This window comes from Haliotis asinina, chromosome 8, assembly GCF_037392515.1.
Source record: "Haliotis asinina isolate JCU_RB_2024 chromosome 8, JCU_Hal_asi_v2, whole genome shotgun sequence".
Lineage (NCBI taxonomy): Eukaryota > Metazoa > Mollusca > Gastropoda > Lepetellida > Haliotidae > Haliotis > Haliotis asinina.
Window position 1 is genome coordinate 33,017,362 of NC_090287.1, and position 107,272 is coordinate 33,124,633.

The 107,272-nt window shown below is 40.0% G+C and overlaps 2 protein-coding genes across 2 annotated transcripts; one reads left to right on the forward strand and one right to left on the reverse strand.

Annotated features, from left to right (window-relative positions):
* Positions 1 to 35,484: 35,484 nt before the first annotated feature.
* Positions 35,485 to 37,732, reverse strand: LOC137295219 (accessory gland protein Acp36DE-like). Its single transcript, XM_067826539.1, has 2 exons — positions 37,586 to 37,732; positions 35,485 to 36,201 (listed from the first exon to the last, which is right to left on the reverse strand). The coding sequence occupies exons 1-2, from the start codon at positions 37,730 to 37,732 to the stop codon at positions 35,485 to 35,487; spliced, it is 864 nt and encodes a 287-aa protein (XP_067682640.1).
* Positions 37,591 to 103,173, forward strand: LOC137294765 (QRFP-like peptide receptor). Its single transcript, XM_067825875.1, has 3 exons — positions 37,591 to 38,561; positions 95,616 to 96,033; positions 100,678 to 103,173. The coding sequence occupies exons 1-3, from the start codon at positions 38,056 to 38,058 to the stop codon at positions 101,620 to 101,622; spliced, it is 1,869 nt and encodes a 622-aa protein (XP_067681976.1). The 5' UTR covers positions 37,591 to 38,055; the 3' UTR covers positions 101,623 to 103,173.
* Positions 103,174 to 107,272: the final 4,099 nt, after the last annotated feature.

Sequence of the window (107,272 nt, forward strand, 5' to 3'; positions counted from 1 at the left end):
AATGGAAACGTATTGTAACCTTCAGATTACCGCACATCAGCACATACTCTAACAAATCACGAATCAAATTACTGAAGCAAGACACACGACATATTATCGTTAAACCCTCCAAACACACCGTATACTGTGCTACTGACCTACGAATAGAACATTTATATGCATGTATACACTGTATCTTGAAGACTGTTCTGGCACTGGATCAGTGAGATTATTTGCTTGTAGAGTTACGTCGAAGTGATTATTGCTGATAACATACATGTCACATGTCGCTGTTGTAGGACAGTGGGTAAAGCACTGTTGAAGTCCCGGGTTCCATTCTCAACAGTGAAGCAATGTGTAGGTCCATTCTTGGTGTTCCACAGTGACGATATGGAATCAAAACTTTTGACCATAAACTTTTTATATAATCAGTCACAGAACACAAGGCTGTCGATAAACAACTGATAACAGGCATCAGACTAGGACTTATTTACACCACTGTCCAGCCATATCATCGCAACCTGACAACAATGCAAAGGTGCAGTAATCATTACTGAAAGTCGGAACTCACAGAGTCAATTTGCTTCAGGTATCTAAGTATATTCAGTTCTTGCACTGCCAAGTTCATTTGGCGCAGAGAAATGTTTCCATGAAATAAACCCAGATAGCAGAACAAATTGACAGTTGGTTCATTTGTGTGGAATCCGTGTGAATTAACTCATTACATTGCATTATTCATATCCTGATTTGAAGGACGTGTCGAACAAAAATACAAATGTTTGTTTGTCTACATGTGTCCAAACGGATAACGCTACACCAAAAGAATTAAAATGAATTGATTTGAGTAAACATGCACATGCACATTCTGACGGAATGAGTGTTTTACTGTCCGTTCATACCTATAATATTGATTTTATCAACATAAATTATTGTGAACACGCTACGTTTAACTTTAATGACTGGTTGAATGTGCCCAACAATGCAAAAGTTGCGTTATTATTGTAATGGAAGATGACACATAACTCCTAGTTTTCACAAACATTAAAATTCCGAGTACTTACTTGTTAAATGTACTAAAGCGTAAATGGCACGTGATAGGTAGACCATCAGGGCATTCTGATTTCAAAACAAGGCCACATCGAACAGGTGGTCATGTCTCTCGCAAGAACTAAACACAGTAACTTCCCAAAACAGAGTTATTTGCTTGCCATATTACACTCAAGGAATCCTGCTATAGCATCATTATTCACGATCTAACACGGGCACTTTAGTATCCATAGCCGCCAAAATAGCTATCTCGTCCACAACGCGTTTGCCCACAGAAAAGATAAAAATAATCGAAGTATTTTTCAACGTTGTTCTAAGTTCCCATTTTCGTGGATACGCCTCTTCCCTTAACACCCAGCAACAAAGGCACTGAACGAGATATGATTAGTCACACGTCGTTAAACGTCCGTATTGGGTTCAGTTTGCCTTTGATGGTATACTCAGAGTGGTGCTCGGTGATTCAGTCACCGCTGTAAAAGGAGTAGCTATGTTTGGACGTAGTAAAGGTAATGTAGCCTGGAGAGGATGTTGAGATTTGTGACATCCTGTTGATTAGTTGCTCAAACTATATATGTTTGCCCAACGTGAATGACAACGTATGGAGGAGCCATTGGTGGTCAGTAAATGCTTATTCCGTAACATCAACCAGTTTTTACGACATTCAACCCGCACGATTCTCATAGTGAAACGTATATTGCCGGTGTAAAAATGATCCTGTGAGCGGGTAAGCATTCATTTAATACCTTGTCAGCCTTGTTACAAGGTACTGGAGACGATGTGTGGGGTAAGGGGATATGTCGTAAATCTTCGTTTGTTTGAAGCTTGAAGATGATGAGATTGTTTCCCTTAGTTGAAGACGTATTTTCCGTTGTATTTTGAGTGCAGGGATGGGCATGTATCGATGTGTGGGTCTGAGAAGAGGACTAGGAATTGCATTAAAGGACGCAATTCATTTACAGGTACTTCTTGTATATATACCACATAGCTTTGAGTGCGTTTATGTTAAGCTCAAGGATACGATTACTGGTCAGGTAAAACGGCATTGTTTGTAACAGGTGGAGTGTACACGTGTTGCCCTGTGGCGATGACGTCTGTTGTATATTTTGGAGGGAAGGGTTGTTATAACTCCGTTTGAAGTTGTTTACAACCCACGACCTGACTTCAGGTAAATACGTGTAGTTGTTTGACTGACTTTACCACTGCTTGGTATTAGATTGTAACTTTATTTAATACATTTGCTGAATCAAAACGTGATGTATGACGAGGGCACATAAAACCGGATTTAAAAAATTATATGTGGTTGTTATTACAACATGTGTTTCATAAACATGTAAGCATCCATTAGCATATTAATTGTATACAATCCAAAGTCATTTCAGTCTGAAAGTATATTCAGAAAGTCCTTTGGTGTCTACATACTAATACTGTTGGTTAAATTGCTTGGTTTGTTTCTTCAGTAATATTCACACTGTATAGCGGCGGTCTGTAAATAATCGAGCCTGCACCAGATAGTCCAGTGATCAACAACATAAGCATCAATCTTAACAACTGGGATACAATAACATGTGTCAGCCAAGTCAGCGTTCCTACCACCCAACCCCTTTAGTCACCTCTTACGACAAGCATGGGATGCTGAAGATCAGTTCTTCATGGGTCTTGAAACTGGTGCGATGCAATTGAGCTTGGTGTGTCTATTTAAAACACGACTGCTGATGAAACGCTGGTAGACAAATGTTGTATCATTCAAAGATTCCACTAATGCAAGCTGATCATTGTTAACTAATTTCCTTGAGTGACCAAAGATGTAACTGAAATAATCCCCCTTTGACAGATGACCACTTGTTATGCCATTGCATGTATTTAGATGCCGCCTACAGGTGGAAACGCTCAACTTTTGTCTAACACCTTGCGTCTTCACTATCGATGCTGATTCTTAAAAACACGTAGCAGCTAATGATGTAGTTTTAGATCGCACAATAAAAGCCTATGGTGGTTACGGAAAGAGTATGGCGGGAAATATATTCCGTTTTGATTATCTTCAATTGGTGGAATTCCAAATTCCATTCCTCGTGTTTCACTTTTGTATGAAACAAATAGGAGTAGCAATACCCCCAAGGATTTTGATTGAGAGTTAGCGCAAGGAGTGAACATTCAAGCCACATATTGAGTTAGTCTCGGTCTCAGGTGTACCCTTGACGGTTGTGATCGAATTTAGAATGTCAATCCAGTGTTGGAAATCGGTCAATGTCCATTATGAAAACTACAGCATGGAATTATAAATGTCGAACACAGACGTTGAAACATCCTCAATTTTCGTAACCCCGAATACAACATGTGTAACTTTTGTGTTTCTGTTGTGACAATTTGTTTGAAGAACCTGAAAGGGACGAGAATTTAGAATGATTGGTTGACTTAGCATTGATAGGAGGCCATGCATTACGCTGTTATGGTACCGGTGGACCTTGACGTGTGACTGGTCGGTTGGTTACAATCGCAGTGGTCCAATGATTGCTTTCCTATTGAGATGAGTTTGATGCTATGATCTGTATTATTATTTTTTCCCAAATGAAAGCAAATATACAGTGACTCAATTAAGGGTTAATATCAACGATAGGGTCCATGCAAGAAGCAATGTAAGATGTATTTTTAGCAATAGCCTTTTTTGTTGTATTGTCATTGAGAGTTAACAAATTTTAGATTTCATCACTTGTATTACATTTATTTCTGTGATACTCTATTGTTTTACTGTTCTTGGCAGACAGGTAGGTATATTTTGTAACTTTGTAACCTGTGAAGGTCCCGGGGTAGAATAGGCCTTCAGCAACCCATGCTTGCCATGAAAGGCGACCATGCTTGTCGCCAGAGTCTACTAACGGGATCGGGTGGTCAGGCTCGCTGACTTGGTTGACACATGTCATCGGTTCCCAATTGCGCAGATCGATACTCATGTTGTTGATCACTGGATTGTCTGGTCCAGACTCGATTATGTACAGCCCGCCGCCACATAGCTGGAATATTGCTGAGTGCGGATAAACTCACTCACTCTTACTTTGTTTTTATTCATTCATAAAGTTACATCTATCATATAGTCACGATATGGGTGAAATACTCACTCATTCACTAATTTCAACGAAGGACTAAGAGATGGATCTATTTACGTCAAATATGAAAAAAACAGCCATTGAAACAGCTATTGGGTTGTATACAAATCTATTTCCTAAAGGTTTGCCTTTACCTTCGCTTAACAATACAGTAGCGTCTTTGGTTCATCGATCACTTGATTGTCTGGTTGAGAGACCGCATTCGCCTCGCCTTGATATTCAGCATATTTCAGGTAATTCGTTCGATAGGTGAAATTATTGATATTCAGCATATCTTAATACTTACCTTTTCATTTAAATTGTTTGAATGGCGGGTGCTACCGGGCGGGCACGATAAAATTGGACCTCTAGGCCACATGGAATCTGATGTTGAGGATAGTCTAGACTTGATAATCTCTTGTACTGAAACAGATCACGAACGTTTACCTATAATGGTCTTTTGAAGTTCATCACAATATTCCCCCGTTTCCGTTTTCCTACAACTAAATGAAGACAGATTTGCAAATAGTGTTCGAGGTCTACAAATCGATACTTTCGAATAGATCGTAGCAAAACTGACGGATTCAAATTTAACATTTTACAGTTTCAAGTTGCACAGAAAACTATAGCAATACCATAGCATTTAGTTTATGCTTAATTTAGTCGTTGTACATAAACTCATTTTACTGAAATTAAACAATGACGTATTTTGTGTCATCTGAGCACATATTTTGACATTACACAAATGTCAAGGAACATGTGGCATTGCTGAAAGATTACCGTTACTTCTTCTCAGGTGGGCATTTAGTATTACAAAAGGCTATATTTACCAATAGTAGATTCATTTAAGTCACTGCACACTGACATCATAGTACGTCGAAATAATGCGTTTGTTGGTAATATATATGTTTGAAGTATTTCAGAAAATATGTGTGTCAAGGCACCTATCATATGCTATAACATAATGGTTAATCCGAACTGCCAGCGTTAAATTACTAAGGCGGTTTTTCAACAATTTATTAATAGCTCTGTTTTATGTAAGACCGTGTTTGAAGGGAATAATAGCTGAATGGATACTCTTTTTCATAGAGGGAGGAGGCGGTGGCGTTGCCTAGCGGTTTAAGCGTTCGCTCGTCACGTGGATGACCGGGGTTCTATTCCCCGCATGGGTACAATGTGTGTCCCCCGCCGTGATATTGCTGGAGTATTGCTAAAAGCGGGATAAAACACAACTCACTCACACATTAATAGAGGGAGGTGGAGTGTGATAAAACCATGTGTTTTGCTCGCTCAATTCTACAGCCAAGTTATAGCACAACACAAGACAATCGCAAGTGTGGGATTTGTGGCCGTTGTTTATGAATATTATCAATATGGATATTCATGTCAATCCTCAGACGAGCATTAAATAAGCAACTATCTTGACACTCAGTGAGACTTAACGCGCGCGCGCGCACGCACGCACACACACACACACTGAGCTCTTTGGTGCTTAACTTCATCTGATTCGTGACCTGCACAGGACCACACGCCACCACGACGACAAGAATCCATTTTAACATACTGTCCTTCGCTGACAGGTTTTAATATTCAATATTCAAAAATTGTCTTAGTCACTATGTGGCTGAAATACTGCCCATGTGAGTTAAATTCCTAACTCACTCACACCATGACCTCGTACCGGTTGTCAAGACCAGCCGATTAGTGAATAAGCCGACTGAACCAAGTGAGTCACATCTGAAACCTTTGTCATATGGTAAGTCGATCCTCTGTGATGAGCATCCAGAAATATAACATAATGCAGTATTGTCGTGCCACCGTCTAACTATGCACTGAATCCATCTACACAATGTAGTAATCGGATTTGGATAGTATTTGTAGGCTGCAGAATGTTGTAGTTTTGAGAGTTTAGCAGATCAGTTCCTTATCCTAGTAAGGATTTGTCTTCTTGTTGTCACTGCGCCCACGGTCTTGTGACGGTCATAGTCTTATAGTCTTATACTGTTGTGATGGTATCCAGCGCTACACTACACTATGCTACCACAGCATACAAACACGTCTTTTACAGATACTCAGCACTCCCACTACTCCATCCTCGATATCTCCAGGGCATACGTTCCGATAAGTCTCCACTATACCCTGGACGCATCTACGTCTCTGCCCGATAAATTTATTACCTCCCTTGACTGTCTTTTGATCCAGTCAGGTGTCTACGCTGGGAGTTGAGTGAACCAATCACAACTCACTTTCGTTTTTTGAATTATCTAACCGATTATACTTGGCAACAGAAACCATGCAGAGGTTCTCTGGAAGAGATAGAAGGCGTTCTTGCATATGTTGTTTTAAAGTTTCGGACCTGTTAATTTGTTTGTATGATTTCCCTAAAATCTGGGACGCACTGCGAGCAAACCTTTGCAGTTGCGACCGCTACCTTTGTTGACACTGGCAAGATCAGTTATAACGGCGGCCTAGCTGATTGGCTACTGTGAGAAGGCGGACCCAGCAAAGGGAGGTAATAAATTCATCGGGCAGAGCCGTAGATGCGTCCAGGGTATAGTGGAGACTTATCAGAACGTATACCCTGGAGACATCGAGGATGCCACTACTCGCGCTACTCCCACTATTTCACACTAGCAGACTTCTTACACATCCTGTATTCCACATTAACACCACTCTTGCACTAGCATGTCTCTTCACACAAACATGTCTCACACATCCTATACTCCACATCACACCATCAACATCTCACAAACACATCTCTCACACGTCCTATATTCCACATCACACCATCAACATCTCATAAACACATCTCTCACACATCCTATATTCCACATCACACCATCAACATCTCACAAACACATCTCTCACACGTCCTATATTCCACATCACACCATCAACATTTCACAAACACATCTCTCACACATCCTATATTCCACATCACACCATCAACATCTCACAAACACATCTCTCACACGTCCTATATTCCACATCACACCATCAACATCTCACAAACACATCTCTCACACGTCCTATATTCCACATCACTCCATCAACATCTCACAAACACATCTCTCACACGTCCTATATTCCACATCACACCATCAACATTTCACAAACACATCTCTCACACATCCTATATTCCACATCACACCATCAACATCTCACAAACACATCTCTCACACATCCTATATTCCACATCACACCATCAACATCTCATAAACACATCTCTCACACGTCCTATATTCCACATCACACCATCAACATCTCATAAACACATCTCTCACACGTCCTATATTCCACATCACACCATCAACATCTCATAAACACATCTCTCACACATCCTATATTCCACATCACACCATCAACATCTCACAAACACATCTCTCACACGTCCTATATTCCACATCACACCATCAACATTTCACAAACACATCTCTCACACATCCTATATTCCACATCACACCATCAACATCTCACAAACACATCTCTCACACGTCCTATATTCCACATCACACCATCAACATCTCACAAACACATCTCTCACACGTCCTATATTCCACATCACTCCATCAACATCTCACAAACACATCTCTCACACGTCCTATATTCCACATCACACCATCAACATTTCACAAACACATCTCTCACACATCCTATATTCCACATCACACCATCAACATCTCACAAACACATCTCTCACACATCCTATATTCCACATCACACCATCAACATCTCACAAACACATCTCTCACACATCCTATATTCCACATCACACCATCAACATTTCAAAAACACATCTCTCACACGTCCTATATTCCACATCACACCATCAACATCTCACAAACACATCTCTCACACGTCCTATATTCCACATCACACAATCAACATTTCACAAACACATCTCTCACACGTCCTATATTCCACATCACTCTATCAACATCTCATAAACACATCAATCACACATCCTATATTCCACATCACTCTATCAACATCTCACAAACACATCTCTCACACGTACTATATTCCACATCACTCTATCAACATCTCATAAACACATCAATCACACATCCTATATTCCACATCACTCTATCAACATCTCACAAACACATCTCTCACACGTCCTATATTCCACATCACACCATCAACATCTCACAAACACATCTCTCTCACACGTCCTATATTCCACATCACTCCATCAACATTTCACAAACACATCTCTCACACATCCTATATTCCACATCACACCATCAACATCTCATAAACACATCTCTCACACATCCTATATTCCACATCACTCCATCAACATTTCACAAACACATCTCTCACACATCCTATATTCCACATCACACCATCAACATCTCACAAACACATCTCTCACACATCCTATATTCCACATCACACCATCAACATCTCATAAACACATCTCTCACACACGTCCTATATTCCACATCACTCCATCAACATCTCACAAACACATCTCTCACACATCCTATATTCCACATCACACCATCAACATCTCATAAACACATCTCTCTCACACGTCCTATATTCCACATCACTCCATCAACATCTCACAAACACATCTCTCACACATCCTATATTCCACATCACACCATCAACATCTCACAAACACATCTCTCTCACACGTCCTATATTCCACATCACTCCATCAACATCTCACAAACACATCTCTCACACATCCTATATTCCACATCACACCATCAACATCTCATAAACACATCTCTCACACATCCTATATTCCACATCACTCCATCAACATTTCACAAACACATCTCTCACACATCCTATATTCCACATCACTCCATCAACATCTCACAAACACATCTCTCACACATCCTATATTCCACATCACACCATCAACATCTCATAAACACATCTCTCACACATCCTATATTCCACATCACTCCATCAACATTTCACAAACACATCTCTCACACGTCCTATATTCCACATCACACCATCAACATCTCATAAACACATCAATCACACATCCTATATTCCACATCACTCTATCAACATCTCACAAACACATCTCTCACACGTCCTATATTCCACATCACACCATCAACATCTCACAAACACATCTCTCACACATCCTATATTCCACATCACACCATCAGCATCTCACAAACACATCAATCACACGTCCTATATTCCACATCACTCCATCAACATCTCATAAACACATCAATCACACATCCTATATTCCACATCACTCTATCAACATCTCACAAACACATCTCTCACACGTCCTATATTCCACATCACTCTATCAACATCTCACAAACACATCTCTCACACATCCTATATTCCACATCACACCATCAACATCTCAAAAACACATCAATCACACATCCTATATTCCACATCACTCCATCAACATCTCAAAAACACATCAATCACACATCCTATATTCCACATCACACCATCAACATCTCACAAACACATCTCTCACACGTCCTATATTCCACATCACTCCATCAACATCTCACAAACACATCAATCACACATCCTATATTCCACATCACTCTATCAACATTTCACAAACACATCTCTCACACATCCTATATTCCACATCACACCATCAACATCTCAAAAACACATCAATCACACATCCTATATTCCACATCACTCCATCAACATCTCAAAAACACATCAATCACACATCCTATATTCCACATCACACCATCAACATCTCACAAACACATCTCTCACACATCCTATATTCCACATCACTCTATCAACATCTCACAAACACATCTCTCACACATCCTATATTCCACATCACACCATCAACATCTCAAAAACACATCAATCACACATCCTATATTCCACATCACTCTATCAACATCTCACAAACACATCTCTCACACATCCTATATTCCACATCACTCTATCAACATCTCACAAACACATCTCTCACACGTCCTATATTCCACATCACTCCATCAACATCTCACAAACACATCAATCACACATCCTATATTCCACATCACACCATCAACATTTCAAAAACACATCTCTCACACATCCTATATTCCACATCACACCATCAACATTTCACAAACACATCTCTCACACATCCTATATTCCACATCACACCATCAACATCTCAAAAACACATCTCTCACACGTCCTATATTCCACATCACTCCATCAACATCTCATAAACACATCTCTCACACATCCTATATTCCACATCACACCATCAACATCTCACAAACACATCAATCACACATCCTATATTCCACATCACACCATCAACATCTCAAAAACACATCTCTCACACGTCCTATATTCCACATCACTCCATCAACATCTCACAAACACATCAATCACACATCCTATATTCCACATCACACCATCAACATTTCAAAAACACATCTCTCACACATCCTATATTCCACATCACACCATCAACATTTCACAAACACATCTCTCACACATCCTATATTCCACATCACACCATCAACATCTCAAAAACACATCTCTCACACGTCCTATATTCCACATCACTCCATCAACATCTCACAAACACATCAATCACACATCCTATATTCCACATCACACCATCAACATTTCAAAAACACATCTCTCACACATCCTATATTCCACATCACACCATCAACATCTCATAAACACATCTCTCACACATCCTATATTCCACATCACACCATCAACATCTCACAAACACATCAATCACACATCCTATATTCCACATCACACCATCAACATTTCACAAACACATCTCTCACACATCCTATATTCCACATCACACCATCAACATTTCAAAAACACATCTCTCACACATCCTATATTCCACATCACACCATCAACATTTCAAAAACACATCTCTCACACATCCTATATTCCACATCACACCATCAACATCTCATAAACACATCTCTCACACATCCTATATTCCACATCACACCATCAACATCTCAAAAACACATCAATCACACATCCTATATTCCACATCACACCATCAACATCTCACAAACACATCTCTCACACGTCCTATATTCCACATCACTCCATCAACATCTCACAAACACATCTCTCACACATCCTATATTCCACATCACACCATCAACATCTCATAAACACATCTCTCACACATCCTATATTCCACATCACACCATCAACATCTCAAAAACACATCAATCACACATCCTATATTCCACATCACACCATCAACATCTCACAAACACATCTCTCACACGTCCTATATTCCACATCACACCATCAACATCTCACAAACACATCTCTCACACATCCTATATTCCACATCACACCATCAACATCTCACAAACACATCAATCACACATCCTATATTCCACATCACACCATCAACATCTCACAAACACATCAATCACACATCCTATATTCCACATCACACCATCAACATCTCACAAACACATCTCTCACACATCCTATATTCCACATCACACCATCAACATCTCAAAAACACATCAATCACACATCCTATATTCCACATCACACCATCAACATCTCACAAACACATCTCTCACACGTCCTATATTCCACATCACACCATCAACATCTCACAAACACATCTCTCACACATCCTATATTCCACATCACACCATCAACATCTCACAAACACATCTCTCACACATCCTATATTCCACATCACACCACCAACATCTCACAAACACATCTCTCACACGTCCTATATTCCACATCACTCCATCAACATCTCACAAACACATCTCTCACACATCCTATATTCCACATCACACCATCAACATCTCACAAACACATCTCTCACACGTCCTATATTCCACATCACACCATCAACATCTCATAAACACATCAATCACACATCCTATGTTCCACATCACACCATCAACATTTCACAAACACATCTCTCACACATCCTATATTCCACATCACACCATCAACATCTCATAAACACATCTCTCACACATCCTATATTCCACATCACACCATCAACATCTCACAAACACATCTCTCACACATCCTATATTCCACATCACACCATCAACATCTCAAAAACACATCAATCACACATCCTATATTCCACATCACACCATCAACATCTCACAAACACATCAATCACACATGCTATATTCCACATCACACCATCAACATCTCACAAACACATCTCTCACACGTCCTATATTCCACATCACTCCATCAACATCTGAAAAACACATCAATCACACATCCTATATTCCACATCACACCATCAACATCTCACAAACACATCTCTCACACGTCCTATATTCCACATCACTCTATCAACATCTCACAAACACATCTCTCACACATCCTATATTCCACATCACACCATCAACATCTCAAAAACACATCAATCACACGTCCTATATTCCACATCACACCATCAACATCTCAAAAACACATCAATCACACATCCTATATTCCACATCACACCATCAACATCTCACAAACACATCTCTCACACGTCCTATATTCCACAACACGCTATCAACATCTCAAAAACACATCTCTCACACGCCCTATATTCCACATCACACCATCAACATCTCACAAACACACCAATCACACATCCTATATTCCACATCACACCATCAACATTTCACAAACACATCAATCACACATCCTATATTCCACATCACACCATCAACATCTCAAAAACACATCAATCACACATCCTATATTCCACATCACACCATCAACATCTCATAAACACATCTCTCACACATCCTATATTCCACATCACACCATCAACATTTCACAAACACATCTCTCACACATCCTATATTCCACATCACACCATCAACATCTCACAAACACATCTCTCACACGCCCTATATTCCACATCACACCATCAACATCTCAAAAACACATCAATAACACATCCTATATTCCACATCACACCATCAACATCTCATAAACACATCTCTCACACGTCCTATATTCCACATCACGCTATCAACATCTCAAAAACACATCTCTCACACCCCCTATATTCCACATCACACCATCAACATCTCAAAAACACATCAATCACACGTCCTATATTCCACATCACACCATCAACATCTCAAAAACACATCAATCACACATCCTATATTCCACATCACACCATCAACATCTCATAAACACATCAATCACACATCCTATATTCCACATCACACCATCAACATCTCACAAACACATCTCTCACACGTCCTATATTCCACATCACGCTATCAACATCTCAAAAACACATCTCTCACACATCCTATATTCCACATCACACCATCAACATCTCATAAACACATCAATCACACATCCTATATTCCACATCACACCATCAACATTTCACAAACACATCTCTCACACGTCCTATATTCCACATCACACCATCAACATCTCATAAACACATCAATCACACATCCTATATTCCACATCACACCATCAACATTTCACAAACACATCTCTCACACGTCCTATATTCCACATCACACCATCAACATCTCACAAACACATCTCTCACACGTCCTATATTCCACATCACTCTATCAACATCTCACAAACACATCAATCACACATCCTATATTCCACATCACACCATCAACATCTCACAAACACATCAATCACACATCCTATATTCCACATCACACCATCAACATCTCACAAACACATCAATCACACATCCTATATTCCACATCACTCCATCAACATCTCACAAACACATCAATCACACATCCTATATTCCACATCACACCATCAACATCTCACAAACACATCAATCACACATCCTATATTCCACATCACACCATCAACATCTCACAAACACATCAATCACACATCCTATATTCCACATCACTCTATCAACATCTCACAAACACATCAATCACACATCCTATATTCCACATCACACCATCAACATCTCACAAACACATCAATCACACATCCTATATTCCACATCACTCTATCAACATCTCACAAACACATCAATCACACATCCTATATTCCACATCACACCATCAACATCTCACAAACACATCAATCACACATCCTATATTCCACATCACACCATCAACATCTCAAAAACACATCTCTCACACGTCCTATATTCCACATCACTCTATCAACATCTCACAAACACATCAATCACACATCCTATATTCCACATCACACCATCAACATCTCACAAACACATCTCTCACACGTCCTATATTCCACATCACACCATCAACATCTCACAAACACATCTCTCACACATCCTATATTCCACATCACACCATCAACATCTCACAAACACATCTCTCACACGTCCTATATTCCACATCACTCCATCAACATCTCATAAACACATCTCTCACACATCCTATATTCCACATCACACCATCAACATCTCACAAACACATCAATCACACATCCTATATTCCACATCACACCATCAACATCTCATAAACACATCAATCACACATCCTATATTCCACATCACTCTATCAACATCTCACAAACACATCAATCACACATCCTATATTCCACATCACACCATCAACATTTCACAAACACATCTCTCACACATCCTATATTCCACATCACACCATCAACATCTCACAAACACATCTCTCACACGTCCTATATTCCACATCACACCATCAACATCTCATAAACACATCTCTCACACATCCTATATTCCACATCACACCATCAACATCTCATAAACACATCTCTCACACATCCTATATTCCACATCACACCATCAACATCTCATAAACACATCTCTCACACGTCCTATATTCCACATCACACCATCAACATTTCACAAACACATCAATCACACATCCTATATTCCACATCACACCATCAACATTTCACAAACACATCTCTCACACATCCTATATTCCACATCACACCATCAACATCTCATAAACACATCTCTCACACGTCCTATATTCCACATCACACCATCAACATCTCATAAACACATCAATCACACATCCTATATTCCACATCACACCATCAACATCTCATAAACACATCTCTCACACGTCCTATATTCCACATCACACCATCAACATTTCACAAACACATCAATCACACATCCTATATTCCACATCACACCATCAACATTTCACAAACACATCTCTCACACATCCTATATTCCACATCACACCATCAACATCTCACAAACACATCTCTCACACATCCTATATTCCACATCACACCATCAACATCTCATAAACACATCTCTCACACATCCTATATTCCACATCACACCATCAACATCTCACAAACACATCTCTCACACATCCTATATTCCACATCACACCATCAACATCTCACAAACACATCAATCACACATCCTATATTCCACATCACACCATCAACATCTCAAAAACACATCTCTCACACGTCCTATATTCCACATCACACCATCAACATCTCATAAACACATCAATCACACATCCTATATTCCACATCACACCATCAACATTTCACAAACACATCTCTCACACGTCCTATATTCCACATCACACCATCAACATCTCATAAACACATCAATCACACATCCTATATTCCACATCACACCATCAACATTTCACAAACACATCTCTCACACGTCCTATATTCCACATCACACCATCAACATCTCATAAACACATCAATCACACATCCTATATTCCACATCACACCATCAACATTTCACAAACACATCTCTCACACGTCCTATATTCCACATCACACCATCAACATCTCATAAACACATCAATCACACATCCTATATTCCACATCACACCATCAACATTTCACAAACACATCAATCACACATCCTATATTCCACATCACACCATCAACATTTCACAAACACATCTCTCACACATCCTATATTCCACATCACACCATCAACATCTCACAAACACATCTCTCACACATCCTATATTCCACATCACACCATCAACATCTCATAAACACATCTCTCACACATCCTATATTCCACATCACACCATCAACATCTCATAAACACATCTCTCACACATCCTATATTCCACATCACACCATCAACATCTCACAAACACATCTCTCACACGTCCTATATTCCACATCACACCATCAACATCTCATAAACACATCAATCACACATCCTATATTCCACATCACACCATCAACATCTCACAAACACATCTCTCACACATCCTATATTCCACATCACACCATCAACATCTCACAAACACATCTCTCACACGTCCTATATTCCACATCACACCATCAACATCTCATAAACACATCTCTCACACATCCTATATTCCACATCACACCATCAACATCTCACAAACACATCTCTCACACATCCTATATTCCACATCACACCATCAACATCTCACAAACACATCTCTCACACGTCCTATATTCCACATCACACCATCAACATCTCATAAACACATCTCTCACACATCCTATATTCCACATCACACCATCAACATCTCATAAACACATCTCTCACACATCCTATATTCCACATCACACCATCAACATCTCACAAACACATCTCTCACACGTCCTATATTCCACATCACACCATCAACATCTCATAAACACATCAATCACACATCCTATATTCCACATCACACCATCAACATCTCACAAACACATCTCTCACACATCCTATATTCCACATCACACCATCAACATCTCACAAACACATCTCTCACACGTCCTATATTCCACATCACACCATCAACATCTCACAAACACATCTCTCACACGTCCTATATTCCACATCACACCATCAACATCTCATAAACACATCTCTCACACGTCCTATATTCCACATCACACCATCAACATCTCATAAACACATCTCTCACACATCCTATATTCCACATCACACCATCAACATTTCACAAACACATCTCTCACACGTCCTATATTCCACATCACACCATCAACATCTCATAAACACATCAATCACACATCCTATATTCCACATCACACCATCAACATCTCATAAACACATCTCTCACACGTCCTATATTCCACATCACACCATCAACATTTCACAAACACATCAATCACACATCCTATATTCCACATCACACCATCAACATTTCACAAAAACATCTCTCACACATCCTATATTCCACATCACACCATCAACATCTCACAAACACATCTCTCACACATCCTATATTCCACATCACACCATCAACATCTCATAAACACATCTCTCACACATCCTATATTCCACATCACACCATCAACATCTCACAAACACATCTCTCACACATCCTATATTCCACATCACACCATCAACATCTCACAAACACATCAATCACACATCCTATATTCCACATCACACCATCAACATCTCAAAAACACATCTCTCACACGTCCTATATTCCACATCACACCATCAACATCTCATAAACACATCAATCACACATCCTATATTCCACATCACACCATCAACATCTCAAAAACACATCTCTCACACGTCCTATATTCCACATCACACCATCAACATCTCATAAACACATCAATCACACATCCTATATTCCACATCACACCATCAACATCTCACAAACACATCTCTCACACGTCCTATATTCCACATCACTCCATCAACATCTCACAAACACATCTCTCACACATCCTATATTCCACATCACACCATCAACATCTCACAAACACATCTCTCACACGTCCTATATTCCACATCACACCATCAACATCTCATAAACACATCAATCACACATCCTATGTTCCACATCACACCATCAACATTTCACAAACACATCTCTCACACATCCTATATTCCACATCACACCATCAACATCTCATAAACACATCTCTCACACATCCTATATTCCACATCACACCATCAACATCTCACAAACACATCTCTCACACATCCTATATTCCACATCACACCATCAACATCTCAAAAACACATCAATCACACATCCTATATTCCACATCACACCATCAACATCTCACAAACACATCAATCACACATCCTATATTCCACATCACACCATCAACATCTCACAAACACATCTCTCACACGTCCTATATTCCACATCACACCATCAACATCTGAAAAACACATCAATCACACATCCTATATTCCACATCACACCATCAACATCTCACAAACACATCTCTCACACGTCCTATATTCCACATCACTCTATCAACATCTCACAAACACATCTCTCACACATCCTATATTCCACATCACACCATCAACATCTCAAAAACACATCAATCACACGTCCTATATTCCACATCACACCATCAACATCTCAAAAACACATCAATCACACATCCTATATTCCACATCACACCATCAACATCTCACAAACACATCTCTCACACGTCCTATATTCCACATCACGCTATCAACATCTCAAAAACACATCTCTCACACGCCCTATATTCCACATCACACCATCAACATCTCAAAAACACATCAATCACACATCCTATATTCCACATCACACCATCAACATCTCATAAACACATCTCTCACACGTCCTATATTCCACATCACGCTATCAACATCTCAAAAACACATCTCTCACACCCCCTATATTCCACATCACACCATCAACATCTCAAAAACACATCAATCACACGTCCTATATTCCACATCACACCATCAACATCTCAAAAACACATCAATCACACATCCTATATTCCACATCACACCATCAACATCTCATAAACACATCAATCACACATCCTATATTCCACATCACACCATCAACATCTCACAAACACATCTCTCACACGTCCTATATTCCACATCACGCTATCAACATCTCAAAAACACATCTCTCACACATCCTATATTCCACATCACTCCATCAACATCTCATAAACACATCAATCACACATCCTATATTCCACATCACACCATCAACATTTCACAAACACATCTCTCACACGTCCTATATTCCACATCACACCATCAACATCTCATAAACACATCAATCACACATCCTATATTCCACATCACACCATCAACATTTCACAAACACATCTCTCACACGTCCTATATTCCACATCACACCATCAACATCTCACAAACACATCTCTCACACGTCCTATATTCCACATCACACCATCAACATCTCACAAACACATCTCTCACACGTCCTATATTCCACATCACTCTATCAACATCTCACAAACACATCAATCACACATCCTATATTCCACATCACACCATCAACATCTCACAAACACATCAATCACACATCCTATATTCCACATCACACCATCAACATCTCACAAACACATCAATCACACATCCTATATTCCACATCACTCTATCAACATCTCACAAACACATCAATCACACATCCTATATTCCACATCACACCATCAACATCTCACAAACACATCAATCACACATCCTATATTCCACATCACACCATCAACATCTCACAAACACATCAATCACACATCCTATATTCCACATCACTCTATCAACATCTCACAAACACATCAATCACACATCCTATATTCCACATCACACCATCAACATCTCACAAACACATCAATCACACATCCTATATTCCACATCACTCTATCAACATCTCACAAACACATCAATCACACATCCTATATTCCACATCACACCATCAACATCTCACAAACACATCAATCACACATCCTATATTCCACATCACACCATCAACATCTCAAAAACACATCTCTCACACGTCCTATATTCCACATCACTCTATCAACATCTCACAAACACATCAATCACACATCCTATATTCCACATCACACCATCAACATCTCACAAACACATCTCTCACACGTCCTATATTCCACATCACACCATCAACATCTCACAAACACATCTCTCACACATCCTATATTCCACATCACACCATCAACATCTCACAAACACATCTCTCACACGTCCTATATTCCACATCACTCCATCAACATCTCATAAACACATCTCTCACACATCCTATATTCCACATCACACCATCAACATCTCACAAACACATCAATCACACATCCTATATTCCACATCACACCATCAACATCTCATAAACACATCAATCACACATCCTATATTCCACATCACTCTATCAACATCTCACAAACACATCAATCACACATCCTATATTCCACATCACACCATCAACATTTCACAAACACATCTCTCACACATCCTATATTCCACATCACACCATCAACATCTCACAAACACATCTCTCACACGTCCTATATTCCACATCACACCATCAACATCTCATAAACACATCTCTCACACATCCTATATTCCACATCACACCATCAACATCTCATAAACACATCTCTCACACATCCTATATTCCACATCACACCATCAACATCTCATAAACACATCTCTCACACGTCCTATATTCCACATCACACCATCAACATTTCACAAACACATCAATCACACATCCTATATTCCACATCACACCATCAACATTTCACAAACACATCTCTCACACATCCTATATTCCACATCACACCATCAACATCTCATAAACACATCTCTCACACGTCCTATGTTCCACATCACACCATCAACATCTCATAAACACATCAATCACACATCCTATATTCCACATCACACCATCAACATCTCATAAACACATCTCTCACACGTCCTATATTCCACATCACACCATCAACATTTCACAAACACATCAATCACACATCCTATATTCCACATCACACCATCAACATTTCACAAACACATCTCTCACACATCCTATATTCCACATCACACCATCAACATCTCACAAACACATCTCTCACACATCCTATATTCCACATCACACCATCAACATCTCATAAACACATCTCTCACACATCCTATATTCCACATCACACCATCAACATCTCACAAACACATCTCTCACACATCCTATATTCCACATCACACCATCAACATCTCACAAACACATCAATCACACATCCTATATTCCACATCACACCATCAACATCTCAAAAACACATCTCTCACACGTCCTATATTCCACATCACACCATCAACATCTCATAAACACATCAATCACACATCCTATATTCCACATCACACCATCAACATTTCACAAACACATCTCTCACACGTCCTATATTCCACATCACACCATCAACATCTCATAAACACATCAATCACACATCCTATATTCCACATCACACCATCAACATTTCACAAACACATCTCTCACACGTCCTATATTCCACATCACACCATCAACATCTCATAAACACATCAATCACACATCCTATATTCCACATCACACCATCAACATTTCACAAACACATCTCTCATACGTCCTATATTCCACATCACACCATCAACATCTCATAAACAAATCAATCACACATCCTATATTCCACATCACACCATCAACATTTCACAAACACATCAATCACACATCCTATATTCCACATCACACCATCAACATTTCATAAACACATCTCTCACACATCCTATATTCCACATCACACCATCAACATCTCACAAACACATCTCTCACACATCCTATATTCCACATCACACCATCAACATCTCATAAACACATCTCTCACACATCCTATATTCCACATCACACCATCAACATCTCATAAACACATCTCTCACACATCCTATATTCCACATCACACCATCAACATCTCACAAACACATCTCTCACACGTCCTATATTCCACATCACACCATCAACATCTCATAAACACATCAATCACACATCCTATATTCCACATCACACCATCAACATCTCACAAACACATCTCTCACACATCCTATATTCCACATCACACCATCAACATCTCACAAACACATCTCTCACACGTCCTATATTCCACATCACACCATCAACATCTCATAAACACATCTCTCACACGTCCTATATTCCACATCACACCATCAACATCTCATAAACACATCTCTCACACATCCTATATTCCACATCACACCATCAACATTTCACAAACACATCTCTCACACGTCCTATATTCCACATCACACCATCAACATCTCATAAACACATCAATCACACATCCTATATTCCACATCACACCATCAACATCTCATAAACACATCTCTCACACGTCCTATATTCCACATCACACCATCAACATTTCACAAACACATCAATCACACATCCTATATTCCACATCACACCATCAACATTTCACAAACACATCTCTCACACATCCTATATTCCACATCACACCATCAACATCTCACAAACACATCTCTCACACATCCTATATTCCACATCACACCATCAACATCTCATAAACACATCTCTCACACATCCTATATTCCACATCACACCATCAACATCTCACAAACACATCTCTCACACATCCTATATTCCACATCACACCATCAACATCTCACAAACACATCAATCACACATCCTATATTCCACATCACACCATCAACATCTCAAAAACACATCTCTCACACGTCCTATATTCCACATCACACCATCAACATCTCATAAACACATCAATCACACATCCTATATTCCACATCACACCATCAACATTTCACAAACACATCTCTCACACGTCCTATATTCCACATCACACCATCAACATCTCATAAACACATCAATCACACATCCTATATTCCACATCACACCATCAACATTTCACAAACACATCTCTCACACGTCCTATATTCCACATCACACCATCAACATCTCATAAACACATCAATCACACATCCTATATTCCACATCACACCATCAACATTTCACAAACACATCTCTCACACGTCCTATATTCCACATCACACCATCAACATCTCATAAACACATCAATCACACATCCTATATTCCACATCACACCATCAACAATTCACAAACACATCTCTCACACGTCCTATATTCCACATCACACCATCAACATCTCACAAACACATCTCTCACACATCCTATATTCCACATCACTCTATCAACATCTCACAAACACATCTCTCACACGTCCTATATTCCACATCACACCATCAACATCTCATAAACACATCAATCACACATCCTATATTCCACATCACACCATCAACATTTCACAAACACATCTCTCACACGTCCTATATTCCACATCACACCATCAACATCTCATAAACACATCAATCACACATCCTATATTCCACATCACACCATCAACATTTCACAAACACATCTCTCACACGTCCTATATTCCACATCACACCATCAACATCTCATAAACACATCTCTCACACGTCCTATATTCCACATCACTCCATCAACATCTCACAAACACATCAATCACACATCCTATATTCCACATCACACCATCAACATTTCACAAACACATCTCTCACACGTCCTATATTCCACATCACACCATCAACATCTCATAAACACATCAATCACACATCCTATATTCCACATCACACCATCAACATTTCACAAACACATCTCTCACACGTCCTATATTCCACATCACACCATCAACATCTCACAAACACATCAATCACACATCCTATATTCCACATCACACCATCAACATCTCACAAACACATCTCTCACACGTCCTATATTCCACATCACACCATCAACATCTCACAAACACATCAATCACACATCCTATATTCCACATCACACCATCAACATCTCACAAACACATCAATCACACATCCTATATTCCACATCACACCATCAACATCTCACAAACACATCTCTCACACGTCCTATATTCCACATCACACCATCAACATCTCACAAACACATCTCTCACACATCCTATATTCCACATCACACCATCAACATCTCACAAACACATCAATCACACATCCTATATTCAACATCACACCATCAACATCTCACAAACACATCTCTCACACGTCCTATATTCCACATCACTCCATCAACATCTCACAAACACATCTCTCACACATCCTATATTCCACATCACACCATCAACATTTCACAAACACATCTCTCACACATCCTATATTCCACATCACACCATCAACATCTCATAAACACATCTCTCACACATCCTATATTCCACATCACACCATCAACATTTCACAAACACATCTCTCACACGTCCTATATTCCACATCACACCATCAACATCTCATAAACACATCAATCACACATCCTATATTCCACATCACACCATCAACATTTCACAAACACATCTCTCACACGTCCTATATTCCACATCACACCATCAACATCTCAAAAACACATCTCTCACACATCCTATATTCCACATCACACCATCAACATCTCACAAACACATCTCTCACACGTCCTATATTCCACATCACTCTATCAACATCTCACAAACACATCAATCACACATCCTATATTCCACATCACACCATCAACATCTCATAAACACATCAATCACACATCCTATATTCCACATCACTCCATCAACATCTCACAAACACATCTCTCACACATCCTATATTCCACATCACACCATCAACATTTCACAAACACATCTCTCACACATCCTATATTCCACATCACACCATCAACATCTCATAAACACATCTCTCACACATCCTATATTCCACATCACACCATCAACATTTCACAAACACATCTCTCACACGTCCTATATTCCACATCACACCATCAACATCTCATAAACACATCAATCACACATCCTATATTCCACATCACACCATCAACATCTCACAAACACATCTCTCACACATCCTATATTCCACATCACTCTATCAACATCTCAAAAACACATCAATCACACATCCTATATTCCACATCACACCATCAACATTTCACAAACACATCTCTCACACGTCCTATATTCCACATCACACCATCAACATCTCATAAACACATCTCTCACACATCCTATATTCCACATCACACCATCAACATCTCACAAACACATCTCTCACACATCCTATATTCCACATCACTCTATCAACATCTCACAAACACATCTCTCACACATTCTATATTCCACATCACACCATCAACATCTCACAAACACATCTCTCACACGTCCTATATTCCACATCACTCTATCAACATCTCATAAACACATCTCTCACACATCCTATATTCCACATCACACCATCAACATCTCACAAACACATCTCTCACACATCCTATATTCCACATCACTCTATCAACATCTCAAAAACACATCTCTCACACATTCTATATTCCACATCACACCATCAACATCTCACAAACACATCTCTCACACGTCCTATATTCCACATCACTCTATCAACATCTCAAAAACACATCAATCACACATCCTATATTCCACATCACACCATCAACATTTCACAAACACATCTCTCACACGTCCTATGTTCCACATCACTCTATCAACATCTCATAAACACATCAATCACACATCCTATATTCCACATCACACCATCAACATCTCATAAACACATCTCTCACACATCCTATATTCCACATCACTCTATCAACATCTCAAAAACACATCAATCACACATCCTATATTCCACATCACTCCATCAACATCTCATAAACACATCTCTCACACATCCTATATTCCACATCACTCCATCAACATCTCACAAACACATCTCTCTCACATCCTATATTCCACATCACTCCATCAACATCTCATAAACACATCTCTCACACATCCTATATTCCACATCACTCCATCAACATCTCATAAACACATCAATCACACATCCTATATTCCACATCACTCCATCAACATCTCACAAACACATCAATCACACGTCCTATATTCCACATCACACCATCAACATCTCATAAACACATCTCTCACACATCCTATATTCCACATCACACCATCAACATCTCATAAACACATCTCTCACACATCCTATATTCCACATCACTCCATCAACATCTCACAAACACATCTCTCACACATCCTATATTCCACATCACTCCATCAACATCTCATAAACACATCTCTCACACGTCCTATATTCCACATCACACCATCAACATCTCACAAACACATCTCTCACACATCCTATATTCCACATCACACCATCAACATCTCATAAACACATCTCTCACACATGCTATATTCCACATCACACCATCAACATCTCACAAACACATCTCTCACACGTCCTATATTCCACATCACACCATCAACATCTCATAAACACATCTCTCACACATCCTATATTCCACATCACACCATCAACATCTCACAAACACATCTCTCACACATCCTATATTCCACATCACTCCATCAACATCTCATAAACACATCAATCACACATCCTATATTCCACATCACACCATCAACATCTCACAAACACATCTCTCACACATCCTATATTCCACATCACACCATCAACATCTCATAAACACATCTCTCACACATCCTATATTCCACATCACACCATCAACATCTCACAAACACATCTCTCACACATCCTATATTCCACATCACACCATCAACATCTCACAAACACATCTCTCACACGTCCTATATTCCACATCACTCCATCAACATCTCATAAACACATCAATCACACATCCTATATTCCACATCACACCATCAACATTTCACAAACACATCTCTCACACATCCTATATTCCACATCACACCATCAACATCTCATAAACACATCTCTCACACATCCTATATTCCACATCACACCATCAACATCTCAAAAACACATCTCTCACACATCCTATATTCCACATCACACCATCAACATCTCACAAACACATCTCTCACACATCCTATATTCCACATCACACCATCAACATTTCACAAACACATCTCTCACACATCCTATATTCCACATCACACCATCAACATCTCATAAACACATCTCTCACACATCCTATATTCCACATCACACCATCAACATCTCAAAAACACATCAATCACACATCCTATATTCCACATCACACCATCAACATCTCACAAACACATCTCTCACACGTCCTATATTCCACATCACACCATCAACATCTCACAAACACATCTCTCACACGTCCTATATTCCACATCACACCATCAACATCTCACAAACACATCTCTCACACGTCCTATATTCCACATCACACCATCAACATCTCACAAACACATCAATCACACATCCTATATTCCACATCACACCATCAACATCTCATAAACACATCTCTCACACGTCCTATATTCCACATCACACCATCAACATCTCACAAACACATCTCTCACACGTCCTATATTCCACATCACACCATCAACATCTCACAAACACATCTCTCACACATCCTATATTCCACATCACACCATCAACATCTCATAAACACATCTCTCACACATCCTATATTCCACATCACACCATCAACATTTCACAAACACATCTCTCACACGTCCTATATTCCACATCACACCATCAACATCTCACAAACACATCTCTCACACGTCCTATATTCCACATCACACCATCAACATCTCACAAACACATCTCTCACACATCCTATATTCCACATCACACCATCAACATCTCACAAACACATCTCTCACACGTCCTATATTCCACATCACTCCATCAACATCTCACAAACACATCTCTCACACATCCTATATTCCACATCACACCATCAACATCTCACAAACACATCTCTGACACGTCCTATATTCCACATCACACCATCAACATCTCACAAACACATCTCTCACACATCCTATATTCCACATCACTCTATCAACATCTCACAAACACATCTCTCACACATCCTATATTCCACATCACTCCATCAACATCTCATAAACACATCTCTCACACATCCTATATTCCACATCACTCCATCAACATCTCATAAACACATCTCTCACACATCCTATATTCCACATCACTCCATCAACATCTCACAAACACATCTCTCACACGTCCTATATTCCACATCACACCATCAACATCTCACAAACACATCAATCACACATCCTATATTCCACATCACACCATCAACATCTCATAAACACATCAATCACACATCCTATATTCCACATCACACCATCAACATCTCACAAACACATCTCTCACACGTCCTATATTCCACATCACACCATCAACATCTCATAAACACATCTCTCACACATCCTATATTCCACATCACACCATCAACATCTCACAAACACATCTCTCACACATCCTATATTCCACATCACACCATCAACATCTCACAAACACATCTCTCACACATCCTATATTCCACATCACACCATCAACATCTCACAAACACATCTCTCACACATCCTATATTCCACATCACTCTATCAACATCTCATAAACACATCAATCACACATCCTATATTCCACATCACACCATCAACATTTCAAAAACACATCTCTCACACATCCTATATTCCACATCACACCATCAACATCTCACAAACACATCTCTCACACATCCTATATTCCACATCACTCTATCAACATCTCACAAACACATCTCTCACACGTCCTATATTCCACATCACACCATCAACATTTCAAAAACACATCTCTCACACATCCTATATTCCACATCACACCATCAACATTTCACAAACACATCTCTCACACGTCCTATATTCCACATCACACCATCAACATCTCACAAACACATCTCTCACACATCCTATATTCCACATCACACCATCAACATCTCACAAACACATCTCTCACACATCCTATATTCCACATCACACCATCAACATCTCATAAACACATCTCTCACACGTCCTATATTCCACATCACACCATCAACATCTCATAAACACATCTCTCACACGTCCTATATTCCACATCACACCATCAACATCTCACAAACACATCTCTCACACATCCTATATTCCACATCACACCATCAACATCTCACAAACACATCTCTCACACATCCTATATTCCACATCACACCATCAACATCTCACAAACACATCTCTCACACGTCCTATATTCCACATCACACCATCAACATCTCATAAACACATCTCTCACACGTCCTATATTCCACATCACACCATCAACATCTCATAAACACATCTCTCACACATCCTATATTCCACATCACACCATCAACATCTCACAAACACATCTCTCACACATCCTATATTCCACATCACACCATCAACATCTCATAAACACATCTCTCACACATCCTATATTCCACATCACACCATCAACATCTCACAAACACATCTCTCACACGTCCTATATTCCACATCACTCCATCAACATCTCATAAACACATCAATCACACATCCTATATTCCACATCACACCATCAACATCTCACAAACACATCTCTCACACGTCCTATATTCCACATCACTCCATCAACATCTCATAAACACATCTCTCACACGTCCTATATTCCACATCACACCATCAACATCTCACAAACACATCTCTCACACGTCCTATATTCCACATCACACCATCAACATCTCACAAACACATCTCTCACACGTCCTATATTCCACATCACACCATCAACATCTCACAAACACATCTCTCACACGTCCTATATTCCACATCACTCTATCAACATCTCACAAACACATCTCTCACACGTCCTATATTCCACATCACACCATCAACATCTCACAAACACATCAATCACACGTCCTATATTCCACATCACACCATCAACATCTCAAAAACACATCAATCACACATCCTATATTCCACATCACACCATCAACATCTCACAAACACATCTCTCACACATCCTATATTCCACATCACTCCATCAACATCTCATAAACACATCTCTCACACATCCTATATTCCACATCACTCCATCAACATCTCATAAACACATCTCTCACACATCCTATATTCCACATCACTCTATCAACATCTCACAAACACATCTCTCACACATCCTATATTCCACATCACTCCATCAACATCTCATAAACACATCTCTCACACATCCTATATTCCACATCACTCCATCAACATCTCATAAACACATCTCTCACACATCCTATATTCCACATCACTCCATCAACATCTCACAAACACATCTCTCACACGTCCTATATTCCACATCACACCATCAACATCTCACAAACACATCAATCACACATCCTATATTCCACATCACACCATCAACATCTCATAAACACATCAATCACACATCCTATATTCCACATCACACCATCAACATCTCACAAACACATCTCTCACACATCCTATATTCCACATCACACCATCAACATCTCACAAACACATCTCTCACACATCCTATATTCCACATCACACCATCAACATCTCATAAACACATCTCTCACACGTCCTATATTCCACATCACACCATCAACATCTCATAAACACATCTCTCACACATCCTATATTCCACATCACACCATCAACATCTCACAAACACATCTCTCACACATCCTATATTCCACATCACACCATCAACATCTCACAAACACATCTCTCACACATCCTATATTCCACATCACACCATCAACATCTCACAAACACATCTCTCACACATCCTATATTCCACATCACTCTATCAACATCTCATAAACACATCTCTCACACGTCCTATATTCCACATCACTCCATCAACATCTCAAAAACACATCTCTCACACATCCTATATTCCACATCACACCATCAACATTTCACAAACACATCTCTCACACATCCTATATTCCACATCACACCATCAACATCTCACAAACACATCTCTCACACATCCTATATTCCACATCACACCATCAACATCTCACAAACACATCTCTCACACATCCTATATTCCACATCACACCATCAACATTTCACAAACACATCTCTCACACATCCTATATTCCACATCACACCATCAACATCTCACAAACACATCTCTCACACGTCCTATATTCCACATCACTCTATCAACATCTCATAAACACATCTCTCACACATCCTATATTCCACATCACACCATCAACATCTCACAAACACATCTCTCACACATCCTATATTCCACATCACTCCATCAACATCTCACAAACACATCTCTCACACATTCTATATTCCACATCACACCATCAACATCTCACAAACACATCTCTCACACATCCTATATTCCACATCACACCATCAACATCTCACAAACACATCTCTCACACATCCTATATTCCACATCACACCATCAACATCTCATAAACACATCTCTCACACATCCTATATTCCACATCACACCATCAACATCTCACAAACACATCTCTCACACATCCTATATTCCACATCACACCATCAACATCTCACAAACACATCTCTCACACATCCTATATTCCACATCACACCATCAACATCTCACAAACACATCTCTCACACATCCTATATTCCACATCACACCATCAACATCTCATAAACACATCTCTCACACATCCTATATTCCACATCACACCATCAACATCTCATAAACACATCTCTCACACATCCTATATTCCACATCACACCATCAACATCTCACAAACACATCTCTCACACATCCTATATTCCACATCACACCATCAACATCTCACAAACACATCTCTCACACATCCTATATTCCACATCACACCATCAACATCTCATAAACACATCTCTCACACATCCTATATTCCACATCACACCATCAACATCTCATAAACACATCTCTCACACATCCTATATTCCACATCACACCATCAACATCTCACAAACACATCTCTCACACATCCTATATTCCACATCACACCATCAACATCTCACAAACACATCTCTCACACATCCTATATTCCACATCACACCATCAACATCTCACAAACACATCTCTCACACGTCCTATATTCCACATCACACCATCAACATCTCATAAACACATCTCTCACACGTCCTATATTCCACATCACACCATCAACATCTCATAAACACATCTCTCACACATCCTATATTCCACATCACACCATCAACATCTCACAAACACATCTCTCACACATCCTATATTCCACATCACACCATCAACATCTCATAAACACATCTCTCACACATCCTATATTCCACATCACACCATCAACATCTCACAAACACATCTCTCACACGTCCTATATTCCACATCACTCCATCAACATCTCATAAACACATCAATCACACATCCTATATTCCACATCACACCATCAACATCTCACAAACACATCTCTCACACGTCCTATATTCCACATCACTCCATCAACATCTCATAAACACATCTCTCACACGTCCTATATTCCACATCACACCATCAACATCTCACAAACACATCTCTCACACGTCCTATATTCCACATCACACCATCAACATCTCACAAACACATCTCTCACACGTCCTATATTCCACATCACACCATCAACATCTCACAAACACATCTCTCACACGTCCTATATTCCACATCACTCTATCAACATCTCACAAACACATCTCTCACACGTCCTATATTCCACATCACACCATCAACATCTCACAAACACATCAATCACACGTCCTATATTCCACATCACACCATCAACATCTCAAAAACACATCAATCACACATCCTATATTCCACATCACACCATCAACATCTCACAAACACATCTCTCACACATCCTATATTCCACATCACTCCATCAACATCTCATAAACACATCTCTCACACATCCTATATTCCACATCACTCCATCAACATCTCATAAACACATCTCTCACACATCCTATATTCCACATCACTCTATCAACATCTCACAAACACATCTCTCACACATCCTATATTCCACATCACTCCATCAACATCTCATAAACACATCTCTCACACATCCTATATTCCACATCACTCCATCAACATCTCATAAACACATCTCTCACACATCCTATATTCCACATCACTCCATCAACATCTCACAAACACATCTCTCACACGTCCTATATTCCACATCACACCATCAACATCTCACAAACACATCAATCACACATCCTATATTCCACATCACACCATCAACATCTCATAAACACATCAATCACACATCCTATATTCCACATCACACCATCAACATCTCACAAACACATCTCTCACACATCCTATATTCCACATCACACCATCAACATCTCACAAACACATCTCTCACACATCCTATATTCCACATCACACCATCAACATCTCATAAACACATCTCTCACACGTCCTATATTCCACATCACACCATCAACATCTCATAAACACATCTCTCACACATCCTATATTCCACATCACACCATCAACATCTCACAAACACATCTCTCACACATCCTATATTCCACATCACACCATCAACATCTCACAAACACATCTCTCACACATCCTATATTCCACATCACACCATCAACATCTCACAAACACATCTCTCACACATCCTATATTCCACATCACTCTATCAACATCTCATAAACACATCTCTCACACGTCCTATATTCCACATCACTCCATCAACATCTCAAAAACACATCTCTCACACATCCTATATTCCACATCACACCATCAACATTTCACAAACACATCTCTCACACATCCTATATTCCACATCACACCATCAACATCTCACAAACACATCTCTCACACATCCTATATTCCACATCACACCATCAACATCTCACAAACACATCTCTCACACATCCTATATTCCACATCACACCATCAACATTTCACAAACACATCTCTCACACATCCTATATTCCACATCACACCATCAACATCTCACAAACACATCTCTCACACGTCCTATATTCCACATCACTCTATCAACATCTCATAAACACATCTCTCACACATCCTATATTCCACATCACACCATCAACATCTCACAAACACATCTCTCACACATCCTATATTCCACATCACTCCATCAACATCTCACAAACACATCTCTCACACATTCTATATTCCACATCACACCATCAACATCTCACAAACACATCTCTCACACATCCTATATTCCACATCACACCATCAACATCTCACAAACACATCTCTCACACATCCTATATTCCACATCACACCATCAACATCTCATAAACACATCTCTCACACATCCTATATTCCACATCACACCATCAACATCTCACAAACACATCTCTCACACATCCTATATTCCACATCACACCATCAACATCTCACAAACACATCTCTCACACATCCTATATTCCACATCACACCATCAACATCTCACAAACACATCTCTCACACATCCTATATTCCACATCACACCATCAACATCTCATAAACACATCTCTCACACATCCTATATTCCACATCACACCATCAACATCTCATAAACACATCTCTCACACATCCTATATTCCACATCACACCATCAACATCTCACAAACACATCTCTCACACATCCTATATTCCACATCACACCATCAACATCTCACAAACACATCTCTCACACATCCTATATTCCACATCACACCATCAACATCTCATAAACACATCTCTCACACATCCTATATTCCACATCACACCATCAACATCTCATAAACACATCTCTCACACATCCTATATTCCACATCACACCATCAACATCTCACAAACACATCTCTCACACATCCTATATTCCACATCACACCATCAACATCTCACAAACACATCTCTCACACATCCTATATTCCACATCACACCATCAACATCTCATAAACACATCTCTCACACATCCTATATTCCACATCACACCATCAACATCTCACAAACACATCTCTCACACATCCTATATTCCACATCACACCATCAACATCTCACAAACACATCTCTCACACGCCCTATATTCCACATCACTCTATCAACATCTCATAAACACATCTCTCACATATCCTTTACTCCACATCACACCATCAACATCTCACAAACACATCTCTCACACGTCCTATATTCCACATCACACCATTAACAAGTCACAAACACATCTCTCACACATTCCATATTCCACATCACACCATCATCTTCACGCAACCCGAGCTACAAAGTCCTGCTGTATGGTGGCTGTCTGTACGTAAGCCAGTCAGTCTTGTGACATACGACATAAGCATCGATCTAAACCGGGATCGTCACGGTTTACACATGTGTGGTTCATACCTAACACACACATCTTCACAACACGACACCTCATGTCACCCTACAATAAAACAAAACAAACACCGTACTCCACCCACACAGAGCTCACACACGTCCTTCTGTGTCCACACAAACCCAATCCCAGTACTCTATGCTTACCATCCACATTCAAAACGTAAACACTATAGTACAAGCTCACGTATACAATTAACACATACACGCGGCTTGAAGTTTACACACCTACAATATACGCCACACTAATACCTAACGGACACGCCAAATACTGCTCACTAGCATTCCTCACATACAGCCAATACTCTACGAAAAAAAGCATCACACAAATATTTTCCATTGCCCACCCACACTGGGAGTCTGGGTCTGGGTCTGGGACTGGATCTGGGACTGGGTCTGGGACTGGATCTGGGACTGGGTCTGGGACTGGGTCTGGGTCTGGGTCTGGGTCTGGGTCTGGGTCTGGATCTGGGACTGGGTCTGGGACTGGGTCTGGGCCTGGGTCTGGGTCTGGGTCTGGGTCTGGGTCTGGGTCTGGGACTGGGTCTGGGTCTGGATCTGGGACTGGGTCTGGGACTGGGTCTGGGTCTGGGTCTGGGTCTGGGACTGGGTCTGGGTCTGGATCTGGGACTGGGTCTGGGACTGGGTCTGGGACTGGGACTGGGTCTGGGTCTGGATCTGGGTCTGGGTCTGGGTCTGGGTCTGGGTCTGGGTCTGGGACTGGGTCTGGGTCTGGATCTGGATCTGGGACTGGGTCTGGGTCTGGGTCTGGGACTGGGACTGGGTCTGGGTCTGGGTCTGGGTCTGGGTCTGGGACTGGGTCTGGGTCTGGATATGGGACTGGGTCTGGGACTGGGTCTGGGTCTGGGTCTGGGTCTGGGTCTGGGTCTGGGTCTGGGACTGGGTCTGGGTCTGGGTCTGGGTCTGGGTCTGGGTCTGGGACTGGGTCTGGGTCTGGATCTGGGACTGGGTCTGGGACTGGGTCTGGGTCTGGGTCTGGGTCTGGGTCTGGGTCTGGGTCTGGGTCTGGGTATTGGGCTGGGGTTGGACCGGACTTTATTTAAAAACAACCTCTTGCAGATCACTGCTGAAACAAATATCTACTCATAACACAGTAACAATTGTACAATCGACCAGCAGAGGCATCATATGAAAGGGTAAGGGTTGTGTCGCTTCTGTTTCGGTCCCTTTATTAAAACAGCTCCCCTCACCCCTTGTTTTACCCACTGGTTTCATTACCGAAATTCAGAGTATTTACTTGCCACATTCAGCTGTTGTACTGCTTACTCACTGAAGAGGGTGCTATCCATGCTCCGTTATTGCTATCGATTATTTCACATCGGTTGAAGATTGGAAACTTGGAATCAGGTATTATGTGTATGTAAGCTGAAATATGTCTCTAAAACAGTAGGTGTTCAGAGAGAATGTCTGCAATGTTTACCTTTACACATTTTTTTCGAAATCGGAATCAGGCCAAGGTGTAAGCCATTTATAAAATATTGTCACCAAACAGATTTCTGTAAATAAAAGCGAAAAGGCCTTTCCACGTCCATAAGAAATCTCTGTATAAGCAGGGTCGATTGTTCATTTTTGATCTTATCATGAGCATGTATTTGTTCCAGCAGTGAAATGCCACAAATAAGATATCCTTTGAATCCGTGATCTGATATATGCAGCAAACCCTCGGGAATTTAACCTTTCGGTTAAAAACATGGGGACATGCTTACCCATTTCCGAACACCTGGTGTCTTCATTGAATTTCAGTGATCCATTCTTATATATTTCAAGGCTATTTTCCCTTTACACACATTAAAATTATTTCTGAGGGTAATCTAGACTGGGTATTACTTGGCACTGACGTTCGGTAGCGATATCAATGATAATAATGTTCATCGGTGTTATATCTACGACAGTAAAGGGTGAGTTTTTCGGGTGGTCTGCAAGTGCCTGCAACACTTCAAAAGATCAACCCCAAGGTATGTGCAGTGGCCGAACAACCTCGTCTGTCACTACATCTGTTAACTTCATGAACCTACAGAAAATGCCGTTTATAGAGTAAGTCTTCAAGCGTCCTACGTTGAATCCTTCAGGCACAGTTAACTGCTCGAGTCGTGTACATGATAACACCGCTGAATAAACACTATAGACTATAAAGGGTTGTAACTGGTGCTTACATTACCCACCACACGTGAAGCCTCTGTTCAGGTGAAGAGACCAGTAGGCTTGGTAAATCACCCGCACGTCCAGCTGATCGCTTTATGAGAGAGAGAGAGCGCTTGCTTCGATCGCTGCAAAGTCTCATCTCGCCAACACGAACTCGTTTTGCAGTGCCAGCCGATGTCAGAATTCCGAGTAATTAGACACCGAGGGTCGACCAATCAGAAAACGTGTTGTTTGCGTGATTGACAAGTGACGATTCTACCTCGTGTATTCTTCTCGCAACAAGCATAGGATAGGGTTGGCTCAATATGAGTTGATTCACATCTGATTCTGTTATAGGTTCATCCGAGACGCTTGAAAGACAGTACACGGACTTTCTTGGGAAGTTTAAAGGAAGGTCGACGACCATTGCGTCGTTTACACATACATGGGATACCATATCATAATACTTCATTCGGAAGAACCACAGAAGAAAATGTGATACAAAATTCTCAATCGGATTACAGATTGGAGTAGTTCTTTATCACTGTGCTGACACAGGGCAATATATCGTGGTCGTAAATATTTGTGTTGGGTCCATTGTGTACATTTATGAGACAGCCCTTGCTCATATGTAAATGGAGTTCAGTTTCATTTCATTAGTTTGAAAAAAGTTACCTGTGAATAACTGATTCATAAGTACTTCCCTGAAGGAAAATACTTCCTATTTAGAGGACATTGCGAAAGACCAAGATGGCAGGAATTACCCTTAATCCTCCGTTGCCAAGCCACCCAGGCGACATGAATATTACTTACACACTATCCACTGGTACGGAAGGGCAGACTGGACATAATGTCTCCCTTGACTCTGAAACCAATCCTCAGTCGGACTACGTTGATCAGTGCACAGCTAAGGTACTGCCTCACCTTGACCTTACCCAAATAACGTCAGTGGCGTTAACGATAGTAGTGATATACAGTGTGATTATTTTCCTCGCCGTCACCGGCAACGTTCTGGTTATATGGACGGTTATACGTAACAAATACATGCACACTGTGACTAACTACTACATCGTTAACCTAGCGATATCGGATTTGTTGGTGTCGTCGATTGTCATGCCGTTGAAGTTGATGGAGTACACCGCTCCGTGTGAGTGGCACGTCTTCTCCAGCGATACGCTGTGTTCAGTTCTTTCCTATCTTCTACCCATCTTCGTTTTCACCAGCGTCCTCACCCTCGTTGCCATCTCTTTGGAAAGGTAAGGCGGATATATCCAATCTCTTTAAAGTATGACAATACCATTAATTATGTTTTCTTTTCACACCTATTTGTCGTGTGAACTACCATTTTAAATGCATTTAGCTCGAGTAATTATATGTATGTATGTATGTATGTATGTGTACGTATGTACGTACGTACGTACGTACGTATGTATGTATGTATGTATGTATGTATGTGTGTATGTAACCTCTCTCTCTCTCTCTCTCTCTCTCTCTCTCTCTCTCTCAAAGTATCGTATATACGTACATGCACATCATTTATCTGTAAATGGAGGAATAACTATTATAGTACATACTAGGGTATTTTTATTCAGAGAGAGACAGTGGTAACCTTAAGCTTTGACTAACGGCCGAAGTTTTTTCAAGTTTATTGACGATGTGATGAAGACAAAAAGTGCTGACTCAGCTGAATTTCCTTTCCTTTGTGATGCACTTTTTCATTCACAAAGATCTGGTTTGTAGATATCCGTGTCAGTTCATGAATGATATTACACTCATGGTATCGGGGATCAATGAAGTCGCAAGTGATTATGTAGCAAGACGCATGAGGAAACATTGTCCATTACAATGAAAGCAAATGAATAAATTATATGTAGCAAATCTCTGATTTAATGTTCTCACGAGATTGCAACGAACATGTTTACATGAATCTATTCAACAAGCATCAGCGCGCTTTTGCGTACATAATGCAATATGATGTTGACAAGCCTGTACATCACATGCCGTCAGATTAATCTGATATTCGTAACACGATAGTGATCAGGTAAATATGCGCTGAGATGCAGCTTAGATTGTCAACACTTAAAAACATACGCTTCTAACGAAATGTTTGATCAAGAAATTACACAGCATAGAGCAAATAGTCATCCACAGACAAAACAATTCTTGAGGGGAAAATATGAAATCAATGGCCTAATTGCCTTGTAAGCTTCACTTTTTCAAATGCTTCAAACATGCATATATTCAATAAAGTATAAGAAAACAAATATCAAAATATTTATTCAATGCATTCATATTTTCTGTGCAATCGATTTGTTTTCCGTCTGGACAAGGACTCGATCTTAAATACAGTTTGAATTGATTGAATACATAAAAATGAATGATCGTAAAGAAGTACATGAAAGATGTAAGGTTTTTTCTGCTGATAGTATAGTATACCTGTGTAAGTACTGCAACAGGTAAGGAACTTATTTCCTTTACCGTTTGTGTAGGTTTGCCTTCAAATATATTATGCAAAAGAAACAAAAAAGTTCAAAAGTGAATGTACATCTGAAGTAACAGGATCTTCTTATTATCTGCTATTAGCATTGCTCTCCTGCTTCTTCAGATGTTCTTCCTCTCATAACACTCCTTCACGTCTACTCGGTAGCTATTCCGTGATGTGAGGAATTATCTACCTCACTCTTTTCCTGTAATTACCAAAGAATTACCATGCAGTGCGTGGTGATAACTGTTTGATGTCAGAACCATTTCCGTATACAATCATGAAGAACTCATAATAGCCCACATACGTGTTTAATAGCCGCTGTAGAGGAGTCATTTGTTTAAAACCTGTTAATGTGGTTTCCCATCCTTACGAGGTACCCATTGACAACTGGGTGGACTGGGGGACATTGTCACAGTACTTTGTGCAAGTGTACTGTCGTTGCTGTTGCAACTAGGTATTTGTACGTATCCATGTGACCAACATCTGTTCATATACCAAGGATCCGTGGGCTCTACACACTAGGGGTTGCGAGAACACTGAAAGCGTCTGCACACAAAGTTGGCTGCAGGGTTTTTAGACCCCATCACAGGTGGCCTCGATCCCGATACCGTAAACACGCTGTATCACTAGCCAGGTGCCCACCAACCAATCTAAATCGCAAGCGCATCCTGTCCCACGTGTGGCATGGTCAGCAACGCACGCAAAGGCACGTCAAATTCTTCAAATGCAATGTGAACTGTCACTACAAAAGAAAAGCCTGTCTTCAATACACAGAATCGTATGATATTTATCGGCAAAGAGTTTGACCAGTTTTGGCTGATGTGTCAAATTTGGAAATCGATATGCGTAACTTTTCTGAAACATCTTTGGCGCAAGAGCCATGTGACTTCTAAAAACATTCGCGATCAATTATACTTCAAAGGCTTCTGAAATGTAAACACAAAGGCAGGAGTTGATGCAATATTGCTCAACTTCCAGGCAAAGTTGAGTATTGGAAATCTGATGTCATCCTTTTTTGTAGAGCGTATATTTCACTCCTGAGTCTGTAAGCGTTGAACAGAGGTTGAAACAAAGACGGTTTAAAGTATTTCTGTCATCTCCTCTTCAAACAGGTACAACTGTGGAATGGATCTGACAATTTAACAGCAACAATATCCGGTCGTCGATATACCTAAGGATTATTTTAACCTGTTGACCATATTACCCTGGTAGAAATTCCAATTTGTATGCACAGCGAGTGAGTGAGTTTAGCATTACGCCGCTTTTAACAATATTTCAACTATGAAACGAAGGGATACATCAGAAATGGGTTTCCCACTTTTTGACCATAAGGGGAATGGAACAGGGGTCTTAATTTTAAGGGCAACAAGCGAACGTTTTAATCAAGTCCCCTTTTTGTGCAATGAAGCACACCAGAGAGGAGAGACGGACAACTGGAAGTTATGCGTATGTCCACTCCTTGTCTCTAGGTCTGACTTCTATTTTCCCCTCAAATGTTATTAACGACGAAATGCATCAACCCGCGAAGTATATGCCCAGCATTTATACAATGGCATTTGCGTTCATATTTGACAATCTCTGAATCTCTGAACATTGAGATTTAAGTTTATTTGTGATCATGGCTTTACCAAGGCTGTCGTGAAAGGGTCCGTTTCAAATCACATTTTTGAACATGGCTTTTTCTCATGTTGGAAACCTTGAAAACCCTTGATTAGTCTCAGGTAGTTTCTGTGGATGCAAATTTAAAGGAAGTCCTTCGTTGGTTGTAGTTAGGATTATGGTTTATCTTAATTATAAGAACAAGGATTTCGTCGTACATTTGCTAGACTCAAAAGTATAATTGTATAGAGCCCTTTGTATAGACTTTTGACGAGATTTAGAAAGCAGTAAGAAAAAGGTATGGGTATATCAAATAACTTTTCTTGAACTCTTCTTGTAATTGTGTAGTGGCACTATTTTCTTGAGCTAAAAGGTGAAATAACAAGCCTAGCGTCACAAATATGGACTAACGACGAACGTTTAATATCGGATATCCAATTATGTTTCTGTCTGCGAAAGTATCATTCTTTTGACTTACATTCACCGATACAGAAATATGTGTCAGCCACACGAAATTCCATGTCAGTTCGACAGGCAAGGAGGACGGCCGGAACGACCACCACATCGAGTTTAACTGTAGTGTGTCCGCACTTCGCTTGGTCGACTGGCCCGATAAGTGACACAGAAGGCTTTTCCAGTTCAGAATCAGCCACCTGCCGCTCGTCCGTATGTGATTTACACAGTAAACAGAAAATGTGGGTAATGCAATGTATTTGATGAGCCCGTCTAACACAATATCATTAGCCACAAATATTGCCACATTCACGGTATCTTAAGTGACATGGCGTGGCTCTATCTTTCTACTACCGCCTTCGTTTGGGTTGTAATTCAAATATGCCCGTCTTTGGTATGCAGGGGGCATCTTGGAAAATGATACTTATCAATGGAAAAAACAAATAATCACAATGGGGTTCTCCATCGAGAGCACAGCCCTTCTGACAATCTGGGTAATGCAGAAGGCTGCAGTACTGGCATAGACTAACTAACAGCTAGTCTCTGAAAATAACAGAAAATGTAATTTTAAAAAAAATTAAAATAACAAATACAGTAAAAGGAGGCCAGAGACTTTCTTCAGTTTCAGACGCTAAGTAAATCGGGAATTGCCACATGTTCTAGACTTGCTTGGGTTTTACTGGATATATTGCTTTAGGGTCTCCATGACATACTAGATGGGGAGTCTACATGTTTTCCAGAAAGTTGTTTGTGGCTTCGATTTGGCAACGTTTCTCAAGAGAAGTCCCATTCTCTGTCTGGGCTGCGTGTAGAGGGGGTCAAGGGCCCTGCATGAGCTGATAATGAGCCTGACTGTGTCAGGATCACCCGAACCCTCTCTGCTGCAAGCTAATATTTAATCTGTAAAACAGAAATATTGTAAGAGCATGCAATACACAAGGTGAGACAGCATCGTCCTCACTTGGAAAACAACGGAGCTGTTGCTGGAGAAATAAATACCAGGATACCATCTTATATCCTACTTGTTTACGGTATGTGTTATGATTTCGCAGCTTCATTGACATTTATGTAAGATAACCCGTGCCTTCATTTCCTCAGACAGATTCTCTGGAATTTAAGTCGAGATTGGGTCGCTATCTTTTGAAGCAAACCCAAATTGCGTTCCATTGCTTCATCTCCTGATTCCATTGCTTCATCTCCTGTGCGCTTCTTCTGAACTCCTACATCCAAAACCTTCCGGTGATATAAACAGATTAATCTGCAGACGAGAAACTCATCGGAGTATGAAACATCTCTCTCATATTGAAACATAACATCTATGTTTTATCATATAAACAAATGCAAGTGGGTAAAGGCTATCTCGTTGCTTGATATTAAAAACGTTGTGTCTGTGAAAGCATTGCCCAGCCTAATCTACGGATTTGATGCAATCATAGCTCTCTTATTCGTCCCGTCACTGCTCTTATGCGATGTGGGGATATGCTACAGGAGGTGTCACCACAAAACACGGTTTACCATATTGATGTCAGCTTTCAGTGCCATCTGGTTAGGGGGATACATTTTACCTTAGCTTTCTGTTTAAATAATCCGTCAATTCCCTGTCTATTATAATTGCATCTAAAAGCATTGCAAACATTTATCTTACTCTCAACGAGATAAAATCAAGTTGTAAAGGATACATGCACTGATGGAAAAGAATTTTCACTTACATAAGTCATCGAATTTCCTTCTCGAGGTAACAAATAGATGTCCTCAGGCACATTACAGCGCGTTCAGTTGACCTCAACTGTGTCAGTGAAACAAATCATGAGAAAGCTTGCGTTTAATGTATTTAATTAAATTTTTGAATGGGCTTCTTTGAAGTTTTTCGCTGCTTGATTAAATATTTTCCGCTGTGTTGTGTCCGTGAATGAAGGGATAAACAAACAAAGAGGAGATGTAAATAGCTGTTCCAACAGTAATACTTTCCTGAAAACATTTTTTCCTATTTTTCTGATCTGTGAAATTGATTTCACCACCATGTATCATCAATATTTGCAGCTCACAATTCCGACACTTTGGTCATATTGCACCGTAAAGAGTATTTTCTCTACGTCATAGCACAAAAAATAAGAACTGGCATTTTTGTAAATATAAATGAATTCAATTTGTATGATTGAATGTAGCAGGTGTTTGTGGTATCCGTGAAAAAATTATGATAACCATGTATTTGCTATTTTATTCAAACAAATTTGTTTGTTATGATGATATATTCCTCTGTAGTTAGTAGGTAGATTTTAATAATTATTTGTCTCCATATAAATACAACGGAAATTATATAGAGGTTTCAACATTTTTGTCATATATACATTTGCATATAAAATACATATTCCTACCTCGTGGGTAGACTTACATCTTGCAGTTTTGTGTAAATGATTTATTGGTTATTGAATTACATATATCAATGTGTTTATGTTGTCGTCATTAAGGGCCATATGCAGTCAATGACACATTGTCTGTGGCACTGGTAATATTTCTGCCTGTACAAATACATTATGCATTAAATATGCTCATTTGAAATCTTTTACCATCGACAAAAACTGTATAGCATTGTGTGTCCGATTGCCGATAACCCCCTGATGGAAGCGCCTTTCTGTTTTCACCCACCTCCTTCCTGTTGTTTTAATAAAATGAGATATTACCCACCTCCTTCCTGCTGTTTTAATGATATGGGATATCACCCACCTCATTCCTGCTGTTGTAATAATGTGGGATATCACCTTCCTCCTTCCTCCTTCCTGCTAGGTATCACTTCTCACGTCCTTCTCTAGTTTTAATAACACGAGATATCACCACCCTCTTCCTGTTGGTTTAGTAACATGAGATATCACCACTTCCTCTTTGATGCTGGTTTAATAAGAAGCGATGGCATTCGCCTCTGATATCACAGATTGTAACATCTGACAAAACACGCCTCCTACCCACTGTGTAATAACATCTGATATCATTTGTTGAATAACTGTCTGAATAACAAAAGACATCGCCCACCTCATACCAAAATAACTATTAATACCACCAGCCACCTGATTACTGATTACTTAGGGTATGTAACAAATGTCTCCCAAACATACCCGTGAAGATCTTGGTTAGAACTGGCTACTCATGTTTGTTGTAAGAGGCGGCTAACGGGATAGGTTGGTCAGTCTCGTTGACCCTTGCTCATGATACTCATGCTGTTGATCACTGGGTTGTCTGATCCAGGCGCGATTATTTACAGATCGCCACCATATAGCTGGAATATTGCTGAATGTGGCTCAAGACTACAATTACTCACTAACATCACCAGGTTTGTGACTGTATGTACCGAGGGTATGTGACAAAGGACCCTATAACATCTGATATCACCTATTTAATTACGACTGATTAAATGAACATCTGCAGGATAATAACAAGGATGTAAATACAACAGTCCATGTCTGGAAATACATTTACATTACAGCAATACAGAAAACAACACAAGACTCTTTCTTACGGATCAAAGTACAAGATATGTACAGTGTCATTTCCATTCCCCGACAATGAACACTTACGATTGAACTAAGCCTCACGTAGAGTAGCTTCAAAGATCAACTGTTTGACTGTTTGACAATTTCGTTTGATCAGCTGTCAGCCACAGGCAGTAGAATGTAATCCTGGACATGAAGTTTTCTGTAACAGATATACATCAGCAACATTAATAATTAAATCCAAATGGAACACGGGACTGAGTCTAATTTCAGGATCCTGACTTGTGTAATCACTCCAGACTTCACTTGGCTTCATTTGGTTAATCTGCTCACATGGGTCTGGCAGACAGCTTTATCAGCCAGCTATGCGCACTCTGTTGGGCCGCGTCGAGATACAAGGGAGATTATGTTCACAGCTTCCATCCTGCTTGTCAGACAGTTAACATAAGGATCCAGTGTCATACGTGATGCATAACATCGACTGAAGTCAGCGTTTTGAAACTTATCTCTGAGCAAGGAAGTGTCACTTCGTACCATGACAGAGAGCACTGCTGCCCTGTGTGCAACCCAATACTTTGCCCTGCAAAATTGGTCTCCGATGCTTTCTGGGGCACATAACATCGTCCATCCACTCACACGTCTTTATATTTAAAATGAAATGTTTCTACAGATTTGAGAAATGCAAACCATAAGTGTTTGACTGAGTGAGGGTGATTTTACGCCGCTTTTTGCAATAGTCCAGCGATGTCGGCAATATCACAGCGAGGGTGGGACGAGAGAAATGGGCGACACACGTTGTACCCATGCGGGAAATGAAACCGTGTTTTCTGCGAGACAACTTTCCCGTTGATGAATTCCATTTGTGTTTGTGAGTTTATTCATTAGGAACTTAATGTTCTCCTGAGTACATGCTGTGTAAAAGCAATAACGTTGTATGTGCATATCACAACCCTGCAGAAATCGAATCTATCCCTGACCTAAACCGCACATGTGTATTCAACAATGATGAAGACAGCGTTAAATGTGTAATAATAAGAACGATGTACGATTCCCCCCCTAAATCTTGAGCACGTGTCATTTTTAACTATCTAAAAATGATCCTATCAGGAGTCCACAAAAACGTGAGTATATCCTGTTCCAGCGTATCCTGGCACAACTGAATGCAAGGGCAAATCAATCATTGACCCTGAAACAGACAGGCGGACGTATAACTCAGGTCAAAACGGGAAATGCAAAGGAAATGAGTTAGGTCAACAAGCATCAAGTTCGTTTGTTTGTTTGTTTGTTTGTTTGTTTGTTTGTTTTTAACGCCTGAAGCAATATCCCAGCTACATGGGTGGCGGTCTGTATATGATCGCATCTGGACCAAAACCTCAATTCTATGGGCAGATCCCATACTTAAACTTTGACTCACGACAATCGCACTTCGATGGCTTTGTGACACATGCACAGGCTGCTGTGAGAAGGCTTCAGTGGGGTTTGTGGGCCGGGTCATCTCAACGTAGTTCATCACAACATCACAAATGCAGAAAATCGTCCAAAACTGTTGAGTCTGATGAACGAAAGTAATCCTCAGCTGCAACCTCAGACAAGGATCTCCTTCTTACAACATCGAGTGAAGTCAGCGTTTTCAAACACATACCTGTTAAACGTGGGCGAGGGAGCAGACTTCAACCGTATGAAATTAAGCCTGAAAGTGGTGTGAAAGTGACGCAAGTCCCAGATTTGCTGAGTCTTACTTGCACAGGTGTGGAACCGACAGACCTAATAACATAATAGAGGCGAAGATACGATCAATCACATAGCATAGTTTCTTTGAGAGGCATTTTAGAAGTTGTGAAGATGAGGGAAGGCCCAGTTCCATGGGCAGTCAAGTTCTTTATTGCAGTGAGTGCGATGTTTCTGAGTAGGTAAAACCTTATCAGGCAAGTGATGTTATCATTGACTATCCATAGAACCTGACTTTCCTTCATGTGGAATAGGTTTATGGCGTGCCGAGGAACGCAGCTGTGTACAACAAACTGGCGCCTAAGACGACTGGACCCTCATAATAACACGTCAAGTTGAAGGTATCACGTCGCGACTGAGCAAGACAAGTTAAATGTCCAAAGAGTTTCAGTCTGTTCTGTTCACACAAGATCTCCGTATCTGTTTGAACCTTGACTGTGTGCGATGTAGTGTTTGCGAACATGAAAGTGTTTGATACATGTGGCGACAGGTCAGGTCTGGTCTGAGGAGGGTCTGTGTCAGCAGATCATGTAGCTTGACATTGCAAGGAATGGAACTTGAATGTTGCACGATATAGTGATAGCATCTTCCTCGGATTGTCAGACGGTTCTAATGGACGAAAATGGCACGGCACTGAAGGAGAATCTGCAGTGGGAGATATTCCAGCATAGTGGTGGTCCTCCTCCCCTCCCCAGTTGCTCGCAGTATCAGTGTCGTAGTCAGTGAAAATGAAACTTTGAAAACACGAAAAATGTAGACTGACTGAGTGAGTGTTGTTTAACGCCGTTTTAATCACAACTTCAGCAATATCACAGTGGGTCAGAATTGGGCTTCACATAACCATATGGAGAACAGAACTCTGATCTTCGACATGAAAAGAGGACGCTTTAACCACTATCCCTTGAAACCATGTACAGCCATGTCATAGAAGGTGCTTTCACAAAACATGGCGTGACTGGGAAGTGAAAGAGAATAATCAGACGCTTCAAAGAAACATCCTTTTGAAGGATTTACGGCACAGATGTGTTCTCACAATGACTGACGCGGAGAAGCATCCCATTAGGATTTCAACTGCCCCGTATATCACCCGTTGTAACTGTTGGGATTTGATTCCATTATCAGAGTATGAAATTACCCTTCGAAGAGCTTTAATCACCCTATGCTGCGTTGTGTCATCAGGCACAAACATTTCCCCCAGTTGTGAGGGAATTGGGTTTGGAGAATACTTTAGTCATGTCATGGCAAGAAAGAATGCAGCCATAAAGGTAGCAGCATTTTGGTAAAACCCACGAGTAGGGTGCTGTCTAAACCTTGAATCACGCACTCGAGATACGATCACAGGTACGTTTCCTGTGCGCACCTTTTCCCAGGTGTCGTTTTTGATAACTGGATCTTCTGTACCTCTTTGCAATGTAAATTCGTGTGAACATTCTTTAGTCTTTCTCGATTGTTTCATTCAGGGTTTCATTCATTCATTCATTCATTTCATTCAAGTGTATTCTGACATATTCAACCGACCCGTGAAGGTCCGGGTCTACAATTGATTGACACTCATGCTTGTAGTAACAGGCGATGAACGAGATCGGGTGGTTAGGCTCGCTGACTCGGTTGACACAACTCAACTATGTAGATCGATGCTCATGCTGTTGATCACTGGGTTGTGTGTTCATACTCGATTATTTACAGACCTCTTCCATTCAGCTGGAGTACAGATGAGTAGGGCAGTGAACAATATATACTAACAGCAAATGAAACGCAATTTTCGACAAAATGAAATCTCATAAAAGTCTTCTATATAAAAAGTGACAAAAAAAGCGTTGCGTTTCTGTTCAGTATATTTCTGTAAAACAAATTGTCTCTACCAATAGCCGTTGAATTCAGTGTGAATACGGCTTGTCTTCCTGTGAGTAGCTTCTCCAACACAGACAAGAATCCGTTTTGCTTCATGTTTGTTTCTTGTTATGTCAGACAAAGGCAAGACCATTAATCTTACATTTGCGGTTCAGAATTGATTACCGTGTTGCGAAAAACAGCATGATATAATTCGCTCTGACAGACGAAAGGTCCAAAGGTGTCGATACAAGCTGTTAGGACAAACGAAACTTTGTTTTCCCTTTGTTTTTGTCGCAACTGCCACGTCTCTGAAACGCGGCTGTTCGTTTATTGAACAATGCCATATTTTTTACAACGTGCTATATCATTTGAGAGTGCACTGGTGCAAATGTAACGTTATTCAAAGACACTAGATAAATGTTAATCGTGAAATGTCCACACACAAAAAAACCGAGAAGATTATTTTTCTGTTGATAGTTCAGTAAGACGGTTTCGTGACTCTTCATGTATTACCTTTTCTACTTTTTTGTTTATGCAGGAATAATAGATAATGGAACTCCTTGACCACTGGCAGGATATGGATGTGTTTTATATCTTTCGTAGTGGATTCCAGCGCTTCACTTTGTTTTCGGCGGACCGAGATTTGGCGCATCTAGCGGGTGTGAAATCAGGTCCATATGCTGTGGATTGGTAACGCGGAACGTAGAGAGTGCATGGAACGTGTAGGGTAGTTACCATATGGATTCTTGCGTGGCACAAAGGTATGATCCGCTCGAGGGGGTCGGCTTTCGTTATGTCAACGCATTTGTTTTTTGTTTACTTTGCACACAGCTGTTCCACTCTTTAGAACGCCTTCATCTGTTGGGAGTTGTTGCTCAGGTGGGCGTTGTTGCCTCTCCCCTAGGTCCCAGGATCAGGTTTTATAGGGATTGAGGTAGCCTAGCCAGTACATAAAGATAAGAGGTTTGTCAAAATTTGTTTTTCATAGTCAGATAACGCACATACGTGTCAGTGAAGGTGATCATAGTATATACAAAAACATGTATGTCTTTAAAGAACAGATTCAGGAAATCTGCATATATAGCCTTGTGTTTAAGAGGAACCGCGTGTCTATGTCCTACAACGCACACAATTATTAGGTACCTCCCGAGGATAAAAATCCGAGGATAAAAATCCGAGTGTCAAACTGCCGTAATAATGCAGTTCGCTTCCAAAGAGAATGTTATTTGATTCCGGTCTTATTGAATGTCCCGTCTGTTACGAGAGTGTATTTTCTGTAAATTGTGTTACTGATTAAGTGATAATTATTACTGGGTCACAATGTTTAGTGTTTTGAGTGATAGTTATTATGGTTCACATTTCGTATCTTAAATGTTTATTACTATTAGTATTTTAACGGCAGGCCTTAAAGGTAGTTGCCTCCCTTCACTAGTTGTGGTTACATCCGGGAATCTACGAGAATGTTGTAAGCTGGTGGCTATGTGGTCGCAAAGTGCTCGAATATTCAAGAATCAGTGACTGCTTGACCTACATATCTGTGTTAGACCGCTCGCTGTGAAAGATTTAGTAGTAGTAAGTTTCTCACTCTCAAACCAAGACTTTGGTGAGTTGATATTATGTTTGTGACTCATTACATTAGATTTGACTCATTTGCATTGTAATACCCTTGTCTGCTCAGTGCATATTACCGAATATTTTAGACTTGCCAGTATTTTGCTGGTTCGGAGGAGATTTCTTTCACCTTTTGTCCCGGCAAATTTTTCACCGTAATATTTTGTAACAGTAAACGTGAATTGCCTTGCCTCGCATTAATGATATTAATTTTAAAGTCGCTGACTGGGTTACCCCACTGCAATTCAATCCAACTCATCTCCGAGCTGCAGCTTGCCCTCTGAAGAGGTCCTCACATCCAGCAGCTATATAAGCAGTCCGGCAATGCCCTTATTGAAGAGTGGAACAGCCTTCCCTTGGCATTCAGACACGAGTTTGGAGCATGAGACTATTGTGCCAGATTCCATGATGATTCCCGAAATATTGACATCCTTACTCTGTTGGAAGTAATCACGCGATGTAGTAAAAATCTGTTACTACTTTGACAGAATATAGTGTTTCAACGACATATTTCCAGATGATGTCGAACGTCAGCACGTTTTTCACATGTGTCGTTGAGTTATGGTTTTCTTTTAAATGTTTCTTTCTGACAACAGTTGTAAATCTCTTTTTCTCAAAACATTCTTGACGTATTGCGGATTGTGCATTTCCTCGTTAATAGTTTTAGAAAATGGTCTATCTTTGCATGGCACTATATAGTCTTCACATCACTGAATTATTGCCGATATGACTTCACTCACCCACTTTGACTAACATGGCAAAACGCATGGCGAATACTCACTACGAATAGCAACGACTAATTCATTACATAACAATAAAACGTAGGAAATATTGGATTTAGAAGGTTGGTAAAATGTAAATGATTAAGCCAAGGAGGAAACAGACGATGAAGAGAAATTAAATGAACATGTGACAGTTTATTCCATTCCTTTGGATATGTTTCATCTGTGTGGATATATATTACCTTTTCTCATATGCATTGGCTGGTGGTATGCTCGTAAAATGGAATATCCCCTACTTCTGTTTAACGGTTTGAAGTCACAAAATCATATGCCAAAGCATTCTTGTCAGTCTATTTAGCTGATAATAATATACATATATATGTTATTTTTTCACACAGAATCGGTGATGTAGCTTGATGGTTATGTTTAGAAATCTTGGAAACCTGAGATTCTCCTGCAATCTACATACGATGTGTCGGGGAATATCATGCCATTAACGTCGTCTACGTCCAGTGAGCAACGTGAAGCGTTGTGATTCATACGTTATGATTACAACATGGTTGCGACGTTTTAGTTTACCGTGTATGGATTTATAATCCATGTATACCCCTCAAAACACCATATGTATACATTTTGTGTGTCATGATTAAATGAACAATTATTCCAGTTACGTTTCAGTTTCCAAACTATTTTTTCTTGAAGAAATGAAGGAATATTTACCTGTCGCCGTCTGTCTGGTGGAAGACTTCCTTCAACGTAGCTAGCTGATGAATATCTCTAGATTATAGCAGTATGGTTGTTGATGCTAGCCAGTGAGAACACATATATGGCTGGAACCGCTGAACGTTTTGCCTTCTAAGCGGATTAACATTTATACGTTCTTTTCAATGTTCCCAAGGCCGCCGATCAAGACTGAACAATACGGATGCCCCTATTAGATTCATAACTTCCTGGCATGATATCTGTAAATGGATTAATAAATGCAGTAGTGCTGTTGAAGATGATCTTACTAATGAGCATTAGTTTGTATGCAGCAAACCATCTGTACCAAAACGTTGGGTAAAATCTAACAACAATTGGAACCCTTTTAAATTCATTTCTTCTATTCATTACATGTAGTTTTGAATTATTTGTATTGATATAAAGTTGACTGTTGTACGATATCAAGCAAGAATATTTTTAGACAGTTATTTTTTGGACAGTTTTGTGTATACATGTATAACATAGAGCGATGTTGTGAACATGACCCTGCAGTCTACGATATTTTTTTTTTATTTCTTTAAGTTTAAAGGTTAATCTTAAGACTGAATCAAATACTGCAGTAATTGCCTATCCTTTTTTCATCATATTTTATCCTTTTTTACCTTATACTGGAAATATCGGGTGATTCTGCCAGTGACGCACACAAAGAGGCATTGTTTGCTGATTAAAAACAGGACCAGGTTACATATAAAACTAAGAATTGAATTAAAAGACAAATGTATATCAAATCTAAAATGCGCACCTAAGCATTTCATTGTTCCATTTTAATGCACATCCTTTGAATACTGGCTGCATCTTAATGCCGACAATACTCAGACACATAATACTAGTTGTCTTGAAGAATACTCATAAAATATCCTGGATGCATATGTCTCATTGTTGTAAACGCACATCCATAACGTATTGGGACATATTAGAACATTGTTTTTGTGTATATGTCTTGCTTCTGAACAAAGGTGTTCTTTTCTTCTGTGGAGATAACCATACTTTATCTTTTCCAAGAGTGTCGTTTATTCACAATAACGAGGTAACGGTTTGTGATTTGTGATTGACTTATGACCTGCCTTTTTTATTACGTTTGAGTGGAGTTGAGGGAATTCAACGCGCTCGTTAGAGAATATTACAGATCTACTATGAGATAAAAACCTTTTACTTTGCACGATTCAGACATAAATTCATAAGTTCATGAATCACTATCAGATATCAGGAGTTCGTTAAAGCGTAGATTGGACTGGTGAATACCTATCCTCCACGTTGGTTAATATTAAAATGGCACTATCGTGGGGTGGTTCTCTGGTGAAGCAAATGGGGAATATTATATTTTATGCAGTAATACATTGGGCTGCGATCATACAGCTACGACATTCGTAAGTCTGTGATAAACAACAAGGCTTCCTTTCACGAAGCAGCCTTTACTAAGGTTAACTTTAACTCCTTTGACATTGCACTGAGGTTACGTTAGTGACTTAGTGCTTCCTGACAGGAGAACCAGGCTAGCTATTCTCGAACCGTTCGCAGCCTTACGAACTTCTTCAGAACATTTTGAACACACTGGCTACGATCAAAGTTAAGAATTCTTAGGGCTACGAACGTTTCGAGAATAAGGGCCCAGGTCGTAACTTTACGAACGCGTAGTGATTCGGATCTCTGAAACCGATACTCCTACAATGTTTGAACAGTATTTAACATCCTATTAAACTTCCACGACCAATTTACTAGTACGTAATTACCCTTTGGAGAATTAGGTGTTCTGGACGGATATTTATCTTTACTAAAGTGGACTTTTTTGGTCAACAGGAAATTGAATTTTTAAGTAATGTACTGTACAGACAATACTGGCAGTAAAATGTCACCAAGAAGACCATTTATCTCTGGCACCATGCCTTGAGAGGAAATGAGATGGGAAGAGAACTAATCGTACTGTTATCTCGGTAGGCATTTTCTAAAAGTTCTGAGATATTTGTTTGTTTCATGGTAGGATTTCGCTTACTGTAGTGAAGGTTTCGCCGCTTGTCATCGCCAATTTTTTTGCGAGTGTTTGCAGGATGTTGCAGGAATTCCTGAAGCTAAACCGTCGATCATTTTGGTAAAAAGCCACGAGCACCAGTTCCATGCAGACAGGGTTAGTAACATGTTCTGGACGAAACGGGGTTCAAACCTCAAACTTATATGTTCCCGCTGGTCCTCTGAGGTCCCTGAGACCATTGACGGCTACGCCATCCGCAGTCCCTTCCCATTAGAATACCATCTGTCTGTCTTGGTGGTTTCATACTAGTTCTCAATTACTTGAGGGTATTGTGTTATTGTACATGTCTGCGATCATTAAACAAATGATGGTACACATTGTACCATATCAATAACCTTTGCTGCCACAACGAAGAAGGCGTGTTAGTAATGGAGGAATTTCCAATGCATATAATTACGCTTGTTTTCTGGTTTGGTTCTTCGATTTCAAACAGCTTACAAGATGAAAGATATTATTGAGTGTTGTTGAGAGAAATGTTACTGTGTTGTGTACGACTCGACTTCCACGTCTCTGCCACGTGGCGGTTGGTTTATTGCACAATGCCACTAGCGTGCAGTGATTTGATAGAGTAAAGTTGCACACTGTCTAAAGAAAAGGTATGACAGTACAGCTGTGATATTCAAAAGAACCTGAGCCACCAGTACAACCCCTGTTTCCAACAAAGGTTTTACATCCATCACACATCCTACCGGACACCCACTAGCTGCCTGGTGAGCAGACACCTTGGGTGATATCAGCCTTTTGGACACTTTGATTTTAGTGGGGCGTCGGTCTATAAATAATAGATTCTGGACCAGACATTGCTGGAAACAATATTATGAGCATCGATGTAGCCAAATGACTGACGTGTCAACCAAGTTAGCGAGCCCCACGACAAGATCCCGTTAGTCGCCTCTTGTCACTTGTGTTTCGCTTCATCTGCTCAGGACGAGCGGACGAATATAGGAAGTGAGGAAGTTTAGTTTTACGCAGCACTCGGCAATATTCCAGCTATTTGACGGCGGTCTGTATATAACCGAGTCTGGACCAGACAATACAGTGCTCAGCAGCGTGATCATCGATCTACGCAATTGCATGGGTTACTGAAGGCCAATTCCAACCCGGATCTTCACGGTCCTTTAAGGAGTAAAATACTAGAGTTAGTATTAAAACCTATAAACATCGTGAGCCCAGATGTAGAATAACACATTCGGCAAGTGGGATGAGATCTTACGACTTCAAGTAGCTCGTAAATCCCCGCCACCATAATTCCGATTCATCCATCGCCCGTAGTACAAGTAACTCTATTAGTCTTTAAAGACACAATCTCACTCATTTTCGACGCATCTTTTTTGGGGTGGACATACCTTTTATGCAATTTGTGTGAATAGCGGGTGCTACCAAAAGAACAAGACGTGCTTACCCTTGCGAACACCTGGTGTTATCGCAGGTTTTCAGTAATCAACTTTTAATTGCACTCTTCTTGTGCCTTGTAACACTGATGAAGTCGGAGACTAGAAACGTTTTCTTTTCCTATCTGTCTACTGTTACGGTTTTTTTTATCTATGCAGTCAAGGAAAGTAGTACACTAAACAAAAAAAACATCTCGACAAATGTCAAATCAAAAGGATATCCTATTAACGAGTATTTTGAGATTAATAATTTTTTTTATTTTATTAATATTTTTTTTTATTTTATTATTATTGTTGTTTTTGTTTTTCTTTTGCTTTCAGTATACCTCGAAATGAAACTAATTAGTGTAACGATATCTGCAGATCTGTTTCTTTTTTCAAAATTCTAATATTCTCCTATTGAAATAAATCCCTGTTTTTCCTTTATGATATGGAATTGTTATGGAGTGGAATTGGTGGTGATACCGTCTTATTAATAAATAGTTTATCAAACACAAGGTAACCTCCTGTTCCGAAAACAAATACGAGAAATTAATCACAAACGAACATGTTTTCATCACCACAATGATTCGATGCTTAAGGGAAATATGACGAAGCGCTAACCGTCAGTAATCAGATAACTACTCAGATATTTCAATGATTGATTACCTTTGTCAGAAACTCCACCTGAGCTTGTAAATATCAACCGCTAGGTTGTCAGTTTCAGCATACAGAACACGAAGGTCAAAGGTTAGCATTTTAGCTGTGTAATACACGTAATACACCATTAAAATGTCAGAACTGTGCATACCTCATTCCCTTCCCACAGTGGTTACTTGTCATATCTTCCTACGTAACCTCTGTTCTAATACGACCCTTTCATGGTGCGAGTGTTCAAGACTCGTGATTGGAGGCAATCAGATTTAGTAGTGCAATCAGCGACCTTGTTTCAAAAGTGATCGTTCGCAAGATTTCGGTAATTTCCGGATGCATCGTGAAAACTAGAACCTCTTCCCGAGCGCGATACTCAAATGTTTCTTCTAGACAGAACTCAGTCATGCCATATTTGTTTCTTCACATGCCTTGCATTTGTCAAGTTGAATCTAGGTCGATGTAACACTTGCTCTGATTGGACAGAAAAAAAAGGGAAAAAAATCTGTTGCCATTTTATGCCGCTAGGGGATTTTATGAGAACCGCGAATTATGGCCGTATTAGAACAGAGGTTCGTAGGAAAATATGACAAGTAGCCTCTGTGGGAAGAGAATGTGCATACCTGTGACTTGCCGTAAAGGACAATTTTAAGGAATCAAGTGTTTAGTTATCACGGTTTCTGGATGGCATGGCGTTGCAACACAACCAAGTTGATCATTGGTGAATATAGTAATCACCGAGTTGTCTTTTCCTTGGACCCGTTTCACCGCGTTATCGTAGCGCTACTCCTATACAGTAACATAGACTTACGACATTCGTAGCGCCATGATAGCTCAGTAAACCGGGGCCCTGGTCCGGGGGCTTATCACTTCTCATGTCACTATGCCATTCGTAAGCTTGCGATAAAGTATAAGTTACGATACGTAACGTTACGAACGCTTCGTAAATCGGGACCCTGATTTGCGGTGTGAGGTAATACAGCTGGAATAATACCTAGACAATGAACATGAAATCAACGACGAAAACACGACGATCTCATGTTTTCTCGTATTATGAAATGCTAATGGTAAAGAACATTGCAAAATTGTCAGTGCAGAGCTCTCTCACGGAAGACGATCGTAAGTCCCACGAGATAATGTATGTTTGAACATTTGTGATGTATACGCATATCAGTTAGATTCATCATTCATTATCTGAAACATTATTCATTTTATGCAAGTCGCATTCATCAGTTGCACCAGAACTCTGCAGTCCTGCCTGTATGTTCAAAGAGCAAACAATCTTTATCACCTGATGAAAAAGCAAGGAATAGCTGAGACATGTTGTGTAAACAATAAAGAAGAAGCTGACACCCATAACATTTTGACGTATATTAATCTTTATCACGATGACATAAAAGCATAATAAAAATAATAATCATAATCATAAAGGATGATAAATATGCGGACCTCGCCTTTGAAATGTCTCGCTTGCATCTCAAGCACACTGTCGTCGGGCTCCCCATTGTTCTCAGTGCCCTTGGTCTGGTACCTCCTGAATTCTCGGCGCAGTGCCTGGTTTCTCCACAGGGAGCACAGCCCTTCTGACAGTCTGGGTAATGCAGAAGGCTGCAGTGTTGGGGAGCCTCCATATCCTCCGAAAAGTCGGTGGTGGTTTCGCAGCGTTTCCTGTCCAATTCACTGTCTGGGGCTGTGTGTAGAAGGGCAAGGTCCCTGAGCTGATGATAAGCCTTACCGGTCTGACTGTGCCAGGATCACCAGAACCCTCTCTGCTGCATTTCTGTCTTAATCTGTAAAACATGATACCGCAACAAAACAAGACACGACATAAGTGGGAGCACCATATGCTTGATCCCATGAAACCCAAACTGTTTCAGCAAATAATTTCCTTGCAAACAAAATTTGTTGTGATTTGCTGCATCTTAAATGACAACGGCAAAACCCTCCGATAATTATATATAATCCAGACGATTCTTTCCCGTCCATTAATGCATGCACACAGAGTTTTAAAACACCTCTTAATTAAAGTATATTTGGAGTTCCCTTATTTCTTTAAAACGCAGTTCATTTAGTTTCGCAACAGTTAGACTGGTGTTCAGTTAGACACTATTTTTATATAAATGAGTTTAATGAAAAAGCATATCTTCTATTTCAACCATAAGAAAATGTGATTATCTCAAAGCAGAACGTAATACAGTAATACATATAGTTTACTGTTCCTTCAGTCGATGCACTTATTACCAGCATCATGCTTTTAAAAAACCAGCACTGTACACTAGTTGTTAATCTCTTAAAAATGAGAAAAAATGGCGAAACTGACATGTTTCCTTTTACACACCATGCACACCACGACAAAAAGCTGTGTTTCGTAGAAGGTTGTGGTTGTATTTCAAGAATCTAATACCATAAAAAGAGATGATATTTTCGTTTTTTATCTCATTTCCGAGAATTTGTCCATGGTAAATAGTTGGAAAGAAACTTTCATTTATCTCTTGTGTCAGATTTCCATCAGTAATGTCACAAGTTTTCTCTATCACAAAGTTTTCATATTAAATTAAATGAAGTCACAAACTGCGATCCCAAAACGAGGAAGTTGTTTCCTGTTATCTTTGCATGGCTGTTACCAGACTATGTTTAAATGAAATGAAAAATTACGGTGGATAAAATATTGCTTCCCGTCCAATTTTATTTTGTTGATTTTCTGAAGAGTAGGAGCGACCTGGCGGGGTCATTCATTTCATCAATGCAATCAGTCTCCAATGTGTCATTAGCATGAACACTGCTTTCTTTACGACTGCTTGTGTTTGCGGGGTCATTAAATTGCTCGCTCGATCCATATGAGATTTCTCCGTTCTTCTTTGATAACATGTCGGGTGGTATTTCTTTACGAAATTAGTTCATTTTCTGATGTTAGTCAGTTGAACTGAATTTACGTAAATGTTAAAGGGTTATCTGTTTTCCTGTCCCATGAAAAGATACGTACAAACACAGTTGGAAGGACAACATCATAAAACCGCCACTCAAGAAGCTCTGTAAAATAACAATCATGAAATGGCGTGTTTGCGGAAAATGTCGCGGGTCATTACGTCAGTACTCAGTGCACTAGCACTTAATTTAATGGATAGGGTTGCCGGGCTTAGAAACTTGATTGACAGCGTGGCTCGTGATCCTTGCTCGTGATGCTGAAAACTGGATTGTCTGGTCCACAATCGACCTTTTTCCATGGCAGTTGTGTTTCGGGAGTAAGCGCGATGCAATCCAAAACCCAGTTTGTTAATAAAATGTGTGTGATTTGGGAGTAGTACAGAGTGAACCCTACATGATTTCCCTGAACACCGGTTGTCAACACTTTTGTCAGTGATTGATGTTTATCACGACCCATGTTTCGTTATTTCTTGATGATTAAGTTTGTTGGGTGGCTGTTGTTTAACGCCGCACGCGGCCATGTAGCGTGAGTATGTGAAAGGCCGTCTGTGGACCAGATAATCCAGTGATCAATAGCATGAGCAACGATCTGGCATACGAAGACATGTATAAACCAGGTCAACGAGCCTGACCTCCCTGTCCCGTTCGTCCCTTAAGACAAACATGGGTTTCTGGAGGCCAATTTAAAGTCTTACCTTCTCGGACCTTTTGACCTTTAAATACCCAAGGAATATCCATGGCAGGTCTTGGGGACGCGTTATCGGAATTTAACATTCAAAGGACAAATTGTCTATTCAGCAACATTGCTCTATTTCATTACTGGCAATCACACTCGTTGATATTATTTTGCTGTTTCCATGAAGCATAGTTTCGGATATTCCAACGAAGGAAGACTCTACACAAACTACTAGTACTTTGATGTACCTTTAATTCGTATGGATATCTGGAAGGTGTATGTACCGTTTAATCGGGCTCGTCAGTAGAGGTAAGTATGGGTGATATTTACCCAGAATATTGTTCAACAGAATCGAGCTATCATTATAGCTTTTCAGCAGCATGTTGAAAGATCTTTTAGTCCTTTACAATATGACCAATACTGGCAAGAAAGCATTGTCCTAAATGTAGCTGCTCCTCAAGCGGACTTATCTGCCTTTCTGTGAACATTTGTTCTATTCACAATGTACATGTCTTTGATTTTAAAGAATGTTAGGCACAGCCATAGTAATAAGCAGTTTGTTAAGTGCGCAATCTATGAAACAATCACAAAGCGCCAGAAAATCGTTTCCCTCATAATGCTATCAGAGATTGCCACATTGCCAGGGCAACAATATGTTGATAGGTGAGCCTCTGTAATCAACACTTGCTGATTCCATAACGATAGTAATTTCGCTGCAGCTTTGTAAAATAATCGCTAACATGATCATTTGTCAATAACGCTACTGGAATGGGTCATTTTGGTTTGGTAGAAGGGAAATCCCTTGTGACAAAATCACCGTGGGAGTCAGTGCCAGAATGGTTGGCTGTGCTTCATGTTCTTCGTGACAACCGAGTTATGCGAATCAAATGGCAACAATTTGTGATCTGGGCCTAGTTCTACGCAGTTACAACTCTTGTTGCTCTGAGTTTAGGTTTCCGGTTGTCAAGGTGTTGACGTAGCTATGAGGAACGGAGGCATACGTTGATTGAGTTTCAAGCTTTAGTTTCATTGATTGGAAGCATGCTCTGCTTAGTCTGGCACCCGATGTTTTGCAGAAGACTCTGACTCTGGAAACTCTGACTGCGGCTGTCACTAACTCACCAACACGTGGGGTTGGGATTGATATACTCACTCACTCATACATACGGCGTGTGAGTATGTGAAATGTTCGTTCACACAGCAATGTTGGGATGTAACCCATGCTTGCATTGTCTTAAGAGACGACGAACGGGATCAGGTGGTCAGGCTCCCTGGCTTGGTTGCCACCAGTCATTGTATCCCATTTGCATAGATTGATTTTCATGCTGTGTTTTGTTGTTGTTGTTTTTTTGTTTTGTTTTTTGTTGTTCTTTTTTTTTTGTTATTTTCTATTAATTTTTGGGAGGGCGGTATTGTTTAGGAGAGGGTTTTGTGCTTGTATGGTTATTTTTAGGTTTTTTTTAATGTAGTTTTTTTTATACATTTTTTTTCATTCTTATTTGCGACACAAATCCACGATTTTGCATCATTCATGCTGTTGATCAGTGGATTGTCTGGTCGAGGTTCGATTGCCGATACATAGTTTGAATACTGCTGAGTGCTACGTAAAACTAAATCCACTCACTCACTGAAGCTTTCTACCTGGGTCCTCCTTAATACACACTATGAGTGTTCCAACACTTCAGAAGATAAATGGTCCATGGAAAAGACGATTATCTTCTCTTTCGCATGAGAAGAATGCTTATAGCCAGTCCTTTGCATGGTGTCAAACGGTAAGCTACAGATACGGGAACGACACATTTGCCTGCAATAATAACGCTACATAGTCTAATCGATGGGTGTGTGTGGACGAAAGATATCATGCAAAGGAGATGGAACGATTTTTTTGTCAGAGTATGCATAAACAACGTCATTGTGCTTGGATATCGTGCTAAATTCAGATGATGACTGTCTTGAAACCATGTCATTTGTCATTTATTCCAGCCTTCTATGTCTAAAGATTTGTAACGATTTCTACGAAATCCTAAATGTGCATAGATTCCATACTGTCTAATGAAATTAGTTTTTCAGGTATTACTTTACGTTGATATTACTTTCTAAGATCCGAAAATATGGTTTCAAATCAGGATATACAGAACTCTTCGCGAGCCGAAGGAGAACTACTGCGTAATCTCGTTAAGGAACATAGACAATTTAAAATACCTGTTATTTCCCTTTGGCGCTTAACATAGAGAGGCCTTACCACGCACATTTCCAATCTTCTGGGCATTTAACATTTAACACTGAACGAAAATAATTCTACATCGGGATACTGACGGTAATCAACTTTGCTGAAGAATCCTAGAACTACAAGTGATTACGTTCTTTTGTCCGAGGCAATAAATTCCAGACAATCTAATCCGACCCGACGAAAGTTCATTTAACTTCACGACAAACATTCCACACTGACGCTTAAGAATATACTAGTAGAATGTCCATTATGAAATCGCTTAAGATAACAGTTTATGTTCCTGGAACGTCGCTCTCAACAGTAAAGAGCACAAGAAGTTAGCGTTCTGCAGAACACATTGGTATTGATAACGAGAATGCACCCATTTCTCACCGGTCGAGGCATTCGTTGAAGAATCATTCCGGTCGATTAATATCTGGTTGATGCCTTGGACGAAGACAGCAACTTTGTGATTGTGCCCTGTTTCTTCTAACGTCCAAATCACAGAACCTGTATTGAGTCGGGAGAAATGTAATTTATCCCACTTGACAGATTTCTTGCCTTTTTTTACAATTTATTTGCATAATGGACAGACACGCTTATCGGTGAGAAGTTTTTGGGGCTGTGGTTGCCAGTATTGTGACCTAATGGGATCTGCCATAATCGTAAGGAGATTACACTGGCGTAAAGGATTTCTGGGTTCTCTGTTTACCGGAGTACTAGTGTTCCTCAGACGGAGGTTTAAATTGCTGTGACAAAGTATTTTATCGCTCACGGCTATACATATTCACAATGGGTTTATTTGCAGGGAATGAACGGATTTGATTCGGTGTGGCGGTGGTGTGTGTGTGTCTGTGTCTGTCTGTGTCTGTGTCTGGTGTCTGTGTCTGTGCCTGTGTGTCTCTCTGTCTGTCTGTCTGTGGCGGTGGGGGAAGAGTATGAGTTTAGTTTTACACCCGACTCAGACTCTCAGACGGTCTGTGGTCTGTACATAGTCGTGCCTGGACCGGACAATACACTCTGGGACAGCATGAGCGTCGATCTACGCAACTGGGAACTGATGACATGGGTGAAGTGAGTCAACCAAGTCCCGTTGGTTGCCTTTTACGACAAGCATGTTTTACTGGTGATCATTTCTAACAGGGTAAACGGGTAAATTCGGAAGCCTAAAGTACTGTCGGAAATAAAAAAACCCCTGTTTTTCGCATTTATACCTACAATTTATGTAGCTGATTTGCGAAAGTGTTAAATCTGTTACAATACGTTCGGCGTAACTACAGTTCCAGTGGTATTGCGTTAGGAAACCAGGATGTTTTTCTCCTTGTTCAGAGGAAAGAAATTCTATTTTTGGTTCAAACACAGAAATATGTTCCAGAAAACATCCTCTCCAACATTGGTGATGTGGGTGAGATGAAAACTGGGGCGATTATGTTCCATGTTCAATTACCAAGGGAAGCTAAATTAATGACACCATGTTTGCTGGATCAGTCCCATCGGTGTCGTACATCTCTGACCTCAAATTACAAATACGAAGTGATTTGGGGCTCTGCCTGGGCCCCTGCCGCATACCTTAAAGCCCCCGTCGAGCATCATGAGTCTCAAGGTATTCCACGATTCACTTAGAACACCGACATGTCTCTCCTATTTCCTGGAAGGGCAAAAGACCAATTATATGAGTAATTAGAGTGGAGATTGATTTCCTTTCGTGATCGTGAACCGTTTAGTAAGAGTATGAAATTGTTTGACCAACCATGCATTACAGTATCTATTAACCTACATTAATTGCTGATACAAACATATTAAAAGATCGTTTCATTTGGAAATTCCTCCTATTCCAAAGTTATGAACAAGGATGTATGGATGGCACGCCCATCTATGGCGACGTAATTCGTCGAACGTCGAACGTCGAACGTCGAACGTCGTACGCCATTAAGCGTAATATAATCTGGCGATCGTGGGTTCGTAAACAGATCCGTTATGATATTTTCAGTATATGAATCTTTGGCAATTGCTTTGCCTTTGCATGTTTTTGGCAGCGGATATGCTAACATGTTCCAGTACATCTGCTTTGAGCACCATTTGTTTCATAGACACATATACTTGTGATATAGGCGTACAATTGTGGATGCTGCCTTTGGGTCAGATCCGGTTTTGTTACAATTGTTTATTTTTGTTATGACACGTGATCCTGTGCATAGTGCTCAGGACAAAGATCGGGCGAAGTTAGGAAACGTTGGGCGCGAACAGTCCTTGGATGGGTGACCGTGTTTGCAGGTTGACTGCTGAGAGTTCCTAGGACTTCAGCCCCGTCCCATAACGATGTCCCATACCTGAGCGTTAACATTTAGATGAAATACTGCACCCGTTGACGTTAACCCCAATCTATTTCGTAGGATCTGATCTGTGAAGGTCCGGGGTAGAATAGGCCTTCAGCAACCCATGTTTGCCATAATAGGCGACTATGCTTGTCGAAAGAGGGGACTAACGGGTTCGGGTGGTCAGGTTCGCTGACTTGGTTAACACATCATCGGTTCCCGATTGCGCAGATCGATGCTCATACTGTTGATCACTGGATTATTTACAGACCGCTACAGATAGCTGGGATATTGCTAAGTGCGGGGTAAAACAAAATTGACTGATCACTCCTATGGATCTGAACAGTAGGGCAGGATTTTAGCAATATTCCATTTCGGTATACACGTGCCACTGAGAGGCAGTGCCTTCAATTCATAACCACAATATCAGCATCACAACGTCGGATGAAAAATGTAAATGGTGGAGAATATTAGTCCTTAATTAACTTGAAACCCTCATCCGGTTTATCAATGGCCAGACTCGTATACACGTAAATATAAAGCATTAAAGGCTTCATTTTGATATGTGAAGTTAAAAAGGAACAGATGTTGACTCTTATTCCTAAGAAGGTAAACGGATATAGAAAAGATCTATCAAGAACATAATGCTCGATTATCTTTTTATCGATCTCGACGACCAGAATCTCATACAAGAAATCTGTATCTAATTAACAGAAAATCCCATTTCTTTCATCATATTAATTCTCCTTCTTTGATGTTCATCGTTTTTGCCAATATTTTCACAGCAGGCATTACAGGAATATATCGGAATGAAGAGCCTGAAGAATTTCTAGAGTTTCAGAAATAATTTCCTCTTTGATTGGTCAAGGGCTCTGTTGTTGACGGTGCCATCACAGTGTGTTGGTATGACAACGGTACGTCCAAACCATCTGTACCATATGTCTTTATGATACATAGCAATGTTCAAAGACATAATTAATGTGATAAATCGATGCGGCTTTGGGAACTGTTTGATTGAATTTGTCTGGAAAACAAATCCACCGATTTGACAAATTTGATAAGGGTAAACAATCCTTGGAATATTTAGAGAACCATATGTCGCAGATTCATTTGTCTGTAGGTCTATATTCACATTGAAGCTTTATTGTTATCTGCGATTCAGGGCTTGTTTGTTCTGGCACAGAAGAAGGTCTCGAATATCGCTAAATAACTTTTAAACTGACTTTTAACATGATGTGAAAATATATATCAGCAGACTTTTATCGATCGTGTGTGATGAAGGATATAGTATCTAGAAAGGGCAAGCTTAAATGCCATTGTTTCAAGAACCAATTAACAATAACTTTGTAGTTCATGTTTGCCAGTGAGATAAATTAGTCCGGTACAAAAAAGGATGTTTACGGATATTACAAATGCAAAATGGCAACGAGCAACACAAATAACTAGTCAGTTCGTAAAACATGCCCTGAGATATTAAAGACATTTAATAACAATAGATCGGAGGGAAACAGTGTCCTTAAACAGCATCTGATGTATGGATGTAATCAGCTGTGTGTTTTACTGAGACTATGTTCAGCAATTCTCTGCCCTTGTTGCCTCATATCGTATGTGTGTTATGACAAAAAATATACATTTCATCTCACTTGAGAGAGTTCATCTCCACTTCAAATGAAAATACAAATTAATACATTTGATATTTTGACATATGACAGCATATTAACGATAACATTAAAATTTAGAAATCTAAATGTTGTCATTAAAATATATGGACGCAATACATTCGTTGACGTTTATCAGGTGAAACGCAAAATACTATGTAATTCATTCATTAGAAATCGGAGTTCACACAGGTAATCAGAAATTGAAGAACTACTCTAGTTTGGGACTGAGGGAGCATGGAACGAACAGTGAATGGAAAGAAATCCATTTGCGGAGTAACCCTGTTCGTGTTTGCAATGACTTCCATTTCAAGCAAACCCCGAGTGCGGACCTCTGAGAGGGTTTTAGAATAGATTTGTTTGTTTGTTTGTTTGTTTGTGTTTTGTTGACTAACAGGACGGTGGTCTGTACAAACAACATCGTACAGCTATAATGCTGCAGAAACAAATCTATGCTCTGCAGAAACAATTCTATGTTTTTAGCAGAGATTTCTTATGAATGTGGAAAGGCTTTTGTCGCTTTTATTTAAAGAATTGATTCGGACCCAACAATCTAGTGATTGATTTACATCATGAGCATTGATCGACGCATTTGGTATACGACGACACACATCACCCCGTGAGCTATCCGAAATGAGATTGTATTAGTATACAACAATCATTTGAAACGAAATTATCTTGTTTGAAACTGCGTCATTCCACCTCACTTTAGAAGCGAAAGTTTTGTAGAAAACTTTTGCTATATTGTTTAACGGGTGACCACGTTGAAAACAGGAACCTATTGGGTAAACCAATCGATCAAAGTGACAACATAATGCAGCTGAGAAATACCATAGGACTAATCGATCTCGTATTTCTGTCTGATGAAAAAGAGTGTTAGAAATTGATTGCAGTGTGGGCGATAACTCCGGGTGCTCGCGAAATGGGAAAGCATGTACTGTCCAACCTCCACCAGAACACGTATGTGATCTATGGCCAACTTAACGCGGGGCATAGCTCCAACGGGACTCTCAAAGAGAAGGGGCAGGTCCAGGCTGATGTTCGGCATACAAATCAGCCCATATATCGCGCTGCTCTGCATGTCCTCATTCCTAGACCAAACGGAGATGTCACAAATTCCAAATAATGATGGCTTATTAGCGATTTCGGGGAAAATCTAATCGTGCAATTTGCTGTGAATTGTAGCACGTGGGGTGAAAGGTGGTGTACTGGGTCAGTACATTCGCCTTAGATGAAAGGAACGATGTTCCAAAACTTTGTCTCGACAAGTATGAAAATGGGGTTGCTTTCATCTTTTTTCTTATTTTTTTGGTAAAATGGCATCAAAACTGGATTTTGTCTAATAACCTTGGTGTTCGAACGTGTTAGTTTCAGGATTGTTTTTATTTGGGATGTGACAAAATGTTCAACGTTTCAGACAAAAATATTATTGCATCTGATCTGCACCACGGTATCTGCTATTTACATTATACAATTAGTTATGTATGTATTAATCCGCTGATAAAGATACTTTTATTCATCAGCGACACCACACAAGAGAGAATGTATGAAATGGGGTCAAAGGAACTTTGAGCAATATCACGTTTTATCAAGTCGCTTTAATATTGGACCCCAACCTAGAGCAGCAAGTAGGCTTTGCTTGGCCATGGTGTATATGTTACAGTCAGATTTTGAAATTACTGAAACACTTTCAGTCATTTCGTTAAATCAATGAGAGGGTCATTTCACGCCATTTTGTTTAACAACAATCAATATGACTTCAGTCATTTTATGAAAAGTCAGTCCATCTATATGTGCTGGACATGGGTTTGTGAGGTGTGGCTGGTCTGGACACAGCAAGTGTCAAAACAACTAGGTGGAACAGTCGCTGCCACAATAGTTTGAAGTTGCTGTTAGTGACAATAAATGACGTTGAAATTGTGATGTGAAATTTCATGAACAGACTGAAGTATAACATTGGTTATATTTGGGATTACACTTTCTTAGTAAAGTACACATTCTAGTACTTTTGGGAGTTGAGTCCCATCCGGGATTCGAACCCGCACCCTCAAAGTCGGGCACCTAATCGCCACAAAACTAGGAACTGGAGTATGTTGATTGTTGTTACACACAATGACGCGAAACGGTTGACCTTCTTAGTCATTTCAGGCAGGGACTGAAATTACACTGTTATACACACAGTGTGCAAATATATATGATCTCGGTATAACATGTCTACTTGTTTATATATTTTTACATAATTGAAGACAAGCACAAATAAAGCTGGGAATGATACTCTCTTTCTCCAGCTTTGAAATTGCACATTATCATAATTACCTGCTCAAAATTGAGTTTGCGTGACTCGAATCTTGCACATTGAAACAGATATGCTGAAGATGTTTTGGAAGGACATATTGTTGTTGGAAGAGATAGATATGTGTACATTTCCAATGATATTCCCGATATTTAACTATACAATACTTTGACCTTTGTCTTGGAAAATAACGCCACACGATACAGCTCCCAACTTGTTTTCGCCCCATAGGAATTCTGCCTTTGTAGAAGTTCTCTGCCAGCTAACGCATGCACTTTGTAAGCACCGCAGTTGAAGGAGACTCGCTAGCGACTACAAGAAATGAGTCGAAACAACAAGGGCTGCCTCTATGGAGTTTGCCATCGACGGGCGTATATATATGTTTGATGGAATACGCAGCGGTGACTACTGATGAAATAACCTTAACGCGGCTAGTGTTTGTTCTTCTCTCTGGTGAGGCTGTGTTCAATTCTCAAAAATCTAATTCATCTCGCTGGGATATTGTTTCTTTGAAGTTGCAACCTTTTTTTCCAAATATTTGCATTGCGGAAATTACAGACAAGGCCATCGGTGACAAACTTTTTGAGGTTGGGATCCTATTGGGAACTTCGTTGGTCAGTTACGGCTATCAAAGGTTTTTTTTATCAAACCATCGACAGAACGGTGCATTTTTTCATGAACAGTATTTGGGTTAGATAATATCGTCCACTTGTGTCGGGAAACTATTAGGGCCTGGAATTTAAATGTATGGCTGTCTGAGCACTGCTGTGTGCTCAGAACGCTCAAGTTAAGTTTTTTCAACTTCCCTGTGTCACCGTGGCACAAAAAACTAACGTTACCGCTAAAAATATCAACCATTCTCAGAATATGGATTTACAAACTATTTACAATGAAATAATAGTAATGTACATATCATTTTCATTCTAAGAAACTGCATATTATATAATATACTTTTGTGATGATTTGTTTTCAATTATGTATTTGGAATATAATAGTAATAAATGTTATGAAATGATGAAATAACCGTCACATAAGGTGATATTTGAATAATAACACATTTGCTTTCCTACCTGGTACATTTTTTCTGTAACATATTGTATGAATGGCTTATGAATAACATATTTCACTGAAACATCAACTGAAATCCGTTTTCCTCTTTAGTGTTATACATACCATTTCACACGTTCATTCCTTCACACATTCACAAGTCGTCCATACCTTCATTCCTTCACACACTCATTCATTTAAAAATTTCATACAATTTCATACAATGAAATTTCATAATATGGAAATGACACTACATTATTCTTTTTCGACCATCTGCTCCTTCACCGTTACAACGTTTAGCAGCAAAAGTCTTCCTCTCTTTGTTAATTCATTAATCCAAACTCTCCCACTGGCATGAAAAACCTTCTGGAGCCCAGCCAACTTTGCTTGATGTACACAAACATACGGCTTATGTCACGGACGAGATTCACACCACCTGAATGAAGTTGTACTATTCTTATCACAGAGTCCAGAACTCGATCATGTAATTCACCTGTTGCTGTCACGAACTCGTTAAAACTATATATTAGCACCACTTTCGGAAACCAGATTCAGTCCACAAGAGGTACTAAGTACTTAATTTCGGGACACTCGCGCAGTGATATCGAGCCCCTGTCAAGCAAATGGGCTGCTGTTACCTGCAATCCTGGTGATTTATTACCACTAGCTCGTAAGGAATTTAATGATTTCACTGGCTGAAGCCCACGTGCACCATTATTCTGGAGAGGAATTCCAAATAACCGTGTAAATAACTGACCCTCCACCACTTCGGACGTTATTCCGGATGCTTGTTTAGTTAGAATATTCATTGTTCTCTCCGTTACCTTTCTGTGCCAGTAGTTTTACATAATTTATTGTGGTTTCGTGACGTTCTCACCTTTTTAGGGTATTGATATGTAAAGTTACCAGTTTATGAGGAGGACGAAATATGTAAGCAGGGACGTTCTACGAGATGGTAATCCAATACATATTGTGAGTTTAACACAGGTTGGTTTAACGCTTTGAAACACTGTTCATGAAAACCGAGATGTAAATGTTTCACGTGGGTTATATTTCCGGAACAAATGTTGGAACGGGGAACTTGTTTATTGATGCAGTGTTTCAGTTTCGGGTTAGAACTGGTCCCCCATTACCTATGCTTGTCGTAAAAGGCGACAAAATGGACTGGTGGTCAAGTTATTTTGGTTGATTGGCACATGTCATCGTATCCAATTGCCAAGACCGGAGCTCATGCTTTTGATCACTGGTCCAGACTCGATTATTTACAAATCTCCGCCGCATAGATGGAATATTGTCAAGTGTTGCATTAAACAACAAACACAAAACACTAAACAGAATTATATGCCTTAGGATAGGAAGGCAAGAGTAATACCCGTCACAACTTTGATGAAGCCCACAGGCACAACGGTAATGGGACACCAGACACCAGTTTAAATTTGGGATTCAAACAATCAAAGATAGGTCAGAGAGTTTTAGCGCCTCTTGATTAGTCATACCCAACAAGAATAGAAGGGAAATGACATTTGGGCTTGAATCAGTTCTCAGAACCAGAGAACGCTCACAATTCCTTTAAAACAAACATTTATGTTTCCTTGTTTTGTATCAGTGTCCTATTGATTATATAGACTCACATATATCATATATCCCACCTGGGACTGAATGGCATTTACCGCCTACCATCGACAAGCAGCGTTATACAGCAAAGGAATCTGCCATTACAACCTGCGATCGTTGCGTCTCACTGGACAATCCAAAGACTCCCATCAACATCACCTGAGGAGGAATCAATGGCAGAACAAGACGTTTGATATATTTTTCTTCCAGTTCGGGAACATCCCAGACATTCATGGGCTGTTCTTGGTGACCACAAGGACGGATCAATGTGCTTGAGATTGAGTAGGTCTCAATTAAATGGGCACAGGTGCAGGTGGTCTGACGTATTGTCATAATTACGGAGGACCTCATTGCTGATTTATGACATTTTGCGTCAACTGCCACCTCTGACGTACATACGTAGGTCTCACGCTGACATATCAAAGGATGCATTGGGACAGTATTACACGGAATGCTGTCTCAAGTGGTCTATGAACGGATATAGATCTGTTATTGGTGTACGTCCTGCTGAAAAGATGATCTCGGGATGAGGTAAAGAGATCAGCAAACAGATAAAATTGTATTGATGTTTCAAAGTACACAATCTTTGTAAATGTTATGTGTTGAGAAATTACGGAAGACTTTCATTGGATTTATATTTAAGGATTTATGTATTGGAGATGCTTTTGAACTGACAAAGCAGTGTGATAAATAACACCTTCTTATGGAAAAGTATCCGGATTTAACTGAGGATATGCGTACAAAGTAGTCATCCTGGGTCCAGATTTTCGAAGCTCTCACAACACCACGATAGCCATACATTGACATTAACTTACGTTTATCTTAGCGTCAAGAGAGCTTCGAAAATCTAGGCCCTGTTCCTAGAATGATCCTACAGAATAGGTCTGGAATAATTTGTTAACTTTCACTGTTTCAATTAAACTTTAAGTATTCAGGGTTTTGAATTAAGAAATAATGAGCTCATAATTTTATGATTAGGCAACAGGAAACCCAGCTATCAGACAAGGTTTCCGCAACGTTGTGGGAAGGTTGGAAATTGGTAACGTCATGACGCAATGTCACAATGTTAGTATTTCGTCTTTTTATAACGCTGTTGTGTCACAACGTAATAACAACGTTGCAAATTCACATTGAGAAGATGTTATGCCTTGGACTCCTAACAACATTATAATAATGTCTTACAACTGTTATGGTAGAATTTTCTGTTAAACTTTTAATTTTGAGATTTTCCTCACTATTCAGCTTCAGCTTAAAAAACACAAGACTAAAACAAAATACAAATATGAGTAATAAACACTGAACTGAATTTCTGCTTCGTTTCTTATGGTTTGTTCGTTGCTGTGTAAACTATCTAACTGTTAACGTTAAATAGAAAGTTAAGAGAACTTAGAATATGTGAACATCAAATGATTTTAACATTTAACCTTGGGGCGACATAGTAATTATATGTGCGTTTATATTGTTCCATTCACGAGGTGAATGCTCACAGCGCTATGAGTCAAAACAAGGCATGTTATTACCCTGGATGGCCCCAGCTGCCTGTTAGTCGCTAGAAGGTTATAGTCCCACCGGGTACCCATTTTCTGCTGGATTAATTGAGTCAGTTGTGAACAAACTCACTTGCCTTAGGTGAGACCACATGCATCATACGTGCTTCCTTGTGGGGTAGGACTAAGTCCTAGAAACTCTCAGGAGTAAAGCTGTCGGTCACACATCCGAGCACTGACCGCGCACGTTGTAGCTTATCTTCTCCTGACTGTGATCTGAGCTCTATGCACAAGACAACAGGCTACCACTACGTAAATGAGAGTCCACAGAATAACGTTGTAACATCGAACGCATAACGTTGTCACAACGTGCAATTGTTTGTTTGGACCATGGTTTACAATGCCTCGTGTAAATCTTAGTATTTTTCATCAAAGGGCGATTAATTAAGACGAGCCCTTTCCATGTCCCTTCCTTACATACATCATACCATTAATGATTAACCCCTAATGCAAGCACTTCGCGTGCCAGTGGAGCATAAACATATTTGGTACAGGGTGACCAGTTTAGGATTACCTAGTTACTCTTGTATCCGTCATTTCAGTCCCGTCTTCCTTGTTTGGTGGTCCGATGATCGTACTGTAGTTTTATGAACCTGGGCAGGATATAGGATTCGGTGATTGCTTCTTCATAGTGACATCTCCAGGTTGTCATTATCATTCATTCTCGCTCGCAAAGGAAATGTATACCGTACGCGTCCAAGATGGGTCGGAAGATCTGTCCATTACAAGTCATGCGAGAGGACAATTGCAAATCATGTCAGTCCGAAGATGAAGGGCAAGCTGGTGCTCTGTAATTATAGTATCATACAGCGGTGTGTTGTTATTGAGTTGTGGGGCTAATTAGAAACTAATATTCGTGGTGTATTGCTTTAACTGTAACGCTACTCAAAAGAAGTGGAGGATCACCGGATTTGTTCATGTTGTTTAGTTTATCCATCACAGAGGACCACCCGATTCTTTTAAATTACTACAGTTCATCCACCACAGAGGACCACCCTGTCCGTTTACATTAATATAGTTCATCCACCAACTGAAGACCACCCTATCCGTTTACAATAATATAGTTCATCCATCACAGACTACCCCCCTTTCTGTTGACATTAATATAGTTCATCCACCACAGAGGACCACCCGATTCTTTTAAATTACCATAGTTCATTGATCCCAGAGGACCACCCTATTAGTTCATCTGTCACAGAGGACCACCCTCTTCATTCGCTTTACTATAGATAATCTTTCACAGAGGACCACCCGACTATTTACATTACAACAGTTCATCTGTCACACAGGACCACCCGATTCCTTCACATTTCCGTAGTTTATCCGTCACAGAGGATCGCAAGATTCTTTTACATTAATATAGACCATCTGTCACAGAGGTCCATCAGATTCCTTTACATTACTACAGTTAGTAAGGCATCAATGGCAGACTAGATAATACAATCATAAAAGCAGCGATGGTCCTAAACGTTTCCTGAAATAACATAATAATTCCTTTTTGAAGCACGTGTTAACATGACATGATACAGAAGGATAGAAATCTTACGTCGAGAACCCACCGCGGCCTTATGGTTCTATAACACTGTACATTAGTCACTTATACGGGTAAGCCTATCTATCATTTGGATGTCACGTATTAACAAAGTGAAAGTTGAATTCCTTATTGATTTAACTCCATGTGTGTCGTCATGTTCAATAATTAGCAGAATTCGAAAAATACGAAGCCGATGACAACGGAAAGGAGATTGTTGCATTGTAGTCTGGTGAGGAATCAAACCCGGGCCTCGCAGTACATGCTTCAGCAACACATCCGTCGATACAGTACACCATTATGGGGCTGTCCGCTCATGGAAACGAAATTATCCGACAAATGATATCCAATTATTCACAAGCAACGGCGCAAATGTTCGTTACACAGTAAACAGAGTCAAAGGGACAATTAAATTTAGTATGTTTAAACTGTAGATCTCTATACGCAATTCGACTATGGTACACAGTAAACTGTCCTGTTCGTTATACCAGTCCATTCGGTATATCAAAGCTATATATAAACGTTGTTTACTGCACTTGCGAAACCGATAGACGTTCCTGTAGAAGAATTTAAGAAACTTCAGACATGGATATTACGCTACGTTTTGGCTACTTGGATCTATGCTTAACCTCGGACCTAACCTAACCTAAGTTAAAATTACATATTTCCTCAAGAGCCATTTTATTACCAAATTTTAAATTTAACTTCACAGACAAATAAACAAAGTGTTACGATGAACTATTTACAGTGGAAGCTGTCGAAACCGGCATCTGTTCAATCCGGCAAGCTGTAAACACTGGCACAAAATCTCAGTCCCATCCACGGCTTGTACATTTTTCATCAGCTCTACAATCCGGCACATTGTCTAAACCAGATTATTTCTTTAGGCCCAGTGAGTGTCGGTTTTGACAGCTTCCACTGTATAACATATTTTCTCCAACCATCGTCTAATGGACAAACCTTACAATGACAAAAAAACATATTCGCAATGGCAAAAGACCGCCCAGACGTTGAAACCGCATTTCTTCCCATGTCTATTCATCATAATCAGCTGCGGGAGGCTAACGCAGTAATCGTAAAATCGTCTCACCGTTGCAAGAAGCTTGTTGGCAGTGACAACCTGACAATGGGATGCTGATGAATTGCTAAACCTTTAAAATCCTTTAAACATCAGGAAATAGGACAGATTTACCACACACAGAACGCGTCCCTTCTTCTTTTCGCACGAGTGATTCATACGTTTGGTGTCGGTTGAAGTCCTTGAATGGTACCCAAAAGCTGGCAGAACATTAAGACATGACAAGGTTTATGGATAACAACCACAATTTTTATTCTTTATCACGTCGTTTCAGAGATAATTCTTGCTCCTTCATCAAGCGAATGTTTTGTAAGTCCATAAAATTTGTCATGTATTCACGTTGAAGCAAGATCATTAACAAACTGAGTGGTAAATTTGTGAAACTGGAAGGAGACTGTAATGTCTTACCACATTTAAAACCTATTTAGTTAACTGATACTCTTCAGCGAGAAAACGCCATGTTTCTCTCGAACATGGTATGGTACCAGTAGGGCAAGTGACATTAGAACTGAAATGGCGCAGGTATCTATTGGACACACTTCTGCCCAGAGAGCTGTTTTGTTCATCCCATTGCCCTAAAGGAGGATCAATACACACGGTCTTATCGTAACCGTTGCTGGTAGAGCTCTTCAACGCCTTGTGCAGTCACGCAGTCATTATGTGTCAACCGGGTTCGGTTCATACAGGAACTTTGCAAACGACCAACTTCCGCATAGAACCTTTTCAACTTTTCAAATACTCCACGTCCGTTTTCGACTTCCGGTACGTGTCCAATGCCCACGGGTTACCTCCCTTGTCGGGTCACGATCGCCATATTTTGTTTGCTATGATGAAGTATTGCAAGTGTTGTCTGTTGTGGTTCAGCACTCAACAATTGATGTCCATCAGCACAAAGCATCCGGAAAGAGACAGCTTGCCCTTAAGGGGCAATTAGGAGTCAGTGATAATGCAATGTTATCCTGGAGCTGTTAGCTTCGAATTAATGATAGCAAGGATCAGAAGCCTTATTGCATCACTGATGGCTAAAGTGTTTACGTGCAAGTTGATGAATACAAACACGAGTGTTTAATGCGACCCATGCGTCATTAGGGTAACTGGTGTTTTCTTTTTGCTTGCATTGTCAATATTGTCCAGTTTACAGTGAAGAAAATATCGAATGGGCATATAGCGTCAGTCTTTTGAACATATCCTTTGCCACAACTTGTAATTATACAATACAACAATTTCAATATTTGGTACATTCGACAGTCGTCGGGGGAAATAATTGTTGGACAGACTTTGTTTTCTGTGACTGTCTCGACATTAATTAGAACAGATTATTTTTGGACACATTTTGTTTTCTGTGAACCTCGGAAGCAGATGTTTGAGAGACGGTGTTTTCTGTGACCGTCTCGACAGTCCGTGGAACAGATCATTTTTACTTTGTTTTCTGATACTCTTCGACAGACTTTGGAAAGATCATCTTCAGGCAGATTTTGTTTTCTGTGACTGCTTCGACAGTCTGTGGACCAGATAATGTGTTGACAGATTTTGTTTTCAGTGACTGTTTCGACGGTCTGTGGACCAGATAATGTGTTGACAGATTTTGTTTTCAGTGACTGCTTCGGCGGTCTATGGACCAGATAATGTGTTTACAGATTTTATTTTCTGTGATTTTTCAACAGTCGTTGGAGACGATTATTTTTTGACGGATTTTGTTTTCTATGACTTTCTTCTTCTTGTAAGGATATAGATCAAATTATATGTCGCTTTTGGATTATTTTTGTTGTATTCATGGGGATTTTGCATTTAGTCTTCATATGTCATTTTGTAGGTTATACACGAAGATCAACACACGGCTAGTAGCCGTCCTAGGTAAATCCAAAACGGAAGTAGAGTCTTGTGTCATTTTGAAACACTTCATAAGCTCGCTGATACTCATGGACTGGAATCTCTCAGAATCTGAAACGTTCTACAAGTATTCTGATGGTAAAGTCTACGACTCACAGACCCGTAAACACACCTGCGAAGTGCGTGTTTGAGAACTGATCCATAGATAAGGTCATAAATATTATCACGCTCCATAAATTGAAACACGCAATCTTTGGAGAGGAACATCAGTCGGAAATACATTCATCAAAGTGAAAGATAAATACAGTGAAAAGGAGGGCGATAGATGAGGAATGTTGGGACTTATTATGTACGACCCATAGGGATTCAGCGTGTTCTTTGTTCGTAATGCCAGAAAAGGTTGAACTCCTTACCGCCGACCGTCAGGTTGTGCTGGATCCGGGTAGGCGTGGATCAACCTGATGCATTATTAATACAGTGGGCTTAGCTGCAAATATCACAACAATTACGGGGCATTATTTAATTCAGTTTGAATTACTTTACGGATCTGGTATTTCATGTCATCTAATATGTAACCGATTGTGCAATGTCTTGGTTTGTCAACTTGGCCAATGTAGACCTGTTTTAGGGGCATGCAGTTTTAATGAAAGGCATATGAACGGTGAGATTTAATGGTAGGGCGGGACACCTTTGGCCATTTCGCGAATACCAGGTGTCGTTTGTGTAGCTTTTCACCGCTGGTTTGCCCTTCGCGCGCGAATGTGTCAGCGAGTAATCGTGACTGGTAAGCGATTTTTGTATTTTTCTTATTTTTTTTGTTTGTATTTTAACGCCGGATGGTGATGGTCTGTAAATGCTAAAATCTGGACCATACAATCCAGTGACTGTAATCCAGTCGCCTCTTACGACATGCATGGGTTGCTAAGACCACTGGTAAGACCGGTGTTTGCTTTATCTTCCTTTTGTTGGGAACCAGACGTTTGATGGTAACTGCTATGATTTCAAAAGGGGAGCTATCGCTCGTTAAAACCCAAAGATATCACATTAAAATCCCTCTCTCGTGGATCTTTCTGTTCGTACTGTTTAGGATTTGTAATGGCAATAACGGATGAGTTACCACATTACAACCACATCAATACCTTGTTTGTCATCACCGACCGACACTTGAACTTCAGTCATGTTTTACATCTGCGCATGCTAAATTATGTTCCAGTTTAGCAATTCAGTGGTTGCACGTTTAAATGTTCCGTTGCCTGGCTACCAGCAATCCATGTTAGGAAATTTGCAAATCAGATACGCTGTCATTAACAGATGTATTGGAAAGGCGTTTTGAAGCATGTACTTCACAAATTCCAGGTTAAATTTGATTTGTAATTCGAGTGGTTTCTTCAAATTGGCTGATTTTGAATTCCCGTCTGCGAATGAAAATTGATTTGTTGAATTGTATTTCTCCATTTCTTTTATTAAGTATGTAACAAACAATTATAGCGTATTCTTACAGTCAATACAGTTATATGGATAAGGATTGATGCAGAGAGGCACCGATAACACGTACCGACCTCTGCATCTGTGTGGTCGTGAGAACCACCCATGTGTTTTTATATTTGTATAAAGCTTACAATCTATTATTTCTGTAGTGTGTCAAATAGATTGATCAATAATTAATTTCTACAAAGATCAGTGGGATTAATCTAATCGTCACTGGTATCACTAGAGTATACCAGTCTTTCTGAACTACTGAATGACTTCCTTCAACGCCACAAACTAACAAGACAAGATGTTGCATCTTGGGTCTCAATCCTTAGTGCAACATTATTGGCAAAACGTATAATCTTGAAATAGGCAGTGTTCTAATCTAGTGGTTAAGCGTTCGCCCGTCCCACCAAAGACCTGGGTCCTATTCCCCTCATGGACACAATGTGTGCTCCCCGCCCTGATATTGCCGGAATATATAAATATAATATAAAAACGGCGTAAAACTAGATTCACTCACTCACTATATTCTTATAAGCCAGGAAATGGTGGGTAATAGTTTGATGAAGAATCCAAACCCGTGCCTGAGAACACACACGTAACATGTTACTAACCGTCATCAGTGAGACAATATTGATGCACAGGCCATCGACGTCTAGTCATTCCGTAACATCGTCAGTGGTCTGTATCAGTGAACACCGCTAGGACACCATAGTAACAGAAAGAAGAACGAATGAGTTTAGTTTTACGCTGCTTTCAGATATATCCCAGCAAATTCATGTCGAGGGACACCGGAAAAGGGCTTGTTATTTGCCGATGGTTATTGTGCTAACACGGACACTATCAAATATTAGCAAAAAGAATATAGGAGTCAAACTTACGACTGCACAAATTGCGATCATTGTTCCAACTGTGTTGCACGGTAGGGTATATTTTGACATTCATATCTCACTTTGCCTGTCTGAAGCGGCTGTACATCTCTCACTACGACATTTGTAAAAACTGAACCAAGTATTATCTCTAGCCCTCCAAATATTTTGCATCTTCAAAGTAACTTAAGATTTGTGTCCATGTTTATGGACTTGATAAACCGTTGTGATCGTGCTGAATTTCATTGTGTCTGAGGCAAGTCTATGTGTGTGTGTTTATGTGTGCATGCGCGCGCCCATGTGTGTACGTATATGTGTGCGTGTGTATGTTCTGTTGTGCAAGAGAATTGCACCTTCTACTGTCAATGGCCTCTTTGCGAAGCATATTATTTGTGTTACCAGTGCGGCTATAAATGTTTGCTCGGAGTGATTAATGATTTAACAAATATAACAGCGATACTATTTTGGGGTTGTATCAGAGGCACTTCCTGACTGATTAAAACATGTTACACTAATATATAATCTAACGAATATAACAGTTACTACGAACTCTATCAATCCCCAGCGAAGTACAAGTTGTGTGTTAGAATAGCCATCAAGATTTTCTTAAACCTAATATTAGGCATTTTATGAAAAAAATCATCACAAGAGGTTTTTAGGTATTGTCAGTTGCGGTAAAATTAATATGTCGCCGCTGATCCATATTTGAGAACGTTTTGAATGTGAAAGTAAAAAAGAATTATGATTTACATAGTTTTTTAAACCCTCCCCCATACATTGCATTTCTAGCAATGACGTTTATGTTATGTTGGATTGTAAGCGTACAGATTCGGAACGGATGTAATTATCAGCCTGTCGCGATTAATCCACACAGGCAATTTTCTTCATTTGACCATAGCCTTTATCTTGGGCGTGAATACACGTCACGTGGAGAATTGCCTCTGTCATTGGTGAAGCACCACTACAAAAACCTCGCGGTGAAATTCTCATTAATTAGCAAATCGAAGAGAACTGCCGGTACAGAGATTCTAGTTCAAGACTTGGACTGATTACTCCTCGCTGCGAAAGGATACTCGAAATATCAAACTAGCTTAAACCCTTGCATAAATGCATTCTTCAAAATTCATGTTTGTGTTAAAATGTAAAGCGGCATGAAAAGCGTTTTCATGTTATCTTGGCTATGGAAACTAGAATAAGCACGGTATTCAGAATACATGGCTTAATGGCACAATTTTGCATTATGCAGGATTGGATATGAGAAATACACGACAGCGAGGAGGGATTCGTTCAGTAGTATTTCAGATAAATGGCAACGTGTGGACATGAATGCTTACTTTTATGAGAATATTTTCGAAACTTATGTTTCTTTTACTGTTCAGTATATGTTATATTTGAAATACACTCTCATGGTAATGTACAGAGCGGGTTAGACGTCCTGCTTTGTGTTGGTGCCGGACTCTGAGGGTGTGAGTTCGAATTCCGGATGGGCCACAACCTGAATAAAGTAGGAGTATCTGTACTTTGATAAAATGGTAATTTCTAACATATATTACATTTAACTTCTTTCGAATTGTGTTCACTTGTGCATGGTGCTGACAATCTGTTTGTCTTAATTACGATATGGAGGCGGTGGGTAGCTTAGTGGTTAGAGCGTTGGCTCGTCACGCCGAACCCGGGTTCGTTTCCCCACATTTCCACAATGTGTGAAGCCCATATCTGGTGTCCCTTGCCGTGACATTGCTCGAATATGGCTAAAAGCGGCGTCAAACCATACTCACTCACTAATTACGAGATGAAGTCATCACATGCACTCATACTCTTATACTACATACTCTACAGAACACTGACATACTCTTATACTACATACTCTACAGAACACTGACATACTCTTGAAATACATACTAAACAGAACACTGACATACTCTTATACTACATATACATACTCTACAGAACACTGACATACTCTTATACTACATACTCTACAGAACACTGACATACTCTTATACTACATACTCTACAGAACACTGACATACTCTTATACTACATACTCTACAGAACACTGACATACTCTTATACTACATACTCTACAGAACACTGACAAACTCCTATACTACATACTCTACAGAACACTGACATACTCTTGAAATACATACTAAACAGAACACTGACATACTCTTATACTACATACTCTACAGAACACTGACATACTCTTATACTACATACTCTACAGAACACTGACATACTCTTATACTACATACTCTACAGAACACTGACATACTCTTATACTACATACTCTACAGAACACTGACATACTCTTATACTACATACTCTACAGAACACTGACATACTCTTATACTACATACTCTACAGAACACTGATATACTCTTGAAATACATACTAAACAGAACACTGACATACTCTCACGAAATGATTGCATCAAACGTCATATCCGGCCTAATGAAATGAGCCCGACGGATTTGCATAAGGTTGAGGAAACGAATGAATAGATTCGACATAGGAAACATATATTAATATGAAACATTCATAATATTAAGCACACACTTAGACGATTTACGAATGTAAGTCAGCCGATCAGATTGCCGCACATGTATGCTTTGTCCATTAAACATGTAAGTTTAACCAAGTATGTGGCTTGCTCCATGCAGATGGTAACCTTTTTGCGAGGCATTTGGATATTGGTGCGATGAACCACAGGAAAAGTGGATATACCACTTATATATTTTTGTGTAAGCGGCGTGTCAGTGTTGCTACTAACACCGTTATGAAGCAAGTGTCGCGATAGTCGTCTCTGGATGGGTAAGTTTGGATGCTGGTTGGTGGTCGGAGCTTCTTACATATACGATGTGGGTCTTCTTTGTCAGCTGATCTAGTTCTGGTTGGTCAGGTTGCGCAGGTTGCAGTAGTTATCAGGATGGGGGATGTTCTGGAGGTCTCGTTGATGTTTCGCATAGGTGGTCAGCGTCTTGCGGCGGTGGTCAGCGATGGTACTGGATTTTCTCGCGGACAAGAAAACTACAGGAGCTTTCTTGAGGATGCTCCTGGCTGCACTGGTGTGTGGCCTTGGATTCTGAGTCTTTAGGGATGAACTGATTGTCTCGGCATCTCACAAGGGAGGTGAGGAAGTCCTGACGAGATACCTTCTCCAAGTTGTTGAGTTTGTCAATGACCACGTCTCCATAAAGAAGACGGATAACGTTTTTGAGTGGCATTCAGAAGTTGGTTTGATGAACAACGGGAAAGATACTATGGATAGACAACCTTTATATTATCAATTTAAGGTTGTTTTGGTGTAGCTGCTAATACCGCTATCACTTACATTGGTAATAAAGAAGCAGTATATCTGTAGAACCTTCCCCGTTGTTGATACAGCTGTTATTGTGCAGCCTCCAACCGTTGGACCACCCGTCCCCTCCTGACAAACTAAAGATAATTATATCCATTTGTAAATAAAAATATAAGTTCTCTTTGAACAGCCTCTGACATGCTTAAAACGCGCCCCTCCAGATTTCAAATATTTATGTAAGAGTGCGAATCTCACTGAATATATAGAACAGACTTCTATTTACATATCTGAATAAACATAAATAGGTGATGATTAAGTCATACCGCCTGTAGACATCCTTCACTATAACGTGGAGAGGAGATGAAGACTGAGGCCCGGAACAATGATGCAGTTTAACTACGGTTTTTTTAGATAGGATGTCGTTCACAGAAGAGTAACATATTGACACGCCAAGGAACATTTCCTGAAACACTAAATCCTGGCAGCTAAGGGACACAACCCGTGGGTTGTTCTGGATGACGTATGCTTAAATTGTCTCAGATTTCGCTAATGCATGAGAGTTCGTTACTGCGTCAGGCAGTTATGGGACTATCTAACCACGTGTCGCCCAGTAAATACATTTTTAAGCCAAATATGTGTATTGCATTTAACTCGATGTATCATATCTTTTTCAATTTGATTCACCGGTTTTTATCGAACGAACATCATACTGTTGTTGGTTTTGTTGTTGTTTTGTTCTGGCTTATGGGTTTTTTTCAAAACGAAAATTGGTTACTTGATGTTTCAATACATATCATTAAGCAGAAGGCCCTGTCATTTCATCAAAATGTTTACATAGGGAGTATATTTTTTGCATGATTTATATAATACATTTGCAGTGGTAATACTGATCTTGCATTTGCCGCAGTCCATTAAGAAAGGGTCTTGGGGTCAAAATTAGAAATTCTGCAAATCGTTCGTTCAAAAAGTGCATTAAGAGTCATAATGAGACATGAGACAGGGGACATGTCATCTACAGTGACTGTCACCACCTTGCAGCCTACGTTGTCGACGAATCAAAGCCATTCCACAGAAGGATCGGTAGGTTTCTATGCCAGACATAACAAGTCACCTGCCCTGTTTGCTGAAAGCAGTTGATGAATTTGCTGATCGTGGTCTGGCAACAGCTGAAGGTTCTTGCCAGCTGATGTTGTGAAGCCCACCATATTTTCTATTCCGATCTTCATCTCTCGTCCCGCTTGCGTAAGTCTTGGAATATTCGTGCATGCATGTTCTGTCCAACATCTGTATTTATGCCAATAATTTATTCAGGCCAATGGCCCACACTTACCGTTTTCACGTTTTGAAATATGCACGATTCGTACGAAGGTTTTGAACAGATGCGTTGTTATCGGGACCATTTTGCGTTTGGGTAAATGTTTGCTGCTTTCAAAACTGTACCAGCTTTTTATCCTTTTGCAGATATAATTACGTTGAAAGTGAAAACTTTCTTTTGTCTGAAAGTTAATATCCTTCTTCCACTGAACATGGTATAAAATTTCGAAAAGATCGAAGAGCACACGACATGATCTTTGGACTTTTTAATATTCATATTACCATTTTGCACTAGAATTGCCAAGAGAATATTGACGGAACAAATATGTCTTATTTGCTTTAATCACCCTGTTGCCTTCCGCAACACGTGTTCAGGAATGCAGAAACAGATGTTCAGGAATGTAGAAGCATAACGTAGGACCATTTTTATCAAATGGGCTTCTTTTTCTGTGAAATCATTAAGCATAAACTTCGGACGTTGCTGTATTTTTCAATCAGAGGTGAAGCGTGATTATTGATAGATTGTTTTTCAGAGGCAGAAAAGACGTGTATGTAGCAATCAAACATGCAATTTCCGTGTTCCACAAATGCAATTAAAACCTCGTTCTCTGGAGAGTAATAAACTTGTGCATGCAATTCGATGTGTGGAATATCATTCACTGCAATACACCCAAATACGGGGACCATCCCTCGCTTATTTTACCAAACATTAGCCATAATATTACATCACACCGTTCTTTGATGTTTGCCTCGTCCTCTGAGAGATTCATAAATGTTTGTCAGAGAGGCAATTGAAGTCAAACACTTCAAAAGGGCTTCTGTAGGAACATGTGCGACTGAGCACAATCATTTGGTTATTATGCTGGAGATAAACTGCGTATAAACAGCATGGAGGATCCTCTGACGAAATTCCCTTCCAAAAGTGACAGTGAAATTGCATTGACTGCGCATCTGCGATACAGCCTTTTTCACCATCTTTCAAGCAGCCCACAAGCATGTGGCGTATACCCGATTGCTGTTTATGGATCTCTGACATTTGCTTCACAGAAATGTACTACTTGACGTGATGACCAGCCAGAACCTTTTTACAGACAGAATATTTTGTCGCCCATAACGCATACTTTAAGACATTCAAGTTGATATACGATGAACGAAACGTTACCCGATGAATTAAAACTGCACGCTTTTAAAAATCACGTACGAAGGGAGGGAGGTGGGTAGATATGGAGGCAGGTAGGGAAGAAAGGGGTGGGAGTAGGGCAGGTAGGTAGGTACGGAGGGACGGAGGGAGGGAGGGAGATGGGTAGATAGGGAGGCAGCCATGAGCTAGGGAAGAAGGGGGTGAGAGTAGGGCAGGGAGGGAGGGAGGGAGACAGGGAGTGGATGGATGGATTAGTGAGTAGGGAGGGAGGGAAGGAGGGGTAGGTCGGGTGGTAGGTAGGTACGTAGGAGGCAGGTAGGAAGGAAGGGAGGGAGGTAGATATGTAGGCATGTAGGTACGTATGAGGACTCATACACTAAAACTGCAGCCACCAATTGGATTTCATGTACTGATGACAAAACGTAGGCCAGGCTGTCCCCTTCTATTGGGTACAGTTGTTATATGGGGACTTTTGCACGTGCCAAAAAAGATGTCTCATCTCATTTTACGCAACTCGATGTTCCAAAAACAACAAAACAGTTTGATGGTAGAGCTTTTGAGAAAGCAGGGCCAGTTCTGCGGAACTCTCTCCATCTGGACATTTGGAAATGTACCAGGCTCCTTCTACGAAAACCTCCAAACGAATTTCTTTGCAAAAGTCTACCAGCTATCTGTGATTAGCACTACCACTTGAGCAAAAATGGACCCATGGAAAGGACCCTTAAAATATTTTTTTTTATTATTTTTCATTATCATTAAATGAAATGATATTAGATAGCATCACACAAGAAAAAGAACACACAGTTGATAAAAACACCCTAACACACCAGGAGCCTTGGCCAGATTTGCAGCTTTCGATTCTCCATAGTGGTATAGCATGTGAAGCCCTATTCGGACGTCCTCCGCTGTCATATAGATGGTATTTTGCTAAACTTAGTAAACTTGGCGTAAAGCCCAAAGTCACTCACTAACAACAAAACCCAGCTTCAGGTTGTCATGTTATCATTCAACTCCCATGTTCCTCCATCTTAAAGAATCAAGGTTCTAAAGGTCAGATGGGCAATATGCCTTAAGTGTGATACTGAAGACACCATTTATACCCGACAGTAGACGATGCCCGGAGAAAGACATCAATGGAGGGGAAATTACGCTTTCCGGAAAATTAGGACACATCCCACTTGACCAGACCCTGTCATTGTTGAGCAGCAGACAGGACTCATTGTGAGGACGCTGGTCTGATGTTGATGACCATCAATGAATCAAAAGGGTGCTCCTAGCGATAGGAGAAGAAGATAAAGGTCAGTTGTCCCGAAACTATAGCCATTGTCCACTTTGAATAGCTCGGGGCAGCTGTTGGACATGGCACAGGGTAAGGTTAAGGGCGGCGTAAGCCTGTGTAAACCTTTATGCAACCTTAGCAATGTTCCCGCAATATGGGCTTCCCATATGATTGTAGTTGAACTAAAATGTTCAAATCTCTCTTACTCAAATACTCCAGATACTGGATGCTCTGAAAATGGGCTAGCCTCGTGGTTAAAACGTTGGTTCGTCACGCCTAAGACCCGGGTTCGATTCCGCACGTGGGTATCATCTGCGAAGCCTATTTCTTACGTCCAACGTAGTGATATTGATGAAATATTGTTCAAAACACACTCTTGCACTCTGAAATTTCCTTTCACTAATAGGAAAATGCCATCCTCATAACAAAGACCACCGAAGCCTACATTAAATGATTTAGTCCCTTCAGGAACAATCTATGTGGTTGGGTTGTTCGTATTGAGGCGTTCGCTCGTTATGCTAATGACAATTTAGCGTTGCATCCCCAGCGAATAACATGTGGTGAACATCACGTAACAAAACAAATGGACGATGAATCATTAGCATTCCGCGATACGTATCCTCAATGTTTTGAGGCCATAGATATGTAGTTTATGCTGTGATCTTCTCATTAACTGCAGCGTAAAAGCTCACTCATTCACTAAGACACACTTTGTCTGCAAAATGAGCTTCAACCTTCAACTCTCCACTCTACAAATGTTGCACTCCCATTTAGAAGGTTTACATGCTAATAAAACTACCATTCGCTGAAACCAACCGCGTCACTCCAAGTGTTATCAGTGAGCGTTAAATGCACATAAACAAACACACGTTATCTAAATGTATTTCTGAAAAGAAATGTTTTTTCAAACATGTCTGTTAAAACAAGCCAAAATAAATGGCAAAGATATGTCAAGATTTGTCAAGATTAACGATAATGGATTATTATTGCCAAACACAGCTGATTATTTGCTACAAAAGAAGAGCTTCATAAGACATCTTCGTCATCAAACAGGAAGTGAACTTCTCCAACACGTCTCAGATCTTTGATCTGAATGTTTTTTGAACTCGTTATCCACAGTGAATTGACAAAACCTGTAACACTGAAATGTTGTTCAAAGCTACGCTACGTCCAACTACCTCAGTGATTGCGGGGTTAAATAATATGTGGTAAACACCGCATTAAAGATTTAATATTTTGTCTCTATATTTGAAATGTATTATTAAAGCGAGAGTGGTAACGTGCTCGATATATGTTAATGCAGTGTAAAAATATATTTTTTTGCACGGATTGGTATGGAAATGTAAAATGTTAATTTAAAATCAAATCTATTTCCACATAAGCAACTAAGTTTTGTGTGTTTTTAACTCGTACTTGCGTACAATATTACATGGTGATGGTGTATTTTAAATGGACCAGACAATCCAGAAAACAGCAGCATGGATGGACATTGACACGATGCCATGTGGTAACCAAGTGGACGAGCCTGACCACCCGATGTCGTTGGTCGCCTGGTACGACAAGCATAATTCGCTGAAGACCAATTCTAACCCGGAGTTTCACGGCACACCAGCCAACAGAAACCACTGGTTGTATCTTGACATCTACAAAGACTTCAAGTGATGTCGATCAAATCGTTCTAACGTTTAGTTTTGAGTGTTCTGGCTGATTACATTCATACATGATGATAAAAGGATCATGTTCCGTCTCGTACGTGATATCCCTGCTATTGTAGATAAGAAACAGACTGGGCCAATTTCTAGAAAGACAACGCATGTGTCGTGCTGTGTTGCTGATAGCTGTACGACATAGACTCATGTTAATTATTGAATAGTAATGGATTTGCGTCTTGCGGGACGAATAAGGACAGTCATCTCAGTTATTGGTCTACCTCTGTCTTCGAGGTCCAGGAAGATCCTTTACTTCACCGTGGACCACGTGCTTCCTCACAAGTCCACTATTAGCCATGTGGTTATTGTTCAGCTAAAAGTCATAGTACCGGTCCTGCTACAAGACACTCCTGGGCCATGCATACCAGAAACTGTTTTCCTACGTTTGTGGACGACCGGGATCGGATGGTCAGGCTCGGTGAATTGCTTGACACATGTCATCGTATCCCAAAAGGCAAGGAGACCCGTGAAGGTCCAGGGTAGGATAGGCCTTAAGCAACCCATGCTTGCCATAAAAGGTGACTATGTCGTAAAAGGGGAAAAGGTGGCTTGTCGTAAGAGGCGACTAACGGGATCGGGTGGTTAGGCTCGCTGACTGGTTGACACATGTCATCGGTTCCCAACTGCGCAGGTCGTTGCTCATGCTGCTGATGACTGGATTCTCTAATCCAGACTCGATTATTTACGGACCGCCTCCATATAGATGGAGTATTGCTGAGCGCGGCGTAAAACTCATCTCTTTCACCAAAAGCGTTGATCATTGGATCGTCTGGACCAGACTCGATTATTTAGAGATCACCGCGATATTGCCAGAGAGCGGCGTGAAGCACCAACCAACCAACCAATAACTTTTTATGATGTGTTTTCGGAAACACTTCGTCTAACAATGTCTCTTTCAATTCTATAACTGTCATCTTTAAAATCAGTTCAGAAAACTGTAGTATAAATGTGGCATTTATGAAATATATACCTTAATGTGTTTGGCGTCTTTGCACCAACATTCGACCCAATCGTGTTAAGATATTGTGTTAAGCACCTGTTTCCCTAATGCTTTCCAGTATATTAGGGAATGATGACATGTCAGGGCCAAAGGCTTTTCAAATTGCCCTTGGATTCAGGTCATATAATTAATGCTCATATGTATCGTAATGAGAGAGTGAGTGAATGAGTTTAGTTTTATGTGCTTATCACGACTAGCAATATCACGACTTGGGACTCCAGAATGGGCTCCACACATTGTTGGGAATACAACCTGGCTACCCCACCTCCCAGTGAGTGAGAAAATGCGTTGCAGATTTGAACTGTTTCCATCCCCACTTCACATCTCAGTGTGGATATCTTGATAAGGAAAGCCTCAAGCGACCATAGAGGTCATTGGAATCCCGAGGTTGTGATGCATACAATGAAGTGAGGGCACAGGTCTTGGAAAGCTTGACTTAGTGACTCACATTTACCCCTTTAGTGAAACTCCATAAGTGTAGGTATTATAGAAGCATTTGGTGTCGATCAGGGCCACTCGTAACATAGTATGCAGTAACAATGAAGGTTTATGTTCGTAATGCAACAATATAGTCTTAAAAACTACAATGACTTCATCATGACAAGCTGAAGACAGATTTCAGCAATGGTTTTCAATGGTATATTTATTCACTTGAATGTATCGACCCGCACCAAACCCCATAACCCCACCCTCCTTCTCCCATGAGCAGCATTTCCCCCTAACCTTTAGACGTCATGATTTATATGCAACCCCGAACCCCTTCCCCCACCCACTTCTCCAAAATCCCGGATCCGCCCTTAAGAACTTACCATGTCTCAAAGAGAAGTCACTATGTTTTCCTTCTTAATTTCGTCGAACCCTGGATAACTCGAAAAAAATATGAAAGACAATTCAGCCTTCGACTCAAAGGTTGTCAGTGTCAGAGTCTCAAACCCTTGGAAAGGAATGATTTTAAATGACACCTTTTGTGCCTGTTCCTGAGATGTCGGAATAAAGAATTCTCGATATGGTACGGATGCATGTATTTTAAAGGAAGTGTCATCGTGATTCAATAAAACTACAATGAGACCTATTTACCTGTCGAAATACATGGAGGAAAAAATGACCGCGTGTCATTTTCAGTTCCGCTGTCGCTTTCGGAGAGGCAGAAGACGAGTAATATTCAAAACGGCTGACAATTTTCCCGACTCAGAACTAGCTGAAATTGTCTCCCTAACTAGCGAGCAATTAGGATGAGTGTTCCTAAGGTTCCTCTGTCACACAATCTCGGTCCGGACAAGCACTTGGCGTATAATTTGACGAAATTATCGGGGTGAACCCATCACCAACTCATTGCCTCAAACCAAAAGAATTACAAACAGAATTAAGGAAAAAAGATATCTGCAGCGCAAAACTTGCATGTTTAGAAATGATGAACATCTTAACATTATTAGTTTAGGTCGAAACTTTCATCGTCCCTTCTTACGTAAAGGGTTTCTTCTAAAAAGACGAGAAAGAAACACTTCCTGAAAGGGAATGTGTCTTCCATATCAAGTTTAAATAGAAGCTAATTACGTTGATCTTTTTATTATACTTTCATCAATGTTAAAGAACCTGGACGATATTTTAACACAAAATATTGAATTACTGTTAGTCCGGGGCGTCGTGCACAGTGGTCAGGGTATACACCACATCCCACATGAGGATTGAGTGAGTGAGTTTAGTTTTAGGCCGCTCTTAGCAATATTCCAGCAATGCCACGGCGAGGGACACCAGAAATAGGCTTCACACACGTGTTGAATCGACACTAGGCTGCCCCCACCTCACCTCCCACATGAGGAACAAGAGGAAGAACCCCAATACTTGATCTTTTGACAATACATCGGGACAAAGTCCTCACAAGTATTTGGGCAGTTTGTCGAAAATGAAGGACGACTGAACTTCCCAATAGACAACTTAACACCTATGTGTAATTTTTCTGATATTGCATTTGGGGTCAAAGCAGGCATGGACACCCATGTTGATCCGAGTTTTGCATGCATATGAAAGTCCTAGGTATAACCGAACTTGCTCTTTCTACGGCCATCACAAAGGGTGTCATAAAAATCTTGCCAAAGAATCATGGCAAACAGGGTAGGGCTTTTCCAAAAATCATAATTAGTCAGTGTAGAGGGCAGCTTGGCAGTGAACAAAGTCCTACAAAAGCAGTTCCCTATCTCAACTGCCATACTATCCCGCGTTTGTTAAGATGAATATACTTGCCATGCCTCTGTATGTATAGTAGTAGCAGGTGCTACATTGAAGACGTGTGACCCATCTGTACAGCTAAGATTGACTGGTTGTTGTTTAACCTCCAACAGCAATGTTCCAGCTATTCGGCAATGGTAAATAAGCCATGATCACACAACCCGGTGATCAATATCATTAGCATCGATCTAGGCTAATGGCTAATGACATTATTGTAGAACCATGTTATCGAGTTTGATGACACAATCCCGTTAGTCGCCTCTTACGACAATCATTTGTTTTTGAAGACGTCCATTTTACCTTGGTTCTTCAAGGTTCGGAAACATGAGGAAGTCAGAGACTACTAGTAAAATTCCCTACAGCGTTTATAAATTGATCTTCTGTCTGTGAAGACTGACGGAAGTAGTCTGTATGTAATACAGCCAGATGATTCCAATATGTCAAGCCCCGGAGGGGGAAATATGTCCTTGATCAGCCTATATGCGCATCCATGTAAAAGCGTTTCACACAAATAACACCCCTACGGAGGGTATCCTTTAACAGAGCCTCAAGATGCCATGCCCTCATGCTTAATCATGCTGTGAAAAGCAAAACTTGCATCCCAGAAAGATACCTCCGCGTGTCTTGTTTGCAATAGCCTTCCTCAAGGCTTGCCGTGTTTGGGTTGAAGTTAATAATAACTATCTTTACTCATCTTCATCTCCTTATAACACCGATGTAAACTAATCATAATAAGTATGATTCCTTTGACGTTGAAAATACAAGCACGTCGGGCAAGCGTTCACTGATGTTGCATGTGGTTGCAAAGCCTTAGGCATCCCTTCCGCCTGAGGTTGTCGGTATGAGCTCATCAGCCTGTTTTAGAGAGCAAGTAATAGGAGGCCACGAGAGAGGGGAAACAAGTATTAATGACAAGTATTAATGACATTGGAAACCCTGCGGTTTTCTCATTAGAGTCAGTAATTGCTTTATTTAAAAGCAACTTTAGTTGGGGGACCTTTGAGATCAGTGAGGGAAGTTTATGTTGATACCAATTATGGATGTGAGACTAGTTGTGGGTCTGGTTTGTGTGCCATGTTGTCAGTTGCATTAAAGAGGCTTACACAAATCACAGTGTTCGGAAAAATAATTGTAATTAGGACATTCCTAGATAAACATGGTCGTTTATATATATCCGTGCTTATATTTATTGTCTTCAAGAGATAAATGTGTCTTAAGGGTGAATGCAATAGTGGACATGATTGAGTTAATTCAGTTTTTAGCCGCTATTAACAATATCACGAGGGGCGACATCGGACATTGGTTTCACACATTGTAGCTATGAGGGGAATCGCACGGGGCTCGTCGGGTTGACGAGCGAACGCTTTAATCACCAGGCTACCCTACCGCCCCTTTTCAGCATGATACAACCGTTGACGACAGATATTATCGTTCGACGACATGGAGAACTGTTTGTTTGTTGTTTAACGCGTTCTCAGCAATATTACAGCTGGGGAAGGATGACAATACATGGATGAACAACGTCTTTATTGCTATAAGAGCGACGTTTCGGTGTGGATTGTAACAAGTAATCACTTGATAACAGTGTAAGCATCTACACCGAAACGTCGCTCTCATAGCAGTAAAGAAGTTGTTCATCCATATATTGTCATCCTTCGTTACTACTCCAACTTCTAAATGCCCCTCAAAGAAGTAATAGTACAGCTATATGACTAACTGGACTCAACAGCGTGAGCAGCGATCTACGCTCTTGGGATACAATAACATGTGTCAACCAAATCAACTTGCATGTCCACCCAATCCTCTCCTCTCAGCCAGCTTGGATTGCTAAAGACCCGCATCTTCTGGTCAATAGAGATGGTGATAATGACTTTACGTCATATTTCCACAAAAGTACAATGGTTTAATGGCGTAGGTTTTACGTCAGTTTACACAGCACTCCAGGTATATCTGGGTATGGCAACTTACTAGATCGGAGTGTCTTAGCGAACTAACGATAACAGGTAACTTATGTATGCACGGACGTAACTCTGCCAGCTAACTGTGGTTAGTTAGACGTATTTAAAAACGTAGTTCAACGTAGATCACCGTAGTGATGTCCGTAATTTGAACTTCAGCAAACCCATGATTTAGCCATTAGACCAAAAACCTTTCAACATGTTCAAAACATCTCTATTTTTGCTTCAAAGCCAAGACCCAACTGTTACCGTAGTTTAAACGTGGTTAACCCTAGTAGAATGTAAGTGACCGTAATGCACCGTTGCTTTGACCGCAGTACACATGTCACGACGATCAAACTACCAAGTTAACCACTGCTTTCGATCGGAACATCATGACCGTAAGATATGCACTGTATTTACCAATCATTTCCTACATGATGCATATGCATCATTGATATGTAGACTTACAAACAGTTGGGGGTTAAGCACATAGGTCTCACAATATCTGGACACTTTCTATTGAACATCTCCACAACGGTAACGCTTAGCAATTCTATACGCATGGTGCATGCGTACTAATGGTTTCTACGAGTCAATATTTTGAACAAAAACAATATCGAACAATATCAGCAATTACTCTGTTTAGATTGTAAAATAGCGAAATCTTTTATTCTCAAGTCAAACTGGTAGTCTTTATTCTTAATGCCAACAAATATTTGTAACAACCAATCAAACACGTCATTAGTTGATTGTGTAAGTGCTGTGTTCTCTGTCAAACGTTGTTGTGTGCTTAAAATCATGCTTACAGTTTTAATTGACGTTCTCCATATTAAATCGCCTAAATCGTTGAAGGAAAATCAATTTCGATCTTCACGTGGAAAATGTGTTTGAGAAATTGATCAGAATATTAATAAAACAGCAAGTTCTGATTGGAAAATATGGAGTAGAATGCTAACCACGTTACCACTATAAATACACATCAAGACGTAAACACTGAAAACGAAACAAAAAAATTAATGCAATGTTCTCAAGAACAGTAAACCAGGTTTGATCAAATCTATAGATTTGAACTTACCCGATCTTACGAATATACGTCCAGGATGAAATATCTTTATCTTACTGTTCGTTTCATGCTCTTTGATGAAGCTGAGAATGTTGACAATGGCCTGTCCAATCGTTATGTGTAAGTGTTAAGGCAAAGCGAAGGTCTCTACTGCTGTTCATACGAAGGGACTTCAATTTACAACCAATTATAAACCATCGATCCGTATGCTTCTGCATTCACTGTTTCTATTAATAACCATGCTTCAATAAAGACGAGTACGTAGCAATCAATGTATGTAGCATATATTTCAAGTATAAGTATGATTGACATTTTGCTCATGCTTCATATACTGAACAGCAAAAGAAACGCATATTTCTATAAAATGAAATCTCATGAGTTAGCGGTTATGTTTATGCCTTCTATTTTAATACTCAACAAAAACAGATGCGTTTCTTTTGATGTTCAGTATATCTTGTAACCTTTGGCGTCATGTTTGTATACGGGTATTTAATGATTGTGCCAGCCTACCATCCCATGCCTCTACTGAACGTGTTTGGCAGTTTATCAGATACAGAGCTATCGCTAATGCATTTTATTGACAATGAAGAAAGTGGACGAATTGGCTGTTATTAGTGTAATCAATTTGAAACTGGTTCATTGCAAATATGTAAAGATTACGTAATGGATTTCAGCCAGTGTTTCACGGACATTTTGGTTTGTACAAACAGTGTGGAAATCTTAAGGCAACGAAGGAATATGACAATAGTCGAGCATACTTGGAACGTAAAGTTTCAGTCATATTGTATTTCGAAGTATTTTTACTCTGACATTTTGAAAAGTCAAGGTGTCTCATTTCATGAGAATCAATCTTTGTCGCAAGAATGTTTTTTGTTTGTGTGTTGTAAAAAATCAGCTCTTTTAACGAGAAACGTATTTATAGCACCTTTTAAGACAACTGTAGAGGGTTAATCACAACCAGCATTGGACTCCGTAGAGAATTCCCTTAACTTATTCCTTCCTAAGGGAAGCATAAATATTTCATTTGTAGCTGCATGAGAGTGTACAAAGTTGGAAATATATATTTCGGATTTGCATATGTTTGACACATATATTCTGGCTACAGTATGAAGTGAACGTTGATGTGTATCATTACGATCGTGGGTGGTTCGCTAAGGAGGTTAAGGATAAATATGAATTAATATTGGGGAGAGGGGAAGTTTGTCTCGGTCCATAAAAGTTATCTGTAGCTGACTACAGTGATAAATGCTTCTGAGCACATGATAAAACCCACCACATGAAACAGGGAACTGAACGTATGTAGCTGCAGATATGTAGGAGCTCAGCCTTTTTTCTGTCAGCCATCAAGTCAAAAGTTAACCTCAACAAAGGTCATTTGCCTCAATCACATCTGGAACGAGATCGGGGAAATAAAGACATTCTTCGGTATCAGAAATAGAAACAACTTATAGTACAAATAACATTTTGGAATGAGTTATCTCCACGAGCCTTCTGATATCTCCGGAATAAAATGGCCCATTCTAAACCATTTCTTCTATTTCCAGATATTACGCTATCGTGCATCCGTTGTCCGCCATGAAGATCAACAGCAAGTCACGAACCCGGAAAATTATTGCCGCCACTTGGCTCATCCCTATTGTGCTAGCATCTCCGTATCTGTATTGTCGAAGCTACGCCTTTGCCATTGGAAGTCGCCTCGGTCAAATCTCCAGACAGATATGTGTTGATCGCTTCGACGACATCGACGTCGCTATGTATGGAGAGGAAGCGTGGGGGACGGGAAGGTTCCGACAAGGCTTCTTCATCTTCCTCTTCCTCGTTATCTATCTCATCCCGATGATAACGATTCTGGTAACCTGTATCATGATCGCCATTTGCCTGCTTCAGCCAATCTGCATCAAACGTTCTCCCCAGCTGGGCCGGAAGGACGCACGGCGCAGGCACGAAGAGAATAAGCGGAAGGTAACCATTGGTCATAACGTGTTGACAAAGCTTTTCATCTGATATACCACAGATGCTAATGACAAGCTGTCTGCATCCTGGCAGACGTTAAAATGACCATTATCATCAGGCGAGAGAAATAGATAACACAAACTCCTAAAATACAGATAAATGACAGGCAGATGTTATAATCTGACGTATCGAAACTGGAAGATTATACTTTTGATTGTCAGTGTCACTGAATGCGAGGGAATCAGTCAGAATAAATTACACCGTGGCATCGCTAGCCCCAGAATTCACACATTGATTATGAATCTACACCCTATACATATATTATTTACGCACGAGTGATCCTCATTATTATATATATTAATGTATACATACTGTAGGGCTTCTAAAGAATCTAAAAATGTGTAATTATATCTTAAATGACTTGATTAATAGGGGTCGAAGGAATCAGATACCATTGTTTCACCTTGTATCTGATAATATTAGTTTGACGAACGTAATTATGACACGGGTGATAGAAACGTGTTTGAGCTGATTGTGGACATTGTAGGACACGGTGAGTGAGGTAGGATTTTCAGTCACATCGGTAGTATTTCAGCCATATTGTTATGTAAAAGGTTTCATGTTATGGCTCATCAACTCGGAATATATAAACACGTTATTACAGTTAATGCAACTAGAACATCACAAACATTGATAAAAAACTAGCTTGAATTTAATAACAGGCTATAGATCACCAACAACTAAGGTAGATCACTACACTTAGGACCATAGGGACTTTCGATACTTTTGCTTCATGTGTGGATCACAGCTGGATTGACAACATCACTTCAGCTATCATCACTTGTTCTATTGGTCTATTTCCAAAACATATTTATTCATCAAATATTTTCATTCATCTGTATTCCTTTAAAAAAAATCAAGAATTAAATGTGTGAGAGTGTTTTTATGCCGCTTTTAGCAATATTCCAGCTACATCACGACGGAAGACATTAGAAATTGGCTTCAAACATTGAACCCATGTAGGGAATCAAACCCGGCCCTTCAGCGTCAGGAGCGAACGCTTTAAGCACTAGTCTATCCCATAGGCCAATAATTATTTGAAAACTGACATAATTAAAAACATCCGTGACTGTTTTCACACTGAAATAGTTATCCCATGTGATGGAAAAATCAATGGTGACACAAAAGATAACTGGAGACGGGTCAATACTTTGTTTAAGCTGTCTTGTTACTTTTCGATGAATAAGTTAAACTACAAAAAATGGACGTCAAAAAAGAAAGTCGAAGAACATGCAGACAGCTGATGTCGATGTTGCAACTTTATGCAATGCGTTATAAACCATCTCATACAAACATTGCGTTATATAACAACTCTGACAAACATTGCGTTATATACCATCTCTGACAAACATTTCGTTATATACCATCTCTGACAAACATTGCGTTATATACCATCTCTGACAAACATTGCGTTCTATACCATCTCTGACAAAAATGCAACTGTAGTTTAACAATATAAGCAGATGAGTTCCTGCCAGTAGGCGCGATGAGGGTAGTCACGTGGTTGAAGTGTTAGCTCGTCACGCCGAAGGCCCGGATTCGATTCCTCACATGGGAACAATGTGATGCCCATTCTAGTGTTCCCCGTCATGATATTGCTGGAAAATTGCCAAAGGCGGCGTAAAACTAAACTCGCTCACTACATGAATAACGCAAGCACGAACCTCTCTGGGAACGCGTGCTAAATCGAAAGCTTCGTCATTTCACTTTCCGGTCAAAAGAAGAGCGGATGGAACCAACTCACTTTCTGTTGCAGTAATGATGTTCTCCTTGACTCGATTTTAAATTGAAACCAAATTAAACTAAAAAATCTATTTATTTCAATCTCGGTGTCTATTGAAACTTGATACTTTGTTGATACTACGTATGTTTTTAGACAAAAGTTACAACCATAAGAGCTTATTTCACGACTAATTAGATGCCGTACGACCATTAAATGCCATTGTAAAGGAAAAATGAGGTTTCCAAATTAAATGAAGACCTCAGGATCGACATCTTTCCAAGAAACAAATTACATCACAGGAGAATTTTTTCACGAGTGACATTCTGTTATAAACGTGAAGTAATGATTGAAAATTAGCGACTAAAGACTTTTTCGAAAATTTTACACTGATTACGTAATTTATGTATACTTCTTTGTAGTGCCTTTGTGGATTGTGGGTACAAAACAGTTTATGTATCCATTCAACACACCTCATTACCAAGTTAATATATCTCTATCAATATATTGAGATATCCATTTTGAAACCGGGTTTCAATAATAGTATTACACCAAATCAACATGGTCATATAGCTAACTTGTGTTTGTACGAGCTACGTCCGACGGGAAGGTTCTGTATGCGGTTAACAGTGACATCATACACTACACTCGAGGAGTTACGGAGGAGATCGGGAAAAGGCGAGTGGATCCGAATGTGACCTTTGCCACAATTCGTTATCATCCCTGGCAGACAGAGGTTCATAAACATACGTTTTGGCACTTACGGAATCTTACAATGGAATCTGAAAGCTGAAATTGCGATGGATTATCGAAATGGTTTTCGTCGCCGTTAAAGGACAATATGTCGTGCCAAATAACAAACAGTAATGCAAAAGATCTTAGTAATTCAATCCAGCAACGGCGCTATCAACATTAATAATGCATCGCGATTCAGCGTTGGTGAAACAGAGGTTAAGATCAATGGGGATTGGTTCAAAATCGGGATTTGTGAGTCATCGATCACGAGGCAGATCGAAGATGTTTCGATCCTTTAATTCAAATGATAGATAATATAAGTACGGAGACAAAATGTAGGCATAACTTTCTAATCACATATAACAGCTTCCAAAATCACTGTACATGGCCAAATGCCAGTCCCATCACGTTAGATTCAAATCATGCCAACACAGCACGCCTGTCCTCTACTTCAAGTTGTACCTCAGTCTCTCAGTTGTTGATTATACTAATTACATTCACATAATGGTCTGAATCTGGTCGCCAGATTGTGCCTGACACTCAGGGCAGAGCCAGTTTAAGTGTTTCGGATTACTGGTTTCGTGTCGTGTTGGTGACTCGTCCATTGCTATTTCACGTCGCTTTGAAAGAAGAAATTCTGTCTGTGAATTTCAAAATTCTTTGCTTTATTTGTAAATCATAAGTATTCGCTTCACTTTGGTTCTTTAAGAGTCATGCGTCAAACATGGAAGAATTACGACTTTTGTGCTGATGGTGTAGTATGCAATGTTCGGCAAGTTACGTAACGGCGAGGACATTGATAATGACCTTGAGCCGCTGTGAGTGGGTTTGATTTTACGCCGCCTTTAGCAATATTCCAGACGTATTCCACGTCATAGGCATGGCACGCGAACGCTTTAACCACTAGGATACCCCATCACCCCAGAAATGATTAGAAATTATGTTCAGCAATACAATGTCTGATGAAAAGCACCCGTGATGGTCCTGTCATAGTTCATCTTCAGCGACCCATCCCTGTCGTCCAGTCGAGGCAGCTGTCGGGGTTGGATGGATAGGCCCGCAGAATTGGCATCCCAACTGCAACGATCAGTGCTCATGATGTCCCTCCCTGTGTTGTCTGGTCCACACACGGTTATTTACAGACCACCGTAATGGAACTGGTTTATTCCTGTGTGCGGTGTTAAACGACAAACAAACAAACCTAATTCAGTCAGAGCGTGTATAATGTATGGGTTCTCAGCTGATGAGACCAATCGGATGTCGTGATGAATGTGATTAGCTCGACTTAATGTCCGGATGGCGTGGCTCGGGTTGCTTAGGCCATACTATGTCTGCCCTAGGAGCACTTTTATCACTACAATAACACGGTATATCTTAATTGATAGCAACGTCTTAGTCCGGCCTTTTATCAGTTGGATATTTAAATCGAAAATGGACAGTTATTTTGTTTGATCCTTTTTTAACATGTAGTTTGTAACTTGTCACGAAACATTTATCACAAAGTTTATTTCGGGCGTTTGTTTTCACCTACAAAGCCGAACTCGGCATGTTTACAACAGTTGCCTATTACAATTTTCACACTGGGTTGAGCCATTTTACCTGTTCTGAAGCCCGTACTCGATATTCTAGAGAGTTAGACAGCCTAAGGAAGTTATTTCAGTTGATCATTAAGAGTTTTGTCTGACTAATCTACTGAACGTAGAGTATGTTAATGGATTTACTTAGGATGAGATTCTGCTACTATAAGCAGGGTTGCTTTCAGGATGCCTTGTATTTAGTACATACCTGCCGCCTGGTATGTTCCAACTATGTATATTTTACGGGCGCTTGTATTACTCTTCTATGTGAAAACGTACCGATGAATTGCACTTTAAATGCAAAGGTAAAACGATCAAAGTAACATTAAGGTAGCGAATCCTCATAATTGTACATGTATGTAACTTTTGCATGTATAGGTCCTCACACTAATCTTCACGGGTTTGCTTTTAACCATCTGACGGATACATGAAACTGTTCTGTTTTGCGGGGTTCCCACCATAAGATGTGTATTTTCGTCCCATTGTGTACAACAAACCAAGACTTCCCTTTGAATTCATCATAACTGTAGTATACTGTATTGTTGTTCCTTGTTGTTTCAGGTTGCTCGGATGGTTATTGTCATAGCAATTGCTTTCATTGTTGCCTGGTCGCCTCAGTACTGGGTCAGCATCGTCAGTCAGATCCAGGCCTCCTACAACAACGGCAGTAGCTTCCTCCACAAGAGCAACTTCCTCTTCACAATGCTCATGACCCATCTCAGCGGGTTCCTCAACAGCTGCATAAACCCCTTCATCTACAGCATCATGAGCAAGAAGTTTCGGCGCAGCTTCAAGCAGATCATCGCCACGTTCCTTTGCTGCTGTGTGTCTAAGCATATCTTCCGGTATCAGGACAGCATGAACGCTACGGCTTCTCATAGCTATGCTCAAACCACTCGACAAAGCATGACGGATGTCCGAGACATGCATGACTGCCATATCAGCGAAGCGGCTTCTTCCGGCGGAAGTAGCAGTGGTGGCGCGAGCCAACATGGACGCGGTTCCGCTTCGAGCAGGAGAAGCAGAGAGACGAAACCAAATCTTGATAAATCTGGCAAGAAATCCACGGGTTTTGGACGATCGTGGACGGCGTATTCTAAAGACAATAAACCTGGTTATAACATAATGTTGAAGTGTTTGAAAAAAGAACCAGTTCAGAAGAAAGACGCAGAAAAGAGTCAGAAAAGTTTAGATAAAAAAGAACCTGTTTCTAAAAAGACCACCGACTCAGATACTGACAATGTTCAGTCAGACACATGTCTTATAGCCTCTGGAAGTTCAAAGACATATCGATCAAACGAGTTTCTTAATGCACATTTTGATACGTGTTCGGATTCTATAGATTCGGACGTAGAGCTCGCCACGTCACGTGATCAAATCAATGCCATTCGTGAAGAACACGAAATGACCTTGAAACCCTCGAACGGTCATTCTTGTGAAGGGGCGAAACATTCACATTACATCCTCAACGGCAAAACATCCAATGGAAACTGTGTACGGTTATAACGCTATAGGCATATATCCGCCATTCCGTCCGAAAGGATGTATCATACTCGGCAAAAATTGAAGAATTCCGAGATACACCTTGAATATCGGAAATATCCGATGTGTTCCGACTACATGCTGGTGCTGTTTTCCGTTGCCTTGTTATTTTATTGTGGGAGGCGATTGGTTTGAATATATTCCAAGGATCATTAAATTTATTAAATGTGAAGGATAGCTGTGATTTCTAATACCAGAGCAAAAGAGGATAACATCTCAATTCCAGCTGAGAATTTATGAATTGATGTGTTGCGATACTGTCATACGATCTACGATAGCTGGATCCTGTCAGCTGTGGTTAAAACGGAAAATAGATCATCTTTGGGATTACCAAGAATTTACAATGGGATGCGTTATATTTATAATTGCCTTGGGAGTTTAGTCTATAGCCGCTTGAAGAATCAAAATATATTGTCCTGTTGTTAAATTTCGTTGTAAATTGTTTTGTTGATTCTTGATGTATTACCATGTTAAACAAATGATTAAATTATCACCATTGATGTATATATACAATAAATGCTCAAATGACACTTTTCATGAAGGTTTACGCTGAAATCAAAGTATTTTATGTATGATGTATATTTGTTTCCCTCAGTACCGACCAGTAACATCACTATCACCATCTTCGAACTGCAGGGGCTCTGAAGAGGCCTGGCAGTTAAAGTGTTTGTCGTTCACACCGGTCTGGGTTCGAATCCCAAAGGGTGTTTGTGTCACGTTCACTTTTGTGTCCTTGCCGTAATATTGATAAGTGAGTCAAAAATCAAGCATTCGCTAATTCTATGACAGAACATGAAAACAAAACACATGCACTAACTGTATCACCTATGCCACGCTATACTGTTGATAGGCTATATATCGTCCAATTTTCGTCAGCGTGTGCTCCCTTAACATAAACATCTGACAGAATTGCAGATTTTTTTATGCGTGGTACTGAAGAATTTCAAAATACTTCAATTCATGAACAGATGGAGATAAAACTTGAGATTGCTCATCGCCCTCACTACTGAAAAGTATTGCACATCCTCACTGAAAGAAAGAAATTGTAAATATTCTCTGTCTGTGATATACATGTACTTTGAAATAGGCATGTTTTAAATGGAGTCCTGTAAATTCACAAACAAGTGCTACATTGAAGTATCTAATTTGGAACGACAGCACCAATTTTATATTCAAGCCAGAGCAAGATTCGTTTGTACATTGAGAGCTTAAACGTTTTTTTTCTTAAAAGAACTGGATTATTTCATGAAAATGTAGTCTGCTTGATGCACATTACATGCATCTGTTATACAAGATAATTATCCTCATGTGAGACAAGTAAGAAGAGATATGGTGGTCAGGCTCGTTGATTTGATTGACAGAATCCCAATTCGTATCCCAGATCGATACTCGTGGTATTGATCACTGAATTGTCTGGTCCAGATTCGATTATTTCCAGATTATTTACAGCCAGCCGCCATGTGGCTGGAATATAGCTAAATGAGGCGTTAAACAACAAACAAACAAATAAACAAATAAGATTATGTGAGCCAGGGTTAAAACAGGTGCCCTGTAACTGTTGGAGAAAGAGGCTACTGAATTGGATCGGGTGGTCAAGCTCTGATGATTGTGTGTCATGTGGCGTTGCCCGAAGTATCAGCTTCAAGTTTGCCTGCCTTACATTCAGCAGTATACAAGGAAGCGTGACAAAGCTGGTAAATTGCACTGCTGCGTTAAAGAACGTATACCACTGAATACCCATGTAAATCGAGAGGGCTAATTGTACAGTCACAGAGGTTCTTGTTTGTCAGTTTAATGGAAAAGTTCGTGCAAATTTACATCACGCAGTCTCCCATCTCAACAACTGACAAGCCAAAGACGATGATAAAGATGATGGTGACGACGATGTTGATGCGTGAAGGTTTCTTAACGCTGATGATGATACTGAGGAGGACGATGACGACGACAATGATGATGATGACGATGATGATGACGATGATGATGACGATGATGATGACGATGATGATGACGATGACGACAGTAGCAGGATTGTGATGATTTTGTTACGTGATGCTTCTTAAATACATGATTACTATCCATAACATGTAATGATTGACAAATACATACCATGAGATATATCATTCCAAATTATATAACATGTTGAAATGTATATCACTGTTTTGTTATGTTTGCCCTTCTGTTGGAGTAAGATTACTTCCTTGTCCGGTGAGAAAATATATTTTCACAAAATGCTGGCGTATAGTAGTTGACCTGTTGACCGCATTTGTATTGTACAGTTCTCACATTCATCATTGACATTGGTGTTATCGTTTTAATGTCAGTTCTCACATTCATCATTGACATTGGTGTTATCGTTTTAATGTCAGTTCTCACATTCATCATTGACATTGGTGTAATCGTTTTAATGTCAGTTCTCACATTCATCATTGACATTGGTGTTATCGTTTTAATGTCAGTTCTCACATTCATCATTGACATTGGTGTAATCGTTTTAATGTCAGTTCTCACATTCATCATTGACATTGGTGTTATCGTTTTAATGTCAGTTCTCACATTCATCATTGACATTGGTGTTATCGTTTTAATGTCAGTTCTCACATTCATCATTGACATTGGTGTTATCGTTTTAATGTCAGTTCTCACATTCATCATTGACATTGGTGTAATCGTTTCAATGTAGATATGTACAGGCAATAAGGCTTAGTGATGGCGCATATAAGGTAATTCCTGAGCGCTCGCTTTATGGATAGAATACTGTATGAACATCGCTGAGTTCCACCTTTCCCTTGTTTCATTTCAGGTTTAACAGAAATATACATGAAAGACTAGATGTAAAGAAATGGGATATGAATAATATATATTTATGATTGTAGGTCTCATGCATGACACATTTGAAGACTGCGTTATAAATCTCGAGGAATAGCTCAAATCTACAGAAATAGACGTTCACTTATTGTCCAAGTAGACCCCTAGCTAAAATGGAATGTTTGTCTTTAATTGAATTATTCAAATTTATTGTGCCCCTCATCGATTCCTTACCTTTATGGACATTCCAGAGATTTTAAGAGAATTTTAAGATCTCAGACATAACTGAAATACTATATACTAGAACTGTTTGAATTTCGACCTTTAACATAAACTGGGTGTCAAGCTTTGGAATTAATGGATTTTCCATGTTGAATGATTGATATCGGATTGGAAAATATATGATTTTTAAATAGAAATTTCTTTTCAATGGGCTGGCAGTTTGAAGGGATACAATAGGCCAGATTCTGCCATGAATTATATTCAAAGCACCAACTTCAGCTTAAAAAACGCTGGCTAACTGATCATTTTGGTTTTCCGGGAAGCAGTTTGAAGAATGTTCAGTATATATTGATATGATGCCACAAACGAAATGGCGTATTAACTGTTACTAATTGTTCTCCCTGCGATACAGTACATCCTGTTGATTGCACAAAAATGATGCTATGGTTATGATATAAGTAACAAAACCTGACATGGTACATTATCTTAATGCGACTGACAGTTTTTTCATACACATGTTGCAGTTTTCATACCTCCGGGAAATTCGATATCAATATCTGCGGAATTAATGTTTCCAGGCATTAATCTTGTACTGACAGATTTGTGTATACTGACACGAACAAATCATAAGATCTGTAAGTTTTGTTAACTGGTAATCACAATCCCGTCATATTCACGTTCAGTCCACCTCGTGTCAAATGTGTAGTTTCAGAACAATGGCAGGGATTGAAGACGTTAAGCTTCTCTGGACATCATCGTGTGAGTTTAGATCCTGCGGGTCATTTTCATTGTCAATGTAATCATAGAAATTGTGTCAAAGAGCCGGGCTAGATGATTCCAGTTGAGCTTATTAGTATTAATGATGTAGAAAAACAAAACATGTTCCCCACTTGCCACTTACGTCCACAATGGAATAGAGGAAACGCATTGCACCTTTAGCTCTGGCTTGTTGACGAATGGGTGAAATGTCTCTTCATAAATTATACAAAAACCTTCACCAAAGTTTCCAACTGATACTAATCGACAAACTATATATACTGACAACGGTTATCAGTGGAAAGGGTTTTCGTAGCGCTTGGAATCGAGTGAGCTTTGTAGAGTTAGATTGCTCATCACTAGATGGAATTTCGCCAATTCTCTGAACAAGGTTCATTTGGCAAGATTAGAAACGCTTTGCGCAGGATACTACAACTGCAAAAACATCACTTCTCAGCACAAACGTCTTGATTCAAATTATCGACATTCCACTTTAGGAAGAAATCTTGTCTGACAACTGTTAAACGAGCATGTAAACAGCTCATTTTTTGGCCATGCTTGCTGACGAGTGAGAGTAACTAAACGTTTCATTGTACACCAGTGATATTGTTTCGTGAGGTCAATGCTTGCCCATGTCTCCAATGAAGCATATAACTTTGTTTCTTGATTATTTTGTGTGAATTAAATACCTTATAAGAATCCATTGTGTCGTGTTGTTCATCAGCCTTGGAACAATACTGCACCGGGCGTCGGTGTTCCGTGGCAAAGGTCGATGTCGTCTTATGGAGCCGTTGTGAAGTCCATTGGTTCATGCGTCTAAAGGACTAGCTCGGTCACCAATATTGGTATCACATGTGAAGACCATTTCTCATGTTCCCAATATGATAGTGCCTTTCCTGTTTTGGTACATAATGTGAAGGCCATATCTGCTGTTCCCCGAGCCAGTGCTTAAATTGTGCTAAATCGGGTAAAACTATATTCAGTCTCTTCCTTGAAGATTTTGAGTCAATTCTGCTTTGTCGATAATACTGAAATCAGAGGTAATCCAGTTATGGACAACAAAGTGCAAACCACTGGTTGACAGCATCAATGAGGTGCCCACATTATCAGAATGATCATCATACAGAGGCAGATTTGTAGCAACCATCCGATAGCCCTTAAAGGCAGGGACTCGTGGTGTCCGCTTCGACATGAGCGTGTGTAAGTTATTGATGTCCCTTCTACAATTTTATAAGGACATCTAAACAGACACAGTGCACCAACTCTTCAGCCGATCTGCTATTGTCTTATCCTTCCATGGCAAGCAGCAGAAAGGGACAGTCAGGACTACCTTTAAGCGTATTCTGATATGACCCAGTGTAGACATAAGTCACGAATCCGTCAAACAGTGCTAGCAAAAGCCTGACACACAAGCTAACTTCCTCAGCGATGACTGGCGTTTGGTCTTGTCTCAGACTGAACCATGTTAGTCTCCCTCTTCAAGTGCTTTGTTCAAAACCGCTATCCAAACAGCCTGTGATGTGACTGATAGGTATAGCTTTGGCTGTAGGATCCCCACGTTTGATTTGTTCATGTGTTCATGGTCCACTCAGCAATATTCCTTCACAACAGACAATTCAGTGATCAACAGCATGAGCATCAATCTACGTAAATGAGATTGGATGCGACATCTGTCAACTATGTCTGCTCGCTGGTCCACACAATAGCAATAGATCCTCTACCGACAAGCATGGGTTGCTGGGAACCAATTCAAACCCACGTCTCCACAGGGTAAGTTCTCACGGATGTAAATATGTATTTGGAATAGATTAGACCCAGATATATAAGACGC

Bases quoted from the DNA above. Each gene is read 5' to 3' on its own strand.
- LOC137295219 (XM_067826539.1), bottom strand. From the start codon at position 37,732: ATGGTCGTCGACCTTCCTTTAAACTTCCCAAGAAAGTCCGTGTACTGT. The intron at 36,202-37,585 runs GTAGAATCGTCA...GTCCAACCCCAG, and splicing joins TTGCGAGAAGAATACACGAG to CCCAATACCCAGACCCAGAC.
- LOC137294765 (XM_067825875.1), top strand. From the start codon at position 38,056: ATGGCAGGAATTACCCTTAATCCTCCGTTGCCAAGCCACCCAGGCGAC. The intron at 38,562-95,615 runs GTAAGGCGGATA...TTCTATTTCCAG, and splicing joins GTTGCCATCTCTTTGGAAAG to ATATTACGCTATCGTGCATC. The intron at 96,034-100,677 runs GTAACCATTGGT...TTGTTGTTTCAG, and splicing joins ACGAAGAGAATAAGCGGAAG to GTTGCTCGGATGGTTATTGT.